The sequence below is a fragment of the Perca flavescens genome, chromosome 9, assembly GCF_004354835.1.
Source record: "Perca flavescens isolate YP-PL-M2 chromosome 9, PFLA_1.0, whole genome shotgun sequence".
NCBI classification, from domain to species: Eukaryota; Metazoa; Chordata; class Actinopteri; order Perciformes; family Percidae; genus Perca; species Perca flavescens.
This window is the reverse complement of record NC_041339.1, coordinates 18,689,282-18,833,460: the sequence shown is the minus strand read 5'-3', so window position 1 is coordinate 18,833,460 and position 144,179 is coordinate 18,689,282. Positions and strand designations below refer to the sequence as shown.

At 40.6% G+C, this 144,179-nt stretch overlaps 7 protein-coding genes and 1 long non-coding RNA gene across 13 annotated transcripts; 4 read left to right on the top strand and 4 right to left on the bottom strand.

The window, feature by feature from the left end:
* Window positions 1–5,752: 5,752 nt before the first annotated feature.
* s1pr4 (sphingosine-1-phosphate receptor 4) lies at window positions 5,753–8,309 on the top strand. Its single transcript, XM_028588135.1, has 2 exons — window positions 5,753–5,788; window positions 6,463–8,309. The coding sequence occupies exon 2, from the start codon at window positions 6,618–6,620 to the stop codon at window positions 7,857–7,859; it is 1,242 nt and encodes a 413-aa protein (XP_028443936.1). The 5' UTR covers window positions 5,753–5,788; window positions 6,463–6,617; the 3' UTR covers window positions 7,860–8,309.
* A 17,870-nt stretch (window positions 8,310–26,179) lies between these two features.
* Window positions 26,180–35,259, bottom strand: LOC114562052 (uncharacterized). The gene is made up of 2 exons (XR_003693430.1): window positions 34,650–35,259; window positions 26,180–26,509 (listed from the first exon to the last, which is right to left on the bottom strand). It is a non-coding gene; the product is annotated as an uncharacterized LOC114562052 (long non-coding RNA).
* A 15,672-nt stretch (window positions 35,260–50,931) lies between these two features.
* On the top strand, window positions 50,932–64,323 carry ncln (nicalin). Of its 5 annotated transcripts, none has more exons than XM_028587777.1 (15): window positions 50,932–51,424; window positions 52,240–52,430; window positions 53,225–53,366; window positions 53,561–53,655; window positions 55,456–55,536; window positions 55,793–55,896; window positions 56,636–56,724; window positions 57,262–57,401; window positions 58,723–58,949; window positions 59,512–59,599; window positions 59,694–59,732; window positions 60,075–60,238; window positions 60,409–60,462; window positions 60,718–60,796; window positions 61,887–64,323. In XM_028587777.1, exons 1-15 carry the CDS (start codon window positions 51,250–51,252, stop codon window positions 61,947–61,949), a joined length of 1,731 nt encoding a protein of 576 aa, XP_028443578.1. In that variant the 5' UTR covers window positions 50,932–51,249; the 3' UTR covers window positions 61,950–64,323. The 5 variants fall into 5 exon arrangements, with proteins under 5 accessions (XP_028443578.1, XP_028443580.1, XP_028443579.1 ...); XM_028587779.1 differs by having other exon boundaries at window positions 53,222–53,366; window positions 58,723–58,901; window positions 60,078–60,238; window positions 61,887–64,322; XM_028587778.1 differs by having other exon boundaries at window positions 53,222–53,366; window positions 58,723–58,901; window positions 61,887–64,322.
* A 3,096-nt stretch (window positions 64,324–67,419) lies between these two features.
* On the bottom strand, window positions 67,420–89,759 carry cers1 (ceramide synthase 1). Its single transcript, XM_028588228.1, has 7 exons — window positions 88,526–89,759; window positions 73,995–74,154; window positions 70,907–71,087; window positions 70,384–70,545; window positions 70,152–70,299; window positions 69,847–70,013; window positions 67,420–68,149 (listed from the first exon to the last, which is right to left on the bottom strand). The coding sequence occupies exons 1-7, from the start codon at window positions 88,772–88,774 to the stop codon at window positions 68,107–68,109; spliced, it is 1,110 nt and encodes a 369-aa protein (XP_028444029.1). The 5' UTR covers window positions 88,775–89,759; the 3' UTR covers window positions 67,420–68,106.
* A 212-nt stretch (window positions 89,760–89,971) lies between these two features.
* Window positions 89,972–95,850, bottom strand: cope (COPI coat complex subunit epsilon). The gene is made up of 10 exons (XM_028587462.1): window positions 95,707–95,850; window positions 95,489–95,551; window positions 95,219–95,319; window positions 94,624–94,776; window positions 93,841–93,894; window positions 93,525–93,606; window positions 92,855–93,010; window positions 91,439–91,507; window positions 90,684–90,758; window positions 89,972–90,296 (listed from the first exon to the last, which is right to left on the bottom strand). Exons 1-10 carry the CDS (start codon window positions 95,806–95,808, stop codon window positions 90,243–90,245), a joined length of 909 nt encoding a protein of 302 aa, XP_028443263.1. The 5' UTR covers window positions 95,809–95,850; the 3' UTR covers window positions 89,972–90,242.
* Window positions 95,851–97,483: 1,633 nt separating this feature from the next.
* On the top strand, window positions 97,484–117,867 carry tnfaip8l1 (tumor necrosis factor, alpha-induced protein 8-like 1). 2 transcript variants are annotated; one of them, XM_028588367.1, is made up of 3 exons: window positions 97,484–97,866; window positions 112,735–113,014; window positions 114,748–117,867. In XM_028588367.1, the coding sequence occupies exons 2-3, from the start codon at window positions 112,743–112,745 to the stop codon at window positions 115,034–115,036; spliced, it is 561 nt and encodes a 186-aa protein (XP_028444168.1). In that variant the 5' UTR covers window positions 97,484–97,866; window positions 112,735–112,742; the 3' UTR covers window positions 115,037–117,867. The 2 variants fall into 2 exon arrangements, with proteins under 2 accessions (XP_028444168.1, XP_028444166.1); XM_028588365.1 differs by having other exon boundaries at window positions 97,487–97,877.
* Window positions 117,868–123,044: 5,177 nt separating this feature from the next.
* Window positions 123,045–135,501, top strand: LOC114562000 (uncharacterized). Its single transcript, XM_028588211.1, has 4 exons — window positions 123,045–124,637; window positions 127,283–128,381; window positions 131,883–132,038; window positions 135,251–135,501. Exons 1-2 carry the CDS (start codon window positions 123,525–123,527, stop codon window positions 128,246–128,248), a joined length of 2,079 nt encoding a protein of 692 aa, XP_028444012.1. The 5' UTR covers window positions 123,045–123,524; the 3' UTR covers window positions 128,249–128,381; window positions 131,883–132,038; window positions 135,251–135,501.
* Window positions 131,754–138,676, bottom strand: mydgf (myeloid-derived growth factor). The gene is made up of 6 exons (XM_028588212.1): window positions 138,414–138,676; window positions 137,016–137,066; window positions 136,858–136,919; window positions 136,506–136,587; window positions 134,905–134,977; window positions 131,754–133,371 (listed from the first exon to the last, which is right to left on the bottom strand). Exons 1-6 carry the CDS (start codon window positions 138,564–138,566, stop codon window positions 133,292–133,294), a joined length of 501 nt encoding a protein of 166 aa, XP_028444013.1. The 5' UTR covers window positions 138,567–138,676; the 3' UTR covers window positions 131,754–133,291.
* Window positions 138,677–144,179: the final 5,503 nt, after the last annotated feature.

Here is a 144,179-nt window from a genome sequence, read left to right as displayed (position 1 = left end):
GTCCTGGTTGATTAAGAAATTGTATTTGAGTGAATGGAAGTGTGCTGAGAATTAAGCAGTCTGGAGCATAGAAAATAATAATTATCTATTTCTAGTCTTGAGTCTTGTTCATACATGAGCTTTACGTTTTCAGAATTGTGTGCATAGTTTAATTTTGTGTGTGTATACAATGGGAAAAAACTGTAATACAGATAGATGTCTGAGAGAGAGAGAGTTCGTAATACTGCAAACATATAAATATGGACCATAGGCTCAATTACCATTGTGTTTCCTCCTTTGGTGATAACAGACATTTATTCAAATTAATATCTTCGAGATTACAGCTTTAATGTTGATGACTTTTCACCAGTGGTATTTAGTTTTTTCCTAGCATATGGCTCAATGTAACTAATTTGTTAGTCTACACTTTTGTAAATCTTGTTTCTTTGTTACTGTACTAACATTTCTTCAAAACTTCTTCTTCATTTATTTATTTGATTGGGACAGTGCATGTTAATGAACAAACATGGAATACATGCATGTAAACATGCCGGATTGTAGCCAAGGGCTAATTTTCCAATTTGTAATTCAGCATGTTTTTTTCAATATTGTTTTCATAGTTTGATCATTGCTATTAGTAAAAACTTCAAAGACTAACCACTGTCTTCAACCTTCACTGTAAATGTTTAGCTCATTGCATGTTTTTTTTTTTTTTCCTCAATATTCAAACAAGGAGTGAATTTTTTAATGGAATGAATGTATTTTATATTATGAAATTAAGATTTCTCAAGTCTGGTATGTTGAATGCACAACCAACAGTTCAAACTATAGAGGTGACATTGGGATTTACAATTCAGTTTACAGTGAATTAAATTAAATTTATTCCAATATATGTTATATTAAATTGTGTCTGCCATTCACATGTATTGTAATTACAATTCTCAAAAGGCGAAAATGATTTTGTGACATTTCCTGATTTCAGTGAGCTTTTTAGCATCTTCCTGTGGTCTAACAGTGATGCTGCATTTACTCTTGACAAAAAAAACTACTGTAATACTGCTTTGTGGCCACCAGATGTTGACTGCTCAACACCATGCAAGTCAGTTATCTATCTTTACCCTAAAGATGGGTCCAGACTCAAACAGACTTGAGATGGTTTCACTATAATAAAAAATAACTTTATTTTATGAACAATAACCTCTCAACCATGATATTGTAATTACCATTTATTTATTTCAGTTTCTTGGTCTAGTACCACCATAAAACCATTTCTCCAACAATTTGTCCATAATTGCCATCAGATGTTTTACAGACCCAATTTGAACTGTCTCCAACATTCTTGTATCACAGAGTTCTGATATTTGTTGTTGTTTGACCACAACACACAATGAAGGTTGACATCAAAGACCCATGACAGGAAGGGAGGTGGTTTCCCTAAATGTTTAAAGGTCCAGTGTGTAACGTGTTTAGTTGTTCATTATCAAAATCTGTGTTGCCTGTTCACAAACTTGTCCTTTTTCATGAATATTTAACACCACCATCAATTCCAAGTATTCCTTTTGGCTTCAAATTTTACATTTGCATTTGCATGAAGTGGGGTAAACGCTCCATATTCATGCGCCATCTTGAAATACGTTAGCCGGTAAGGGACATACAGGACATACTGCTCCGCCTTTTGCATTTTCCCCGTCACATGATAAACTCACAGGTGCTAATGCTGCTAATGGGTCTTGTAGCTTCCCAGCCCCGGCAAGTTTGAAGAAGGAAACATGGAGGACCACACGTATTCAAAATTCTAATTTCAGGAACGGGAGTCTTCTTCTTCGCTCAGAAAAAGAAAAAGGATGATGAAAAGAGCAAGAGACCGGCATCATCAGAAAAAAAACGTGAAGGCTCCCGTAGCTGTAATACGTACTTTGAACGGCGTGGTGCAAGAGAGTTGATTGCGATATATGATCTCAACACTAGATGGGAGAAATTCCTACACATTGGACCTTTAAAGCTTCACTAATCATTATTTCCTTCAATGAATAAAGTGGCTGTGTGTAATGTAAAAGGGCTGGTGATGCAGTAGATGTGTAAGTAGGCAATTGTTTCCTTGTATGTGAGCCATAACAACTTTATAAGACAATAGTACAGGGGTGGCAACTGCCATGGAGAGCCAACAGTCTGCAGGTTTTCACTCCAACTGGTAGCCTCAGAGCCTCTCCTCCCTAAAGGAGTGGTGATGAGTTGGTGGAAGCTTTAGTTGCAGTGAAAACTTGCAGACTGTTGACTCTCTGTGCCACATGTTTGTCTACCTTTAGACTTATGTGTCAAGGCTGTATGTCTGTCATCTTGTTGTGGAGTTCATCTGCCCCCAAATGAATAAATGCAGTTTTAAATGACTGAAAAAATCTTGATTTATAGAACAGAAACATGCTACACTGCATAGACTGACATTTTAAAGGGATCTCTCTCATTTTACACATCAAAGTCTATTTAAAGGTCTTGGGGAGTACTTCTTCACATGAAAAAAGTTGCAAAAGCCTTTTGTGGCTCCAGAGGGAGCTGCATGAAATCTAATAAAGTACTGCTAGTGAAGTCATCATCGCTTGGAGCTGAAGACTAGAAGAAAATGAAAACAATCTGGAGGTGTGGAGTTAGACAGAAGTGAAGTTACCAGACAGGAGCGGCAGGTAATGTAGGTTCCCAAATACTCCATCCTGCAAATATGGTCAGGCAGTTATCCTTTGCACTGTATCATGTCAATCTGCGGGTTAATTCCCTTATTGCTCAAAGACATTGAATGTACCCACACTGCCCAGAAGCAATCCCCACCCAAGTCTCGGTCATCATTACACAAATACCTGTAGATAAACCTGAACACTAAATCAAACCCACAACACTAAAACTCAGGTAACATAAATGCACCACAAAACATTACCAGAACGTCATTAAAACATACTTCGACGAAGACAGGAACCGTTCAGAACACAGTCCCATGAGCCTTTGCATTGCTTCAGCGCACTGCACAACGGCGTTCTGTCGGGCGTTACAGTATTGTGCACAAAACTAGGCTAAAGTTAAAGCATACAAACCCCCCTGTCTTCCCTGTATTACCCTACTGCTTTTGTCGCTATGACCACCTACTCCACCTTTAGCGTTTGCTACAGACCAGGGAAATTGAGATACCATTTCTGACAGTGAAGACTGTAAAGTCTGCTGTTTTTGTTGAAGATAAGAAGGTAGGGCTTTTCTCACACATTTTTTTGATTGCTTTATGCACATTGTTCCATAGGTTTTATAATGCTACAGACTTTGAGTTATTACTATACCCACACTTCATAGTATTTAAAAGTTAAAAACAGGTAGTCTCAATGTAATGAACAATGATAAAGACCTGTAAGAACAAGTTTCCATTTATACATAATAGCAACATGGTGTCTAGTTCTTTAATCTATGAATGCAAGATCAACAAACACTGAATTGCATTAAATTACGTATGAACTATTCCTCATTAAACATTTTAAACCTCTACATCCTCTGCATTCATACATTTTAACAGGTGATAGATTCAAATCACACCTGGGCGGCTGGGGCTTTTGTTTGTAGAGTTTGCATGTTGAACCTGAAATCTAAATGCCTGTATGTGTGAGAAACTGGCGACCTGTCTGCATGCTCTCTCACCAAGTGCGTTCTGGGAGAACCCTGCAACTCTGAAATGGATAAAAAAAATATAAAAGATAGTGATGGGAGTAGTTTGGTGCATACCACTGGACAAACAATAAAATTCCTGGACTGACTTGAGGGCACAGGCACAATATATATTTAGAGCCACTACAGTAAAAGCCAACAGGGCTGGCTCCGCTTATCAGTTTAAAAAAGGAACACACACACACACGCACGCACTCACGCACACTCACGCACACTCACGCACACACACACACACACACACACACACACACACACACACACACACACACACACACACACACACACACACACACTTGTGGTTGAGAATACACACTTTGTTTACAGTGCAGTTTGAAGTTGTATTTTCAGAGTAAGGGCGTTTTCAACAGTCATGGGTGTTGTTAACACCTCAGGTTGCAGACGTCTGTTGTGAATTTAATTGTTTTTTTCTTTTCACCATTTAAATTACAATAAGGCTTGCCACAGTATCATTTAATTTAGATAAAGGAACATCTATCCTTAATCAAAAAATCTTACAACTTGGTTTATTGATGCATGTCTGTTTTTTTCACATCTCAGGACTAAAAAGGAGAAGTTGTATTAGAAATTAGATACTTTGTTTTTAAGGGGGAGGCCCATGAATTCTTGCTTACTGTTACACAATGTAGGTCAGTTATATTACCTTTGTATTGTTTCTGTCTTTATATGTGCTCTCCTTTCTTACTCTTGAACAGAGAAACCATGCAAACTGGTGCAAACAGTTTGTGATGGATATACTGTAAATGGAAGATGACAGAGAGAACCCACTTGCAATTCTTCATATGAGCATGAAAAAAAACTATATTTTTTTCTTAGAAAAACATTTTGGGGGGATTGGCATGGTTATAGTTCTATTTTCTTAAAGGTTTATTTTGTCTTTTTTTTCAGACCCCATTAGCATGCTTTTGAAGCATTTGATAAATGAAAATTACAGTGCAGCAATACAATTTGAGCCTACTTTGCTGAAAGATTGAAATATATAATCATAAGTCTCTGAAAACTCCACTCTGAAGGACAAATGGGTTCAGCCACGAGTTTTGGTTTTGCTCATATTTGAAAAGTGGTTTCTTGATTTTAGCATCTGGCATCACTTTAGTGCTTGCAAGATGCCTTTTAGTTCTCAGTATATTATGTGTTAATGGTTGACTTGAAAGTGGGTGGTCATTGTCTCAATGCCACTGCCTATCTTATTGCATGGTGCATGGTTGGAGGTTTGCTAAAGTCTAGTGTGCAATACATGGTGATAATAAGAGCATGGAGTGACTGTGGCCTGTCAATCCAAACCAGCAACCACAGCTGTGTGATATGTATGAAACCTTCTGTCTGCAGGGAGGGGCACTGCAGGGAGGGGTTCCTGTTTTTCTCTTGTAGCCTACTTTGTGAGAAATATTCAGAAAAAAAAAATCTAATTGGAGGCTTTTGTAAAAACGTGGTCTTGAGTTTTGCTCTATAAGTGCAAGTGAAATTCTTGCCACATATCATTTTGAGGCATATTGCAAAACATTTACAACTTTCTTAGTGTGGCACGAGTGTTGAAAGAGCCTTTCCCGTATAAGTTATCATAGGGAAACTTGAGTAATATGATTTAATGTGATGTTGTAAAATCTGTGTGATGTCCTAGGAAAATTTGATGATCTTGATGCACCAGAAAAGTGGTGGAGAATTGTTAAATATCAGAGTCAATTAGATTTTGTCAAATAGATATTTTTTGATATAGATATTTGTAGAGCAATTATGACTTCTTCTGAGACTGTAAAATTGCATGATTGTAGGTGAGTGTGAAATTCTCACAGTTTGTCTCTTTTCAAGGTGATGGAACAGAAGTGACGACAATCTCTCTGTTGCATATTTCTGTGTGTGTGTGTGTGTGTGTGTGTGTGTGTGTGTGTGTGTGTGTGTGTGTGTGTGTGTGTGTGTGTGTGTGTGTGTGTGTGTGTGTGTGTGTGTGTGTGTGTGTGTGTGTGTGTGTGTGTGTGTGTGTGTGTGTGTGTGTGTGTGTTTTGGGTGTGGTGTGTGACTTTGGCATACTTCCCCTTAAAAAATCTGTAGTCAGCGACACCTTCTCACTCACTCAGCATCACCACCAGCAGCCAGAGTAAGTATTCTCCACTGCACAGCATTCACATCATTCTACAGCTATGATAATTACATGTAATGGATTTTATATTTACATATAATAGGATAAAATTAAAATGCAATTTCAAATTAGTAAGTTTTTGAACAGATTTCATAATTCCTACCTAACTATTGGGAAACAGCATGAAGTTGTTGAATGTTTAAGAAAAAAAAAATTATTTGATGTTAGTTAAAACAATATGAACCTTAAAATAAAGCTTCATGTTTCTTTAGTTGTTTTTGATTAATTTATTTTGACTGATGTCACTGAAGAGAGTTTCAGGAGAAAAAAGAAAAAAAACTGATGTTTTTGCTATTTTGCAATTATTAATTCATTATTAGTTAGTAGTGCAGTAATTCAGTCAGCATTGTTGCATGGAAATTTTAAGTTTTCAGCATTCTCGTACAAAAACAACGCGTGTATTTCCTTCATGTGGTGATTTAAATGCCCTCTGCAGCTGCTCACTCATCCTGTGTTAACCACAGCTAGGTGGAGTGTCGTGGCACACAAGGGAGGCATTTAAATTATGCCTTTTAAATTGATTGAAGCACTTTAATGAGGAAACACACTGTACAGTCATTAGAGCGAGGGGAATTGTATTTTATTTTCACACAGATGCCGTATTGAAATTTCTTCTTCTTCTGTTTTCCCAGTTGTGTGTTGTGGAGAAGCAGAGCTCCAGTGGTTAGAGTGTGATGATAGCCTGTTTGATCACAGGAGTTCCACACTAATTCCCGTGCAGCTCGTACCAGCTTGGTTCCGCCTGTTCCGACCCACAGCCTTGATCTTGACCAGCCCAGCTGTTGCTATGAATGTCTTTTCATCCCTCACCTCCTCCTCATCCTGCCCACACTTGTACCACACACCCAGTTACCCCAGCAACATCACCATATCAAACGGCACCACCGCAGCCAACGAGATCAACCATGTGATCCTGCGGCATTACAACCACACCGGCCGCCTGCAGAACAGGACCATCTCAAACACCCAGAACCACATCAGTGCCCCCATGGCCGTCTTCCTCTTCTTCAGTATTCTCATCATCCTGGAGAATCTCCTGGTGCTGGTGGCTGTCATCTCCCGCATCCGCCACAGCCGGCGCTGGGTTTACATCTGCATTGCCAACATCACACTTAGTGACCTCCTCACCGGCACTGCCTACCTGGTAAACATCTGTATGTCTGGCAGCCAGACGTTTCGCCTCACCCCTGCTCTGTGGCTTTTCAGGGAAGGGATGCTGTTTGTGGCCCTGGCAGCATCCATATTCAGTTTGTTGCTGATTGCTGTGGAGCGTTACACCACCATGATGAAGCCACTGCCCCAGAAGTCACCCAGGAAGACCTATAGGATCTACGGCTTGGTGGCACTCTGCTGGGTTTTGGCACTGGTGATTGGCTTTCTCCCCTTGCTGGGCTGGAACTGTGTGTGCACCCTGGATGGATGTTCCACCCTCCTTCCTCTCTACTCCAAGACCTACATCTTTTTCTCTCTCATCATCTTCTTCATCATCCTCCTGGCTATCGGCGTGCTCTATGGTGCCATCTACTGCCACGTGCACAAGAGTGCACAGCTGGGCCCAAAGCGCAGTCGCAAACGCTCTTTGGATCTGCTTAAAACTGTGATCACCATTGTTGGGGTCTTTTTGCTCTGCTGGGGGCCACTGTTCCTGCTGTTACTAGTGGATTTCTTCTGTTCCTCCCGCCAGTGTGCACTGCTGTTCAGCGCTGATTTTTGCATCTCCCTGGCTGTCTTCAACTCCGGCCTGAACCCCATCATCTACGCCCTGGGCAGCAGTGAGTTGAGGAAGGCTATTGCTGAGCTGCTGTGCTGCTGCTGCCTGAAGGCCGGCCTCTGTCACCCAGACAAATTCACATCCAAGGAGACCAGCAGCACCTCAGAGAGCAGGAGGGACAGTCTGAGGAACAGTTTTAACAAGGTCAGGAATCTGAGCGTGGCCTCCCCACCATCAACTCCTAACAAGCCTCGCAGGGCACCCCGAAAATATAGGCTGAGCTCCACCACCAGCTGCCTGTCAGTTTCAAGTGGTTAAACCACAACGTGGTCCCCTCCCAAGCAAACAAGACCTGTGTGCACTGATACACATCTAACCGTTTCCTCTGAGTTTTGGTTTGAATGTACTTTGCCTGCAGGTACTTGCACTGATGATTACGTCAGAAAACCTGTAAAATAACAATGCATCCTGTGATAAGCAGTTTTTTACATTACCAAACATTCCTTTTTGCAATGCATTTGACACACTTTATTGAGCTGTTGTTGCACTGTACCTGTCGCTATTACCCGGGAAAAAAGTATATTTTTTATAGATATGAAGTCAGATTATGTACCAGGAGTATTATCTACATGAAAGTTAACATGAATAGGTATAATGGGCAGAATAGAAAAATATGTATATACGTGTATTGCATTGTTTTGTAACATTTTGTGTAAGCTGGATGTTTTACTGTATGATAAAAATATCAATAAAGTTTATTTTGCTTTATAGATGAGTGCATGCTGTTTTCAGTATACTCCCTCTGCTTTCCTCTGGAGGGAGACACATCATCGAAGCGTTTACTGGCTCCAGCAGATGGATCAGATGATTCAAAATGCTTCCGATTTTCATTTCATTACAGTAACCTCAGCACAAATTCTTTATGGTTTTGTAAATTCACCACATCTACATTTTATATATCTCACATCATTAAAATGGCATACTTTTATCTCTGCCAAAAAGAAGATCTTTGTTCACACATCAGTTTCAACATACTTTGCAAAACTCTCATGTGACTGTATATTTTGTAATTCAGCTTTAAGGCTCGTCTTCTTTGGTAGACCTGACAAACTCTTCAAAAGGCCTTTTTGCAGGCTGCTTCCACCTCCCTGCTTTTCTGACAGGATGACTGATTGAAGTTCAGTGCAGAGGAGGTGAGGGCTGGGACTGCAGCCCCAAGGGCACACACGGCCAGGGCTAATTGATAAATGCATTATGACTGCCTGGCTGGGTAGATAGATAAGGTTTAGCAGATAGTATACACCCGTAAATTGTACAGGCTACTGTACTGCACTGTCCTGTTCTGTACTATATACTGGAACAACTGGTTTTGTCTTGACATGTAAAAGTATTTCACAAAACAAAACCAACGGTCTGCAAGGCAGAGTATGCAAAAGTGTGTTCTCTGGCAGTTTCACTATTTCATTTCATGAAACTGCAATAGATCATAGCCACAGTCTGTAAGAAGTCAAAACTGTATTGTTCCCACTTTCAGTACTTTACTTTCTAAAGTATCTATTTTTACACTTAAATAATAAATAAATAAATAATGTATACTTTATTAATCCTGCAAGGGGAAATTACAATGTTTTCACTCTGTTGTTATTACACACATTACACACGGGCCTGAATTACACACACATGCTCAGTACCTAAGCATGCACTAATGGAGAGATGTCAGAGTGAGGGAGCTGCCCATGGAAAGGTGCACCAAGCAGTTGGGGGTTTGGTGCCTTGCTCAAGAGCACCTTGGCAGTGCCCAGGAGGTGAACTGGCATCTCTCCAGCTCCCAGTCCACCATCATACTTAGGCCCGTATGGGGACTTGAACCAGCAAACCTCTGGGTCCCAGCCCAACTCCCTACCGACTAAGTTACTGCCACTTGAGCCCAGTTCTCACATCATATCTTACTGTATAGGAATGACCATTTACATCCTATAGCCCTATTTCTCTACTCTAGCATTACTGTAAATACCCATGACTAATTACAGTAAGTTATTAGGCCTATTTATTAAGCTTTTACTCAAAATCTCACCTAATTTGTTGCAGTGTTGTGTGGTTTGATCAGATTTGATTAAAGTGCTCATATTATGTTCATTTTCAGGATCATAATTGTATTTAGAGGTTATATCAGAATAGGTTTACATGGTTTAATTTTCGAAAAACACCATATTTTTGTTGTACTGCACATTGCTGCAGCTCCTCTTTTCACCCTGTGTGTTGATCTTTTAGCTACAGAGTGAGACATCTCACTTCTATTCCATCTTTGTTGGGAGTCGCACATACGCGGTAAGGACTACTAGCCAGTCAGAAGCAGAGTATGAGGGCGTGCCACGCTAGCAGCTAGGCGAGCATTATAATGTGTGTTACAAAGTGACGCACGTTTGTCACGGAAGTAAAGGCTGAACTACAATAGAGCTGTTTGGAGCAGTTTGTGAACAGTGTTTTCTGTTGGAGATGGTAAGTCCCTTTGGGGTGGACTTTGGGCTTCTTCACTTTGGAAACCGATTAAATGAAAAAAAAAAGAAGATATATAACACAATAAAGGAAAGGGAAAAAGCCAAAAGGCATAATAGGAGCAACTGTCATCAGATTCAAATGTTGCTGAATTCTAATTGGGGTTCAGGAGTACGTGACATCACCTTTTTATAACCACTGTTAGTGTGTGTGTGTGTGTGTGTGTGTGTGTGTGTGTGTGTGTGTGTGTGTGTGCGTGCCTGCGTGAGTCATGTTCACAAAGACATGATGACAATAAAAGATAGAGGGCAAGATGGTTAAAATATCCTTAACAGTGCAATATGTAATACTGACAGCTAGTGTTTAAAATAGTTACTGCAGAACAAATTCAAAATAGAGAGAGAGTCGTCTCCCCCGCCCCCTCCTTCCCAGTTCACGGAGGTTGCCAGGTTGAGACCGCAGCATCCACAACAATGTTGCTAGACGCTTGTCTCACATAGCCAGACATTACTCCACAGCACAGCGCAGTAGCTAACGTTAGATGCTGGCTATATTGACAGTCATAGAAGCCCATGCTCACGCAGGGCTCCATACCCAACTGACAGACACACTTTTTTGGCTTAGAATTACGGTAGGAACCGCTAAAAACACAACAACCTCACTGTCCTCTCCACTCAACGGACAGACACACTTCCTCGGCTTAGAATTACGATAGGAACTGCTAAAAATAACACTACCTGGCCATCAACTCTTGGCTTAAAATAATTCACTGTTGTCGGCTACGGCCGCTGAACAGGCTACACGTTGTAAATGGATCACTTTACTGGCTGTGTCTCAATTTTTTTTGCAAGTAACCAACTTGGGTACTCTAGCTATATAATTCAATGTGAGAAATGTTGAAATGACATAAAATGCCCGTCCCTTGTAGCCATGATAAATTAGCCTGAAGCTAATGCTTACCTGTTCAGCAGGAAATTAGCCAACTCGGCGTCCTTTTGGGCTACAAGTTGTCTCTATCTTTTCAATGCATTTCCAATATTTATCCGGGGTGTGTTACGTCTCTGGTCACGCAATTTAGACGTTTTTTTTTGGGTCAGATAGAATCTTTCTTATTTCATCCCGTTTGTTTGCTTCTTTCATGGCTGTACTAACGTTACAGCTGTAGCGCGCTGGGTTTATGTTTTTACAGGTTCATCTGGCAACCCGGCCTGGCTGTCAAACTGGGCAGTTGATAACAACAAACGCCAAAACACAAACAGAAATTCCGTCACGGAACGGAAATTTCAAAAGGAGAAAATACTGGCTTTAGCATTGTTGTCAGAAAAGATAGTATTTCAACTTAGTGTGTTTTTTTAATATCTAACGCATTGGGGTTAACGCATTGGGGTAATTTTTTGATTTATTACAGTAAATATATTACATATTGGAGCTTTAATCCTTCTTTTCTCAGCCAGAATTTATTTGCAGAATATTGTTGTAAATGCCTTCAAATGTCCCTGTAGACTGCAGTGCTGAAGCCCCATCCCCTCTTTAAGTTAGCCTCTGTTCCATTAGCCTCCCTAGGAAGGGTATTTTCTCACGGAGGGTTTTTTAAAAACCTTAAACATGATACAGGGATTTTCTGTCCATTGTCTGATGAGTACTTATTTTCTACTGTGCTAGTATAGTATAATGTAATTTTCATCACTTTGTCAATTTTAAAGAAGATAAAACAGCTAAATATCTTATTAAACAACATAATGTCATGAGTTTAAGCAACATGCTCTCAAAGCCCCAGTGGTTCAAGGCTGATGCAATAATCAGTCTCCTATCTTTGTAAACATAAATATAGACAGAAAACCCTGATAACACGTTTCCAGAAATTACACTGGAGCAATAAAAGTGCAGAACAGAAACTTATCTGGAAAATAAATGGGACTTCACCTATAACATACTACTATATGTTCATGCAAGCAAGAACAATAAAAATTAATTTGTTCAGCAGTTACAAAAATATGGAACTTGATCCTGTTGATGCAAACCTTATCAAAAACTAAGATAATAAACAAAAAAACTGCAACTCATCCTAACCCTAAAAAACAATTCACTTCACACATCCTGGCAGCCTGTCACGCAGGCATTCCTGTTTGTGACGTGAGCTGCACGGGCTCGTCAGCAATGACTGGAGGAAGGAAATGAGGCGTTGAGGTGAGAAAGGAAGAATTTTGCTTTATCCTTTTTACCTGAAACGACCGCCCACAAAGCTGCTGAGGGGATTGTGCAGTAACAGCAGGAGAGCACACATTCAAATATGCAGACACACACACACATATACACACACATTATTCAAACTGGATTGATGCATAACCTACAAGCCCACACATTTTGTAGAAGTGCACACACTAATACCCATGCCCATAATCACACAAACACACACACACACACACACACATACACACACACACACACACACACACACACACACACACACACACACACACACACACACACACACACACACACACACACACACATTCTAAATCCCCCTCAAAAATGTTTCCTGTTTTTTTAGTGGCCGTGGGTGCAAACAAGTCATTGCTGGTTTTGTGGTGTGTGTGTGTGTGTGTGTGTGTGTGTGTGTGTGTGTGTGTGTGTGTGTGTGTGTGTGTGTGTGTTCCCCTCTCGTGAATTCCTGCATCTTTATGGCTACAGTAAGAGTAGGGAATAAGCCTCTCTCATCCTTGGTCCTGGCACAGCTCCAGGTCCGGTGCCTGATGAAAAAGCAACAGCAAATTCCAGGCTTTATTGGCTTCAGCCTCAGAGTCATTCGTTGTATCATATTTGACATGTCAGGGGCTGATCAGCAATCCACGCTGCTCCCTCTTTCTCTCTCCTCCTCCCCTCTACAACAACAAGGCCTTCTCTCTGCACTAAATGAGGTACGATGGGTTAATGATGGTTGCGTGCAGACGTGGCTATGCCCTCAACAATTACCTCGCTGACTCTGCCTCCAGGTGTTCAGCAGACAGCTAATGATGTACTGTCTGAGGAGAGGGGAAGGCAGCGGGTGAGGCACAGAGAAGCTACACGAGGGGAGAGAGTGTGCTACGCTACCATCAGCAGCGTGACAACTCAGTGGCACAAAAACTGAATGTAACAGCCTGGACAAAAGAAAAACTAAAAAATGTTAAAATCTCTTGTCCGCCATCATGGATAAGAAATGTGTTTGTTCTCTGTTTGTTAAAAACTGTAATCACCCATTTGTTAAAGGGAAATGACACCCTTTTATATCCTGATTCAAATTTTTTGTAATGTTTGCCATCATTCTCATAAGTTATAAGAATATTTTACTAGCTTAATTGCTGAGATATGGGACTGACAGCTTTACAGTAGACTCCATGTGGCATCTCTGAAAGACACAGCAATCCATTTAAAGGAACAATCCACCCAAAACCTCTCATGAGTATCAAAAACAACCCATGTAGACTTGAAGAGGTGGTTTGTAGCTCTTTGAGGGCGGAGTTCAACACTTCTTTATGGCACTTACAGTATTAAGTGACCCAGTTACTTGTAGAAAAAACACAGGTAAAGATGTCTATAGAAACATCTCTTAAACTTTGTCCTGCAGCATAATCTACTTCTCTGTGATCCAACCACATGCCCAAATATGGCTAAATGCACAGCTTCTGGTTTCAATACTCATACAGAGCCCTCTTAAGCAAGTGTGTGGGTTGGTTTGCACACATTGGAGTGGATGCAAAATGTGACACAATGCACAATATGCTTTGACATCGTGCATTTGTAGAATATTCCATTATTATATTATATTATATTGTCCATCTCTGGGCCACAAAAAATCATTTAAGCCACCTTCACCTAAACTGTGGTCCTACTAGTTTTGCTAAAACCTGGAAAAAGCAACATACTGGCTACAACAAAGGTTAGCTACTTTGTCTCTGTTCATGGTTGAGTAAGATAGATCCCAAGCAGCTACACAGGACATTAAACCACCCAAAGACAAAAGTGAGGTTGAATTAAACATGGCATTTGACTCCAAAAAATCTCCCACACTCTCGTAATAAAAGGTTATATGCTCTAGAAAGAGTTTGTTTTGGATTTACAATATGATGATTCATTGAGAGAGAATGATAGAACTGATCACATGACAACCAGGTCCAGTCTTTAACCTCACTCTAGCTCTGTTCTAAGGATGCATTAAAATATGGATGAGGCACAGTTTTACTTAAAGACAAGTCTATTGGCAAAGTATAGGTCACTCAATGTGAAATCAACTATACTCAGAATAAAGAAAAGAAAACCTGTAAGGTATTTTGTTTTGGACACAAATGTTTCCAACATTGTGCCTATGGCAACAGCACAGCCGAAGCTGCAGAAAATTATCCTTCAGCTCCAGGTATGTTCAATTTTTCAATTCAATTCAATTTTATTTATAGTATCAAATCATAACAAAAGTTATCTCGAGACACTTTACAGATAGAGTAGGTCTAGACCACACTCTATAAATTCCAAAAGCCCAACAATTACAGTAATTCCCTCAAGAGCAAGCATTAGCAGTGGCTATTGCGACAGTGGCAAGAAAAAACTCCCTTTTAGGAAGAAACCTCGGCAGACCCAGACTCTTGGTAGGCGGTGTCTGACGGGCCGGTTGGGGGCGTGATGAACAGTGGTGATAACAGTCACATTAGAAGTCACATTGACTTTGAAGGTTATCGTGGAAGTTCATGTCATAGCAGGGCACATCGTGTCATACTGAGTATTGCAGTCTCCTATACCGGATCCTGACTACTCTGTGCATAGGAACATCACAGCAGGGCGTGGCGGGATGTAACGTGGCGCTGCAGAGCACGGGGAGGCTGCGGATGCAGCAGGGGCAGCAGGATGCAGCCGGAAATGCAGAGAATCGCAGAGCATAGCTCTGCGAAGAAGAAATATAAGGACTCCGGGAGTAAACTCCCCAGAGCTAGATTAGTAACAAGCATTTCTGGGACAGGATGCATACAAAAGTAACAAGTAGAGATGAGAGAGCAGCTCAGTGTGTCTTAGGGAGGAACAGCCTCCCGGCAGTCTAGAATTGTAATAGCATAACTTAAGAGAGGCAGGTTAAAGAGAGGTGCCTGGTCGGGCTAGAACTCCCCCAACCGGGTCGGGCTGTACTGGACCGCCTCCCTCTACTCTCGCTCGATTATTAATTATACAGTATAGAAAAAAAACTGATGACTACGAGGAGAAGCAGTGGGCGGGTTAGGTGGGCGCTTCAACTCCTCGTCCCTAACTATAAGCTTTATCAAAGAGGAGGGTTTTCAGTTTACTCCTAAATGTGGTAACGGTGTCTGCCTCTCGAACCCCGACTGGGAGCTGGTTCCACAATACTGGAGCCTGATAGCTGAAGGCCCTGGCCCCCAGTCTACTTCCAGAGACTCTAGGAACCATAAGTAGCCCCGCATTCTGGGAGCGCAGTGCTCTAGTGGGACAATAAGGTACTATGAGCTCTTCTAAGTATGATGGTGCTTGACCATTTAGAGCTTTGTAAGTCAGGAGGAGGATTTTAAATTCAATCCTATATTTCACTGGAAGCCAATGCAGAGAAGCTAATACAGGAGAAATATGATCTCTTCTCTTAGTTCTCGTCAGAACAGTATACAACAAGTATATGTCGGGAGTCGTCGTTCTTTCTAGCGGTCCTGCATTTAAAGATGAACTGTTAGAAGTTAAGGGCAAAAGGTGTTGAATTTTATCTCTAATTGTTATAATTTTATCATTAAAGAAGCTCATGAAGTCATCACTACTCAGAGCTAGAGGAATAGATGGCTCAGTAGAGCTGTGGCTATCTGTCAGCCTGGCTACAGTGCTGAAAAGAAACCTTGGGTTGTTCTTGTTTTCTTCTATTAATGATGAGTAATAGTCTGATCTGGCCTTTCTTAGGGCCTTCCTATAGGTTTTCAGACTGTCTTGCCATTCCAAGCGGGATTCCTCCACTTTGGTGGAGCGCCACTTACTTTCGATGTTTCGTGAGATTTGTTTTAATTTGCGAGTTTGGGAGTTATACCAAGGAGCTAATTTCCTTTTTTTTATCGTCTTCTTTTTTGAGAGGAGCGACAGAGTCTAAGGTCGTCCGTAGGCAAGTCGTAGCACCGTCTACAAATGTATCAATTTGAGAGGGACTGAGGTTAACATAGAGGTCCTCTGTTATGTTAAGGCACGACATAGACTGGAATGATGTAGGAAAACTTTCCTTAAATTTAGCTATAGCACTGTCAGATAGGCATCTAGTGTAGAAGCTGCTATCTGGTTTAGTATGGTCAGGTAGCAAGAATTCAAAAGTAATTAAAAAATGATCTGATAATACCAGATTCTGCGGAAATATTATTAAATCCTCAATTTCAATACCATATGCCAGCACAAGGTCGAGGGTGTGGTTAAAACAGTGCGTCGCCTTGTGCACACTCTGACTGAAACCGATTGAATCCAGTAATGAGTTGAAAGCAGTAGTAAGGCTATTGCTGTCAACGTCCACATGGATATTAAAATCACCAACAATAAGTACTTTGTCTGATTTAAGGACTACACATGATAAAAACTCTGAGAATTCAGATAAAAATTCAGAATACGGACCTGGAGCTCGGTAGACAACAACAAATATAATTGGCTGTACTGATTTCCGTGTTGGATGTTGAAGATTAAGAACAAGGCTTTCAAAAGAGTTATAATTTAGTTTGGGTTTAGGGTTAATTAACAGGCTTGAATCAAATATGGCTGCAACTCCCCTCCTCGGCCTGAGCCTCTAGGAATTTGAGTATTAATATGACTGGGAGGGGTGGCTTCATTTAGACTAACATATTCTTCATGGCCCAGCCAGGTTTCAGTAAGACAGAATAGATCAATTTGATTATCAGATATCAATTCATTTACGAGTACTGCTTTAGAAGACAAAGATCTGATATTTAGTAATCCACATCTAATTTTCCTATCCTTTTCTATCATTGCTGTGGTAGTTTTAATTCCAATTAGGTTGTTAAGTGTTGCCTCTCTATTCACCACTTTGTGTGGTCTGTTGTTGATAATTACTGGAATAGTACTAGTACCACATGTTACTGGAGTAATACTAGTACTACATGTTATCCTACAGAAAACATTTTCAGATCCATCCACTTGTATAGTGCTATCAGGATCAATACCTGGGGGACATGAATCTGTGATATTTTCAACATAATGTCAATACTTGCCTTCTGTTAGTGTGGTCGTTATGTTGTCAGATAGCAGCCTGGCTCCGTGTCGGTTTGGGTGGAGACCATCACGCTTCAGCAGGTTGGGCATCTCCCAGAACAAGTTGAAGTTGTCGACATGTGATATGTGACTTAAGTGTCCACAGGCCAGAAATGCAATGACACTCTTTGACTCCTCACTGCAGACAGTAGCCAAAGAGACTGTATGACTGCACAGCAATGGATTTATTGTTATGAAAATATTATCTTTGTCATGATCATTCATTTGTCATAATTTTAGAGAAAACTCAATGGAGCTTTGTTTGAGTGTGTTCACGTGAACATTTGTTGTTTCATGTGTGTATACCTAACCGTATGTCAGCGTATGTGTTGTTGCTTTGCGTAATGTGTACTACTTTAGTATTACTGTTTGTGGGTTAGGCTACTATTAATGCATTTAATAATATACACAGAGGCAATGCCGCGGTACGAGCATGTCTTTACTTGCACTTTGACATCCAAAACAACAGAGGCAGTAATCAACACTCCTAGAACACCATGTAGCAACATTGACAGTGCAACACAGTTGAGCCCCGAGTGCTCGATCTAATATACCACAGTATGTATGCATGTGTGCATGTGCTCGTGCACCTGTGTACTCATGGATCTGGTAAACGTGTTCCCACGGTGATATGAAGCAGACACTAACCGCCAGGTGTCCGCTGGGTCAGCAGTCGTTATCTGGTCTTTCTCATTCACACACACACACAAACACACACACACACACACACACACACACACACACACACGCACAGGATGATTTCATAAACTGGCAGCGTCAGAAAACTCTTTCTTTATTTAACCCAGCGGACTTGCTCCCGGTGAAAAACTCCCCAAGAAAATATGCAGTTTATTTGGCTAACTTACAGCATCCCTTTCCACTTTCAGACATAAATAATGGCTGTGCAAATATCCAGTGTTGTGGTTAATTATACCCAATCAATCAATCAATGCATTTTCTTGTGAGCTGCCATCAAAGAGAACAAAAGAACAGGAAGGGCATTAACTCGCTGCATGTCAAAACGAACAAGTCAAACATTTGAATACATGACCCTTTTCTTCTGTGTCTGTTTCTGTCGACTGCACCTGGCTGGGAAATGACGAACAACGTTTTCTTCTTCTCTGGTGCCAGTGGATCTACTTTAGGATTTATGTACTTTTTGTTCATAGTCAGTCAAGTTGAGCATAAACACATACCAAACATCTCTGTTATTCCATTCACACAAAAATTATCTTCAGTTGTTTCTTAATTAAAAGGGAATGCACCGCCATGTCACCTTTTTTGTATCTATTCTAACAGAAAAATAGCTCAGAGGTACACAGAAGAGCCTGTTCTGGAGAGATGTACATGTGGAGGAGGAATCTTCACCATCTCTGGACCCAGCTGTTTCCTCTTTATCAGATCCTAGATAGCGGATACAAAGGCCAGACTTTATGAGTTTTAAAATGATGGAGGCAGACACACTGTAAACACAAATTCTGTTATTAAGCATGTTTAAAAACATGTTCCAACATGATGAAAAATTACTACAAGGACACACAAAAGTGCGTTTTCATTCCTCTTTCATTGTGAGTGTAGGAGACAATTACCAAAGACAACAAGGGCTGGATGTTAGCCATGTGCAGTGACTTTGCTCTTAACCTTGGAAATGTATGTGAGCAAGTTTTTTTTCTCTTTTTCTTAATCCTCTCTCTCATTCTTGCTGTGCTTTGGCTGAGCACCGTGACCACTTAACTAATTGTGTTATGAAAGATGTTCCAAGGGTGATGATTCGGCTTCAGTTTCCACTAGTTTCTTAAGCAGGTTTTCTTAGAAAACTGCAGGGGACTCATTTAGAAACAAGACTAAGACTATACAGTCGTGCTCTGTGAGATTGTACTTAGGCACAGCAGTTTTCTGGGCTAAATGCTAACATACACACAATGACAATGCTGATGTTTAGCAGGTTTAATTTTAACCACGTTTATTGTTTTAATTACAATTTACACTCACAATTTACACTGTGTTTGTTAAAAATCACTAGACACAGGCCGAAAAATACACACACACATGCTCTGGTCCTATACATGCACAAATGGAGAAATGTCCAAGTGAGTGGGTTAGTGTTGGACCAGTGACCCTCCAGTTCCCAACCCAACTCCCTACGGACTGAGCTACTGCCACCCCTAAAGTTGTTTACTATCTAAATGTGATTAGTGCAATGGCAATCCATCCAATGATTGTTAAGATATTTCAAAGCCACAAAAATGGTACTATAGAGAAAGATTCTGCAAAAAGTCAGTGGGCTTCATCCTCTGGAGATCATGAATGTCTGTACAAAATGACAATACATCTAGTAGTTTAATTTTTCTTCAAATTATTCTTTGGGCATTTCGGTTTTTGTATGGTTTTAAAAATGTGAGATATAAGACGTTATTTATTGAGCTTTAGAGGTGCTGGAAGGCAGGTTTATATTTATTTATAATTGGACAAAGTCAGGCTAGCTGTTTCCCTTGGTTTGCAGTCATTGTGCCAAGCTAAGCTAACCATCTCCTAGCTCCAGCTTGGTTTTAACTGAAAAGTTATGAGAGTGGTATCATTCTTCTCAAGCTTCTTTGACAAGAACGCAAATTAGCATGTGTCTCAAAATGTTGAACTATTCCTTTAAATAATGACAGGGTTTGAAGGTGTTTATATATAGTATATCACCATTTGTCAAAAATAAATACAATCCACTGTTTCTGGAAACCAGCTCCAGTATTTCATAAATCCCAGCTTGATGTGGGTTTGGGCACAGGGACAAAATGTCTGCACATTTCTTGAGTGTGGTCACAGATTTCTGACTAAATAATACTAATAACAGTGAAAATATTGTCACAACTCTACATATTCTGTAATCACATAATAAACCTATTCCATGTGAGTCATCCAACTGAATGAAACACTTTGTCTCAAAGTTTTAAACCTCCTACTGTACATATGAAATCAATAAAGCATACTCTTAATCACTGTCAGTCCAACTATAAATCCTACACAACTTGACACATTTGAACCTTGCATTTCAAAGCTCCTTCACTCTTCTCTCAATGCTAAGATTATTCTTATTCTAGGGTTTGGACTTGAGGTTATGACATTTGGGGGTCCTGTGCTGCAGCAGCGGTCCCGCCTGGTTTTTTCCATGAGGCCTGAGGATTGGAAGGAGCTGAAGCTTTGTAGAACAGATGTTCCCGCTCAGCTCTAAACCAAATTATGCAGTCAAGCTTACAGCCATGGGCCAGAACCGCACAGATGCTGATTGAATGGCAAAGGGGGCAACAAAAGTAGATCAGGCTCAAATCTGGTCAGCCGTTGAGACCGTTACATAAAAACGATATTGACATCACTATGGAGACTAAAAGGAGAGCTGGAGGCTTTGGTCTGGGTACCCGTCTCCAGGCAGCCGTATGGATGCGTGTGTTGGTTTTCATGAGAACTCAAGATTGGGTATTGTCGTGTTTATGTTTTCGATGTATGAAAAAGGTAGCCTGCAAATGGGTGTAACAACAAACTATAAGCAATCACACTATCGTAACACTGGTGAGGATTTGTCACACTGAGATCATGAGTCCAAGTCCCAGAACATTTTGACCAGACAGCATACTGTAAATAGTCTGTAAATATTTTTTCCATTATATTTCTTTTTAAATCAGTTAACTGTTCAGAAGCATTGTCTGTACACTATTTCTATAGTCTCTGTCTTGTGAAACCATGAATCGCCAAAAATAAAATAATATAGGCTATAATTAATATCAGGGTTTCCCCCTGTTAGTTGCCCCCCACCAGGCCTAAGCCACTGGGGAAAAAATGTTTAATGTATTTTTAAGATGTTTTTTAAACTAGTTACAGTGCGGCGGCTCAGTTTGAAACTTAGACATAGTCATATTTTCAAAACCTCCAGTTAGCTTTTAGCATTGACTTAATGTAGAGCCCTATGAAATCTTTCTTATAGCTTTTTTAAATTCTCCATTTCGCGATTCCATCCATGATTCTGTTTTCAAAGACACTATTTGGCTCTACATTAATGAAGACACTTGCCACCGGTCTGACAGCTTTGCTGGGGGAAACACTAATTAAACATTTCATGAGCTAAAAGCTAAAAAGTCTTGTCTTCAGCTTTTTTGTATGATGCATTTTTCAGACAATACAATTTTCAATGGTTTATTTAGCCTCAGAAGTGGAATCATATTTTCACCCCATAAACAAATTCATCGGAACTGCAACAATTGTACACATCAAAGTCTGTTTACATGTCTGGGGGAGTACTTCTGCATATGTGAGAAAACATTTGATAAAATGCCTCAAGTGATGGCACTCAGCATCTGTTGGAGCTGAAGACTATAAGTTTATTAAGGAAAAAAACATGCTTTCCTCATCTTTGCTTGAAGCTAGCGACTTGAAGCTACGTTAGCCGCTACTAGTACAACACACCCAATCTCTGACCGAACTATCAGTGGTCAAGTTGCATTGAAGAAGAATGTGTGGAATAAAAAAGAGGATTGTCTGACAATATTATAGTAGGAGTCAAAATGTACCTAAAAAATATCCCCCCAAAAATATAAACAGGTTCCTAAAGAAAAAAAAAGTGGTAGCTTTGAACCTGACTGGTAAAAACATGGCTACCCCAAAAAACTCAACAATTTGGTAATCATCTGCAATTAAACCCATTTTTTCATCATTTCTCAGCACCACAGAGATAATCCGTAAAAAAGTGTTTTGTTACACCATACCTTTTTGATGACCTTTTTATTCTTTGTCTTCAACTTTTGTTGTTTCCTGCTGCAACATGTTTTACTCCCGGGGATAAATGATATCTTGTGATATTGAAAAAATTGAAATGCTAGAATCCTTTTCAGTTCATTTAAACTTTATTACATTAAATCGTGGCGGGATTAGTAATGAAATTAATATTGGTTGCAGGTGTAACATTACAATAATTTAGGCTCCACAATGAAAGTAATTAGAAACCTACTGACATTTAGAATAATGCACTTCATGCACCGTTGTCGTCCACATTTAGGTAGATTAAATGATTAAACACAAATCATAGCAAACTTTTCAGTGGTACGACTTGGCTGAAACAATGCCCTGAAGACAATATCAAATCGCTGACACAATGAAAAAACAACTTGCTAAGATATATCCTCAAGGTTTGAAAGAAACATTCAAAAGTAACAGAAATATAATTTTATTGTGCCAAAACCACGATCAGTGGAGTTGCCGGATAAGAGCCGATTCATCATGCTTGCTAATGAACATTCATTTTCCTGTGGATATGAAATCTTCAAGATGAAGCACTTTTCCTTTGGTGGCTGCGGGTTATCTGGAGTGTGGGGAGAAAGCAGCATTGCACACATTCCCATTCACTGATAATGGGGACAGCTGGGTGACATCAATTAGACAGACATAGCAGACATTTCACTGGCATTACCTGACAATGAACTCCAGTGCAAGTGTGGCCTTTGACAGCACAGAGAGACAGAAAAAAGAGAGAGACATGGCATTGGCAAAGAGTGAGCCGTGTTTGCAGCTTTTTCAAGGGAAGAATGCTGAAATAAACATGAAGGCTGAGCAAAACAACAAGATCAACGGCATCAGTATGTAACAGTATTAACACAACGGCTCTGGACGCCAGGGCCTACCTATCAAGCATAAATGGTAAATCTCTCATGAAACATTCATGTTTAAGCAAAGAAAGGGGACAGTCATCTAAAACTTGAGCTGCACCGCCTTGCATGCACTTCAGGGTTTAGTGCCATCGTCTGACAGGTTGGAGGGCTCGGGTTTGATTTTCATCAGGGCCAATGACTCGAGGCATATTACCCACACGACTCTGTGCTGGGTGTGGTCAACTTAACATGAGAACATTGCAAAAGAAGTATTGAATCTGGGTTGGGCTGTCTTGCTGCATGTTCAGTGGAAGACGGTGAGGTAAGACAGGACAGAGGTCCCGCTGACAGTGGACTTCACTCCTGTTCCTGCTGAACTGAGCCAGTTTTTAGGTAAAACACTGATACCAGTTCAGTAGGCACGGGAGGGCACAGCCCGAACATCGCTCCATTGGAAAATGCAGCGTGCGGTTTGCATGCAAGGCGGGTTTTTTTAAATGTGAATTTACCGTTCACTAAGCCCAGCAGCTTCTACGTCTGTCAAGCTTTCCGTTGTCGCATGGCACTTACAGTACAATGTTAACATTACAACTCAAACATTATTTTTTTATTAATTATACTAGACAAATGCTGCTTCTCATTTCTAGTCGGACTGTATCAGCTATATCTACCTATCTTATTAAGCTAATATCAGTTTAAAGGTTTAGGACTTTTTTTTATGTGTCCTTGATTTATCTTCTAAAAAAAAATTAACAAAAGTCTTTTTCCATCTTATGGCTACATACAGTATATTTTGTCAAAACACTGAGGCTAACATGGCAGAAAGTCAGCATCCTAAAGAAGCAGCATTGGTCCTTGTTTTGCATGGAGCTAGCTTTGTTAGTCCTAGTATTAGTATGATAGGGAAAAATGTCAAATCAGACTGCTCTGACGTAAATCTGTTTATCTTACATATTTGTTGTTTCAACCAGAATGTTTTCACTTTTAAAGCTTTAGTGCGTAACTTTTTGATATTAATACACATCTGTTACATTCAAGCCATTGCCAAATGAGTTGCTACAAAGCTCCACACAACTCTCTCTGTACTTCTCAGTATGGCTATGTTCAGGCGTCCGGTGACTTTTCTGAAGAGTCCATCATAAGGCTTGTGTCGTGTGGACTCGCCAACAGTTTTGTTGTCATTACTTAGAATTCCTCATGGGGGCGACAGAAACTACGAACTATAGCTTTAACTGTCAACACATTTCTTCCCAAGAGAAAGGGGAACAAATGTGTAGGCTACTCGCTATTTTGAGTAAAGTTCACTGGGATTGCTGGAGTGTAAACCCAAATCTAGAGCAGGAGAGCTGCTAGCATTAGCCACTCTGATAGCATCCACGCGATGGAGAAATAATACACAGCTAGTTGTGAACAGGGCTTTTTTTTGTATAGCCTATATATATGTAACCTGTAACTCCACAGACGTATGATGTTAGTTAATGATGTAATCCTTGGCTTTGGAAGTAATACTACTAATTGTTTGCCAGACATCATCAACTGTAGCTTGTGTTAGATCAGACCAACACACTGTTTAATCCATTCTGTGCACTTCTGCTTCTTTGTTTATGGTTTTGAAAAAGCTATAAAAAGACACAAATCACACTCTTTAAACTGTGAGTATCTCTCTTACTGGACCTGCTCCATGGTCCCTCAGGCCCTCTAACCAGGGACTACTGGTGCTCCCACGCACTCGCTTAAAAACTAAAGGTGAGCGTTCCTTTGAAGCGGTGGCTCCAAACCTGTGGAACGCCCTTCCTACTGTCTTACGTTCTGCAGTCTCTGTTGATGCTTTTAAAAAGCAGCTGAAGCACTTGTTTAAATTCGCTTTTGACTCATGTTTGTAACTTTGGGTTTTAGGTTTTAATCTTTTAAATGATTTTCATTGGTCTTTCAATTATTTTTTCCTTGCTTATTTTCTGTTGGATCCTACTGTATTTTTACAAATGTTTATCATGTGAAGCACTTTGTGACTTTGTTTGTAAAAGGTGCTATATCAAATAAACTTATTATTAAACTTATTATTACAGTGTCATGCACACCCCACCACACACAGTTTGAAAGGCCTGCCGTGCTTAGTTACAGTTACTAAGCTTAGACAATCGCTGCTTGGGGAGGGGGGTTATCAACCGGCAAACTAGGTGCATGCAGGTTTCTTCTCCAACACAGACATCCAGGTGTGGCACCAAAATACTGGCACACCAGTCCTGAGCAAACTCAGTTGTACATGAACTGGGCCTGCCCCGACGGGTCTGACATTTAGCACCACATTCCTAAAATCACAATACAACCTGTGGCATTAAGTTCACATTTAACCCAGGTCAAACTGTCTATATTTGGTATGCATGATGATTCTTGCCAAATGCATAAGTTAAGATAAGACATTTGTTGCTCAGGCAAACACAATAAAAAAACTGTACAGCTTGTTGCACACACTTCACAATCAAGACCTGCATTTGGACAACAGCAACATATTTAACCTTATATAACTCCTACATGGGGATACAATCTTTGGGCTTTCTGTCTTCTCACCTCCCTCCCTCCTTCCCTCCCTCCCTCACTCCCTCTCCACCTAATCTCTCGTCACTCCTCTCCTCCTCCCTCCGCCTTTCTCCATATCCGAGATCATCAAGTTCTTTCCATTCAGCGGAACAAATCCCCTCCATCGAATCAACTATTTCACCTCAGGCACTGAACTTAGCCACTGTGAACAACACATAGCAGGGATCAATGCTCACCAATTAGCTAAGCTCTGTGCCTTTAGCAAGTGGGTGGCTGGCCTTTGAGGGAACAGAGACTCACGCAGACCTTTACGTGACTGCTCAGTGGTAAAGTTTGGCGGGTTTCAAAGCCTCCAATGTTAAAGATGTTGGGGTTTGCTTCGCCTTCGACAGGGCTCATTCATATTGTGTTTCAGAGTGCGCTGCCAACGGAGGATCCTAGCCTTTATTTGAAAATCGTCTCTTTGTTTATAAATCTTAAGTTACAAGAGCCGGAACGTGATCTGCCTTCAAAAATGTGTTCTGTCGTGTAAATCTGTATGGCTCTCATATGCATTTCTATCAACTTGCTGGCGGATTTGAAAGGGGAGAATAGTTTCAATTTTAGACAGCTGCACATTTAACTGCAGCCTTTTAAATGCATTTCGCAGTTTTCCGTGTGAGAAACTAATTCCACAAGCAAACCTCTTGAGGTGCACTGAGAGAGTTCATCACAATATCTGTCTTAACCTCTCCAGTATTTATTCCTTTGACTCCATAGCAACATCCAGTGCAGATAATTACAGAACAGCCAAGAAGACCACACAAAAGCATCCCACTGTGGAAATATAACACGGGCGGGTCACCTGCTGAGCTGTGAAGGAGTGGAAATCCCTGGCAATGTGATTTTTGTTTCTCTTTGTGCATCAAATCACGGTGCCAGGAACCCTCCCCACCACAGCCGTGGCAGAGGCTGGAATGGATCCACCCTGAACCTCTCCGCCCTCTGTATCTTCTCTACCCTCCACCTGGGCTCCAGATGCCTTCGTCCACAGCAGCTGTGGAGTACCTGTGACCAGAAAGAAAGAGGAAAATAGAGATGTGGGGAACATTACTCGTCTGAACAAAACCTTTTTTTTTTTTTTTTTATTTAACTTGAACTGATCCTAAGATATTCTATGATGCACTTGTGTAACCCTGAGATGAAATATTACACAACCAATCTAAAAAATATTAAATTTGTGGGATGTGAGGAATGACTCTGCAGACTTCTCTGCTGCACAGATCAGCAGGATGCAGCAGATGTTGAGGCTGGTTGGAACATGCAAAGCCAGCTACCTGGTCAGTTTGTTTAAAGCAACTCAGGGCCAAAATTAAAACATTGCTTGTTTGAAATGGTGAGGGCAATGCAAAATGTCTGGTGAGGCTCCTGGATATCAAGACTCTCACTATAAAATGCCAGCCAAGTACAACGTATAACACAAGGAGATCTGTGTCTTGCTTTTGCAAATAATAAGCAAACTATGAGAAATAGACATGGTTCTGTTTTGTCTCTGTTTCCCATTAAACGAGGGGGTTTCAGGTCAGAGAGGTTTGTTTGATTTGTTTTGTGCGTCACTTCTACTGTTGGGTAGATTGACGTAGCTGGGTGGGTCCACAAGGGGAGACTTAAAGAAAACTTTTGACTTTCTTCTTTAAAAACTGGAACGTCACAGTGTATTATTATCTTTTGTTGTTGTTGTTTTTGCAGGGAAAATTCCAGGCCCACCCTGCAGGGGAAGGAATAATGACAGGATTGTTGAGGAGGAGGAGGAGGAGGAGGTTAAGGCTGAGTCTCTACAGTCTTTCCTTCGTTGCTTTTTATACACCGTCCGCGTCTCCTCACACTTAATTTCCGAGTGAAAACCTTTGGAGAACCACATCTGGAGTGTCTTCTATCCCAAGAGGGATATCAGATCAGGTTTTGTTTTTTTTAACCTAGGAAATATTAAAATCTGTCATTCCATTTGAAGATTTTTAAAACACTACAATCAGTTGTTCTCATGCTACATGTACTGTAACTGTTTTCTTTCATTTTTTAACTTAACAGCAGCCTCCTTTGGTTCCTTAGGAGCTGCTCAGAGCCAATAAATAGTCTGGCATGTAACACTTCCTAAAGTGGTGTTGTTTTTACACTTTAGGTTTTGTATACATTTTTAAAAACAAGAAATAGCTAGTGGGCGGAATTTGTTTCCTTTGTACAGCCAGGCTAGCTTTTTCCACCGTGTAAGCTAACCAGCTGCTGAATGTAGCCTTACTGTATATTTAATCGATTGTCTCCTCTATCCGTCACAAAACGAATAAGTGTATTTCCCAAAAATATGAATCATTCCTTTAGTTATCAATTACATATGTTAATTATGTGCTTTAATAGTTATTTTTATTGTAGAGTACATGCCAATGAATAACTTACAGAAAACAGTAACAACTTGTGAGAATTTAATGAATGAGACTGAAGGACAGACTTCCATCTATAATCAACACTTCAGGAGAACGCATCGCACCTGAAAGCACTATCATCAGTGCATTTTGAAATGTTGATAATTACAAAGAAATTTCAAGAGACTTCTTTAGAAGTCTAAGCTCTGCTCTTGTCTACACTTGCAGGTACATAATAAACATTACAATGTCTGCTGAAAGGATCTCAACGGCATGTATACATCATTTTATACAGGAACTGGCTGTCCTCAACAGCCCTGGTGTTTATGTGCAGAGCCACAGTACATGTTGTACACCCTAACAAAGGCACGCAAAATCCTTCCAGACAGAGAAATATGTCTGCCCTGTCAACAAGCGTTAACAGTGCACCCCGCCCTGCACAGGAATCATGAATAAATATGTTTGTCTAGGTTGTCTAAGTTGTGCTTCACTGAACAGTTGTATGAAAGTGGAATGAGGGATTGCCTGTGTGTGTGTGTGTGTGTGTGTGTGTGTGTGTGTGTGTGTGTGTGTGTGTGTGTGTGTGTGTGTGTGTGTGTGTGTGTGTGTGTGTGTGTGTGTGTGTGTGTGTGTGTCCATGTTGGTGTATGTGTTGGTTATTTGCATGCATGAGTTGGTGTGTGTTGAGTGTGAAAGAAAAGAAGAACACGGTGAGTGAATCAAAGGGAGTGGTCATTCCCTTCAACATGTCAGTGAGTCAGTTTTTGTTTGCTGGGTGTGAAAGTTTAACATGGGAGAGAGAGACAATTGATCAGTGACATTATTGTCAGGTTTAAATGAATGGTGTGATGATGTGACACATTCTTGGCAAGCTGGGTGAATTACAGGGTGGCATATAGAGGTTAAATGTAGTAGTGATTACATAATCTTAGAGCTGCAACTAATAATGATTTTAATCATCGGGTCATTTTTTACCGACAAACAGTCCAAAACCTAAAGATTTTTTTTTTTATTCTCAAATATGACAAAGAAAAGCAGCAAATCATCACATTTGAGAATCTGGAACTAGCAAATATGTCTAAACTATTAAGTGAATATCTATAAGTTGTCAATCGATTAATTGTCTGAGCTCCACGGTAGATAAATAAGCCACTGCAGAATGAAGAATATTGTAAAAACAATTCTATCAGGACAAGACAATATTCTCTGTAAGTTTTCAGTTTGACATGTCCATAGCAACTAAACTCTTGTTGCCATTTGTTTGTGCAGTACACAGTACTTTGTTATGTCATGTCTCCAGTTTATGTGAGTCCCAATGAACATAATATACAGCCTGATGGAAGTTATTATTTTACACAAGGCTGAAAGTGTGAACAAGTTACCACATTTAGAAAGTGCAATGTTTGCACACTCAGCCGAACAAAATGACCTCATTCACGCAGCCCGGAGGAGCTGTTCGTTGGGCTAAGGGCCGAAGTAGTGAGGAAATAATGCTGAGCTCAAGTGGCATTCGCAACTTAAAAACACAGACTGCAACATTTATGTACACATAAACATCCACAAATATCAAACTTATTTTATGTTGCTTCTATATTTTCTTTCAAAGGTGACAAAGCCACACCATTTGCTGAAAAGCTGTTTCTCATGTATTCTAGAACTTGACAGTTGGCAGTGTTTACACAGGAGATGTTGTGATATACTGTATGTGCTGGTGACCACAGGCGTGAGATTCACATCTGAACCCAGCCGTTCAGTGCTGACGTCACCCTGTATCTCGCACGTCGGTGCCGCTGTGATTTGTTGCCATGCTCTCACAAAACAACAGGCAAAGTGTTGAGAGGGAGAAGGAGAAACAAGAGACGGAGAGAAATATAAGTATGTGAGAGTGTGCACAACAAGTACAAGTCGAATAGCATTAGAAAATTCTTGGTTTATGGATGCCATTCTGTCATGATGTTCTTGTCCGTAAAGTGTGCAAAGTTCTTCTGAAATGTGAAGCTGTAAGAGAGACAGAGAGAGACGTGTTCATACATTGAACCCTTCAAAGCTGACCATAAATGGGTCAGTATGCCTCAAACAGAGGATCATCGAACAGCGCCTGAAACCCCATAAAATTTCTGTAACTTTTCAAAACGGACAATCCAACATTCACGCAGGTGTGTTATTGTTAAACAACTATTTTCACTTTTGTGCGTACAAATGAGTGCAACAATATAATTGTCTTCCAAAAGTGACAAAAACTGTGCGCCCTTATCCCCATATTTAAGGTATTGCATACGTATGATGATTTTCACCCTACCTTCGAGTTTGGCGGCTCGGAACAGCTATAAACATGTTTGTCTTCCACGGTAGTTCTTTTCAACTATACCCCTGCCTTAAAGGGCTTGGTATGCCTCAAACAAAGTACTTGTCTGAACCCCCCAGGTAACTTTCTGAAACTGATAATCCAACAAACACTACCTTTTCATACAGTAGGCTAATTGTTTAGGTGCAGAGGTGAAAAAAGGAGAATTTGAACTTCTCTTTTATTGTTTGTTTAGACTGAACGCAAAGTGAATTTTAACAAAGAACTGGAATTTCTGGTGAGTTCAGTCAGACACTGAGCTGCCACATCAGACAGTGTTAGAATTGATCAAAGAGATAAAACATGAGTCCCCTTTCTCAACCAATCACACCTCTGTAGGTAACTAAAGACCCCATGTGCATTAAAAAGTCATTACCAGAGCTTGTTGGGTCTGGGCTTCATTATTAAGCTCATTAGATCACTCAGTCCCAATAAACCAGCCCTGCCATGAGACTGATGAAGGGAGCAGGCATCGAGCAGGAGCTTTTTTCTCATGTCCCATTAACAATAATCCACTTTGCATAGCGTTAATGTAATTTTGGCGGAGATGTAATTTCATGCAAAATCAATCATTTCCAACCTTTTTTTAGAAATGAAACAGAATCAGACATATGAGACTAAACAGATTTAGGAATTTAATGTCAAAAAGTAGGCTACTTGATCAAATAATAAAGAAATGTCTCAATGACTCACCTCTTATAGGAACAATGGAGAAATGAAAAAAAATGATCTGGGCCTCTGCGCTGACTTGAACATGATCCATTATAAGGCATGAGAGGAAATGGCACAGCTGCATTAAAGTCTGGCATAGGCTATCTTTGAATCTGATAGTAGTAGCTATCTCAGCTATTAGCTAATAGCCGTGGCTACGCTGATAACATTATGACTAGAAGGGAAAGACTCTCAGAAAGAACCTGAGAATACAGGGAGGTGGTGTAGAAGTAACGCACAAAAGATGGTAAAATTAAGAAAGATAAAAGAGATGCATATAGTATTTGTGTGTGAGAGTGTGCGTGAATGACGTAGCGGTTAGGCTGTCTCAAACCGCCTACTTATACACTTCAAACACTTAGTTTTAAGTATATAGTGTAGATAACGCAAAAAGTCAGTGCACTGAAAGTACCCGGATGACCCCCTAAAAACGGTCAAAAAGTTCAGTGTGGAACGATGGACACTACGCTCGCTAAATGGCTATCTTGACTACGCAGCACAAAGGGGAGGGACCAGGGATGTCGACCGGTAGCTGATTTGTCACATGGGTCTGGCTTCTCCCGGATTTCACAACAATCTCGTATTTTACGAAAATAGTTAACCGAAACGTGTTTCTGAAAACATTTTAAGCGAGAAATAGGCCATGCAGTTGCTGAATCTATCTTCATTTCAGATCAACAAAGGTCACTTTAATAGATTTTCGTCAAATTTTCAGAGGCGGCGGGATGAGCCGACCGCTCGTCATTTCCGTTAAGTGTTTTAACATAAGTGTTCCGTTTGGGACGACACTAACCATCCAAAGTGGGCACTACGGCAGTAAGTGGTCAGTGCACATTAGCAGTATACTGACAGAAGTGTGCGGTTTGAGACACAGCCTCAGACACAACATTGGATTGTAGGGTTCATCTGAGGACACTGGGATGTGTTTCAGTGCTATTAGTAGAGCTAACTCTGATAAAGTTTCATACCAGACTCAACTAAATCAACGCCCTTTTTTTATTTGTAACACACTCTGAACGCAGTGTTCTTGTATAAGAACAAAAGCTCACAAGGAGTTCTTTCCTTCTTGCCTCTATTTGATCTGCATTATTCCAAAAGTTGTACCATAAATGTTGGAAAATGAAAGCAGCAGAATCTAGTAATACTTTTTGAGGTAAGGACGGAGTGAAGGAGGTTTGGGAAGGATTCCTGACTGACTATTGAGATGCATCCGTCAGCATGGAGTGTGAGAAGGCCAAGAGGAGTTGGTGTGTTAGGATCGTGACCTCCATGACCGGCAGGCTCCCTCCCACTCCAAGCATGCAATCTCTCCACAAACTGAGGCCTGTTTTTCCACCACACATGGCTTCAATTGGAGGCTACTGCTGCTGCTGCTGTGTCTGCAGCTCCAAAAAAATAACAGCCAGGCATAGCTCGACAAACCTGATTATGAAATCAGTGGCTGGCAAACAGATCGAACTGGCAGTGTCACTTAGTGTTGGATATTTCTGTGGTGTTCGCTGAATTGGCAGCGGCGATTGCTGTATAGTTTTCTCTTGATTTCTTGAAAAATCTTTTTCTATTTATGCGCAGGCATGATGTGTGTGTTTACTGTGTGTGTATGTTTGTGCGTGAACGGGCCTGGGTTTAAAGTCTCGCTCTAGCGCCAATAAGTCAAAGCGGTTTACAACTTGGTTGGTCGTAAAAAGTAAATATGCATCAGTAGAGGCCTATCAAAGGCTCCTTCATTTGGTTCCTGGCTAAGATGGCTTTGGATGTGTGCTGTAATTGCCACGGCTCAGACAGAAATTCTCTGTGGTAGACGCATGACCGGGCTAAAAGAACAGAGGGAAACCATGCTGTCCTGTACGCTTAGACACTTTGCAGTTGATCTGAGAGGAACCAGCAAACACACAAAGTGCATGGAAACCATGAGAGAGAGGAGAAGGCAGAGTAGCTGCAGACAGGACACTGACACAAACACACACACACACACACGCACGAAACTACTGTAGAGTCACACAGGTGCACCTCTTGCAGGAGAACACACACATCACACAGTGATGTGTCTCGATTGATTAAATTAAAAGCAAAACCCAAATGACAAACATCTGTTCATTGTCCCAGAGACCACGCCCATGTCAACACCAGCCACAGATAGTGGGTATGCAATGTAAGGCATATTCTGAAATAGTTTAGATTTGAAGCTGAATTAACTGATATTAGACCACAAGGGGGCAGAAAGACTCCCCAAAACAGAAACCCGTCAGTTTATGAAGTTGTTACGGTAACTTGTTTGCATTAATTAACTTTTTGGAACTTATAGCAGACACATCAGCAACATGGGCATCCCATTGTTGTATTTGGGCACCTGATAAATGTAAGTGCATTATTCTTTTGCAATATTCATTGTGTGCATGTTAGCTTTGGTTTGGAAGACGAAGAATTAGCTGGGTTAAGTCGATAAATGTTCACTTTTCTTCAACAGCCAGTTACTTTAGCTCTTTGCTATTTTGTTTGGTGAGTGGTAGCCGCATGTCTAAGCTTGCTTGCTGTAAATGGCTGCTTACGTTTTTTTTATCGGTGTGAATGAGTAACCTGACCCGCCAGATGGTTTGATAACACAGAACCATCTGAGAAGCTGACATTGGAACACACGCCTAAACCACGCCTGTAGAGTAAGTAAATCCTCACCGGGCGCTGATTGGTAGCTGGTAGTTCGGACACAAACGCATTACTTGAAGCCTGACAAGATGGATTTTCATGTGATATGTGATCCCACGATTCTCACATGATCTTGTGATATCTTGAGAATCCAGCTGTGGACTGAGACTCAACCATAGAGAACCATTATTTGCGAGCACGAAAACCAAAACAAATTGCAAAAAGGCTGCATTTGATATAAACACTTTACAGTATATCCAGAAGTTTAAAGCTTCTCTAAAAGCATTGGCCTTGCCCTTGTGTAACATGTCTTTTACACATGGGAACAGCTCACTGATTTAGCAGACCCCGATAAAGCCTTGGAGAATGCTCAAATATTTGAAGTATTTGTTCAAAAATGTTCTGTGTACTTGACTTTAGGGTGAGTTTATCAAATCAAACTCCTTTTTCAAACAGTGGTGATATGTCATTCTACAAAAAAAAATACGGTCATGAGTTTGCTGAGAAAAAGTGCTGGTACAGCAGCCATAAGTCATGCAGGTGTGTGTATGTGTGTGTGTGTGTGTGTGTGTGTGTGTGTGTGTGTGTGTGTGTGTGTACACTACTGCGTTTTCCTAAATCAAATACAGGTTTATACAACTTTTATAAGGTTTTAATTGAGTTGGCATTACAAAACCCACTAAATTAGCCTTGAGTAAATAAAGATTTTATTTTTTGTTCGACCCTCATAAACAACAAGATTAAACCAATGTGTGAAATATCTTTGGTAAGCCAATGATTTCTGTAAAACCAACTACCTGTTTGTCATACAAACAGATTGACTGTCTTCCAAAGTCCCAAAGGTCACCATCAAAGCCAGACTCTGACAACTGCATAAACTCCATAACATCAGACATAGCTTTGATCATATCTCTTGTCTTGTGTTGTGTCGGCTGCCAAAGCATGAAAAAAAATAAGGCACATAAAGGAGCTAAACTATTAGAATTTGGAAATGAAACATGGCACCCACATAAGGAAAAAAACTCAAAGGAAAAAAATTGTGTGTGAAAAGATGCGAGAGAGAGAGAGAGAGAGAGGGATGTTTGCCACTCACCATGCCCACTGCAGGTCGGTTTTTGTTATTCGTAAGTCTGAGTCACCTCAAGAGTTCAGATGAGGATATGCACAAAGTGGAAGAGTTGACCCAATGGGGAGGACACCACTGACCGATTTACTGGCTGACTAACTAACCATCTGACTGGCTAATGACTGACGAGTCAACTGCATGATTGCCTGACTGCCAACTGTACCATTTCAGATCCAAGAATCAATCGGCGGTGCAATCCTCAGTCTGTCCATGTCGTGACCTGCTCTGTCCAGGGCCGCTTCTCAGAGCTCGACAGCCCGGCGAGAAGCAGAGAGAGAGAGAGAAAGAGAGAGAGGGTAAAATGAAGATCTGTCCCCCTCGTTCCCACAGCCTGCCAGAAGGAGAGGGGAGGAGTGGAGGCTGCTCTGTTCCCATAGAGGTCAGATGTGGAGTTAACACACCCAGCCGGCAGCAGGCTGGTAACTACTGCCTGCCTGCTACCAGAGTTGTCTCCCCCCTCTCTCCCACTGTCTTTCCTCGCTGCAAACCTGACAAGTCACTCTGGAGACATAGCAGAGCACCGACCCACTCAGCCAGGAGTAACAGTAGAGACAGAGAGAGACTTTCAACCAGTTGTCCCAAGAGATCCACTGTCCATATGAGAGTCTGGAGGCAGAGCTGCCAGTTTTTCCTTCTTCCCTCCCTCCTCCTTTCTATCCCTCCCTCCATTATTCCCTCCCTCCTTGCCTCTCCTCTTTCATTCCCCTCTCTAGTTTTTTTTAAAGCCTCCGCTGAGACATTCTTATTGTGGCAATTGCATTAGCCTTTAGCGAGCGAGGAATGGCTCTAAGTGCCTAATGCAATGTTGTGTCTCTCTGTCTTTGTCTCTCTTTCTCCTTATCTCTCTTTCTCTCTTTCTCTCTCCCAAGTGTCTATCAGTTGGACATGTACACGTACACATACAGTACACACCTCCTCTCCTTCCTTCTTTGCAGCTTTTCTTCTTTGTGAGTTATCCCTTAAAGAGACACTGTCTCTCTTTTTGCTCTTTCATGGAGGTACTTTGAAGGAATCCAGGTGCAGGATCATATTTCTGGAGGCTGAGAGGCATCGATTGTGTTTTTCTGTTTGCCTCGTGATTGTCTCCAATGTTTACCCGCTATTACAGAACTAATGGTCTACTGTGCCACTGCAGGAGAAATGTAGCCTATGAACAATCAATAAGACAACAATGGGCAGAAAACACATTTAACCACTTGGTTTATGACCAAGCATAACATAATATAGTAAGAAGGACATTATCACAATATATCTCGACGGAAATTTAATTTAATCTTTAACATTAAGAAAGAAAGAAGAGAAAAGGCTTATTGAGTGAGGACTTATGTGTTTAGCAAACATAACGTTGACTGGGGTTGCTGAAGTGTAAACTTTCTTAAATCAAATGAAGAGCAGAACAGAGCTGCTAAGGTTAGCCGCACCCTGATACAGTAGCATCCAGGATTAGCTTCCACACAGTGGGTAAGTACTACACAGTTTGTCGTGAACAGGGCTTTTTAAATGTAACCTGCAGCCCCACACATTTATGATGTTAGTCAATGATATGCTCCTTCCTTGGCCATGGCCAGGGGCGTAGCACAACATTCTGGGCCCTGTAGAAAGGCATTTTGTATGGGCCCCTCCACAGCTATTCATTCTAGCATCTTTTTAGTACTCAGTCCCCTTTTTCCCCCCAGTCTGACGCCCCTGGCCATGGCGCTCGATTACTTCTGTAGTTAGCCGGACATGCTAACGATTTGCAGCTTATGTTATTGAAGATAAGCACAGTTTAATCCATTCTTTACACTTTTCCTCATGTTTTTAGTTTTAGAAAGCCTAAAACCAGTCCATCCTCCAAATCTTTTAAATGCAGAGTATTGCTCTTACTACAGCCCCATGCACAATGCTTCAATGTGTGGAGAAATCCAAGCCATGACTAGTTATTGCTAAGCTTAAGATTGGACAATCTGTGTTTTGGTGTTTAGCAAAGGGTCAATTGTAATCCAAAATCCATTTTATGAAACCAAAATTAATGATTCACATAATTTAGCTTACAACAAGATTACAGTAAAAGCATGTATGAAAAAGTAAATGAGGTGACAATAAAGTCACATCCACTTGAGTCTCTGAAGCCCAGGCATGAATATGTTCAACCCTAAAATAACTCTGTCAACAAAGCCAGTAGAGGGATGACAGTGTTCCATCAGCAGGCGCGATGCAGCAGTTTTGGACCTAAAATCTGACACTGGAGAGTGACAGGAGGCCCAGCGGAGAGAGCCTTGTAAGTAAGTCACACATTTTAGCCCCACAGCTGTCCTGCTGAGGTGTCATTAAAAACTAGCCTGAAATCCTTAAAAATGCTGTACAACAAGTCAGAAAGAACCCCACTTTGTTAAAAAGTTGAATTTAATGTCATTAAAACATAGCAGAATATGTGAACAACAAGTTTAAAAAACCAAACAGCAGCGACATCCTAATGCTGTCCCGCCGAGGTAGAGGCATGGCCGTCGGTGGCTCCAGCGACTCCCTGCTGTAAAGCCGAAATGATTAGAGGGCAGCAGCTAAGATTAGACTGTATTTCAAAGAGTATTACATGTCCAGACATAACATTCATTAATAAAAATATTGTGTTCTCTTTGAAGTTAGATAATATCTTACAAAAGCAGTTTTGGGGACAAGAACTGCAGCCCCTGCAATGTTCTTGGAGCCGTCTGTCCGTCTCATAACTCACAGTTACTTTATCAGTGCAATCTATCATTTCCACTGCACAAAATAGACTTTAGTGTCCTTTTCCAGGCTGGCTTTTCTAAGTTTCTGAGCTAACTACAAAGGACGCTTCTAATGCATTGAGTCTCTCCTGAATAGATAGCCCAAATTACAAGAAGGCATACAAATCACTTACCTCTAATGGTAACTAGCCATGTGGATAGTGTAGGTTTAATTTGCACAAGTTTCAAGATTTTTGCCTCTACTTCAATGCAATGGAGGTGAATGGAATTAGGTTTGTGGTGCTTAAAGCTGAATTAGTTAACATTGTTATATTATAAAGTAGCAATAGATGAAATGACGCACAGAGAATGATCAACTATCAGACTGCCTTTACTAGTCTGTCTGACAAGATGTTCATTTTAGCCATTTTCATTTTGGTCAGGGTTGTTATTTCTCCCTTACCAATTAAATGACTTCATCATCCCACTGATATCATTGTGCGGTAGTCATGGAAGCTTCAGTGGCGGTTGCTAATAGCAGCTAGCTACAGTAAACATTTTAATGTAAGTGGACATACAACAATGTGCTGTTCTTGTGGCAATTTTTCTGTCGCCATTGGGACGGAAGATGACGTCCACACTTTTCATCCCGCCTACACATCTCTTACTGACTCAGTGGGTTTTCCAACCACAGCAACAGCCTTCCATGTGCTCAACAGAGATTCAGAAAAATGTTTACTATGAAACAGTTGATATCCAGAGTAAAAGCAACACTATTTCTCAAAAGAGCTGTACTGTAAACGTCATTTTCAATGCTTTGAGCACCACGTATAAAATTCCATTCACCTTCACTGCTTTAGTGTCAACACAGAAACTTGGAGCAAACAAAGCCTGACTGTAAGAAATTACTGCCCACTCTGGAAACTACAGAAAAGTAATCAGCACTTATGAGAGAAAGGCTTCACAGGATGAAAACAGACGTGGCACGGCAACATTAATCATAGATCATGTAGCTGATGCCGTCTCAGCACAAAACAAGCCATCTTTCAAGGCAGCGATGGGTGCTCATTGCTGAGCCAAGGTGCTGATGTTTGCCTGTGTTTCTCATATTTTCCCTCTTGGCTTATTTGTTTGCGTAAACTAGTCTGAAGCATTCAGACTTTTCAGCAGACAGAGCAAGGATAAAGCAGAGAGGCAGGCTGATCGACTGGGATCATTCCCTCATTTTCAGTGACTGAAACCAAACATTTACAGAAACAGCGGACAGAGTGGTTACACTGCACGCACGGAATTCTATTTTGTTAGACATTACTATGTTACAGTACATAAACAGTGTCACACATTGTTTGTATGATGGGGGCTTGTTTGCAGAGAGAAATGCTCCTATACATTAATATTCTCATTTACACCATAAACCAACGTTACTGTATATCAGGACGCTGGAGACATTGGGCAGTTTTCAATTTTTGTGGGGCATTTTATGCATTTGGTAAAGAGTTTTGACAGTAAAGAGATGACAGGAAATGAAGGGATGTTAAGGGAGATGTAAATATTAATGGTGTTCTCCTCGGCTGAGCTGTAACTGGAGCTAACCGATACAGCCGAAAAGGACGAGCCTCTCTTCCATGAGTGCACTTCTATCTGCGCAGTGACATGGTTGGTGAGTGTAGTTCAGTAGAAAGAAAATAGTTCCTACATTAAACATGTGGATTACCTTTAGTAACTGGGTCATGATTTCTGGGAAGAGACATTGCTGTTTAGTTTTTCAAATGTTTATTGCTTTTGCGCTTTAAGCACCACAAGCTGAATGCCATCTGGTTCCATTATATTGGAGAGAAGGCAGACATCTCTACGGCCGATATCTCAAACACTGGGCAACTGACACCTAAACAATCTAGTTTGATAAAATAGCACTACAGGTAAGATGAAAAATATGTATTTTTGATTTTGGGCTGACTCAAGTCCCAGTCTGCAGTTCTGTAGTCAAGTAATTTTTTTTTCTACCAGTCATTGCTAAACTGTGTTTTTGTTTTGTACAATATGAGGCTTGTGAGAGTCAGTACTATAATAATAAGTTTTATTTACTTGTTAGGGTTAAATATTTTTGGAGCGTGTTGCTCCTGTCCTGACCGTCTTCGTGTTTTGATATTCAACCGCACACTGTCAGAGCAGAAAGATCGGGAGGTGAGGCTGATGACAAACTGAGGGAAACAGACAGCCTGACTGCCTGTCTTTGACTTTTCCAGGGTGGGCTGAAGACAGTGCCAGCGGGGATGCCATGCATGGTGCTGTGCCGGGAAAAGAAGCCTACGGTAAACATGGGGGAGGGAACGCGCATGTGCGCACTCACGCACATGCACACACACACACACACACACACACACACACACACACACACACACACACTTCTTTATACAAGCATTTCATGAAACAGGGGGCATGAACCCAACATTTGCAAGTGCATGCACAAACTGACAATAGAGAAGTACTACGCACGCAGAAACACATGCACACAAGCATTTCATTGGAGACCCAACTACAAACCACACACACACACACACACACACACACACACACACACACACACAACCTATGCAAATGAGCTCCAGAGGCTCCATGGCATGTGGCAGATGCCCAGTTCCTCTGCCCACATCCTGTTTCCAGACCAAAACCAGAGCTCGCCTTTTCACTCAGGACAGCAACATGGCCGCAGATGAAAAATTACACTGTTGAAGGAGAGTTCTTTGAATGTTTTATTTCTTTCTCATTACAAGATGTTGATCACTCCCAGTTACTTGTAATTCATGGGTCTCTACATGTGCGTGTCAGCCTCCTTGTGAATGTAGTTGTACAGGCTTAGATTTTCTTTCTTTCACTATCCAGCAGAGGCGAGAGTACTTGCTTCAGTTTGTTACTCAAGGGCACTTAAAGAACGGCATTAGCTTAATGAGATGGAACTTGAACTCAGAACATATAGTTGAAGGTAGTCTCTCCTGTTGTATTGTACAGTAGGTTTTTACAATACTGCACCTTTTTGTAGCATCAGTAACTTCAGTGACCAATCAAACCATGCCAGACATAGTGAGAGAAAGTAACTTAAAGCATGCAAGTGCACACACACACACACACGCACGCATGCACGCACGCACGCACGCACGCACGCACGCACGCATGCTAGATGACTCTTTTGAGTGAAAATAGACACATATGTTCCCTAAGCTGTTAAAGAGAGGGATTGTGTGTGATGCATGCTGCCTGGAGGGCTCTCTCTGTTAGAGTTCTCACTCAATTCTTTCCCATACTTCTTAAGCATCAAGTGCATCTGTAGCTTGGCTTATAACAAACTGTACAGCTACATGTGTGTTCATTTTGAATACGTTCACTTTTGCACTCTGTCTAATGCAACAGATTACACAGCTTATTTATATTTTATGAGACTTATTTTTGGATTCATTTAATCAGCTTTTTCCCATAACATACATTTGATTTGTCATAGCAGGAGAGGCACAGGTGTAACTATATCCAACTGAGGATGTTAAAAATCAGCTGCAGTTGGGAATTCAAGAGGACAAAGACGAAGAAGGAGGAAGGCAGCAGCAGGTAAGGTGAAGGAGTAGCAGAAATTGGAAGTGAGAAGTAGAGTCTCAGAAGAGAGAGTCGTACGACAATGGAGGGAAGGATAGGTAGACACGTGTCAGCTGTAATGGCTCTTCCCAGCGGCCCTGCCTGTGCGAGGGGCTCAGGGGGAAAATCCCCAGGGACTAACTGAACTCTTCAAACCTCTGCCGCCACATCTGGATGACACACCACCGCCCTGCATCAAAGGAAGGGACGCGGCGGACGGCCAGACAGGTGGCAGGGCAGTACTACTGGGACACACACATACATATACCTACAATACAAAGATGTAAAACACATGCACATATGTATACACATACATATATTTACACACAATTACCTGATGTTTAGCCTTGTTAGTGACGTGGCTCTAGGGATGGCAATGATGGTCAATGATGGAACTAAGTTCACAGTTCCAAAAACTTCATAGTTCTTTTTTCCATTTGTTGCTGCGAGCTATTATTTTTCAAAATTATTGCCACAGCCCTATAGAACCACAGACAGCAATTATTTTATCAGTTTTAACACTGAAACTATGTGTCAGTTTTCATCTTCATATCCAATCAGTTCAATGTGCCGTTTCAGGTTTGCTGTGGATGTGACTGAAGTGTGGATTTTCTTTTTGAAAGCCGGCGGGCAAAGTTTGCACATAAATGTAAGATTTTTCCCATCCTCACCATCATAAAACTCGTTAAAATGATCATACGACGCCTCCTTGCTGCTTCGTCGCCTCCATGCTGCTTTTTGTTTTGAAGACCAGATTGGGTGTTTTGTCCACTACATATAAAGGGCTTTTTAGCCGGGTTTTGGCCTGGAAGGCTCTATAGAAATCTGGCACCCTATTGAACAAAGTTAAACTGAGAGAGCGTGCCGTTCACAGACACCAGAATGAACGAGTTCACATTAACGTTCATCAGGCAGTAATACAGTAGGCCTACGTTCAGTTCACGTTCGCCCAAAATATCAACGAGTTCATGAACTATTGTTCAATGAACGCGTTCAGGCACAACACTGCCCTTAATCTTTCATCCAGCGTCATCATTAGGTCAAAATGTCAATTTGTTCAATACTTTGGTTTATTTTACATGATTGAATTTAATAAGTAGTTACAAAGTACAAATAGTATGACCAAGCAATACTAAATAAAATTCCATTGCTGGCCTGATATATTGACCACTGATTTCTTAAAAATTATACCAGAACTCTTGCTTCTCACCAGAGGCCTCCTCCAACACCACCAACATCTTTCTCTTTTCATCTTGTTAGATCAAAAGTTAGATATTAAAAAACACAGAGTGAAACTGAATCATATTCCATTAATCTCAGTCCTATAACCGTATGATTCATTTCTTACACCCTGAGTTCATACTGCAGTGGATCTTTCTGCAGGTGTGATGGCATTAATATCCTGTAATACCAATCTATCACCTCAACACGTGGACATCGCACAGGCTGAACTAATTACTGCACTTATACAGGAAGCTCTCTGAAGCACATGCTGGACTGAGCACCCAGTTGGGCGCTCAGAGCAGAGTGCTCCCCAAACGCTCCTGAGTTGTCACCCCGCTCAGCGCTGCTCCCCTGCCTGCCATTGGTGATGGATGACCTGTGAGGGATGATGAATCGGCTCCTGTCAGGTCCTCAACACTTCCTCATCTGGGATTCAGCCATAAGGAGAAAGAAGCATCACCATCGCCCTGCATTGTACTTTAAAATACATAGCTCTTATTCCCTGAGGCAAGATGATTATTAACACAGTGTGATTTGTACAAAATTACATGGCAGCTCCTATCACATTGTGTAGTAATATTAGTAATGATAGAATAAGAATGTTATTGTGAGATTACATGGGTTTAAATGTGGATTTGGATATGAGCTTCACACTAGATGGAGTTTACAGCTGAGGATTACATCTTTTAGTTTGTGCATCATTTCCTGCCCTTTTAAAATACTTCCGATAGTATAAATATTATATTTTGATTTTCTGACTGCTTTCTGTATTGATTCAGCCTTAGTTTTTCTTATGACATATTTCTTTTGTTTTTGTATTTGTGGAATTTCCTATGTATTGTATTTGGACCTCGGAAATTACAACAGTGTATGGCATTTTCAATATGTACACTCTTTTTGATGTCATTACATTTTTAATGAATGTCTAGTGACCGCCAGCTTTGTCATTATAATTGAACCTGTGTACAGAGCGTTCTCTTCTTCATGTTGAATGTTTTTGGCCTTATGTATCTCCTTATCATTGTGTTGTGATTGTGGTGATGTTTTCAAAAATATAAGAAACTTGCCTTTAAAGACAGGGGTTTTGAACTGATTTCAACAAAACTCATCAGTTAATGTTACAGTGTTCCGGAATAATTTTTTTTTTTAGTTATGTCAAGGTAGCGTTAACACTTTCATAAATTGTTACATATAGCCTAATATAATATATAAAATAGGTCATCACAGAACTGGCAAGAACTTCATTTACACACCAGATCAGCTCTGGTTTCACTATTTGAACTTCACACCCTTTGCTTTCCTCACTCATTTCATCACATTTTCTTCATTTCCTGTGTGCAGCAAGCTGAGTTCTCTGAGTTTGGGTTAAGGCCTGAGTGTTATCTGTGCTGAGTGAGAGAGGGGCTTCCTGGTAGCTTCAAAGCCAGCAGATTTTGAGCTCATTCAAACCAAAAGAGCCTCTCTGCTATCGTGAATACAGTTTCTCACTGAGGTGGTCAGTTGGCTTTATGAGAGTCAGCAGCACAGATGTTTTGTGTTTGTGCGGAGAGATCAGGTTAACGCCCCACACTGATATTGTGTGAGTAACAAGATCAATAGGCTGTGGGTCAGTATGAAGATATCCAGAGAGAGAGAGAAACAGAGTCAGCCATGTGGCGAGAAAGGCTCATTTCACACAAATCTCAGTGCGAGCCAAAATAGAAGCAGACGGAAACCATTCCCTCTCGCCTGCATGCCCGTCCAGATTACTTCCTGAAGGTTTACTAGAATTTAAATCACGCCCCCTCCTCCTCCTTCCTCCTTCACTCTTGTGAATCTGGCAAACGCCAGTCGATATTTATATTCATAACAAACAATGAATCTACAAGGAAAAGAGAGAATGATATAGAATAACTCAGGCAGTATGGCACAGGAGGCAGATACCACGCTGTAACAACCATGATGTGACGAGTTGCTGGCAAATATTGGTCTTCCCTCGTAAATCTCCACCAGCAGGCTGGATGGAAGAAAGCCTCCACAGTCTGTTTAACCCTCTGCATTATCCTTACAGCAGCACGGCCAATTACAAACCAGATGTGGCAAAAGCCCAGGGATCAGGCCTCTCTGATTGAAGCAGATCAACAACTCACGTTTGATTCTGGCTCTCAATTTGAGTTCTGCTGAGTAGATCTGAGGCCCGTGGAGGTGAAGAGTCTTCCTGTCCTTAGGTTGTGCTCCCTGTTAGTCAAAAACATGCTATACTAGTTTGACATTTGCTTTCTTGCTTCATATCGATGGTATTGATTAATATAAAGCTGGAGCTAGCAACCAGTTAGCTTAGCTTCACACAAAGACTGGAAACAGGTGAAACAGCTGACCTGGCTCTTTCCGATAATAATGTAAATGTTAAAAATGTGCATTTTGTATCTCATCTGTTTATTCAGTACAATAATGTAAGCGTAAAAATAAATTATTGAGCCAAAGATTATTGTACGGACAGTAACATAGTCAAGTCAATACTCATTTTTAATTTAATGTAAATTACAATCATTAATCTGTATATAGAAGGTTTTCTCCAGACTGGACGGGATAAACGTGTGGTTTTTGTGTGCCAGACTATTTCTTGGTCTTGCACAGAGACTTCCTGGAGTTTTGCTGGATGTCTGTTAGCCTCACAACGACGACAAGACTCAAGGAAGTCACTGCACGCAGGCAATAAATAGGCCGGGAAAATTTCTGGGGTTTTGTTTGGATTAAAAAAACATGATAACATGTTTTTAGGGAGCTTTGGAGGCGAGGTGAGCATATTTTGTTGCCTTTGGACAGAACCTGGCTAGTTGTTTCCCCCTGTTTCCAGTCTTTATGCTAAGCTAGGTTAACCAACTGCTGGCTCCAATATTGATCAATAAGACGCAAAAAAGCAAATGAGTGAAAATAATCCTTCAAGTGGTAACATTATGAAAAGTTTTAAAAAATTTTAATAGTTTAAATTGTAAAATGCTAAAAGTTTTGTTGTCCCCACCTCCTTTTAACCTTTTTATATTTTCAAACAGTAAGTGTTATTTACTTTTTTGTACATTTCTATTAACCGGCTTCTTTCAACAGAAGAAAGAAGACGTGACAATTAGCAACAGCCTACTGTAATACTAATGTGTCATCGGACATTAAGCTCTAATTACGTGAACACACGCACCGCTGATCCTCGCCTTGATTCCTGTTTCTCTCTCGCCACCTGAACAACTTAAACCTGGCTGGCAATCAGTCAGCAATCAGGCCAATCAAAACAACTTAAACAAACAGCAGGAGGGTGAGCGATGGTCGGACAATGCTGCCGTAGGCTCGACGTGAACTCCGGAACGGGGCGGCCTCATGACTGATTGGTGTTTAAGCTCAATCACAGTCAGCACACTTCCTACTCCTGTGGTCCAGCTAAATGGCTCCATTCTCTCTGTCAGACCCCCATTTCTCTCTCCCTCTCTCTCTTTTAGCTCCCTGCTCTCTGTTTCACTCTCCCACTCCAGGGTCTCTAACACCTCCCCTTCAGTCGGTCTGTCTGGGCCGGAGGGAGGCACGGTGGGAGTTTAATTGCCTCGTATTTCCATGAAGCCAAGTTCATTACATTAACAGCTCTGGCCCACGCTGCATACTTCTAACCTGCTGCAATTTGTTTTTGTATTTATTAGGCTGGCAAAGAGACAGCTTCCCGCTCAGCTGGGGTGGGGTGGGGTGGGGGGGTGGCAGCGGCTGGGTGAGGGAGAAGGTCAGAAGGAGCTCGGCAGGCACAGGCAACCATTGTGATGCACCAGCCGGGTGGATAAAAACATGACAGGGAGGTACAGGCGAGGAACACAAGGCCTACTCGGTCTAGGAGAAATCAGGGTCGCTCTGGTGGGGGATGCAAAGATGTGAGGCAGTGAAGGAACAATAAGGGGCAGGTCAGAGGCAGTGTTGACTCAAAGTGTACACATCACTGTTGGAGGAAACTTTTAGAATAAATTGTGACCAATTTAAAGAGGTAAACATAGCGGAGAAAACTTTCATCGTAAACAAACATCGGCCACCTTAATTCATTCACCCAGAAAACGTTGCATGAGTACTAGTTTAGGGGGCCGGTGTTTTAATCCCAACCACGGTCTTTTTTCCAATCTTAATTGTTTTGGTGCCTAAACTTAACTGTGATTGCCACATGACAGTCACCTCATGTCGGCTAAACTCAACGGCCACTGAGCGGACCGTAACCTCACAGTGCCCTGTATGAGGTTCACAGTCACGTTTAGTCGGTTAAACTGAAACGGCCTCTGAAACCACCGCCATCTCACCGTAACCGAGACACGGCTGACAATAACCTTTTCTCCGCTAAATTTGACTGTAAAGACCGCTAAACATGACTGTCATGTGAGCCGTCGCCATGTGACCAGCCGCCAATTGTAATTTCGTAGGCCACCAGACGAATTGTTGTGCATAAGTTCTCATACGATATCATACGAACCTGTTCATAAGAATGCATTGATTTGCTACTTTACAACTTTAGAAGGTGATAATGTCAGTGTTGTGTTTACAACTTGTGCTGCTGCCCCCAAATGGCCAATAAAAAAAACCCACTGCTACTTAATTCACTGGCTATAAAAGGTAAAAATGTGTTTTGTCTACCTGCTATACAGCCAAAAACAAAAGACAGCACACTATCCTTGTATCTGAGAGACACAAATTACAAATACATGCTAACTACACTTGATAGATAGATAGATAGATAGATAGATAGATAGATAGATAGATAGATAGATAGATAGTATAAACTGAAATAATAAAGCTCTAAAAACTACATTTTGACCCAGGTCCCCACTACAAAACAGGTAATTCAGCTAATATTGCAGGACTTTCTTCAATACATATTGCACTTTAGTGGTGCAAACAAAATGCCATTTAATCAAACTACCAAAGACCAATTGTCATGCAGTGAATCTGGTACTGGGTCTCTAGTAGTATGGGGCAATCATTTTGCAAAGTTGGTAATCCAGCTGTACGGGAAGACAGGAAGAGGCACAATGCATTGGACAAGATCCTCTACCATCATACTGCTTACATTGCCAGCATTATGTAGGAAGTTATTCACACACACACACACACACACACACACACACACACACACACGTCTCCATTCATGAATTTCTCTGTGTTCCGCCCACTAAATCACAAAATGTACAGTTCACACTGTACAGACTGTGGGGTCACACATGTTCCTGTTTCACAAGCCTAGAGTTCCCAATTTGCCACACATGCTGCAGTGAATGCTTTTACAGCATTAGAGAAGCACACAGATTCAAAAATAAGCTTCCAAGAATTTTGTATTGCAAAAGTGTGAATTCACCACAAATCCCAAGGTGCAATAATTCTGAGACAATATCAACCCTTTTACTCTTGTGCAAGGACGGTGATGGTACTGTAAGAAAACCACCAGCTAATCTAAAGCAGCAACACAGAATGGATCCACTCAAACCCTCCCAAGAGTCATGGAGAAGAGGAGTAAAGAAAGAATGAGTGGGAGAGAGAGAGAGAGAGAGAGAGAGAGAGAGAGAGAGAGAGAGAGAGAGAGAGAGAAAGAAAGGAAGTACCAAACACAAGGATATACTGTAAGCCACAAAAGAAAGTCAACAGTAAGACAATGGAGAGAGCAAAACAGAGAGATGGGTTGAATCCACTGGCCAGCGTGAGTGAGCATCTCTGAAAGTGGATACGAAGGCGGATGAGCCATGCCAACCTCCTCTGACCGCATTAACAAAACCTAATGGAACGGCTGGCTCCAAGAGGCCTCGTCATCTATTATCTTACTGTTGCCCTGCGCAACCAAATAGGCTCATGTTCTCAGTGGCTGCAACTCAGCTGTCATACACTATGATCTCCCTTTTTCTTTGTTTTATGTCCACTGGCCTTAATGAAAATGATTGGTAAATCAATTCCCTGGTACGTAAAGAAGCCAGGGCAATATTGCCTCCACCAGGCCTGTGGCCACAAATCAACTGTAAATCAGCAGGAGAGGAAAAGAAAAGGGTGGTCATATATTGTGTTGAGAGGCAGCCATCAACTCAGATCCATTATTACCAAGTCATGTTGAGAGAAAAACCCCAGCTCAAACCCACACACTGAATATTACAGTTTCCGTGTGATTAAAGAACTCACAAATTCACATTTTTGTATCTTGCATTTTGCTTTTATTAAATTAATATATATATAAATATAAAAGAATCTAATTACTTTTCCCACCACTGACTCCAATTCTGCTCATCAATAATCGATCAGTCAATCAGGATCTTTTTCTCAAAGTTGTTAACACCCTAAAAGTATGGAAGAGATTTATTATAAAGGCTTTCTGGTTTTATTGTTTTTTTATTGGGTAGTATTTACTGGGGGTGAACGTAACATAACCTTGTCATTCGGGGGCGTGGTGTACCAGGCCCAATGTCATATAGACTTCTCGCAGATATTTTGGGGGTGTCGAGAGATCAACATTAATGGATTTTCTTTTGAAATAGCAATGCACGCTATATAATGGGGCCAGGATCCAATGATAGTGTACATATAACTAACTTACTCAAAAAAGGTTGAAGTAGTGTGAAGTTACTCTTTAGGAACATTCTGATAGTGTGTCCTCTGACCCCTCCCTCATTCACAGATCTTTCCATCAAGCCGGACCTTGTTGTTTTTTAAACCTTCTGCTCATTAACAAGGGGATTACAGCGTGTCATGTTTTAGGGAGTGACTGACTCAGGTGACCTGCTTTATAGGTCTTGGTTTTAGAAAGACCAACAGTGTGTGCTAACAGTGGTGTCTGTGAGGAAACTTCATGCCAGAAATCACTCCCTCTTACAGTGTATCTTTGGTATTCTGTGATTCTGACTTCGTCGTTGAGTGGTTTGAACACTTCAGTGTGGCCACTGTCTGCAACCTTCCAGTGTGGTGAGAGAATGACAGTATCCTCTGAGAATGGGAAGGGGCAATAAACTGAGGGGGGGCTACCTACATAGGCATGCTACACAGAAATTTCTTACTTACTGCTAGGTAGCTAATCTCTCGTTAATCCACGGTACTTACCCACACACACACTGACTGCACCTTTTGTGTGGTCGCACAGAGAAAGTGTTTTTCTGTGGCCGGGGGTTGGGAGCAAAGGCTGGTCTGATTCAGGACATTCCCAGGAGCACTGGAAAGAAATGAGGACACTGAACAGCTCATGCATTGTGTGTGTGTGTGTGTGTGTGTGTGTGTGTGTGTGTGTGTGTGTGTGTGTGTGTGTGTGTGTGTGTGTGTGTGTTCCCTTGAGTCTTCACTGTAGTGTGTACACAGTCATGTTTTGGAAAAATGTTTTTGTTTTTGGACGATGCGACATCAAGTGAAAAATGTGTGACCTCATGCATTTTTGCTGAGCCGCTGTGTTGGAGGATCCTGATGTTGTGAATTTTGAGGATGTGACTCACACCACCATCCACACAAGAACGTTATTTTCTTCTTGAAACAATTGTTCTTACTGTTGTCTTTATGTTGAGCAGTAGCCTATGTTTTTCTTCGGCCAGATGGTGGGTCATGTGAGCGGATCTCCAAATGATAATTTCTCAATAATGTGAAATCATTGCAATGACTTTCAACGTCCATGGCAAATTGGTTTTGTGCTTTGTTTGCTGCTCGCCCTCTCTCACCAGCTTGGGCATGGATTACTCATACAAGAGGAAATAATGACGCCAAGGTCCATTAAGTGGGATGGCAGGACATCATATCAGCATTAATCTGCCACTTAGCAGAGCAGCCTCAGGAGGGACAGACAGGGAGAAAAGAGAATATGATTTTCAGCTCCTCCTAACTGGACTTTAAGTTTTATTACTGTTTTTATTATGATAAAAAAACTTTGGTCCCATGACCAGGCCACATTTTCAGTTTCTTTTTATAACCCTGTTACGTTTCCCTTAAAGTCACAGTAAAATGATTTAATTTGAATGGATGCATCTATATGCCAAGTGCAACATGAGTCATCAAAAATATTCCACTATTACAGAGGGGAAAGAAAGGGATTTGTAAACCGTATATAAATACTCAAATATGTTTTTCTTTTTAACACATCCTTGATGCATGCCAAGACATATAGCAGAAAAATGAATGCAGAGACAGAGATAGAAAAGAGTACAATCTGGTACAAAGCATCTTTTCTCTTGTTTGAAATAAATGTTTTTTATACAGTGGCAATAAAAAACAGTGACAAAATAATAATAATAATAAAAAAAATTAATTGGTGTCTTTCACACCATCACAAAGTCAAAGCTCTGGTCAACAGACTATAATGTCAAATCCCGTTACAAAAACAACAGACAGGCGAATGTCTTGGACTGTATCTGTGTTCATGGCTGCAACTAGCATTGGGAGCAGTGGGATAATGTCCTTGTCATTTGGGGGGAAAGTGAGGGCAAAACAATCTGTTACTATGTGTAACTTACAATTTTGATGGAAATCAAGTGTAATGATCAATTTATATATAAAAATGTAGGCCTGGGGGGTTCAATGTAAGGTCCTGTGGTGGCTAACAGCAGGACAGAGAACTGGACATATATATATCATAACCCAGCATATATGATTACAGGGCCTGTACCATGGTTAGTTTCTATGGTGTACAGCATGTGGTGTACAGTGCCATCTAGTGGATCTAGTGTCATTAACATACACGACCCTTTCATTATAGCTGCCCTAGAAGATCCCTGAAGGCCCGTTGATTCAACTCAGTTTGAAATATTTAATTATCAGATGAATATTCTACACAAACATGTACTTTTCAACATACATAACACTGTATTGCTCTATTTTCAAAAGCTGGCACTAATGTTGCATTTGTTCTGGTCCCAGTGTAGAGTAGCTGATCGTGCAGCTATTTGCCTGATGAGAATTATCTGTCAGTTGCTCCGGTTGCGGTTAGCTAGCTAGCTAAACTGGGTCCCCGATTGTCAGTTGCTGAGAGCGGTGACAGCTGAACATATTATTTTATCTCTAGCTGTGCGCTCAATACAATCGCCACAATGTTTGAGGAGGCTAGTGAAGTGTTCGACAACATGTTTAAATCTTCGTTTCCCCTTACCTTCATTGTGTTTATCCCCGCGGTGTTGATCCTGGTGTCACCGCTCCCGGCCGAGGCGGCACATGAGTTCACGGTGTACCGCATGCAGCAGTACGACCTGCAGGGACAGCCTTACGGTAAGTCAGCTGTCCATTTTATCACAGTGTAATACATGTAAGCACTACTACGTTATCTTTGACCAGTAACTAGATCGGTCTCCAACAGCTAGCTAACTCAAGGTAGCCTCGTTGACGCCACCAGCTAACGTTAAGTGACCTGAAGTGCTATATACGTTAACGTTACATCCATGACATTCAATACAGGATAGCTAGCTGCTAATGTAGCTTAGCTTTGCTAGTAGGTAACGTAAATACCAAGCTAGCGATAGCTATTTTCCTAGAAGCAAATCAGAATCATATTTTATGAAAGCCCATTTCCGCCAATGTGATGGGGAAAAAAGATCCTGTAAGTCATTATAATGTGAAACGTCCTCAAAATATTGACATTGACATAGTATCTCAAAATAATTAGAAACTTTCTCTAAATTATTCTCAAAATAATTACTTAGTTTCTAAAAATAATGACTTTGCATCTCAAAATAATAATAATCCACAAAGTGAAAAAAGGGGAAGAAATTCCAATAAGGATAACGTTACAACAGCTTGCATTTGTAAAAGTATGATAAGTCGTAATGGCTAGTATTTCATGTGTTAAGTCTTAGATGAAGATTAACGAAAGCTACCAGACTTGACAAAGAGATCAACTCTTTTTTTTTTTTTTTTTTTTAGCCTCAGCATCAGTTTGTCATACAGAGACATTTGATTCAAAATAGTCTCTATTTAACATCTCTTGTGCGATAATAGCAGGATAAGTCATTCTTGACCTTTCCTGTTGACATAAAGACAGGAGTTATTGTATCATAATTAATGATCGGTGTGTCTCCTACCCTCAGGTACCAGGAATGCTATCCTGAATACGGAGGCTCGTACTGTGGAAGCAGAGGTACTAAGTCGTCGCTGTGTTATCATGCGGCTGGCAGACTTCTCCTATGAAGAGTACCAGAAAGCCCTACGCCAGTCGGCAGGAGCTGTGGTCATCATCCTGCCCAAAAACATGTCTGCTATGCCCCAGGACATAGTACAGGTAACACTTTAATGCCACAAATCAAAGACTTGTGCTGTATCCCGTTTCTCCCCCTTCATTAACGGTTTCCACTTTGAGTGTGTGTTCAAGTAAATCCGAAAGAAACCTCTGAATAAGAAAGTGATGGCATTGGTACTGAGGGCTATCAGTGTATTTAAGATAACCGAGCAGTGCCCTGCTCCCTATTCACACAGTCAACTGTAAGATGAACTGCCTTGCTCAAGTGTATCTATCAGTGGAAAGAATGGATAGGCAAGCAGTGTCCCAATGCATAATTGATTTACTGTCTGCTGATTACTATTTTTGAAGCTCTTCCCCTCAACCTTTCAAAGCTAAGTGTGACTCAAAAATAAAGAAAATGGTTTGGATGGAGGACTGACAAAACCCTGAATTTGCAGTGTTCCTTTACAGAGATTGGATGATGTTGAGCGATCCACATCCAAGTGATTGGATCTCACTAAAGCACACTATGACTAATTGTAGTGGTGGGATCAATCAGATTAGTTTTTCTGAAAAACAGAAGTAGTAGATGAGTTACATAACATAAAAATGTAGCTTTTGGTGAATTATTGTAGAAACTAAAAGTTCACTTTAATGCAGTTTCTTTCCTGTTTTCTGCTGTAGCTGTCCCCCATCACTTACATTCCTCTCAAAATGTTAGCAATACTGAACTTGCAGGGTTTAAGGAATTGATCAGATTTCCTCTCTTAGTTTTAATCCATCAGCATGTAATGCTAACAAAACAGAGCTGTGTGTCTTTGCTTGTTCAACATGCTGTTTATCCTGTGTAGCAGTTTATGGAGCTGGAGCCAGAGATGCTGGCCACTGAGACCATCGTCCCCGTCTACTTTGCCATGGAGGACGATGAGCTGCTGTCCATCTACACCCAAACCCTAACCTCCTCCTCCTCACAAGGCTCCTTATCAGCAGCTGAAGGTAGACTTTTAGACTGGACTTGCTGCTGGACTCAAATTGTCTACCTGTCTGCATTTTACACAGCATTTTATGTACATTTATGATAAAAAAAAAAATTATACACATAGATATACAGATAGGGAAAATGGTAACGTAGGATGGCCACTGTGCAAGTCGATCAATTCTAATTTAATGTTTTCTGTTGAATTCTGTAGTGCTGCTGCATACGGCCACAGCCAACGGCTTCCAGATGGTCACCAGTGGAGCTCAGAGTAAAGCTATCAGTGACTGGGCCATCACCAGTCTAGAGGTGAGAGACTTAATCTGAAGACAACTGTACCTGAATCAGCTGATTGAAACACACACATTTTTTGTAATTTTTTTTTATTATAAAGTGATACATTATGGATGACCAACATGTGATGTCGAAGAAGAATCTTCTGGTACCTAAGCTGTGACAGTCAATCCTGTGTTATTAGGCCAGGGTAGTATTGTGTGTTCTGCCTGCTATCCTAGTGCCCAGTGAGGATTTTCTGCACATGTGGGTGGCCATAAATCCTGTAACAAAGACGGCTGTGTGGACTGAAAGCCTGGAATTTTGAAATCAAGATGGATTTGAAATGCAGTCCAGAATATGCATATCCAGTTTAAATTGAGACTATTATTTTGTAAGTATTTTACACACACTATCTAGCCTGATCGCCTCTATTTTGCTCTTAAGGTCAAAAGAGTCTTCCACCCGTAACAAGAAGAAGATTATTCATGGTCAATGTCAGAGCATGTGAATGGCATTCTTCTCTTTACAGTAATCAACTGCTACAGTATTTCTGTCCTCCTTTTTATGAAGGGATTTGGATGGCTTTGATAATTGTTTTATTTTGTGTAAGATAGTTTTGAATCAAACAGTTGAGCTTAGTGTTAAAGGGGAAATATGCAGTTATTTTTTTTTAGCTTTATTTACCTTAACTGAACAGCTTTGGAGTTATTATTGGGTTGAATGGTGGTTGTCTCGCTCCGCCCTAGTGCCTATGAGCGGAAAAAGGACCCTTGCAACTTTTGGCCGGTGAGCCGTAACAAATTGCTTCACGACACTGCACACATACAGGAACCATCTAGCTATAAGAACAAGGTAGCGATGGAGTTTGGCTGAGCCGGCAAAAAAAAAGAAGCAGAAAGCTAGGAAAGCATTGTCGGAGGAACAGAGTTGTTACCAAATATCTATTCCGAAGCTGTAGGGGGAGCTCTATAGAGAAACCTGTGAGAAAACGGCAAAGAAATTGCCAAAACTGCATAGCGCCCCTTTTAAAACCAGAAGAAAAAAGGTGTTTTAGTCAAACTGCAGGGGATTCAGAGACTGAGGTCTGTGGACACGAGGTTGACTGTGACTGTAACCCACTGCAACTCTGCACTGGCACACTACCAGCCTGACAGTTTAATACGCACGGTGCCATTGGTTCAGCTGAATCTCATGCTTTTGCAACCCAGGTTAAAAAGACAAACAATAATTTAGTCGATCCCAGTTTGCTGACCACAATAAAAATATACGGATAAGGTGAGGTAACTTCCTCTTTCCTCTCGCTCCACTCCAGCTGGTCACTGTGTTGAACGGCATCGAACAGTGCAGCAACATATTCTTTTGTTTGAACTCTTCTGCAGTCAGCGGTCAGGTTTTGTGTTACCCTGTTATGTGTTGCTGAACCACCCGGAAATTTCACTCTTTGACCCATGAATCGTGGATTATACTTGAACCAACCCCTTCCGTTGGTAGGATTGGATTGACTTGAACTGAATCTTGGAATTAACTTCTTTTTTTTCTTTTCTTCCTACTTGGACTTAACTCCGGCGATCAAAAGAAGTACTTTTAAGGGCCTCATTTTGTGTTCTTGTATTTGTTGTTTGAAAATCATTGCAATACAATAGTTATTTAAAACGTTTCTCTGTGTCCTTGTCAGTGATATACAGTTGTACACATTGGGCTCACAAACAAGCTTATCTCTGTGCATCTCTGGTCCATAAACTTTAAACGTTAGCTATTTTGACTTGCTACACTTTATATAATCTGTTTCTGCTTCTGTTTTATATCACTCATCTAATGTTTTTATTTCCTTAGGGTCGTCTGGCTGGAGTTGGAGGAGAGGACCTCCCCACTATCGTCATGGTTGCTCACTACGACTCGTTTGGTGTTGCTCCAGTATGTTCACTGCTTCTTTTCTCTAACATATAAGCCCTGACTTTTTCAAAAACATACATGTAATTTAGCAGCTGAAGAAATATGTAGGATTTGGTTAAATTTAGTCTCCAAGTTGATTAGTCAGACACAATGTCTTTTTATGATTGGATACAGTAGAAGTTCAGGAAATAACACAGTGATGCACCACAACTGTCAGTAAAAAGAGAGCATGCCAGGAAAGTAATCTGACCATGTGTGTGCATGTTGTTGTGTCCAGTGGCTTTCGTACGGAGCAGACTCAAACGGCAGTGGGGTGTCCATGTTACTGGAGCTGGCTCGTCTCTTCTCGAAACTTTACACCTATAAGAGGACACACGCTGGGTGAGTAATGAAAACAGCACTCGCCTTTAAATTGTTGATGGATCATTTTGTGTCTCATGAGTTTCAAATAGCAGTATATATAAATATTTAGCTGCATTAAAAGCACAAATTATGATTATTTTACACATTCATGTCAAAACAGTGATGCTCCATGCTGCACACTCAGTTTATGCATTGTATATACGATGAAATAGTAGAATGAAAAAGTAGTCTTGATGGCTGACCTCAGTGGTTCATCTGAACACACGATTAAGTCTTTATGTCTATCACATTTGTTATGGTTAGAGTCTCGCTCCAAAAGCTTTTTGAGAACTATATTGAACATTATGTGTGCACTCTGCAGGCAGTGAGAATCGCATTGGACTGTGTTAAACACTTAAAGCGGTCAATAATATGGTACAGGCTCATTCTTGTGTCTAAATGTACTTAACAATAGCTGAGAGGAAGGATCCACTTCTTCCAGAGAGTGGTTAGTAAAGGATTAATGGACTTTACTGTAAAATGCTCTGTAGAAGACAAAGTCGTCTTGTGTAGGTTCAAAGTCGGCACCACTCCCTTGATGTGTCTGTCATTTTAAGGTATTCCTTTTGATTTATTTACAACGGACTCTGATATTCCCTAATGTTATCTCTAGTCTCTCAATGTCTATACATTGTATCATCACACATCGTCCTCCCAATCAGGTTCCCGTCAGGAGATTGTCGTCGTAGATTTGACTAATTTTGTGAAATGTGTTCAGGTACAACCTGCTGTTCTTTGTGTCTGGTGGGGGGAAGTTCAACTACCAGGGCACCAAACGTTGGCTGGAGGACAATCTGGACCATACAGGTACTGTTCAGTTCATACATTCTGCTCACAGAAAGGAGTATAAATATTCATGCAGCTGGATTTGGTTAGATATACAATTCTGGGGCTATGATTCAATTTTAAAACAATACTCAATATCTGAATAAAGACAATTATTTGAATTTACTGTAATTACTTTTAAATGCAAAATGCAGTACAAGTTATTCCCAAACCAGTCTGAAAAGACAAATAGATACATTAAGATACACTAGATCTGTAACCAATTGTTTACTTTATATTGGCGAATTTTCTATGGTTGAGAAAATTCACCACTATAAAGTAACCAAACAGTTACATTTTAATGCTTCTTAAAAGCAGATCAGAACAAAATAACAACAGACTATTATAGTTGGTTAGAACCAGTCCTTGTTTTTTCTCTACATAAAATATTTGGTTACATTGCTGTGTTTTAACATGGCAGGTGCCCTTTTTTTTTTATACCCTCTGTCTTTCAATATTTTTAAACGTAATTATTAACTTCTCCTTGCTGTCCATACCTTTCCCTCCCTTTCTCCGTAGACTCCAGTTTGCTGCAGGACAACGTAGCCTTTGTGTTGTGTCTAGACACTCTGGGGAACGGAGACTCTTTGCACCTTCATGTGTCCAAACCTCCTAAAGAGGGAACTCCTCAGTATTCTCTACTTAAAGAGCTGGAGATGGTAAGAACCTCAAGGCTCGATACACCTCAGTCTGATCATTGAGTCATTTAAAGGAACACGCCGACTTATTGGGACTTTCGCTTATTCACCTTATCCCCCAGAGTTAGACCAGTCCATACATAACCTTCTCATCTCCCTACGCGTCGTAACTCTGTCTGACGCCCCCACCGCTAGCCTAGTTTAGCACAGATCCTGGAGGTAACTGGCTCCAACTAGCCTACCGCTCCTAATAAGTGACAAAATAATGCCAACATTTTCCTATTTACATGTTGTGATTTGTATAGTCACAGAGTGTACAAATAACAAGGTCACATGAGACGCAACAATCTTCTAACCGTATATAAACTGGGAACTATATTCTCAGAAAGGTGAAGCACTGCTACTTCTACTATTTGGGCGGAGTGATTAGCGCAACACCTGAAAAGCACTGTTGTTACTCTCTGCTCCTCACCACGGGGCTTCTCAGGTGCTGCGAGCAAATCACTCCGCCCAAGTAGCAGAAGTTGCAGTGCTTCGCCTTCTGAGAATATACTACCCAGTATGTATATGGTTAGTACGATGTGACCTTGTTATTTGTACACTCTGTGATTATACAAATCACAACATGTAAATAGGAAAATGTTGGTGTTATTTTGTCACTCATTGGGAGCAGTAGGCTAGTTGGAGCAGGTTACCTCCAGGATCTGTGCTAAACTAGGCTAGCAGTGGAGCCGTCAGACAGAATTACGACACGCACGGAGATGAGAAGGGTATGTATGGACTGGTCTAACTCTGGGGGATACGGTGAATAAGTTGATGTGTTCCTTTTTTAAATGACTGACTCTCACTACAACCTTGGACAAAAACATGCTCTTATTTAGTAGCAGAGATATAGGTCAGTATATAGTATATAGTAATCTCTTAACCTATATAGAAATGTAAATGGCCATGCCAACTTCGGTGCTATCCCCCTTTAACACTGTAGATATTTCTGTAACACAACAGCAGTTTTACTTCTTTCTTGAGTCACATCATTTTTAGGTGGTGAACCAGAGCACATGAGCTGCTTCACCTATGAACTTGTGTGCTCTAGCTTGAAGTCTTTTTTTTTTTTTTTTTTTTTTTTTTTTTAATGAATACCTACTGATGTGTACAGAGTTGTAATTGTTAGTTGATTAAAACTAAAAAAACAAAAACCTGCTTTTACCGATGCCCTGGAGCCTACGCCTAGTTTTTCCTGATACAAGCAATTTTAATCAGTTTTGCTCTACTTTTCTTGTTAAACCCACAGCACATAGGTTAAAGGCTATGATTTAAGATTATATTTCTCATTTCCTCTCAGGTGGCTGCGAGTCAGTTCCCAGAAGTCAAGTTCTCTATGGTCCACAAGAAAATCAACCTGGCCGACGACATGCTGGCCTGGGAGCACGAGCGCTTCGGGATCCGCCGGCTGCCGGCCTTCACGTTGTCCCATCTGCCCTCCCACCGCCTGGCTCAGCGCTCCAGCATCATGGACGTGCGGTCAGTGTCCCCCTCCTCTCGCCATGGAGCGGGAGAGCCCCCTGCTGGGTGGGTTCATTACTGCAAGTCTCTGAATCACAGAGACAAAAGAGATTCCATTCTAGCTGCCATTCATTTTTATTCATGTCACAGGTGTTGTTATAGACCCATTCCTTTGCACCTCTGCTATCAAGTCCCTTTATACACCTTCCATGAAAAGAGTGTTGTGAGGGCACGACCACTGCATACGTCATTCACGACTGTATTTATGCACTCCCGCCACATGTGGAATGAGCGTGTGAGGTTTTAGATTTGATGCTGTCTGTGGCAGAAACACCTTTTGTGCTCTCATTTCCACTCTTCACTCTTCCTTTATCTTATACTGCTCCTGTAACCATCCCGTCTCTCTGTCTGTTAGTAAACCATTTATCGGTTCTGTGGTACAATTTCCAATTTGCTCCGTTTTCTTTTGTCAAACGTTCTGCATTCCAGCCCACCTGTGTGAAAATGGATGCCCTGTAGTTGGTTTCTCCTCTATCCCTTGCTGCAGAGGGTTTCTGGTTTCTCTCCTTACGTTTTGGCCTTTTTTACCATTTCTAACTGTCTGCACACTTGTGTTCCTGTTTTACAGGCCTCATGTCGACATGAAGAAACTCAGCAGGAACACCAAGCTGGTAGCAGAGGCACTGGCAAGGGTCATTTACAACCTCACCGAAAAGGTAAACACACAGGAAATGTTGAAACTGTTTTATACTGCGTCTGCTTTCTGCCTGTGATGTGACATTTTTGTTGTTTGTGTACTGTGCTGCACAGGGGGCTCCTGGAGACCTGCAGATCTTCACTGAACAGATGGTAAGTCACTAAACTGAGGGCACGGTGGTAACAGATCTCTAAAAGAAACGGCAGTAGCAACAATTGTCCCTGATTTTGTAGTGTTTTTATCAGGACAGAATTTGTGTTGACACTATTTACAATTGTATTTTGTGAAATTGCTACTGGTACCTTTTTTTTTTTTTTTTTTTTTTTTTAAATCTGAAAGCAAAACTTTTGTATTACTCCAAAAAACTGGTATTGCTTTATGTAATACTTCTTTTTAACTATATCCTGTCCTGTCCATCACAGACTCTGGTGGTTATTTTGTGTGTAGCTCAAACTGTACCCCTGTGTAATGCAGTTTTTGTCTTTTCGCGTCAGCAGGTGCAGGACGAGCAGCTATCAGCAGTGGTGGACTGGCTCACAGCGCAGCCCAGAGCCGCTCAGCTGGTGGACAAAGACAGTAGCGTTGTGTCCACTCTGGAGTATCACCTCGGACACTACCTCAAGGATGTTAAGAGACACTACGTCAAAGCTGACAAAAGGTAAAGAAAAGGGTGGATGGTTCAATGCCCAAAATGTATTGTCTCAACATTTCCAATGGCGAGATAAGTACTTTCTGTATATTTCCATAAACAACAGATATCATGTATATTGTACATTCAGGTTTTGTCATGATGTCAAAGTGACAGCTTTGAACTCTGCTTGTCCTCAGGGATCCAGAGTTTGTATTCTACGACCAGCTGAAGCAGACTATGAATGCTTACAGGTACGCTGTAATGAGCTCCTCTCCTGAGATGCTTTAGTGCACTTCACGCTGATTTACTGTAGCTTTGTAAAAGCTCACAGCTGGCTGTAAAGTCATGAGGCTATTATCTGCTTTCAATTAGTCCTTAGTTAACTGTATTTGAGACTTTCATATTTTACCATTATGGACCAAATCCAAACATCACATCATGTTAAGGATGCTTTTTGACTTTCTCTTTTAATAATCTCTGTATCTCACTCACTCTCTACCTCTCAGAGTGAAGCCTGCTATTTTTGACTTGCTGCTGGCAGTCTGCATTGCAGCCTACTTAGGGATGATGTATCTTGCTATCCAGGTAGGTCACTGTGTTCATGCAGTAGTCTGTGGCCTCTTTCAGACATGCACTACATTACATACAGACAAATATCAGCTGAATAGTTTGTTTAATGTTTAGCTGTCTAGTCTGTAAATTCATTCTCACTGCTCTCATAACGTCGCCTTCTTCCACAGCAGGCAACTGTTATCAGCAAAAATCTCTTAAAAAAAAAAATAAATAGAAGGAAAAAAAACAACCTCTCCGCTATCTGTTCAGCACCAAACAGCGGACAGACACAGTTAGCAGAACGTAGTGGAGCATTTAGCAGCCAAAGAGTCCGATATTTCCCTCAGGTGTTGGTGGAGATCAAAACAGACCTAAAGTAAATATTGGACTTACAGGCAGCCTGAAATACAACTCACGATAAATGATGATGTTGCTCCTTAACTGTCGGATGTGTAAACAAGCAACAAGTTTGCCATATCAACTTTAAAAGGGGATGGTGTATGTGAAAATGTTTCTCCTACCCCTAAGTTGCCAAAAAAATCTTACAGAAGCAGCAACGTTAAATAAACACAGAGGTATACATTGCCTTCTTTAGAGCCCTGTAATACATTTATCACTATTGATCTTGAATGCCGAAAGGAAATGTATTAAATAAACCACAAAATGCAGTGAAGGAGCCAATTTTAAGCTGTTGAGGAGATTTTTCTGATATCGTATCAGTCTTTTAGTGTAGGTAAGGGGTTAAAAAATATCATCTCACCATCAGTATGCCTTCCTAGGTTTTCAGCTTTCTGTCATACAGTGGGCTTGGATGAAATAAATGTCCTGCAAAACATAACAGCGTCTGGACAAGTAGGAATTAAATAAAGCGGCATTCTTGTGTGCTGAGGCACTTTCAGGCATTATTATTGTAAAGGACGTTTATAAGGGTTAGTATCGAAGAGGAGGGCAAGCATCCTTTGTGCTCATGATGGTCGTTAATTAAGGCCTCAGCGACGAGTTTGGAAATCAATCACTGATGCAGTGAAAAAGGCTGATGTCTGAAAAAGGTGTGTGTGTGCAGATGTTTTGTGGGTCTTGTCTGGATACATGAAATGGACTCTTTTTCTTGTGATCCTTACAGAACTTTGGAGTCCTGTACAGTGTTGTCCGTAGAATCACCCAACCCAAAGCGAAGATCCATTAAGGTGCACAACGCCGCATTTCTTTTTCCGATCCCACCCTTTTCCTCAAATCAAGAAACTTTAACTAGTAAGAACATAGAAGCTGGGCCGAGCTTCTGTCCTCATGACGGTTTCAAACCAGCAGAATCTTTTCCTTTCATTTCCTTCATCCTGATACCACAAACTATGATGTCAGATCCTGTCCTGCTGCCAACTTAATCCATTTGGTCTCACAGACCAGAATAATCAGGAATCATTTTTCAATCTCCCTGTCTTCATGAACACATTATGTCTTGTCATTCATAAAAAAAAAAAAAAAAAAAAGAATGCCTCGCGTCGGACATATTTCGTTGTTTGACTGTCGTGAGGGATGCAAAGCATCTGTCCACACCGCTGAGATCTAGATGAGATTAAGTGAGTTTCTGATGTTGCTGTTCCAGCGACCACTCCTCATTCCTCCTCTCGGTATACCGTACGAGTGATCGTTGTGCCAAACTGACGCCATGTGTTGTCTCAGGCAGCTACAGGGAGAAACTGACCACACAGAGTTTAGCCCAGAATTTCTTTTGTCAAGAGATGTGGTCACCAAACTTGGTTGTTAAAGGACAGGTTCACATTTTCCAATCTGCTTAAAATACAATACTCACATTTCCATAAAGACGTTTACAGTCACTTTAATGGTTCTTTCTCTACATACTCACTGTTTAAAGACCCCCTCCTAAATCCACAGTTCTGGTTTTGTGAAAAAAACTAATTTCACCTGATTAAAGTCTTTTTGGTAAGACATTCCCTCTTGGTGTCATTCTAAAAGACTGTAGCATCAGGCCAAACCCATTTTAGCTTCAGATGAACTGCACTTTTGCACACCAAGGACTGTGGATTTTGTCTTCCATCTCTTCAGGGCTGCAACTAACCATAATAATTTTATAGTCAACCATATCCGTTTTTATAAATTGATCGATCGCTTTGACTATAAAATGTCAAAAAATAGTGCAAAATGCCCATTGCAGGTTGTTCGAGTCCTAGAGGACATCAAGATGACATCAAATTGCATTTCCATAAAATTTACAATAATGTATAAAACATTGCAACAAATCCCTTTTTTAATGGCTTACGATGAAGCGATTATCAAAATATTTGGTAATAGATTTTCTTTTTTCTATCGACATGTCATATATGGGCACATGAGTATTTTGTTGAGACAGACTTGGGAAAAAAAATCTGAACTTATCCTTTTTAAATGGCCAGTGAAAATGACTCCACAAATATCGTTTACGGATAAGACGAGTTGCCTAAATGAAATGTGAAGTAGTGTTTAGATTATTGTGATTCCATTGCCTCTGTAGTGAATTTATTAAACATTTGATTGAATGGAAGAAAAATAAATCTTTGCCAAATAATTATTGTATGGTTTAATCTCCCCCTTTCTCCCTGTTGAATATACAAACATGGAAATTTAAAGCAGATTCCGCCTTTACATTTTCCTTCTTACTTTTTGTGTAACTTTTTTTCCTGTAGTCGAGGTTTGTTTCCTGTTGCTGTGTGACTTGATGTCTTATTTTTACTGCTCAAGTCTTCTTTTTTAAATCTAGAATAAAAAACAAAAAAACAAAGTCATGCTGGTGATGTCGACTTATCTTAAGGCTCATGATAAAGAAAGGTCACATGCAACAAAACAGGTTTGTCTAATCGGAGCACATGTGTGTTAAGCGTATAAGAGTACAACGCCAACACATCGTGACAAGATAAAACTCGCCCTTTACTGCTTTTATCAGAAAACGTGCTGACTGCAGCACTGATTTGACTGGATCAGATGTTTTTTAAAGCTGTTAAGATTTTGGTCAAGCCAGCACTGCAGTTTTTGTACACTGGATGTCTTAAAATGGGCAATAACACAAAGGGTGTTGGATTAAATGGACAAAAATATTGGACAAATATCTTAAAACACACCTAGATTCATTTCATGAGATATTGATGTGTGTGTGTGTGTCTGTGTGTGTGTAAAACTAATACTGCAGTGTTTCCTTGACCCTTTCTCTGCCATGGTCTTGCCTTGTTGTGGGTGAACGGTGTTTATTTACCATTTTGTATTTTCCATGTTTTTCTGCATGACCTGTGACCCCTACATGTCTCCATGGTAACAATTACAGGATTTTTTTTTTTTTAAATGTACCATTATGAGGGAAATACTGTGTGGTACATATGCATTTTTAATTTATTGAAGCAGTTGGTTTTCATTTGTGCACTGAACTGAACTCTTCTCTGGTCTGAACCTCATCCACAACACTTGATCTTTGCAATGAAAATGATATCAGGTGTGATTAAAAGAAATAAAAGAAATCACAAGGAGCAAGTCTCTTGTTTATTGACACGTTTTATTTTATGGGAAAGAAATGAAACAAACATTGGCTGAATGGTATTAAAATAGTATTACAAAAGAGCAAGTATGTGTCTTTATCAAGTGGTCAGATTTAAAAAGTGATCAAGTTGAGTTTGAAAGAAAAAAGGGTCAATTTGTATCGATTACAGTGCATCAATGGTCCAGAAAACGAATAATTAAAATCCTTTTTAAAGGTTTTAGTTACTTAGTAAAAATTCTCAAATTCTGCCTTCCATTTTCTAATTTTGATCTAATAAACAATAACAATAAATTACAGTGCAATTTATAAGAAATACCTGCAGGGCTTCTTCTGCCCATCGTTCTCTACTAGCTCTCCTCTTCGCTCGTCACCAGCACCCACAAACACTTGCCTCATAATTTGGGTGGACATTTTGGCACAATCGAAGCACTCTTGAAGATACTTTGTGTCATAATGAAGGCGAAGCCTGCGAGCTACAGTTCAGGCAGACAACTCGCACGTCATATTTAGTATAAAACATCCGACACAGCTTTTACTGCTGAGTTTGTACATTTTATCGAGCCTTTGCAAACTGATTGGTAAAGCATCATTTAGATTTGAACAATTCTGATTCCGATTCTGGTTCTTATCGATTCTTTGAGGTGTGCAGTTGAAACGGGTCACGTGCCTATTTTCACAAATAAGAGGAAAATTAAATTTTTGATTCAATGGTAGTTTGCAGTTTTACAGGGCTTTTTCATTGTAAAATAAAGCCACACTAGAGCGCTGCTTACTGTGCTCCAAGGCTGCAACACAAGCGCCTTTTCTCCTTTGAGCTGATCTTCGTCTATGCAGGTGGAGAGTGACGAGGTCAGAGCCTAGACGTCAAATATCAAGTCTGTGCATTTACCAAACTGAGTTGTCTGACTGAACTGAGCTTCACATGCAACATGTTTCCAACATGTTGGACGTTTAAATAAAAATCAGCCACATCCATACAGGAAGAAAAAAATAAACAATTTCCAAATGTTTTTTCTCCCTTCAATTTCAGATTTCATCACATCTGGGTAGTAGTGAGGGGTGGACGACATGGATGCAAATTTGTTCATATCATATTGACATACATGATGAATAAACTATATAATAAATAAACTAATAAATTAATTTTCAGAAAAATCTGTTGACCATTATCTAATGTCCACCTGGTAGGTGCTGCAGCTGTTTTTTTGGTAATCTATCAATGTAAATTCCTGAAAAGACAAAGTACTTCAGATGCAAAATGATCAAATCCAATATTTCCACAAAACAGCTCATTGATTTAAAACACTGACACCAAGGTGTAAACAGTACATCAAATGAATACTGTCTGATGGTGCGTTTCACATTCATATCGCCCACCCCTAGTAGTAGTTATTCAGTCTCACATCACAGGACTGTTTGTAGCGTGACAGTTGGGAGAGAGATCGAAGGTGCACCTTTTCGCACACGGTACCATACCAGACTTGGGCTGAGTCACACCTAATACAGATCACAGGTCTTTGTGGGTTCACTGCAAACTTCACATTTGCCATCATATTACACAAATATCAGCAAACTATGGATTATCTAGTCTCACAGTTGAATAGTCAAGACCGCAGAGGTCACTTCCTGCCAGAACACCGTGCTACAGGACGTCTGATATCTTAACACACAGCAAAATGTTTGATGAACTGTTACTTTTACAGTACAGATGTATAACGATCAGAATACAGTAAAATGAGTGCGAGCCAGCATCTAGATTAAAAGGAAGAGATCTGATATTAATCCATTTGTTTGTAATGTAGATGAACAAAACAACTCTCCCAGAAAATATCTGATCTGAGCAGACGATCACTGACTCATACACAGCAGAAGAAGACAACCAAACTGGGATTCCAACAGTGCTCTCAGAGGAAGCAAAAAAAAAAAAAAACAGCAATTCAAAAACAAATCAACAATGATAACCTTAACTACAGCAATAATAGTGATAGTTTAATATAAAATTAAAATTAGTTTGAACTCTCCCCCCCCCCCACACACACACACACACGTGCTGATGTGGGGATTGTGGAAGACAAACTAAAACAGAACGACATCTGCGGCCTGCTCCGGCAGCACAAGCATGCTGTTCATCGAAACAAGAGCTTGAATTTGATCGAGAAGGTAGGAAGATTAGAAATATACCTTATTAACTACAGGTGCAGCAGCTGTTTCCACTAAGAGTAAACCAGTGGGATCCAGGGAAACCTTTCCACTGTAGTTTAATTGAACGTGTTTGAATTACAGGTGACATCAAAGATCTTTCCATATGTGGGATTTCTGGGACATAATAGAGACTTTAATTTGATCTCTTAATGTGTGTCTGAAATAAATTTCAATGCCACGTGAAGGTTTATCACACTCTGGTTTGTCAGCCAACGTGATGCGTGTTCAGTGGTCACTGCTGCTTGAAAGAAAGATCACTTTTAGGATGGTTATTTTAGACGTTAATAAAGACATTATGATTACATAGCCAGAGGATTTTTTTCTTCATTATTTGTAAGACAATTTCATAGCATATTTCCAAAATCATTCAATGTCATGCATTCCTGAATACCATAATGTGTGCATACATAATGTTTTTTTTTTTAATCATACTGATCTTTATCTTTATACAAGTTCTGGGATATTGTTAAAATTTTCTGTGAACCCGATAGCCGCCATCACCACCCACGAAACTGGTTATAAATGTTAATCAAACATATTGTTTAAACAAATTAAAGGATGACGATGATACTGAAACCCAGTCAATCAATTCTAGCTATTTGCTGTCATTAAACCAGCAACAAGCTTGTATGCCCTCATGTCAGTGCACCAACAGATGCTTTGCAACACGTGCAACAAAAAAAAAAGAAGCTTTTTCCATACAATTAAATATTTCCAATGCCTGTTGATCATCAGTGCAAGAGATAAAATGTAAAAAGAAATTAAACTGAGAGGTGAAATGTTGTGAAGGATTTTGAGTTTAAAAGATTCGGCTACATCCATCCTGGAATGTCTAACACACGCACATACCCACACACACACACACACACACACACACACACACACACACACACACACACACACACACACACACACACACACACACACACACACACACACACACACACACACACACACACACACACACACACACACACACACACACACACCAATGTGGCTTTTCAATTGAAACTAACGGACGTCAGAAGCTGTCTGTTAGTTCATGATTTTTTTTTTCCTTTTCTTCATGTCTGACATCAGAGAAGTTGGACGGAGGTTAAAGGAGGAAATTAATTAATTATTTCACTGACGGCAATCACAGCTAACCCCTATACTATTACAATTAGCTGCTTGTTTACCAGGTTGCTGATGGTTGCTGTCGGTCTAAATGTCTACAGACTGCAATCTGGGTGCTGTGGCGCTGTTCAGGGTGACGGTGATGATTATGACACCCTGTCAGACTGTACGTAACAATCCCAGCCCAAATCTTACTCAAACTGGTTTTTTTTTTTTCTTTCTACTGAATCTATCAAATTTAAAGTTAGCAACAATAAGACAAAAAGTCACCCGAAATAACATTCACAATGCTCTAATAAAAACAAAATGACAGCGATGAAATGAAATGTTGTAAAACAAATAAAAAAAAAAAGGAGTAAAAACTTGCTATTTTTCCTTCCTTTTTTCTTTTTCTGACCCTCTTCCCTTCAGCCATGTTTTTTTAGCGCGAGCCGTCCAAGGAGGGCGTCTTGTCTTGCTTGTAGTTACAGCCTAGTGCCAGGTGGTGGCGACGGAGAGCCTGTTATAGATGCTTCTTTTTGTTGATCCCATTCTGCACGTGCTTTCTACAACAGAGAGACAACAGAGAGAGTTAGTGTAATGAGAGCAAAGGACAGGACGGGGAAGGAGAGAATAAGCTTGTCGGAAGAGGTGATCAGCAGATGTGAGGCATTAGCAGGCAGAGAGGATATCAGCAGTGGTCAAGGCCAGGCAGATAAGGAGTGCCACATAATCACATCTCCATATGGTCCCAGGCTCTTTGATCCTATCTACCTGTGAAGGCCGCTAGTTACACAAGCTCAGTGGGAGACCTGCTCTCTCTGCATCTACACCTGAACTTCAGGAGCAAGTGTCTGCTTGAGTTATCAAATCTTTGTACCACAACACAACAGTTTAGACACTGTCAGTTTTTTTCTGTGAGTATTCCAAACTAATAGAAAAGTGATAGAGATGTCGGCAGTTTCACAGTTTCAGTGGTCAAAGGCTACCATGATAATCAGCAGCGGATGATAGAGGTGCACATGACAACACTAAGGCAACTCCTTAGATAAAGAGATGAATCCATAAGTTCAGATAAAGAGGCACAAACTTTGTTTTTAGTCAAGTTAGCATTTTCTTGTTTTAAGCTCAATATTGCAAAGTCTTCAGTACTTTTTTTTCAAATTAGAAGAGACCCCCATTACATAAAACATACATGTAAATCTCATAAAAAATCTCTATATCATTCTAAACAATCTACTTAAACCTTTTATAGAGGCATAGTAATTATTACAATAACTGCTAAGATGGGTATAGAAAGGACAGTGACTTGTTTGGCTACAAAACTGCCAAAACTGACTCTGAAAAGTGCTATGTGTATGTGTACCATTTTACAACATAAATGTATGGTCTGTAAGCAGTGGTAATGCAGATGGAATGATTAAGGGGTATCAAACTCATGCCATAATTCCCAATAAAAGCTGCTTTTTATGTAGAATCATGGATTTTATATAACGCAGAATTTGGTTGACAACAGAAACAAGACGGTGTTATGTTGTGATATTATGTAGAAACCATCTTCTCTTTGTAAGTAAATTGGTGTGAGGCCTGCATTCATTTTTTTTTACAGCCTATGCTGGCATGTTGAATTATCTTGTTAGACCACGTTTATACCAGCCACGCTAGCAGCTAATATTTATTTCCATTAACCTCAGCTGTGGTTTGTTCAGTCAATGTTAGCATGTTAACACACTAAACTAAGATGGTGAACAAGGTAAATATTATTCCTGCTAAACATCAGAATGTTAGCATTGTCATTGTGAACATGTTAGCAAGCTGCCGTTAGCATTTAGCTCAAAGCACCGCTGTGCCTGTAGTCTCTTTTGTTTATTAAGAATATTACAATACACCTGGCTATGTGTGCATATAAAATAAAATGTATTTTGGTAAAGTTCTCTGTCTTGTGGCATTAAGTCAGCCATTGGCATTAGACAGGGTTTCTGTAGTCAAATTTAAGACTTTTTAAGACCTTTATGAATGAAATTTAAGACCTATATCACGACATTAAAGTACAACGAAATGCAGAGACACAAAAGTGCTTGCAAAGTAAACAAAATCATTAAAATTGAATAAAAGCGACACAAAGTAAGAATAATCTGTATATAATAATCATATACAGCAAATTATATATATATATCAAAAGAAAGAACTACAACACAGGGTGGTATTATTCCACCCTGCGCTGAGGTCTCAAGCGACACGCAGTCTGTTGGTGTTAGCTCACCCCTGGGCAGAGTTGTGATGTCCAGCATCATCTTCATCATCGTGGTTTTCTGCCTGAGGTTCCTTGAGCAGGCCAGCTGCCGCGTTGTTGCCTTCCTCGTCTTCGTACTCCCTGACGTCGTTCACCTCCTTCACTTTTAGCACCTTCACTACGAAAACAACAATGAACTACACAAAAAACAGGGGAGAAACAGGATACACAACAGAGGTCAGATTGTGACATCGTTGTGGCAGTTTAAGACAAAACAAACATTGACCATAAATGCTTTTTGAGTTGGAATTAAGAAACCTGTGTGTCCTCCTCACCAAGAACCAGTAGATGTTCATGAGCAGCAGCGCCAGGAGAAGAGTGTTGAAGAAGAAGTAGAAGGGGATGTTGGGGACAGACTGGAGGCTGGACACACATGTGGCGTACAGCACTTTGAGAGGGAACCAGTAGAGACGGAACCAGAACCTGAAAGAACACAATAGAAATGAATGTCTATTCATCTGCAGATCAAGTGTTTGTGTGTGTGTGTGTGTGTGTGTTGAACCTCACCAGGTGACGCTAAAGCTGACAGAGCCCATGTTGGACAGCACATCGTTGAGCAGGTGATAGCCTTCTCCTCTGGTCTTCAGGTAGATGTTGAGCTTGGTGAACTCCAGCTGGATGTCATTGATGTCGTGGAGGAACAACACCAGAATCCCTACGTTGTGGTATCTGAGGGCCAGGGAACACACGGTACAGTATGCGTATATATATATATTTCTAGCTTATTTCTAATACAAGTCCATTACAAGCAGGCATCTGCCAATGCAAATGTTTGGGTGGTCCAACCAGAAACATTTACAATAAACCAACCAAGTCAATTTATTTTGGATCTATTTTGCCTGCCATTTGGGAGCTGAAAGCGTATTGATGGACTACAATGACCAAAGTTTAATTCAACACACATATGACATGCATCTATGCTGATGATGTGGTAATATAACATTAACTGAATGGTACTGTATGCCACTTTATGCTCATACAAAAACTAAAAAGGGGCAACAATAGATCTTTTAAGACTTAACAAAGGTACCTAAACGCGTAGGAAAAACTAATGAGTGCCAGCGTGATGATGTGGTGCACCACCATGACAGCTGAGTCCTTCCTCCACGCGTCCATGTAGACCGTAGCATAGATGGAGTGGCCGTAGAAGCTGCCCTGGATCAGGTAGGCTATGGCGATGTCTGTAGGTACCGACATACCACTCTTCCAGTCTGGAGGAAAAGTGAGGAGAGGTCACAGGCTGAGACACACTGAGAGCACATTAAGGATGTCAGCGTTTACTTTATAACCAACATCATTCAGATGCAGATTAGAAATGAAACATTTTGGATTAAAATGCATGTAGAGCGTTATGCAGCCTTTGGCAGAGAGGTGTGCACTCTGTGAGCTTTCTAATATGTATTGTAATTGCATCTTTCTTCTTTTTATCTGTTTTCTTGTTGTTCCTAGTTGAGTGTCTCAGACTTCTGGCTCACACAGTAAAACAGAAAGTGGTGATTGTATCACAACTATCACATTTGAAAACAGCTGATGCCAACAGATGTATTTACTGCAGACTCACTACTCACTACTGCAAGCAAATGTGGAGGAGGCACTTGTCTTTTAGCAAGTGTGTAGATGACAAGACTCACTGTCTCACAAAACTCTCAAACATTGTGGATTAAATTAATTTCTAACACATTTTAGATTACAAATGACTGTGGAGGCTGAAGAAATGTAAATATTTAAATGGTTAATCCTATAATCATTAATGTGAATTTATTTGCATTACACTGATCCAATAAACAAAAAATCATTAAACGTTAAGTGTGCTAACAATGGTTAACCCACAGAAAAGTAATAGAAGATTAATCTTGTGTAGATGATAAATATGTTGTAGATACAGCAGGATCATTGTTTTATACACACATACACTGTACACCCATTTGTATTCCCAATATGTCCAGATACTGAGCTATATGCAGTGACTTCCGGGAAGGATGCCAGATGTGGAAGAGGCTGGAGGGATCAGGTTTAACCTCGGGGGAATTAAAGAGGGTTTCTAAAGTAATGGAAACTTTCTCCTCCGATGTTTGAGTAAGGTATGTCTCTGGTGGGATGGGGTTATGTTCAGGCCGTGCGTAATGTTTATTGATTGGATCTTCCGTCATTACATCTCAGGCTGGAAGCTATTAGAGTTGACGCAGCTATTGAAGATGAACCTGTCAACCAGCCTTTGCTAGCTCCACTCAGAGCGATTGAGTTCGATCAGAGCCCTGACACTTCCGTGTCTGATGGAGGAAGCAGAGAGACTATAAAAGACATTGCTGGATTTTAAGTGGAATCCACCTTACACATCTATCCTACATTAGCAGTGATAGTCATCCATTAGGTGCTATTATGGAGATGGTGGGGCAAAACTTAATGTATTCTATCATAAAACGTTGCTCTATTTAGGATTGTTGGTATATCATTTCTGTCCTTTTGGTTACTATAAAAAGAAGTTTGGATTTTTTTTTTTTTATTAATAATACCGAATCACTGACGATTGGTTAATAAGTGATTCAATTCAAGGCTCAGAATATGCATGAATATCCACTATAGGATTAAGATGTGGTGCTTGCTGATTCATTAGATTAAAATGACTTCAGCTCCTTGAGAGGTTAGGTAGGAAAATTACATTACATTAAATGTCATTTAGCTGACACTTTTACCCAAAGCAACTTCCAATGACAAAATGGCTCAGTTACAGTACTATTAAAGCTCCATTGTGTACTTTTTTTAGTTGATTCTTAGCAAAAAACCCTTTGTTCTTTCACAAATATGTGCTCATTCATGTGTAATTACTTCCATCAACTAATCAAAGTATTCTCGTACGCATAGAATCTGCCATTCAGAATCATTCAGAATACATACGAGCGACTCGCTCGAATGTCACATATTATTGCGAATGACACGTTGCACCTCCATCTTTAAAATACATTAGCCAAAGAGGAACATACCTCCGCCTTTCGCGCTTTTAAACTCAGTGGTACCGTGACGAATGCCAGGGAGGGGGAGAAGATAACGGAGTCGCCAAGGAAGTTAAAAAGAGAATTAAAACGACAACGCGACAGGCAAAGCAACAAGACCAAAGTTAATATTGGAGTGGCTTTTCCAAGATGGAAAGAGCTCATAAGGAGCAAGGAGCAAGAAAGTTGCCTGCTTTCTTTTCAAAAGGTAATTCTGCCTATTTGTGTAAATTTGAAGTTTTATAGTTGCTTGTATAGCATGGTTGTGCATAACGCTAGAACGACGTCTAGGATACTTTTCCTTGCGTCAATGATGAAAAAGGATTGTCTACCTTGTAACATAAACGTAATCATATGTGTCATGATTTCCCTGGCAGACAACTCACATCATGTGCAATTGTAACTATTAGACTAGCTACAGCTAGAACAGCTGCGTGTAAACGATGAAGATACTAAGAGCTAATTTCGGTTTCATTGACACGATTGTTCATACTGCTCAGAGAAATATATTAAAAACACCAACCTCCGTTGCTTCTCTCCTACGCTGTAAATATTGCCTTACACTATTAATCTCGTACAATATACAGAATAACGATAGCACTGATACTTTGCTAACATTAGCTTGCATGTATGTTTAGGAACCCTGGTAGCTGATGTTAACAATGAAATGGTACCAAAATAACGTAAAACTATTATTACACTGGAAGGAACACTCACGGACGAAGTCGTACTTCTTGGAATAATACGGCCACCGTAGGAGTTAAAATGCGCTCGGAATGGGAGGGGCTAGAAAGTAATATTCAGTTGGTTGTCATATACAATTTCACCTCTAGATGGGAGAAATTGTTACACAATGTAGCTTTAAACATGCTTTTTCTGAGGTCAATTTTGATCTAAGTACTGGCTTCAAAACCTGAAAAGGAATTAAAAGCAGTAAATTCAGTAATCCAATTTCAATTCAACATATTGAATACTGACAGATTATTTAAACCATTAAAGGCTCTTTTCTTTTAACGTGATCAGGAGCAGAGTCATTCAATTAACAGATCACTAAGAGGACTAGGGCACAAACTGCTAAATAAATGACCGGTCCATGACGTTACGTGTTCACACTGTTGTGTATCTTACTGTAGAAGACAGAGGGCGGGTCATGGAAAAAGGAGTAGGAGGTGAAGAAGAGCAGGTAGGTGCTGTATGACCAGGACATGGTGTAGAAGACCAGCTTCCACGCGCTCTCTGGCATCTTGGCAGCATCTTTGGGCAGCAGCCTGCACCACTGTGCTAGAGGCTGCAGGGACAGAGCAGAAAGAAGAACTACAGTCAGACAGAGGAGAGGTGTGAGGAAGTCACACTCAGAAATAATTTAGCTGCTTCTTTAAGCATGCGGCTGGGTGGGCTGCTGGGAGGTCCTTTAGACACAACTGATTAATTTAGATGGTGTCCTTTTACAGAATTGTAAAGTCAATACAATGGCTCTTAATTCAGTGTGTGGCCAAGCAAATTCACCACATGGGTTCTTTAAAGTCTTTTAATGCACTAGTGTCTTCTGAGCTGAAATCATTTGTCTTCATTTGTTTTATTGCAAAGAACCGTTTATGTTGTTCCATGATGTAAAGGCTGATAAATTAAATATTTTGGCCAGTTGGCGCACAGATGTTTTTTTAGAGGGAATGCAACAAACTTAGGCTTATTTTTCTGAACTAATGAACACTGGCTGCATAAAACAAATGGGCCTAAAAGGAAGCTAGAATGAAGACATTAAGAGGGTAGTGTACACTGTGTCTTTATAATTTAATTAAATTATATAGTTATAGTTTGGCCTGTTGCCAGCACTACGGACAGTGTCAGGATGTTGTTAAGATGCCAGATTACAGATACAGCAGATGTCGTTTTTAGGCAGAGACCGATAAATATGCATATAACTCAAATGACACATGCTCTCTTTCTGACACACACGTAGACCTTCATCAGTAAGCAACAGTTCATACATACATACATACATACATACAACAATGTGACCGTCTGCCCACAGAAACGTGTCTTTCACAAGTCTGCTTATGGTTTGCTGTGTAGGCAGAAAATAGTGGAAGTGGGAGAGAAGGCTTCCTCCATCTGTCCTCACCCTAATCTTTGTGCCTCCTCACTTGCACCTTTTCCCTCCCCTCTTCTCTCTCTCCAGCCTCTATCACTATTGTGGCAGCAGAAACTCTGAATCATAATCACAGAGGAACAAAGACATGCAGAATGTCAGCTAAAATAGGTAAGACAGGTACATCAGTTCGACAGGCAGGTGTTCAGTGTGCAAAGACAGGAAACCAAACCCACCGCCTCACACGCACACACACTCACCACTTTGGAAGGCAATGAAATGGTGTAACAGGAGGCAAGAAAGTGAAAGTGGCCAGTGTCAGTGATACAGTACATCTCAGTCAGTTGTTACCAAGCAGCTAGTCTACAGGATATGATACGACAGGGCTCAGTAACCGACTACATTACATATTAATGGAGGGAGTCGCAAGTTCTCAGAAAGTGACATTCACAGGGATTCAGGAACTGTATATGTCTGATACTTTGCCTGTCTGTGTAACAAAAAGCACAACGCCTGTAGAGTCGTTTATCTCTTCTTTATCATCTTACTCATTTCTCTTCATTCTTATGTTTCTGACTCTTCTGCTGTTTTCTGGATTTGATGGAGTCCCTGCGTCACACGCAGGCAAGTCAAAACAAGACAAGGGAAGGAAGATGACAGGGCAACACTGATGGTGAGATAAATTGTAACGACAACAGACTTTGTGGTCCTCGAGTCCAATCACATGAAGAAGAAGAAGATGATAGGCAGAGGCAGGAGGCACATGATCCCACCAGGGGCGGCTGATTGGTTGAGACGGTGGTGACATGTGGAACGTGTTCAGTGAGTCATGACCGGAGTTCAGGACACTCACCACATTCTTTTGCGTTTCTCAGTACATCTGTATCAGTCCATCGCTATCAGCCCTCCCATCCGCTGCTTCCTCCCCTCCTTCCCCTTTATTTCTTGCTCTTCTTTCATTGTCTCTCTCCAAACCATGTCTCCCCCCCCTGCCTGTAACATTTATTTATAGAAGCCAGCTGTCAACACACAGCATACCCCCCCCCCCCACCCCCCCCAGTCTTCCAACACATCACCCCCTCCGATACACAAAAACATAATTCTATGCACACTCACGCAGGCTGTAGCAAACCTGTGGCTGATCCAAGTTACTGCATACACTAGCCATGCCTCTGCATCTCATACCTTACTTGTTAATCACTATTACTGCTGTCTCACTGCTGCTTGTACTTCTCCATATATACATCTGTTCTGTTTACCCTTTATATTCTTCTACACGCTGTTGCACTCATTTGCATCTATAACACCACTGGTCTAGCTTTCATGCCCTTTCCTTGGTCATCATTTGTGGCTACGTTACACTGCAACTAAACTCATGCGACAAGTAGTGACACAGCTTTCTTTGGAAAGGGTGCCAGCTGCATTTTACAACCAAAGTGGTATTTTTTGTGTTACTTTTGCACCTGAGATGTGTGCACACTTGGTCCCTCTTATATAACTTTATATGACCATATAAGAATAACTGTGTCACAATAACTTTGCAAAGTTGCGCGATCCTTCCACACAGTAATATAAACCGCTCTTTTGGTGTCTGATAAGCTTTCAAACTCATGGATCTGATACTCAAACTGGACTCCCTGGATCACATTTCCTCTTCTAATATGTACCTGTAGCAACACTCCACCACACACTTCACCAAAGCAGCCCCATGCATTTTTTAATGCAGTGCTCTGTCTGGATTATCACTCAGCATGATTATAGAGCAAGAAATTCCTGATTACATCCAGTTTCAAAGTTTAAACTACTTGCAACACCTGGTTTAAGAGTAAATAAACCCTGAATCTAAATTTGTACAAAATTTCCTATTTGCAGTGGCATGACCCGGCACCAGCTGATAGCAGATTTGTCTTTGGGGGTTCACTTACTGATATTTGTTAGGGAAATGTGATCTTTTTACTTCCTGCCTAGTTTTGGCCAGAGGTGGTCTCTCTGGTCCCGGCCTTAAAGCGACCAAAACCACACAGCAGGGACATCATCTTTGTTTGAAATGCAGATTCTGAGAGATTATATAACAGCCTGCCAATGGCTGCATTATTGTCTCTCTGTGCCAGCCAGCCCACCATCACACTGGGTCCTATCCACCCACTCTATCCATCTACCTTTTACTTCTCTATGCCAGCATACAAAGTGGGGGTTTTAGTGGGTCAAGGACACTGAGATAATCCACTCGTCCTCTGTCGGATAAATGACAGGGCCTTGAATTACTCAGTTGGGACCTGCGACCATTCAACAGTCGCCGTGCCCCCCCCCCCTCTGGCTGAACTCGTTCTCTAGCTCACGGCACCACTGGATTTTATTTCGCTTTCAGCTACCCCCTGCTAAGGAGAAGCACCTTTAAAAACAGAAGAGAAGCAGAATGCGTATGACAGAAAAGGAGATGGTGTCAAAGAGACTTGACGACAAATAAGTGGTTCCCTTAGCAACCGTGCAGGGATGTTGGCAAAGCCCTACAGTGTGGCCTAATCTCTCCTCCATTAGAGTCCTTCCCCGTCTGTTTCTCTGCAGCTGCACCCCATTGCCCTCCCTTTCACCCTCCTCTCTAAAAAGCCCCCCCATCCCCCTCTGCCCTTCCTCGAAGCAAGTGATGAGAGAGGAGAGAGGGTGAATGCACTCCAATGGCCTGTTGCGTAAGAACATAAACTGGGCCACTGAGTCAGGATACTGGCTCGTGTGGATCTGTTCAATAAGGCCCTCTCTCTCATTCACCCTCTTTCATTCCTTCGATCTCTCTCGTTGGTCTGACGTCACTTAGTCAGTCTCAGTGGCCCTTTTAAACCCAATTCTGTCACGGATTCCCTCCGTTCTCTTTACATCTATTTCTAGACTGGGGTCTAATGGGATTTTCAAAAGCTAATCCAATGGATGGCCAGAGTTTTAGACTATATTTACATATGCAAGCAAATATAGCTTATTTATCTGTGATTAAAAACACTATTTGAAGTGTCTTCTAGACTTTTCTGGTGCTCTGTGTAGGTTAGAATCAACGGTTTTTATCTTCTTCATTACACATTTATTATATAATCTGTATATAATCAGAATATCTGCTTCTATAAAGAGAAACATCCCCCCCATTGTTCTTAACAAGGTAATGAGCGGACAGCTGTCATTAGGAATAAAGCCCCAGATGGAGGCAGAAGCATCCAGAGTTTTTCCTTCACTGAATTTCTATTTTGATGGTTTTACATGTAACAGGATTTACATGGTAAAAGGTGTCTCAGTGATCTGTTGGAGGTTTTAGATTAAAAATGTAATAACCACATGCATGTTTACTGTGGCTGTTTCTTCTCACCATTTCTTGCTACAATATTTAATACTTATTTACCAACAAATGGTGCTAGAATCTTTCAAATCCAACAGTAGATTGATTTTTAGTAGCCTGACAATCAGAGTAAACTGCCGTTTTGTTTCACTTCATTCATTCTGACTTTGTGTCCATGTTAACCGACACCTTGTTGGAAGGAGGGTTATTTTATTTTATTGTACCCTAACCAATCCGTAGCAAGTAATGTATCCATCCTACTGTCAGTTGACAGTGAGGCTGTGGTAGTAGTTGCTAAGAGCAGTTCAAGTTCTTCCACATTGATCATCTAATCATGTTAGTTTAAACATTGTTTCTGTGTGTAGACTTAAAGCAACTTGTACAGCAGCATTGTCTCATCCACCCATTCCCCTATTTTTCTGCTAGAATTTTTCATGGATGTAGCTACGAAATAAAAGCTAAGTTCACACCACAAGTCTTAATGCTTGATTCGGATTTTTTGCTCAGATCCGATTTTTGGTTTGGCTGTTCACATTACCTTTTAAAATGTGGCCTATATCAGATTCCAGTGTGAACTGGTTTCGAACTGACCCGCATTCGCAAAAGAACAATAACAATGACATCAGACGCAGCACGCTGTTGTACTAAAGTTAGGGAGGTTATGGAGGAAGTAAGCTTTTATTTCAATATGTTTGTGTAATGCTAGCCATGACATTAATGAGCAGGTGCCGAGGAGGAGAAGAATGAAGAGAAAGGGAGACAAATTGGCTATTTTGGCCTTATGGCCGATTTGCACGTCAAGACTGCTACGGGCCTCCACCAGAGTTTCCTCTGGCTTCACCCTGCCCAGGCATAGTTCACCATCTTTCGGGATCTATCGCACGCGCTCACGCTCCACCTCCCCAACGGTGCAGGCGAGACGGGCTGGCGGTGCGCCCAACCCCGAGGGGCCGGGATCCCACCTCAGCCAGCGCACGGCGGCCCTCACTTTTGCCTGCAGTCATGTCCCCATTCTTGATCCCACCTACTTAGCTCTGATTAGTCAAATGTTTCTCAGACTGGCAGAAACAGCCATAAATGGGCACAACACCTATTGAATTGCTGAATGTGAATCAGAGGTCTGGAACTAGGCTTGATTAGCAGTCATCACCATCAGAGGTCCTCAAGTAGTTAGTTCACTAGTGGAAGGATTTTAATCTGAAGCAGGGACATGGAAGTCTTGGCATTATCAACAGCTTAACACAGCAACAGGCTTCATCACAGTGAGGCTGCTGTATGATAAAAGTAACGATAATGTGGAAGTGAAGTCACAGCGAGAAGTGTGGGGCACGGTTAAAGCGAATACCACATTATCTTAACGTCATTGATTCAACAACTGGGACAGTGAGAAAATGGGAGTGACTTAGTAGAGAAACTCATTGAGAAGGAACACACACACACACATTGTTCGTATTATATATATATATATATATATATATATATATATATATATATATATATATATATATATATATATATATATATATATATATACACACACACACACACAAAAACAATCTACACTGCACTTCTCAGGTCAGATAAGGCTACCAGATGGTTAATGAAACATTTTCATTGTTCCTTCTGCACATGGAAAATTCCAAGTTAAAAGCAACAAACAACCATTTCCATTTTTATTCCATTTGGGTCAAACTTTGTGAATATCCCAACTATATTTACTCCCTTTTGATACCAATTCTTTTTTCAACAGGCACCTGAAGGCAACAAATGTTGAGGTTTGCAAGGACAGAAAGACATTTTAATTTGGGAAAAGAGCCCAATCATATCCTTAATATGGACCTGCCATTCAAACAAAAAGAAACAGGCTATGAGATGTTATTCATTTATTAAAAACATCTGGATGAGGCAAGCAGACTAATTAAAAATCAAACAGCATATGACTTTCCATATGTATGTTGTTTAAATATCTGGCCCACCAGGACAACTTACAATTGCAGATGGCCACTGCTGGAATACTGCTGTTGAACCAAGAGGCTGGCTGAACATTTGAACCTAATTTGATTAAAAATACACAATTAGACAAGGCAACGTTGCTCATTTGCAAGCAAGTACGTCACTGGACGACTAGGTAAATAACCACAATTTATGACTGTAGTGGCATGTAAAAGATACACCTTCTGACCATCGCAGATTAAGCAAATTGTCAGGCTCCCTGCTGACTTGACTGGCTAGTGTAAAAACCTAGCCAACATTCAACAAGTTCAAGGTGTTTGCAGGTCTTATTGTCTCTACACAAATTGAATTACTTTAACTAAATCGCAAAACATATTCAATAATACTGTGAAACACGGCATTTAAGTCTTTGAATCAGTTGCAAGTTGATGGCATGGCAACTATTACACACACGTAGACAACTTTATCTGACACTCACAGCGAAGGAACCATTAACGACCTATTTTTAGTCAGAATTAATCATGCAGTGGTTTCAATTCCTGCTATGTAAATACATGAGATGTATTCAAATAAAGAGAGGATTTGAAACCTTGCTGTCTTGTGTGTGTGTGTGTGAGAGCATGCGTATGATTTACCAGCATATATGTGTCACAATGTGTGTGTGCATGAGAGCAGGTGCACCTGTTAGGAGGAGGTCTATCCCATTAGTTGATCCCAGTGGAGGCATTAACCCCCTACTTAGTTCTCAGCACAGCAATGATCAGAAAGGCTAAAACTACCTAACAGAGCGCATGAGAGTACATTTCAAGAAAGGCTAGCTGGGCAGATTTCATACACCTCATTTACATTGAACCAAAAATGATAAATGTGTTTCTAATCATATTGAATACATGATATCTGAAATACATGACACAGGCAACAACACTGCTGATACAAATCAGCATAAGTTAAATCAGTAAATGTATCCTGCAAAAAAAGGCTAATTCTTGAACCATTTTCCATGTATCCAGGTCTTATCACAAACATTCATTCACCACCCGAGCTGTTTCATTTTGGCTCAAAGACGATACAGTTGTCCACTCCGCAGCATTAGTTTTAGTTTCCCACCCTGTTACATTTACTCCACACACAACCGAAAATTAAAACTTTCCCACAATTAGCAAAACCTTACACTCAAGGAGCAAAACACTGGCCTAGATTTCCACAACTGTAAGCACACTGTCAGCTGCACACTTTTTGAAAAATATTACACACAGTGATTTGCAAAACACTAAACACAATTGTATGCATTTGACACAGAAATTTATCATGATGTCATTTCCAAGAGGGGAGGGAGACCTGAAGCCGGAGAATATGCTCAAAGAAGAAGAGGACCAAATTAATCAAATGAAAGTCACGCAACACTAGTGGACCATGTTGTGAACCACGGATTGACGCTGAGGGAGGCTGGACTAAGAATTCAGCCAAATCTTAGTAGATATACAGCGGCATCTGTCATAAGGACATTTCAACAAGGAAACAGGTAAAAGAAAATCTGTCTACAGTTACAGTAATCAGCTGCTCATTGTATGCACCATATCAGCACCTTTGATACCCCTCCCTGTGACATTTGAGGATCGAGTGTTGAGAACGACAAGGAGGAAGGGGGGCCCATATTCACGCGAGGGTTTACGATTCATTCAGGCTACGGAGGACGCCTGTGACCAAGTTGACGCCGCAGCTGTGCAAGGATGGATTCAACATTCAAGGAGAGAAATAAATTATATTTTTTCCTCAGTCTGCAGCATTGGTCTTGTGTAGTGTTTGGTGAACTTATTGTAAATTTGCACTGTCTCTGGGTAGTTAATTTACAGTATTCTAATCACTGAGAAGTAGAATTGCTAAAAGTGTTTTAGGTTAGCAACAGCAGTGTGTATCTGGCCAAACATAATTAAGTCAAACGAAATGTGTGTGTTTCATATGGTAACAAAATATATTTTTTATAAATTAGTGTATTTTTTTGCAAGTGTTTCATTTTGCAAAGGGTCTGAGGTGTTCTGCTAATAGGGTGTGTGGTTGTGCTAATTGGGTGTAGTGTTTTGAAAAAGACGGTCCCTGTTTTCAAAATTGTGCTTAAGCAACTGAAAAAAACTAAGTTTCACACAGTGAGCTCTTTATTTGATGATTCTTTCCATTTTGCTGTGAGCAGGGAACATGGCTTGTGATGTTTGGTCATATGTTTTTTTTTTGTGTCTAATGACTTTCATACTGAAGAGTGTATCATTATTATAATGCTGTCTCGATCTTTGTCTCTGCCATTGTGTATGTTCCAACACTGCAGAAAGAACAACATTATGTGAATTGATGTGTTATTTATGTGAATATACAATACAATTTAAAATCCTCATATTATTACTGGGCTAGTTAACAAAGACAGAAAGAGAGTGGAAAAACAACCCAACATAAAAGGTTCAGTCTCAGTGAAGTGTTAAGATATTCACTCAAGCTGCTCCCTGTCCAGACTGACAGCTAGAAGACATATGGCTGTCATTTATAATGCACTAGCCATGAAATTGGCAACAGAGACAATGTGTGTGTATGAGTATAAATGCATGTGTGTGTGTGTGTGTGTGTGTGTGTGTGTGTGTGTGTGTGTGTGTTTAACAGGCCAATCTATGTATGCATCAACAGGCCGATGGTCATCCACCCACAGACGCTATCTTAGGCCTACAGTGTGTTCTTGTCTAATGACAGCCTGTCCACTGTGTCTACAGGGAGGCAAGTAAGGGAGACAGAAAACGAGAGGAAGAGAAAAAAAGGTTGAGAGGCTGACCACAGCTGCTCTGTAGCGGTCAAGGCCTCACAGCGCATTCCAGTTGACCAGAGGAGAGTCAAGACTGTCACAGTCAGCAAACAGAGCTGAGTAATGATCCTGCTTTGTACCTGGTGGTACATATGGCTGCTTTGGCCGTGATTCACCCTGTTATAGAGTATACAGGCCATCCCGCTGTTTCTACAGTCACTTATATCATCAATACATCTGGTTTTTATACAACAACTCCAGGCTTGTACTGAATTATGGTCTATGAAAGGGTCTTCTACAAAATACTGCATTAAATATGGAATACATCAAATCTTGAGAAACACACCTGAAGGCTGCACTCTCTTCTGTTCACCTGATGGAGAGCATAAGAGTAGGGATGCAAGGAACGCTTGTTTTTATTATGGATTAAACTGGCAGTTTTTTTCTGATTTATTGATTAAGTCTATAAAACGGCAAAGAAAAAATGTCTGTTGCTACTTCACAGAGCCTAATGTGACATCTTCAAATATCTTGTAATGTTCAACCAACAGTCCAAAATCCAAAGATATTCAATTTACAATTATGTAAAACAAGAGAAAAGCAGAACAATCCTCACACTTTAAATTAAACCAAAGAATGTTTTATGTTGCATGTTTTTCTTTTTCTTTTGATTAACTAATTGTTTAATCAACTAACCGTTGTGAGCGCTACATAAGAGTCTACATGTGTGTTCATTAGCAGGGGATAGGAGGTTTGTGGGAATACGGTTAAGAGTTCTTTAATTTGGGCGCCTGGCCAGCTCACCTGGTAGAGTACGCGGTTCAGTTGTGACCTGCAGCTCTTTGCTGCATGTCATTTCCTCTCTCTCTCTCCCCTCTCTGTCTAAGCGGTCATGTCACAAATAAAGGCCTAAAATGCCAACAACAAAAAAAATGAATCTTAAGAGTTCTTCAATTTACCAAACTTTAAAATTGTTAATACATAATTCAAATCTATCTCTCTTAACAAATAATATTTGCTGATAATGCAAATGGCTGGCAAAAATAGTTTGTATAAAGGGACCAAAAGGTTCAAAAAGGCAGTGATATGGAAACCTGCTCCTAAACTCGACAAGCAAGACACCAAATACGTCAGTGGGAAATTTGAACTGGACAGCTTGATACAGGTTAGAACAATCCTGCAGGAGGCCAACCCTAAAAGTGCACAAAACCATCAGACATTCAACTTTTTGCAGACACACAAGGTTTGGAACATACTGTAGCACTGAAATTAGGCATAATCAAAAACATACACAAATATGATGGATAATTAGACTTATATAACACAGCTATCACAGTGAAAAATTGTGATTTATTGAAGCACAACCTGTGTGTGGGAAACAAAGGGTCTGACAGTTTTGTGAAGCCATAAGTGCTCTCTGTATTTATGATGTATGACACACTGAAGCACACAGAGCAGAACAATAGATCACGTGTCAAGTGATGGCGAAAGTGCTGCTCGCTTAAACGCTATGTGGTGATAAATTAGACAGCTGAAAGGAGATGAGAGGAGGATGTAACTAATAATAACCAAACTTCCGAGCAATTGCTTGCAATCAGTGTCAAAATGACAAGCAAGTTTCACCTGAGTGGGCACTTTTCGCTGAATGGAAAGCATTTCCCCTTTACCACAAATTCAGTATCAGGTTTCTCTCTGCGGCTCTAATGCAGAACGATGAGCAGTGGCTCAGTTTAAGGTGATCTGGGATTTGTAGTCGGGAGACCATGTCAAACCTCAGGCTGTTTTCACATTGAAAACAGCAGCATGCTACTCGGCTCTGCAACGAGACTGGAGCTGGCAAGCATACTGCTGCTCTCCTCTTTGAGTGACTGCTTCAGAGAGCGAGTGTGAGTGTGAGTATGTATGTGTGTGTGTGTGTGTGTGTGTGTGGCCATGGGAGGCATTTATGAGAGTGGTTATAAACTGCTGCAGCTAGGAGCGCTTGACCACTGTCTGCCTTGAGCCTTTCCCAATTTAAGTCTTTTCAGCCACGGCATGTAAACATAGATATGTGACAGAGAGAGAGAGAGAGAGGGGGGGGTATGAATATACTTTATACACAAAGTAGTGATGTGGATTGTAGTTATATCTGTGGATCAGGCCAGTCAGGTGACTCGGGTCATAAATATTACTCATTAAGTAACAGAGAGCAAAGCAGACAAGTGCGTCCCCATTAGCCGGGACGTCGTACAGTCAAGTTTGTGACTAAAATTTTTAGTTTAGTTTATTAATATAGCAGGAAGTTGCACGTGCATGCTGACATGCACACACAAAAATATCTGAAACCTCACACAGACACAGACACAAACACACAAGCATATAAATGCAATGCACAACTCATAGACCACCATATGAACAACTATTTAATCTTGCAAGCAAAAACAGAGACATAAACCTTTACATGACAAATGTGTGCAGAGTGAAGCTGAAAAAACAAAGAGGAAGGAGTACAGCTACTTTCACACGACATGTCACATGCCATTTAGAAGATAACTTGGTACATTTTCTTTAGAAGTCAGGTCATCTAAGCAGAGTGAAGCATTTCACTATCCATTTCCCTAAAATGAATGGAAAGCTTTTCAACACCTAACTTAAAAGGACACAATATAAAATGCCAGTGTCAGTAGTGCCAATGGATGAGTCAAGAGATTATGCAGATTATTTTTATGTAACAGTAGAGCTCAAGTAGTTTATCAACAAGTTGTGTTTAATTTAACCTGAAAAGGTGGCGCTCTGGCTCATACACTCAAGCATCAAACCAAAAGTGAAACATGATGGAAACCACTCACTAAAGCAAACAGTGCTGTGTGCACGGGCGCCATCCCCATTCCCAACACACTCGCCTTAGCTCACCCAACAGCATGCTCACAGACATGTGAAAAGATGGTACCATGTGGAACCTGGTTTCCTTGGTAGGTTAACATAAACACAGAACGGTTGACACATACAAAAGACTCTGTACAGAAGTTGATCCATCCCACCTCGGCGTTTGCAATCTTAACCTTATTTCCCAGCTTTTGAACAGCCAGCTTAATGGACCAAGTTCAGCCACCATAAAAGCAAGCGTCCATCCACAGTCTTATGTCTAGCAGTATGCTTGAGGATATCCTTGATTGAATTGATCAGCTGTGAAAATAAATCTTCTCAATGCAGAAGATTGAATATCTCATTCTCAGTAAGAGGGTTCCACCAGAAGGCATTAGTCTCACACTTTTATGAGTTACACATTGTAACAAGATGTGACTGCTGTCCTTGTGGTACTACTGACTGAGTGCATTGACCTGAGCATACGAAATCAAGTATCATCACTCTGCCGCTTTCACAATTGGAATCTCACTGTACAGTGAAAAACTCAGAGAGTAAATGGATATTTTAAGTGGGTCAACCTTCATTTGTCAACCATGACTGGGAGTACTGTAAGTAACAAAACAGGAAACTAATTATTTTCATCTATCAGCTCTTGTGGCAGATGTGTTCTGAAATTCAATGGCAAGCTAACTAAGGTAACACAGACTCATTGCCTTTACTACGCGGACCGATCATGCTTACTGCTGTGCGTAGTCTGTCCCCCTAAAGGCCCATTCTGAGCCAGGAAAAATCCTGATATTGATGCCTATGTCATTTATTTAGCAAAACATTATTTGAGGTCTAAAAAGTGTTTTTATAGTATGTCAGAAGAACCAACATGCACTCCTCACATCAGGGCTTTGTCCACTGATGTGTAAATGTCCATAAGTTTTCATGAGCTCTGAACCTAATTAAGTATGTGTGCTCAGGATTGTCTGAGCTGTCATCTATTCTGCTTATTGTGCACACATTAGAGCCCATAGCTGCTATTGTGTACTTCAACAAAACAAAAAAGAACACAATTCAAGCATTACTGGTAATGGGTAAGGTAATCAATGTGTTTACTTAATGTCAAACTAAACAAGTGAGAAAACATCCTGTATAGTTCAAATCAGTGCAATTGGCTGAGCTCACATACAACCTCAAATAATGTAGTTGTACGCTTCTGACAACCCACCCCAGCTTTTGTGATGTATAACAGCAATATTCATATTGCATTAGCTCAGCACGACTGACCTTACACTGAATCCATCATCTTCATCCCTAATGTAAACTCGGCGAAGGTGGTGTTACACATGCACTAAATAACCAAAGGTATCACTGACCGATTCTTAATTCTCCCAACATAAAAAAATCTCACCTTATCCTTCACAGACCACCCTTAAATGGGGTTTGTTCAATAGGACACACACACACACACACACATTCTTTGCATTCTCAGGCCACATCTGGCTTCACACATGGGGCCATGAGCTACAGTATACTGCTGTAGTAGCATCTACTACGTGTAGACTCTCCACCCCCACCCACAAGCATAGCACAATAACAAGCCACATCCTGGCTATCTGACAAGAAGGGCCCCTCCCTGGCAGCACCAAGAGGGTGGAGGTACTCAGGACTGGGGGAGGGAATATAGGAGACCCGGGCATAGGGCCAGTCTTTCAGAGCACAGCTTAAGCATCTGGCTTCTGATTGGCATATTGTGGTAAGAAACACATCACATCATGTTGTGATGCTGCTTTTGGAAACATTGTGGTTTTGTATTTGCACATCATCAGGTACATACAAGTGTAGATATAAAACAACTGTTTTATATCTATGCATAAGAGTAGAGAATATTTTTCTTCTGACGTTTCAGTGTTTTGGTCTCATTTCCGTAAATAAAATATCATTAACATAATGTAGATGCAATAGTTCAAATTTGTTATCTTGTCATTCCATTTAAACCGAGATTAGCCATTTCTTCATGTAGCATCACTTGGTGTATTTGGCCATTGTGGGCAATGTTGCAAATCAGTGAGCACAACGATGAGTGATGGCAGTTTAATTTGTATATGATTTTTGTATCAATGTGAAGAAACACTTTGAACGGTTAGGTACTGGATTAGCCAGAATACACATCTTGCTTTTTGGTTATTATATTCTTAACCGTTTAATACATTTTCTAGAAAATGTATTATTTTAGGGTATTGGTACTGTGATAGAAAATTACAAAAACTTGATTTTATCCACATTCCCCACCCATAATTTCAGCATAGAGTGTGTGTGTGTGTGTGTGTAAAATAGAGAGAGAGAGAGAGAGAGAGAGAGAGAGAGGGGGAGCTCAAAAGTATAGATAAGGGTGATAACATGTCTAACATGCACACATTCTGTTCCTCCTGACTTGCTCACTTGCTTATCATGTGTTATAGCCTACTCACTCTCAACTGCTGCCTCGCATTCAGTCTACCCAGTGCATGTGCCTTCAGTCACAACGCCTGAGAGATGGAACACAGAGGCCACACTTCTGCAGTGGGACTCTAATTAGAGGTATATAAGCTACTAAACCCATTCATTAAGGGTGTCAGTAAATGAACCTTGGGAAGCTGGGAGGATCGGATCAGTGTGTGTTATGATAGTGTGTCACCCACCTGAAACAGACTTTCAGTCAGTCCCCGCCTGACCTGCGTCCACAAAAAGGCGCAAAAGAAGAACAGGGTGATCTCGGTCAAGGTTATGTTTGCATTATCCAGGAGAGTCCGTTTAGAGAGCTCCAAACCGCAAGGATTGCAGTCTTTCCATGCGCCCAGCATTACGGTGGAGGCTCTGGTGATGAGGTCTAAGTATCCCGGCATGGGCTCCACTTCCACTGGTCCGGCGTCCCCGGTATGACCGCTCATTGTGGTGCGGCGCAGGAAGAACAAAAACGTGGAAACCGGGAGGGGAAAATTGAAGGACAGAGGGAGTGCAGGGAGCAATACTGTCCAGACTGTGTGTCTAATCCGTGAACCAGCTTGCTAGCTCACCTAAAAACGCTAAAACAAGCTTATCTAACCAGCTTACCCTCTTCAGTAGCTTAATTCTTTGTTTTCCAATTTAAGACATGGGCCCATTATTGGCGACCAGGACAGTTTTATGAATGATAGCAGGGCCTACCTGGTCTGACCAGAAACACCGACTATGATGCTGTATTTAATAGTCACACAAGCCAATTATCAATTGAGTTTTTGACAATTAATGTGAGCCATTAGAGCCTGTCTGGTGGAGGTTTATTCTGATCATCATTCCGCTACGCACACAGGCTCATCAGCGCGTCCTGGTTGGCCGCCTAGCTAAGTTATATCAAACGCACACAATAGCGAATGGACCAGCATTGGCTGCAGTTTCCAAGCTAATCTAGCGGCTTGAATAAATTGCCCTAAAATGTGATGGAGGTCACACACATGAACGATTTCAGCTTGCGATCTGACTTGGCCTTTCCAGCGCCAATCCCTGCCAGCACATGCGATGATTGCGCCGCTACACTGTAGCGTCTAATCCTTCCGTTATTCGCCTTATGTATTGTTAACGCCGCTGTACGGCTTCATGAGTGAGAAAAGCAGATTCCTCACCGGCACACAGAGCCAAGTTATTCCAGCGAAGGGGGAAAAGGATAGATAACAATATTATCCTATTAAGAGGCAGCCGTCGCTTCTTCTTCTTCTTCTTCTTCTCCTCCTCCGCTGCTGCTGCCGCCGCTCTGGCCTGGTCAACGTGCCCGTGGCTGCGTTGTGACAAGCCGCCCTTCGCTTTCAATGGGTATCAACTGGTAGACCGAAAAAGAGTACAGCGTACGTTTATGCGAAATGAAGAAGAAAAAACGAGGGGCGTGACGTAATTAGTGGCCGCTATCTTCGTTTTGAACCCTTTGCTTGAGGATTAAAAAGGATGACTTAAAGAGACAGTGCAGACAAATGCTTCATACAAGACTAGATGCAACACACTTACATCACACAAAAAAAATGTGAAAGAAATCACCAATAAATACTATCATTGAATTGGCTTTTAATGTCATGGTGTTTGCATGCACACACAAAACCACACTTCAAAACACAACACAGGTTTTAAACATTTATTATAATTTCAAAGGAATGCTTACATTACAACAGATTTGATGATTTCCGTAAGAGAAAGTCTAATTAATAAAGAATGGACATGTTTCATCTAGGACATCTGGTCTGGTTTAAATATTACAGCCAAAAGTGAAATTGTTTAGAAAATAGAATAGTAGAAATATCAAAACAAATACAGTTATGCAGGTTAGACTTGCTAACTTTATGGTGTTATACTAAAGTCTATTGTTGAGGTGTCTCAGTAAAAGCAGGCGTCTTATGCAGTAGCGATGGGAGCATACTGCATCACTAGTCTGTCAAACTCATTCTCCTGCAGGGAAACAAAGAACAGAGAAAACAGTTAAATCACCAGGAAAAACATCTGATCAGCTGTGCATCGCATGGTTTGTTTTGGTAATGGTATAATCCAGTTTTAGTATGTTTATCTACATCTGCACTCCTGTGTAATTAAAACACACTGTGTGACATAGGCTAAAGATTCAGAGTTTAATGCACGCATTGACTTTGCTCCAAGGACACCTGCTGCCCAACATTTAAAACAACCAAGCCAGGTAATTCAATAATAACGGAGTAAAGGTTATGAAGGCTTATCAACAACTGAGTGGAACTTGTGAACCTAAACAGCCCTGGCCAAAGGTCAGAGGCCTCCCTCAGAATAAAATGCATTGAATAACAAATATAGACACAATCAAGTTACCTTGGCTAAGTAGTCTTTGAGAAATGGATGGGCTCTGTGCGCATCTTTCAGCTGAGAGAGGTACCGATTGGTTACCTGAGGGCAGATGTAAACAGAAGTCGCAAAAGTTATAAAGTTAAAAGCCAAAAAAATAAATTCAGGAACTTTAAAACTGAAGAGAGATTGAGCAAGACAACTAACAATATGTCAACATTTATCATTAGTCAGGAAGCCATATAGCCTAAAAAAAAAAAAAGTCAATTCAAAAGGTACTCTCTACTACCACACCTGAGGATTAGATGTGTTGTATACATGATTCCAGTTAACCTTGAGTGAAATGTGCTAATTAGTGGTTATCGCAGTTGGACACCTTTTAATCATGGCTTGAAGTCAATGCACAGCATTCTATCACATTACTATCAAGTCTATCAAACACTGAGATAGATAATTGAGTCTTTATCTTATGAACTTGATGGTGAGTTGAGTTCCCGGGTGTACGTACTACTCACACAGCACTAAACCAGTGGAAATGCTTAGATGACACTTTTCATGATAGAGGACAAACGCAATCAAGAAATTGCTTGGTTCAATGTTTTTGCCAGCTTCAATCAAAGCAAATACAAAATTGCTGAGAAGAGCATATTGCACTCTTAGGGTAGAGTGTTATTGGACAAAGAGATTTCGAGTCCTCTTTGACTGAAGACGTAGGTTTGTCTAAACTGTTGAAGAGTGTTGAAGAGTTGCCGTCGTTAATGGCATTGGGTCCAAAGTCTCACCTCGGGAGCTTTGCCCATGTGCTGAGTTAGCACTATGAGGTTGATCAACGTCTCAGGGTGACTGCTATCCTAAAAGGGGGAAGAGAGAAATACATAGATGGACAGAAAGTGAGAGACTCATTCCTCACAAAGCAAACAGGACAACAATGGAAACAAAAACATGGAGTCAAGACAGTGAAAGAAAATAGTACCTTCTGTTTAGCAAGTTTCAGGTCATTTACTGAGATTACTTTAATTTCCTTTATCACAAGTACAGCAGACAACAAGGTGGTGCAGGTTGCTGTGCAGTATTTCAGTCCAATGTTAACATATGCCATGAATTGAATTATGCTCCAAATGTTCAAATTTCTATATACACGTCTGTGTGAAACACTATACATTCTGCTTATCTTTTCATTTTTATTTATTCCACTTGCTAGGCAGAATGTGTGCACTGACATTGACAAAAAGTCACATAATACTCTTGTGTATGTTCTGGATGTTTAGTGAAAAAGAACATCAATTAATAACCATCACTTTGTAATAAGTTAACCAATAAAAAAATAAAAAAAAGAAGTAAAAATAGAAGGTCAGCAAAGCTGGACATTTGTGAAGACTTCACTCACACTAGAGTCTGACTGAGGTCTGGTTTTAACAGTCAACACAACTGAGCTTGTACAACTTTAAAAACAAACCTGACATCCATTTGGACACTAAGTTGCAATATTTGTAAAAGGTGAGCTAGAGCATTGTATATTTAATATTCATATGGTATAAAAAAATAAATAAAAATGTACAAACTTTAAAAAGCAAAACTACTGCAAAGTGAATATTTTGTTGCCAACTCATTATGGCTAACATACAATAACTGTAGACTAGAAAAGAGTTTGTGGTGCCCTCTGCTGTTACAATGTGAACATGTTTAAATTGTTGTGAGAAGTATCCACAGAAAACGTTTGGCTTATTTCTGAGACTTGTGATATTAGAGCTTAAGTCTATTAGAATAAATAGCCTCATTACTTAGTTAAAAATGTTTTGTCACAAATTGGTATGCTATTGTGTGTCTATAAAACACATATTGAATCATGTTGAATATCATGATTTTGTATTTTTTATTATTTTCAGTTGTGAACATTGTGATTTATTTTAATCTTAGCTTACTCTAAAATCATTTTGATTGCATCCTGTAATGGGTTTAACCCTGGACGCATATTACACCTCCAGCACAACTCCCCTGTATAAGCAGGCATTCATTAGGGATTTAATTATGAAGGATATTAATCTAATACGAGCCTCAGAAACAAGCTACCAAAAGCTTCAGCAGAATTAATTGTGCATGTAAGTACTCCAAAGTGTGTTTAGTATGTCAGAAAATGTGTGATGAAGAGACAAAACAAGAGGGATACAAACTAAAAACACAAACTATTGTCATCTAACCTTGTCAAGTGCCTCCTGCAGCACTCCCTCAGCCTCCTCCCACTTGTTCTGAGCCATGTAACAGGCCGCCTGCCCGTTGAGGAGCAGCAGTGTAGATGAGTACTTGTCCGACATCTCCTGGAAAATGTAGTAGGCATCCTGCAGCTTCTCTCCACCCTGGAACAACGAGGAGAATGCAATAAAATGTAGGCAAGAAAAAATCTGAGTGTTCAGCGGTGATAATGCTGAAAAGTCAATAATAAGTGAACAACACCTGCTGTTTTTTTTTCTAATGGTGTCAAGGGTGCTCACTGCTCCTGAAGAGTTGGAATAACGCCAATATACAAATTCAATGAACTCTATTGTGCAATTTGTCCATATGTTTATACTCTATTCTTACACTGCTACTGAAATGTGTTTGCCTCTGGTGTTGCTAAGTGTGTAGCTTATTTGAACACCAGATTGCACTTTGAGTACTGCTCTTATTTCGACTTTCGACATCATAATTGTGTTGTGGTCTTGCACAGTAGCATAATAACAATAAAGCTTTTTATTGTATCTTAACCTGCCTGCTAATCTTTTTCAAACCTATTGCAATGGAATGATTAGGAGTTTACTTCCTTTATTTACTTGTAAATTGAATATGTATATCTTGGTGATGTCAAACAAATGTAACTGAATGTCTCCTCACCACTGCAATATTAACCCAGGCTGTGGCCAGCTGGGTTAGAGTAGCATCCTCATCCTGCTCCTGCATCTTCTTCAGCTCTTTCCTGTCAATGAGAAGAATATCATGTCATAGGTATTAGAGGAATACAGTCCAATTTCAAAGAGACAGTATATTCTTTTGTGTATACAGTCTATTAGTTGTTATTTAGTAAGTCCAGCCTTGTCAAATTACATTAAACAAATTCAAAAAAGCTCCTGGATGTTTTCCATGAGACAATAAACAAATCTAACCTTACAAATCAATGCAAATCATCCATTGTTTATATGTTTTGCCATACCTTGCCAGGTCAACACGATCCAGACTCAGCAACACCTGAATGGTCATGGCCATGCTAAATAATAAACAAATGTTCAGGTCAGTTTAGTCATGAAAGCAATCTTATAAACCCAGTGACCAACCAGAGAGTATTGTAGAGCAGATGTGAGCAGATTTTAGAGTATAATGACTTCAGAATGCAAAGTTTGTTAATCTCTCTCTCTTAAACACATGCCAATAAATCAGCCTTTTTATTATTTCGGTTAATTTAATTGCAAAGTGAGTCAAGAAGCAAGTTACCTTTTTGAGAAAAATCCATACTTCTTTCTCAATAAACATACAAAAATGATTTGACATGACATCTTAATTAACCTTTTTTATGAATTAACATTAAAGCTATAGGGTGTAATGTCGATTTATATATTATTGTGCTAATTATTTTCTATTATTTGTATACCGAAATGGGGTGAGAAACAAAACCAGTGCACTTTCTGGAGACACCCTTCATTTAATTTCTTTTGTCATAACGGGCCTATTTAGTTGAGATGATGATGCAGTTGAAGTTGATCATTTTAGTAATTCTGTTCTGTTCACATTAGGTGGGTGGTTTATGACAGTTCAAAGCAAGGACTAAACTAATTCCTTCATCTTTTTTTTTTAGTTGCAATGGAAGTACTGTGTGGAAAGTAACAGATTTTATTTTCTCTGCAGATATATTTACAGATATATTTACTAGAAATTAGTTTTTAACATGAACAAAATCTTTCTGAGACTTTTTAAAAGTAAAATCTTGATCCCTTCTTACCACTCGAGGCTTTCTCCTTGGTGCAGAGTCCTGAGAGCAGCATCAGTGTTCATCTCATGGTAGTAGATGGAGGCAGCCATGAGGAGGAAGGTGGTGTTGGAAGCATCCACGCTCTTTGCCATCTTCTGGTCTAGATCAGCAACAATAGCATCCCTGTGAGAGAAAAAAATAGCAACAGGGACATTGTTTAGACAATGAGAACTTTAAACTCAAGAGAATCCTTGAATCACAATCAGGCACTAAAGTAGAAGGTGTTGTTTAGTAATCTTAACACACACTTTAATTTAGACTTTTAAAGATTGAGGCTGGGTGATTTATTGAATATATTTTGGATACTTAAGTATATTCTTTATTTCTGTTGAGCATACTAAAGTATATAATTAAATATAATTATAATAAATGAAGTGGCAAAGTCTCTGTTACGAAGACACAGTTTCTGGAGTGTGACTGCATATCTGCCTGTAATACTTGGTGCTTAGTCTAATTGAAAGCTTCCTCAGCTAAAAGTGTTCAGATGTTAATGAATGTATTGAGTAACTGGCTACACAGCTATGCCCCTTCCATGGCGACCTGAAAGTCAAATGCAAGCTCTTACCTTTTGCTATCACTGGACAGATACTCAGCCAACATCTTGACAGCCTGAAGCTCTGGTGGAGAGTTGCCCTTGATGTCATCCAGGACCACAGCATACTTTCTCTGCAATAACACAAAGCACAACAGGTGTGGGTGAGCAGGGTTTTAATCTGCCAAATAACAGTGATAGCGATGAATATAAAGTAGCTATCAGCTAATGACAAGAAACTGAGCTCGGTGTGATACATAACGTTTCTACTTGAGAAAATGACAATTAAAAAACAAGGTTTACCTGGGCAATGTATGCTCTGTACAAAAACATGTCCCTTTCAGTCTCCTTCTCCGGTGCTGATGGCTTTAAAGAAAAGAAACTGTATGTTATAGACAAACATTCGCTAACGTGAGCACTGATGCCCGAAAACGCCATTGACTGCATTTAGGCAGATAGGTAAATAATGGCCGAAACAGTTTATTTTAAAACGTTCAACTGATGCCAGGTTAGATACTTACCTTCACCTTCTGAGCCTCGTTAATACACTGTTGATAACTGCCAATATAATAGGCATTTTTTACATCGAAGAGTTCATCAACATCACCCTGCTGCGCCGCCATCTTTGATTACAGAACGTCCTGACACGTAGCAAAAATACGTCACCTTCCTGCTTTTTACTGAGGATTGTGGGAAGTTGAGTTAAAAAACAAAAGCACAGGTGGATGGTATATACTTGCAGTTAGAAATCATTATGGGGTAAATTTATGTTGTTTTGCCCTTAAAAAAAAGACAATATCTTCAAGTAGGTACAATTACCCAATTGTGTATCCATTTAAAAAAATTAAATACATTTATAAATGTACAGCAATTCATTTAGGCCCTTGCTAGACTATGTAAAACATTGGTGAATGGTGAACTGGGCTAGTTGGATTACCTGAGTAATACATGAAAAAATACAGTAATCTGACCCAACTGTGATGCCCAAAGGGTAGGCAGCTAGCTAATCAGTTTCAAAGGCATGAGTGCCAGTATATCTTATTTACATACAAATTGTGGCATAATTAGAGCAAAATTAATTAGTCAATAAATCAGTTAATCGATTGACAGATAATTAATCTGCTTCACTTGATTAATCACAGTCACTTTTCAAGAAAAAAATCCTGCTTTTTTTCTTATTGTCCAATAAACAGAATCTTTTTTAGATTTCTACTTTTGGTCAGACAAAGCAAGCAATTTTAAGACATCACCTTGGGCTCTGGGGAATTGTAATCAGTCACAATTTGTCACAATTGTATTACATTTTTAAGACCAAACGATATCGATCAATCGAGAAAGAAATCAGCATATTAATCGATAATGAAAATATTTGTTTGTTGCAGCCCTAAACATTACACTACCACCCATTAAAAATGGCATATTACAAGATAAAGTATCATTGTGGAATAGAGCAATTCTAAAAAGATGAACATTATTTCACGTTGTTTATGTAGCCTAACTATATTTTACATGTTTTATAAAGGCAGGAAGGAGGCTGATGGCACATTTCACCTCTCCTACCAATGAGTCCCTATGGTTATCCCCCACTAATCACATTATACCACTAGAGGGCGCGCCAGCTTAATTTCACCACTGCAGGTGTCCTATATTACTATGACGGAGATTTGCAGCAACATAATACTTACAGTACAATTAATAATTTTGGTAGGCTTAGTTTATAGGGTAGGCTAAATAATACTTGCTTTAATAACACTAAGGTATGACCTGCGGCTTCTGGCAATTTAGGCCCAAAACTCGCAGTAGCCTAATTAGGCTTAGGTTACCTCAGTGTTAGAATAACAATGCAAGAATGCTATTTTGACCTCGGGAATTCCTGTTTCCTCATTACACAGATGACAAACTTCCTATCCTAAAAACATCCGCTGACACAAAAGGTGTGTTGTGTTGTTTTGTGTTGTGTTGTCTGTGTGTTTTCATTACTAATTAATGTTATGGAACTATGAAATGTACAATTTTGTAAGAAAATTGCGATGTAACTAAAATAGTTTATTTCATGAATGTGTAGCCTAACTAACTAAACAAGCCAGTATATCATTTAGTCCATGACAGAAAAACTGCTACCCAGAGTTCCTGCTCATTGTTCCCTTAACACCATTTCCTCTGAGAACTTTTAAGCCTTGGGACTGGGGGGACTGGACAAGGATAATTACTGGAAACCGTAAAGGGGGCAGGGGGTGTTCTGACTGTAAATGGCCCTTTCTTTCTGCCTGATTGGGTTGGTCCCCTCCCTTGTTGCTCCTTCATTGGCCCAAGCCAACATCAATCTAGTTATTTCCAAATCCCCCCTCAAGTTTGAAACTTTTTTTCACGAGTAGGAGGAGGACTCGGGTTACAACTAACTCTTGTAACCGATCTCACTGCAGCCGAGAGAAGAAAACACTCTTTCAATTATTTACACATCTGTGTCTGATACACGGTTACAAACTTACAGAACAAGAAGGAGCTGCGAGGGGAGGACGGGTTTCTTTATCGCACAAACAGCGGAGCTCCAACAAAACAAGCGAACAAACAAAACATGCTGTGAATGGACTTTTCCCTGCGCTGCCAGGATGAAGACTTGAAATATTTAGTTCAGATTAATTTGTCATCTCGTTGGCTGACCACTCCTGTGTCCCGCTGAGGTGAGAGAAAGGTAAATCCATGTCGCTGGAACCGGTCATTTAAACGGTCGAGCAGTTTTTAAAGAAACATCTCATAAACACACAATAACGGTCACCTATTATCAGAGGCCTGTGGTAAAATCACACCCAGTTTTTTTGGCCGTTAAATTGTTAACTGTTGTCAGCATTAGAGCAGCATTTTCAACGGTCAATGGGCTAACATGAACTTAATAAAACTCGTTTTGTTGGCCAGGTCACTTGTCTTTCTGTGATAGAGATGTGTATTTTCTGCTACGAAGTTAGCGGAAGTAACGGTCCGTCATATCAGGACGTGATTCAAATATAGCATTTTGATTATTAACAATCTCAGAGTTCATTGGCAGGCCGTTTTGTTAGTTAGGCTATTGATAGGAAAAGAACGCTTTTTATTAGCAACTATCCTGCATATTATTGATATTATTTGAAGACAAATTGAGGAACTGTGTCACTCATGAATTAAGGAGTTTTAGGCCATCATGTGGATGACGATGAAGATTACTAAACCGGTTTATTATTTATTCATAAGTAGTGAAAAATATTGCAGAATATATGACCATATTTGGTGTGATGTAAAACCAATGGTTGGAAAATTGGATAGACTTTTGTGTGGCTTTGGACCATACATATTCCTCCATTTATGTATTTGTGTTTATATATATATATATATATATATATATATATATATATATATATATATATGTGTATATGTGTGTGTGTGTATGTATATGTCTGTCTGTCTCCTACATTGTCCATGTAGAAATTGGAGAAAAGATAATACAATCTGTAGAGCACTATAGCCTACAGAGAATATAGCTTGGCCTATAGAAACTATATTTTACAATAATCGTATGCTTAACTTCCTGGTGAGGGTACATGCTTTACCATCTCACAAAAGATTGAGTAAATGGGGCAGAACAAGAAAAAAAAGAGATAAAGAAAATGCTTTCGTCCCTGCTAGTTTAAACACCTAATAAGCCTCTTTATAGTTCCAGTGTAATCCACTGCATATCTAGACTGAGACTAAAAAAGGGGAAGACATATGTTTTGCAACACATTGCTGTGTTTACGTTGTAAAGCTTCGCTCCAGAACAAGGTTCAGGGTGTGGATGAATAGCTTCACTGTGCAGCCAGGGCTCTGGCAGGTAGCAGCACACATTATCATGCACAGCCTCAACAGACATGTCAAATGAATTATGGCCTTGGATCAGGACTTGGAGTTGCCTCTCTCCTTGCATTAGCTGTATCAGTGGTGAAATGATTTGGTGTTTTTCGACCTACTCTGTTTTGGTTGCCAAGGCATCCTTGTGTCTTTGTTGTTGGTAGCAATAGCTGACAACCACTGAGCTGAGGCAGGGCCAAAATCATTATCACAGAATAACTGCAGGACTTTATTTCAACATCTGTATAATTGTATCAGCAGAATATAACTAAATAAGCTAGAACTCTCATGATTAGTCAATTAATCTATTAGTAGAGTGGCAGTAAATTAATCAGCAGCTATTTTGATTATTGATTAATTGTTTAAGTCATTTTTTTCAAGCAAAATGCCAAATATTACTTTGTACTTTGCATATGTTTAGGTTTCATATGATCAGATAATTGTCTTTATAGGCTTTTTTTGCACTATTCGCTGATATTTTTTAGGCTAACACAGTAGTTCCCAACCTATTTGGCAAATTAAATATCTTTGGGCTTTAGACTGCTGGTTGGACAAAACAAACAATCCAAAGGTACCTAAGCTATAGGGAATCATCATAAGCATTTTTGACTATTTTCTGACATTTTGTTGTATAAAAGATTAATCCGTTACTTAATATGATACTCGATAATGAAAACTATCATTATTTACAGCCCTTAAATAATCAAATTGATGTCCATTGCTTTGGAAGGCATGAAGATATAGTGAAAATGAAATACAGTACAAAGAAGTTCATTGAAAGTCCTTTTTGTTTTAGATTTCATCCATGACTAGTTTTAATGAGTATTTGCTTTTCATCATTAATCATAGCTTAGTCTTTCACAACAGCTTTATTATTGTTTCAGCACAATGTGATTCTGAAAGACAAGAAATAATAACAATGATATACGATAATTGCCAGTCAATAGCAGGATTAAGCAAATGCTGGTGAGCCTCGTCTATGTATATTTTAGTGTAACTGTATCTGTGCAGATCCCCTCCTCCGGGTGTCTTTTAGAATAGGACAATACAGTCACGTTGCCAGGCGTCCTCCTTGCAGTGTTATTAAAGGCAGAGCTTGAAATTGCAGCAGTAATGCTAGAGACACTGTGGTTCCTGCTGAGGAGAATCCATGGTAACTCAATGACAAGACAAGAGAGGTGTTTGACCTGCTTTTACTAGGCTGCAAAGTTCAGCCGAGCACACAGGTGGCCTCCAGTTTCCCTGGAAACCCGAAACACTGAGTATGTGGCCTTGTCTGATAGCAGAGCCGCATGACTTGCAGATATCATGGCATTGTTTGAAATGGAGACAGTGAGGGATGGCTATATCTGCCTATAGGTCGGACTCATTTGAGGTCCCACTTGAGTCATCTATTAGTCCCAGTCTTGTCCTCTCATATTGGTCCGCCTTCTGTTTTCACTGATCTCCATCCCTGCTGTACTTAAAGCCAAGCACTTTTTGCCACTCCATGTCGAGTTAACAAATGATGCTCGCCTGAGGCTTGAGGTGAAGAAAATTACTTATAATGTGCCCCGCTCTTATGGTGGCCTTAATTAAAATGTCATAGGCCCAGACATCAGTCATAGCTCAAGCACCAGTTAGCACCTTGATTATGTCTTGCATTATGTGCAGCGCCGTTAAGATGCTAATTATATTGCAAATAATATGTAATTAAACTTGGGACATAGCACTCAAAGTGAAGTCCTGTGATAGTGGACTGCTTTTCTTTTTATTATTTTTCTTTTTTTCACAGATGTGTTATTCCAAATCAGTTCAGTTGTAACCATAAAACAACTACCCACTTCTGAATTCTAACGCTTGAACAAATGTTGTCAGTGACTGTTGTGTTGGCCCTCGGGCAGAGCAGCAGCTACTGTATTCCCAGCCTAATTAAACATGCGTAACACTGACTGATGTTCCTAAATTAACTTTATCCGCTCACAGTCACCGTCTCTTACTGTACGTGCTGGCAGTCCACCTTTTATCCCCATCCCTCATCTCTGCCCCAACCTGTTGCACTGCAGACTCCTCTTAGCCTCCGGTCTATTTTAGTCCAAATCGGCAGACTGAATTATTAATCCCCGATCCATTATATGCTGATGTGTTAATTATTAATTGTTCAGCGGGCTCTGGCAGATCTGAGAAAACTGTTAAAAAAGGGTAGGGGGGCCTAGTGTCTGAGCGAAAGGCACTGATTGCCTCGTTTCTCAGTAGATCTTCACAGATGATGACCGTGTGGGAGGATGAGAAAGTGACAGCACATACAAAGCTCTACTTCATCCAAAGCATGCATGTAGTGTGTTTGCATCTGTTGTGTATCTGTTGATGTATGTCTATGTATGTGGCGTAATTATGGCTATCATATCAGAGCTGCTGAACCAGATGTGTGTACAAAAGAGACCATTACGCAGACACACACGCCTGCCATACACAATTGTTAACACGCAGCACCGGCTCTCTTATCAGCAGAGTCAGCACCTCCTCTGTTATGCAACATCTCAAATGAAGAATGAGACAAACACTACAAAACTTGATGAAAGCTGAAACTGCAGCGTTCTCTTGTGCTGAACTCCTGCTGTTGATTCCCTAACAGTGGAGTGGTTCCAGTAGCTCATTTGAGTGGTTACTTGGTCCTGTCTGAACACAAAGCACGGATGTGCCTTATATAACAGCCCAGATTGTCTATTGTTTCTCCAAGTGGAGACAGAGTATACTGTATCATACAGCTGGGGAGAATCTGTGGAGAAGTTTTCTGATTGAAGATTAACCGATAAGAATACATTTTAATGACATCCGTAATGCCTTTGGTCATGATCATGGAGCTTTTTCAGACTTTCTCTCAGGGGTCCGCAGTTTTTTTGTGTGCAGTATTCTGAGGCACTTTAATTCAAACTGGCATAGGAAAAGATAGGGTTATAATGGTTTCTTAGACTTCACACGTTGGCTGTTTTCTATTCACCTTTTACTCGTGGTAGTTCTAGCAAAAGGCAGCAAAGCAAATACAAATGTTCAGAGAGTGTACACAGTACAACATTATCCAATCCAGTTCAACAGATCTGCAATAAATACTAACTTTACAACGTTTATCATTTTGTCATTAGCTGCCACCGTGTCAGAGAGGTGTTGATTGAATGTTTCCTTGAAATGTATTAGAAAGTGTTTTTATATTAGAGCTGAACTGATAGTTAATCGACAGAAAAATAATTAGTATCTACGTGTTTTGATAATCGATTAATCGTTTAACAAATTCTTTCAGTCAAACAAGTTCTTAGTTCCTGCTTCTCAAATTAAAGGATTTGCTGCTCACCTTTTTGTAATATGTGATAGTAAACTGAAAATATTTTGGTTTTCGACAGTTGATAAAATAAAATAATTACGCTTCTGAATGTTGACATATGTTCAGTACACAGCAGAAAAAAGATTACTGTGAAACAGAGGTAATCACGAACACGCATTATGTTGAGGGCTTATTATAGGGTTGTTTGTGTTGTTTGGTGCATGATTGTGGTGAGATTTGCACTATTCATAGTAATTTGTTTAGTTTTTGTCAGTTTAATGCTTTTAAAATATAATTTTTTTGGTATTTTGCATTTTATTAAACACCAGCAGCAGGAAACAGAACAGAGGAGTTAGGGAGGAGTAGAGGGTGAAGGAGGACAAATGGTAAAGGTAAGATTACTGTGAAACATAGGAGGTAATCACGGACATGCATTATGTTGAGGGCATATTATAAGGTTATTTGTGTTGTATGGTGCATGATTGTGGTGAGATTTAGATAAGTTGAGAAAGATAGAGTGGAAAATCCCTAGAAATATAGTGCTTTTCAGAGTAATCAGTTCCTTCCTATAGGAGTGAAGATTTTCTCTGCTGATGGAGTCGTCTCTGTCAGGGTCACAGAGCCCCAATCCATGTGACTGCTCATCCCTGAAGAATATGAAAGTCGTGACATTTTCTGCTGCCATCAACCAATCACTTTTAGACAAAGTGTCATGGAAAGTTCTACAATCTCTGCCAAAGCTTTTTTAGCAACTTGTGGTGGCCAAGCAGTGTCGAAACGCATTCTTCATTGGTTTTCTTTATGCTGGCTGTTATCAGCACCCACCAAGCTGTCAAGATTGGCAGCAGGTATAACAGTGGTGATATTTTAGGTGCTGTGGCCTCTTCTTCTTCATGCGCCTTGATGAGATGCGTTAGAGTGGGCGGGAGCCACAGGTGTATCCGATTTCTGGCTCTTTCTTACCTGTCACACCTCAGCTTTGGTTTGACTGACAAGTGAGTGCAGTCAATGCCGAGGTTGCATCCTGGATCCTGCTCAATGCCCCCTTTTTGGAATACCAATGCCACGCTCACATCATGTTCAATTAAATCTAAATTTGAGCAACCAGAAGAAAACAAAATGTTCATCTCAAGTAGCATGTGTGGAATCTTTTTGTACTATCCTGTAGATTTCTCCTTTTTGGTTTTATTTATTGGTAAGTAAGCAAGTATAGAGACGACAAATACTGCAGCTAGTCCAGTCAAATGTTCACTATTTTCATTTTTTCTCTGTTTTATATCCTTATAATTTCAATATCTTTGGGTTTGGAACTGTTGGTTTGACAAAAGAAGCATTTTGAAGTTGTCTTCTTGGGTTCTTTCAGTCTTTACAGCCCTTGTTATATGCATCAGTCTTGAAGGTCTCGGTAACGGCCACATTGTGAAAACGCTGAAATGAAAACGATAACCAGTAGGAGTTTTCATCCCACTTGTTCCCCTTCCCCCAAATGAATTAAGAAAGGCTGTTGGCTGAAGTGTCCCCAATGCAGAAATCAGCTTTACCTGCCCTGAAACTCAAAGAGGTAAAGCAAATTAAAGCCACATATGCAGCTTCACCTGACCCAGCTTCAAAAATCCTCCAAGGACTAGAGACACAGGACAGGTTGGTTATGTTTTCGTCATCGCAGCCTCTTTTTGCCTCGATCCCACAGTCAGGTTGTCACACAGGGCTGACAAGGCTGTCTGCACCTGCTGGAAGGCGTGAGCGTCCCTGGGTATATTACCCAGACTCCCTCACTGTCACGAGACATCCATCCAACACTGTGTTGTAGGGTCTGGTTTCATTTCCATGAGTCATGTTTGCTGTGCTTTAGCCCGCTCGTCTTTGTGAGTGAATGTTTGCTTGTTCTGAGCAAGTTGATTATTTTGTAGCTTGTCTAACTGCTGTAATTATGCTGAGGGGCTGTTGGCTGCTGCAATCTGTCTTTGTTTTTAATTTCCTTTTCAGCAGCTCAAACCAGATCTTTCAGTAATGTGTGCAGATATACATTTGCGTGATTTCTGTATGCAGCGATGGCTGTGGCTTGTGTATTTTGCACCAACACTCAGCAGTTTTTGCTGCTGTCATGTCTTGTTCCGCCTTAAATCCGTTAAAGTTTTGCCTCTATAAATACTATGGAGACGCTGTGTCAGTGTTGGCCAGGCTGTCCCTGGACACCAGACTTCACAGGCCATTTAAATCTGGCAGTAACCACTCTCATGCTGCAAAGTCACGAGGAAAAAAAGATTCCTTGATTGAAAACCTTTTCATCACTCCAAGCACTTCTTCCCTCAGGACTTTTTTTCATGAGGCTTTTCATTTTCTTGTTTTGGGGAAATGGAGGGGGAGAGTAAGGATCTCCCTCCATCCTTAAGATAAGAGCGTTAGTCGGCAGGCTACAAAGAGTTGTGATTGGCTCCGGTTCGCGACAAGAGTGGACTTTAATGAGCAAAATGAAATCGGCCTCCAATCCGACAAAGAGGTTGCCTTTCTTATCCTGTTGCTCTTTTCTAAACTATTAAACGCCCATCAGCAAGGGCACAGAGAGGAAGAGAGGGAGGTAAATGCAGACTAGTAGTTCCCAGCAAAGTGGACTGCACAGAGTGTTCAGCCATGTAAAGTAAGATTCCAAACAGTAGGGAGCAAAAACGCTCAGTTCAAAGGGAACTGTGAACGGTTCATCAGTTTGTGTGAAGTTGACAAGCAAGATTACCCATCAGTCATTGTGCCTCGATGGAATGACACCGTACGTCTTGTAAATTAATCAAATCACATTTATTCAAAAGTTAATATTACAGTTAGAATAAGTTTTGTAATTATTACAAATTGATATAATTTTTTTTTTTCTCTCAATAGTGCAGAGTTTCCACAGTAGCAGCAGCGTTGCAGGGTGTTCCGAATGGAGGAATTTTGTTGAGGGGCATTCCCTGAACAGGGAGAAGGGAGCAAGGAGTACTGTTAATGTACACTGTGGAACAGAACGCACCTTTACTCTTAAGTGTTGCGATAAGCGACTGTCCTCTTCTGCTCACCGTTGTGTCCGGTATACTCGCCGCAGCCAACCTGTCACGCGCAAATGTGACGTCATGGGAGCGCCGTAACTATTTATAGTTGCGCGTGGTGGTCGTGACACTAGTTGCAGTCTTCTCCTGAACAGCGGTGTTGCTAATGAGGAAAGGCTACCGACTTTGCTATTTCTACGGACTAGAAGAAGAAGAAAAGGGTAAACAATGGCAGAACTAGCAGCAGCATTGACGTCAATGTTTCGATTTGATTCGATGACCTACTTTGTCGGATCAAGCCTTTCATTCACCATGAAAGAACTCCTCTTAACCCAGTAAGGCCGGTTACACACTGCCTGCGTGGCGTGTCAGCTGCGTGGATTTTTTTTGTCTTTACACACCAGAAACGTGTCTGATGCGGTGCTGCTGCTGCTAGCCTTGTCTGGACACATGTATGTTTCCCACTGATAACATGAAATACCATATTAAACATAAATATATACTGATTTGATTACAGCAAAAACAACGCCGGCAGTATTGACTGCAAAATAGGCTACAGAATATTTCGTTCTGTATTGACAGGTGCAATATTAGAAAATCGATTTTATTTTTTTTAAATTACACAAACCTAGATACTTTCAAACATCAACATGTCATTTATTAATATGTATTTGTGTCTAAATGACATATAAACATCTTTTCCTATTCTATTTTGCCTGGAAATGCTTCCAACATGCTTGCGTGTCACGTGAAAAATAGGCGTTGGTTCTATTTCTAGCAGGCACGCGTTTTCGGCACGGCTCGAGCAACACAGGTAGTGTGTAAGCTCTAACCTGTTAACATGGGAGCCGAAATAAAAACGGACACGCCACGCAGCTGACACGCTTTTGCGACGCATCCAGTGTGTAACCGGCCTAAGTTTACAAGAGAGACTTGCAGTCACTCTGAGAGTCCTGGCATCCAGTTACCCTCAAACTCATCCATGCTTCCTGTTTCCGTTTTGTCGTGTGCCGCTGAAAAAAATAGTGGTGCACTGGTCCTGGCGCGGCAGCGAGATCTACGTCATTTTGACGTCACATTGGCGCGTGACAGGTCAGCTGCGGTGACTGTAAAAAGACTTTAAGTGATTGTTTGCAATTGCTGCTCACAGAAATAAAGCTCAAGTTCATTTTCCTTTGTTTAGCATTCTCCTTGTTATCCATTTCACACACATTGCATCACAGCACATCACAGAGGGGATAAGGCGTATGAAGTATGATAAACTGATCATCATCCCAAGGGATGGATAAAGTCAGTTATTGGTCTAATGAGCTTTAAAGATCAGTTTTATATATGTTTGTGTACATGTATGTGAGTCTGTGTTCAGGACTTATATGTATGTAGCCTACTTGATGAAGATAAAATAACTTAGGGTACAAGATATTCAATTAGATTATAATATAAGACTTATTTACTTTTAACTAAGATGACCAGCATAAATAAACTACCTAAAGGTTTAATACTTACACATATTAATATATGTAGTCTAAGGAACAAAATTCAAGACCTGTCTTTATTTTTGCAACTAAACAAAATACATACTCATGATTTCTGAAACTCATTTGGATCACTTCATAGATAATTCAGATGTTGATATAGGGGTTTTTTCAATTTATAGAAATGATCGAAACAGGTTAGGAGGTGGTGTGGCCATTTATATACGGGATCATTTCCCTGTTAAACTGAGACATGACTTAATGGTTGATGAAGTTGAAGTGTTATGGTTACAGGTACATATTCCAAATTTAAAACCGATTATTCTTGGTTGTTGTTATAGGCCACCTAGTGCCAGGATAGAGTAAATGGTTTATGTAATATGCTAGACAAGGTGACTGAGGAAAACAAAGAGCTATACTGGCTGGGTGATCTAAATATTGATTGGCTATCTGAGATTTGTCCTCTGAAGAATAAGCTTAAAACCATGACCAACACCTGTGGTTTATCTCAATTAATGGATCAACCAACAAGAGTTTCTAGTAACAATACAGGATCTTTAATATCAAAATGTATTGATCATATTTACACTAATAATCCTGATATGTGCTCAACACCTATTTCTGTGACAGTTGGCTTTAGTGATCACTATTGCTGTCTCCAGGAGAACTAAGCTACCTAGAGCCTGTCCTAAAATTATTATGAAAAGATCTTATAGGGCATTTAATGAGTGTTTTTTAAATGAATTGGATAATATTAAATGGAATTTGATAAGTGATATTGATGATGTGGATACATCCCTTAATTTATTTCTGGATTGTTTTATAAGAGTTGTTAACAATCATGCCCCATTAAAGAAATTTACATTTAAAGCCAAAAGTGCTCCTTGGGTTGATACTGAGTTAAAGAGCATAATGGCTGAAAAGGGAAGAGGCTAAAAAGGTTGCGGTTCTTTCTAACTCTCTGGAGGACAGAACATTTTATTGTATTTTAAGGAATCAGGTGACCAAGGAGAACAGAGTGAAAAAGAAAAAATATTTTCAGAAGAGAATTGAAGACAGTCGTACAGATAGTAAGAGAATGTGGAATGTACTTAATGAAATCATGGGGAAAAAATCTACTTGTACTTCTTTTGTTGAATTGAATGGAGTTTATTTGACTAAGCCAATACAGATTGCAAATTATTTTAATGATTATTTTGTTAATAAGGTTTCTAATTTTAGAGAGACAATGAAATACACTGTTGATTCCAACTCAAATGAGCTAATTGAAAAGTGTATTATGAAAGATAAACTGTGTAGTTTTGAATTTCATCAGGTTAATGTTGTGCAGGTGGAAATGTTGTTGAGATCTTTGACTGTTGGAGGGTCTGTTGGTACAGACAACTTGGATAGTCGGCTGTTGAAGTTAGCAGCTGGACATATCTCTAAACCAATCCGTCACATTTTTAACAGATGTCTGGTTAGTGGTGTGTGTCCAAAACTTTGGAAGGAGGGTAAGATAATCCCTTTACCCAAAGACACAAAATCAACTTTTTGTGGCCCAAATAGTAGGCCTATTAGCATTTTGCCTATTCTAAGTAAATTATTGGAAAATATTATATTTGAGTAAGTGCAAGATTACTTTACTAACAATGATTTGACCACTATGTTTCAGCATGCTTATAGGTATGGTCATTCCACCTGCACTGCAATGACACAAATGTCGGATAGCTGGCTTACATCAATTGATAACTCAATGCTGGTGGGTACGCTACTACTGGACTTTAGTGCTGCCTTCGATGTGATTGACCATGACGTTGTGATTTCTAAACTTATTAGTTATGGTTTTACTTCCTCAGCAATCAGTTTAAGAGCTATTTGTCGGAGAGGTCGCAAAGAGTTTATTTTAATGGTGCATTATCTTGTAGCAAGTCCCTGGATTGTGGTGTTCCTCAAGGAAGTTGCCTCGGACCTTTTGTTATTTTCAATTTTCACAAATGATATGCCGTATATACTCAGTAAGGCTACATTGACTATGTTTGCTGATGATTCTACTCTTTATTATGCAGCCCCTACATGTTCAGCTTAATCAGGTTCTGTCTTGTGAGATTAGCAAATTGTATAATTGGATCGAAACCAATAAGCTTGTACTAAATATTTCAAAAACTATGAGTATAATATTTGGTTCTAAGTATAGATTATCTGACAATCCTAAAATGAATATACAAGTTAATGGTCAAAATGTACAGCAAGTAAAAAAGGTGAAGCTTCTTGGACTTTGGCTCGATTCTACATTGTCATGGTCTGATCACATCAACAAAGTTGTTGCTAAAATGGGCAGAGCTGTTGCAGTAATGCGTAAATGTGCACAATTTTCAAATTCACGGTTGTTTAGTCGTGTTGTTTGTACATTGGTTTTGTGTCATTTGGATTACTGTTCTGTTGTATGGTCTGCTGCATCATGCAGTCATTTAAAAAAATTACAAGTGGCTCAAAATAAGGCTGCAAGACTGGTCCTTGGTTATTCTTCGAGAACTAGTGTTGCAGAGATGCATGAACGTCTTGCTTGGCTGGTGGTCAAGCATAGACTATCTGCTAATATGTTAGGATATTTTCATAGAATTATTAACACTCGGATTCCAAAATTTCTTTATGACAATATAATTTACTATTCAGATATGCATTCACATTACACAAGAGGGGCGAATAGTCGACAGATTTCTTTACCCCTACCTAAATCTGACTCTATGAAGAGGACCGTGTTTTATAGGTCAATGGTGTTTTGGAACAATCTTCCAGTTGGGGTTCGGGAAATCAAGGGAAAAACTGGTTTTAAAAAAAGACTAAGACTGTATTTGTTTTCAACATCATAATATCGTCTGGATTGGCTGAGAGTGGTTGTATCATGTGCTATGTTGTTTTGTATTATTTTACTATTATTCTAATCAGTACTTTTTGTATTGTTATTTTTTCTTGTTCTTTTATGTGTATTAATATATGATATTTTTGTGAGTAATTGTGATTGTAATTACTCACATACACGTTTTGTATGTATTGTTTGGACCCCAGGAAGACTAGCTGTCGTCTCGGCGGCAGCTAATGGGGATCCTTTTTAAATAAACAAATAAACAGCAGGATTTTCTGTAACAAGGGCAGCATGGCAAGTTACAATCATGGTGAATCGGTCGATGCAGATCTGCCAGTGATTCTTGATCAGCACAGCCAGAAGCCCGATTAAACGTCCAGCACCTGCACAGAGAGAGGGAGTAAAACTAGATTCAGCATGAGACAGTATATAAATGACCTCTCATTCAACACCTACATTTTCCCCGGTGTTTCAGGATTGATATGTAGCACCCCACCGCCCTTTCTCCCCTCCATCTCTGTGCCTCTGTCTTTGCTCTCCCTCTCCTCATGTGTCTCCTCCCTGGGAAGCATCCTGCTGACACTCTCCAAGGAGTCTTATTGATATTCTTAGAGAGGCATAAAGAGAGAGAGAGAGAGAGAGAGAGAGAGAGAGAGAATGAAAGTCACACACTGTAGCAGCAGACGCACTGCCTTCTAGTATCAACAGTAAAAATCACCTGGCAGGGATGTGTCACCATTCATTTTGTCTGTTGCACTAATAGAAAATCTCCTGCTTTGGATTTTTATTATTCTCATGCACGTGGTAAGGCAGTTTGCCAATCATGCAGATTTTCAGTTAAGCTTTAGGGATACTTGCATGTGGAGGAGAATAAACCCCTATTGTGATGTGAATGGGACATTAAATATAATTTTCAGTTGCCAATTAGGCTACATTTAGCAAGTCAGTGACAGGGAGATGTATTATGGGAAATCGGACTGTTTTTTCCCCTGAGGTGAAGAAATGTTTTCCTTATTTGCATGAATATTATCTTGATTCCTGAGAGGCAACACAGTGGGTATTGGTATTGTTTAAAAATGTTTTTAATACTGGTGCTGATTCAACACTTGATGTTTGGGATGGATACCAAAACAATACTACATGCATGCGTGCTCTGTACATTGACCTTGCGATATCATTTTAAATAATGAATTGGGTGCGCACGGATAGCTCAGTTGGTAGAGCGGGCACTCATATAGAGGTTTGCTCCTCAACGCAGCTGGCCCGGGTTCAACTGCGACCTGTGGCCCTTTGCTGCATGTCATTGCCCTTCTCTCTCCCTTTTTATGTCTTCAGCTGTCCTGTCAAAATAAAGGCTGAAAATGCCCCAAAAAATTATCTTAAAAAAATAAATAATAAAAATTAATTGGGAAGAAATTACATCTAAACTCTGATGTTTTACGTGTAGTTTTCATCTATAAAAATTCTACGGGCAATATTGGGAAAAATCACTTCCTAAGTTTAAGATTTCCTGCTTTTTTCTTTTGTTGTATCATCATACAATGACTATCTTTGGGTTTTAAACTGTTTGTCCAACAAAGCAAGCAATTTGAAGTAGTGCTGTCAAACGATTTAAAATATTTAATTGCATTAACGTCCTAGTTAACTCGCAATTAATCGCAATTAATTGCACATTTTTATCTATTCTAAATGTCCCTTGATTTCTTTTTCTTTCGCCATCACCTCAAAACATAACGTTAGCCTACTACTATTTGGCCGGCTCGCAAGCCCAAACAAGTGTGTGCGGCATGTTTTGTTTCCGGTCTAGCTAGATCCAGCGTGTGAAAAAAAACTACAAAGTTTGCTAGGCCAAAAAGAACGTTAATCTCACAACACCGTTAGAATTGGGTTTGCGTTAACGCCGTTAATAATGCGTTTAACTGTCGCATTTAATTTGAAGTCATCACCTTGGGCTCTGGTAAATTGTAACAAGCATTTTCTGACATTTTATAATCAATGTTAATGATAAATAGTTGCAACCATATTTCAAAATGCCTAAACATAATCTAGGAAATTGTTTTATAATAAAACAATTCTTTAGTTGTTTTTGTATAATTGTGTAAGAATAAATTTTTGAAAACAGTGACCATGTCTTATCAAAAATAGACTCCCCCCTCTTTATCCTCATTCATTCCACCTGCGCTGGCATTGGAGGGCAGTTGTGGAAAGCAGCTTTTTGTTGTCTGTTTACAGAAAAAGCTGCTTTTGAAATCTGTGAAGGTTAGAGAGGGAGTGTACAGGAAAATAGATTAATTTTATTCTTCAAAAAGCGTATGTACAAACCTGAAGTAGTGACCTGCAGAGCCCATTGAGACGCGGCTGGTGAAATGATCAGGCGTGCTGTGTGGACCTGCCTCATTTGATAGGAGACATCGGAGGGGGTGTGAAAGCCGGCGGCCCCTGTGACCTCCGCTATTCATGAGCCTCCATCACGGGGGCAGCCTTTCACTGAGGCACTCTGCTTTAGAACACAAACACCCACTCAGAAATAACATCATACATAAATAAAGCAACACACGTGCAGTGAATGAGTTGGAGCTGTCACACACACACAAACACACCTTGTTCTCTGAATTCATTCAGCAGATAAGACGTCCAGATTACATTGTCTGCTTTGCGTGGTCGTGCTGTGACTGACTTTACTCTTGCACACGTAGTGACACATTCTTCTCTAACTACCTTGTAGGCTCCGAGCCAGAGGGTTGCTGGGACTAATTTGACAGCTGCCACGGCTCATTATCTCATAAAGGCGACCGTTCTTGGCCCTGCAGTTTAAACAGTGTTACTGTAGATGTTATTTGCAATAACCTCACACATGGCAGGCTGTCTGCTTGTTATGTTTGGCCCTTCTTGCTTTAGAGATGAGAAAGTCTGGGCCGCCAACGTTTCATATCACCGGTTTAAAAAAAGAAAGGGGAAACAACCATGTTTTTCATCATTTGAAAAAGGAAATATGTCCACTCATTACATGCATAACCATTTAACTAAAATGTTTTTTTCTCATTTGGACCCAGACTTGACCATGGACTCCTTCAGCACCAAGAGCTTAGCCCTGCAGGCGCAGAAGAAGCTGATGAGCAAGATGGCCACCAAGAGCATGGCCAACCTCTTCATCGATGACACCAGCAGCGAAGTGTTGGACGAGCTCTACCGCGTCACCAAGGAGTACACCCGCAACCGCAAAGAGTCGCAGAAGATCATCAAGAACTTGATCAAGATGGTGGTGAAGCTGGGAGTGCTCTACAGAAACAACCAGTTCAACAGTGAGGAGCTGATCCTGGTGGAGAACTTCAGGTAGGCAGCAAGAGCCGTTAAAGGAATATTTCAACGTTTTGGAAAAAGCACTGTTTTCGAGAGTTGGATGAGAAAAATGATACTACTCTCATGTCGTTGCGTTAAAGCTGCAGTGGGTAGAATGTGGAATAACTGCAGAATATGAGGTAGAGTAAGACCCCTTCCTGCAGCTCTCCCTCTCCCCTCTTTGCCGCACGAGCAATGCATGCACAGAACAGCCAATAGGAACTCTCTCGCTCTCTCTCTCTCTCTTTCTCTCTTTCTCGCTCTCTAAAATGACCTGTGATTGGCTAAAGTCTCCTGTGATGGCTAGAGTTTCTGAAGCCTTTAAAACAAAGCCAATAGTAGGTGCAGAAGTCTAGTTCTCTTTAAAGCCCGAGACACACAGAGCTGATAATCGGCCGTTGGACAGTCTGGCGAGTTCAGTGACTCAAGTCTGTTCGGTGTGTCCTGTGCAATCGTCCGTCTGAGGGGCTGTCTGTCTTCATTTTGGCCGACCTGACATGTTCAGTCGCTGGCAGGGCAGTCGGGACTCACCCGGAAATGGCGAGCAGAATGAGCGTGACTAGAGTCTCTCAAAATCTGACAAAAATCTTTTAAACTGACCTTTGTTGAGCTGAAATGAAGACCGATTCAGCAACTGCATGGCCTATTTCTCGCTTAAAATGTTTTCAGAAACATGTTTCGGTGAACTATTTTAGTACAATATGAGATCGTATTCTGAACGAGCCGCCATGACAGTCTGGCTTTGAATTTCCGGAGAAAACAAACCCATGTGACGCGTTCGTCCAATCAGAATAACAATACAGAGTAGCGCCACCTGCTGCTATGGAGACGTATTACGTTTCTCAAGTCGGTGTCGCCTCAGTGTGTTCCGAGGCAGTTTATTGGACCTCGGGGACCCGACTAATCATTCCTACTGGCTTTTCTGTCAACGGTCGGCCGTCTGGTTGGTGTGTCTCGGCTTTAAGTCTACATGAATTACAATATGCTGAAAGATTATTATGGAAGTCTTGCCCAACAACGGCAAAAAATAAAGTGCCTACCACAACTTTATATGCAGAGCAAAAGGCACGTAGCGATTAGCTTAGCATAAAGACTGAAAGCAACAGCTAGCCTAGCTCTGTTCAAAGTTAAAAAATAATTACAAATAATATATTGTGGTTGGAGGAATTTACATGCTGGATCTCTTGACAGATAACATGTTATCAATCCGCCCAGCATTTCTGTGCAGTGTCTAGACATAAGGGAAGTATCAATTTTCTCATTTAATATTCGGAAAGAAAGAAAATAAGTGTATTTCCCAAAATGTTTGAATTAAGAGCTTTTGTCACATCCTGCCATACATTTAAATATTGTTATATTATGTGTCAGTAGGTGACAAAACTTGAGAAACAACAATGAGTTCTGGTTGAGAGCTTCAACTGGGGATAACTGCAGTTCAAGTACATTTTTGTGTGCTGATGGAAGTAAATTAAGGAAATTGACTTTTACATCAGTGGATATATTTTCCACTAAAATAGTAAAACTCAGCTTGGAGGCATGTGGAGCTGACATAAGTGCACAGTATGGAGAATGTGGATTATATCAGCATGGAGATGCATTGCTGTGAAGGACAACACTATAGCTGAAACTTTTCTGAAGAATATCATAAGACAGCAGTTTCTATTTTTACTCCCTTCTGCTGCTCCAGTCAGAATTAGAAACTGACAGCCTCTCTTGTCGTCTCACAGGAAGAAAGTCCACACTCTGGCCATGACGGCGGTCAGTTTCCACCAGATTGAGTTCACCTTTGACCGGCGCGTCATGAGCGCTATTTTGAATGATTGCCGTGAGCTGCTGCACCAGGCCATCAAACGCCACCTGACAGCCAAGAGCCACTCGCGAGTCAACCACGTGTTCAATCACTTCGCTGACTGTGACTTCCTGGCGTGTCTCTACGGGCCCTCGGATGTTTACCGTGCCCACCTGCAGAGGATCTGTAACGGGGTCAACAAGATGCTTGATGAAGGGAACCTCTGACCTCCGCTGGCCTCGTCATCAGGCACCTTCACCTCTAGTCACCCCTCATGTACCATCTTGCAATATTTCTTTTTAAGGTGACATGAACGTTTATATTTTCCATTTGTTGCTTTATTTTTGTGTGCCTTTTTTAGCCGTTACTGTAACACTGAAAGAATCTCGGCTAGTTAGTCCAAAGTCTGTTTCTTCTCCAGTCTGACTTTTTGTTATTTCACAGTAAACCCAGCAGATGTTTTATTTTATTTTTTTTTATCAGTATATATTTAGGGATAGGAGCCTTGACAACTGTGCCTTGAAAATTTTTTCTGTCTTCATTCCAAGGGCACTATGCTTGCTCTTTCAAAAAGACATGAATCAGGCACATGCCTTCAGTCATATCTCTATGAGGAGCTTTTAATGGACCAAAATGGTTTTGGGGGCACCAGGAGAGGTGAAAAAAAAAAAGTGAATTTCCATCTTTTCCAAATACCCAAGGACATAAAGAAGTGATATTTTGTTTGTTTTTTCCAAAAGTAGTATTGCACTCTATTCTGAACAAGCGCTGTACTGTACTTTCCTGCAATAATGAAACCATGTGAAAAACTGCAGTTGAGTAATCCTGCTTAGCCTGCATTTTACAGTTTTCACCATAATGCACTGAACTCCACTTTGTAGAGAGGCCAGGCCTTTTGTTAGAAGGCACCTATAAACCCAGTTTTTGCTTTTTATAGTCTGGTTTATAGCCACGACAACAAAGACGACGTATTTGGGTCATAGGGGGACCATAAACATGAAGGAATTTGATTGTGCTGTGTATTGTTAAATGTGTTGCAGGCTATATGCTCATCTGCTCAGCAAACTTCAAGATTGTGTCTATAAATGTCATAATCACAGCAGGGAAGTAGCACAATGTGGCACCAGCCGCAAAGGTTGCTCTGGAATCTTTTCAGAGCGGAATAAAGCGCGATCACGGTTGAAGTCCTAATAGATGTTGGAGCCCAGGGTCAGTTGTGTTTCAGATTTACCGGTATTGCCTCAGGTTTATCCAAAAAGCACTAAAACTCTGGTTTGAATTCTGACAGATTTGAACTAAAACGACTCCCTATGAGCAGTCAGATAAAAGCCTGGATGAAAAACTGCAGCTCTGTCTATGAAAAGGGCCAGGCAGGGTATAGAGATTAGAGCAGAGACAAACACAGTACCTGATTGTACTCTCCCACTGCAATTACAGTTCCGCACTCTGGGGTGGCATAATGGCCCGGGGGCCTGCCTCTGTCGAGCAGCCACTCCATTTTACCACACAGCAGCCAATGTGATGGAGATAACCATCTCTGTTTGCGCAATGCAAGTCTTTTTAATGGAGTGAAAAATGTTGTTTTTGCTTCCTAATAAAGGAGAATATGAATAGTTACTACTATACCTCCACCCCAAACCTCACAGAATAGCTGTTTTTCCTTTTTGTCTATGTGTTTTTGTATCACTGAGCCTTTCTGGGAGATTGTTTTGTGCTGCGGACTCATTTTGTATTCTGTGTGAGTGTTTGTGTGCGTACCTGTGAGAGAATTGGAAATTGAGCCGTGTAATAAGCGCTGTGCTTTTCCAGATAGGATTGCTGAAACTTTAACTTCATCCACAACAGCTCTGCCAAAGAAACAAAGAGCGATGTTCCTCAAAATGCAGTTGTTCTTCCAGAGGAACATTTCAGATAAGAGTGTGCACTTGATAATTATAACTCTGGTAACGATGATAATGAAGACAAAGGTGGTGGCTGTTGTGGTTTTGGCCCTTTTTTCTTTATTCACATTTTTAATTCTTAGATGACTTCCTGAGTATATTCTCTTTTGTTAGACCCAATTGACTCTCACTGCATCATTTTGGGATGCCTCAAAGTCAGTCATTTTCCCTAAATCCCCCCCCAAAGCTTCACTTTAATTCTCTTTGGATGCCATTTTCTCCAATCCCTCCACATCTCAGGGTTAGTTTGAATCTCCCTCGGTTTTTAAATCCATGACACACTAAGTACAAATCGCCACGGACCTCTGCAACAGCCCCACTTATTTTACTAAAATCCCACAACTAAGCATACTTATTATGTTGCATTTCTTACGATATGATTGTTTTTGTGTCCCTGTATTGTATCCAGACGCAACAAATATAATACAATTTACTTTTTTTAAAGAATACATTTCTTGTCTTTTTTTTTGCTCCTCAATCAAGTACAGAGCATCTTCCCATCAGTATGTCGGATGGTGGAATTTTCCAGGCCAGATCAGAGGGTAATCTGACTATGTCTGACCTGGATTTAGTCGGCCAAATCCCTTTCCTCCTGCTCCCGGCATTGTTAGGAAGCCATGAAAGCAAACACAAACCCATCTGACTGACAAACAATTGAACTTTGGGTCGTTTCTTTCCACTTCCTGCAGGCCCACGCCACGGTCAAAGGTAGAACAGGATATTGGTAATATGGAAAGACTTCTTGCTTCTGTTTTTGGAAACATCAACACTCAGCTGCAGTTTAATTTCAAGTGTTGCATGAGTACCACTCCCCCGGTTTGGGTTTAATCTGTCGTTAACTTTGCCACTTTTCAGACTTGGGAATGATAATTTGGTCTGTAGCACGTCTGCAGAGCCTCCTGCAGCACAGCCTGAAAGGCTACTGCAGTACCAAGTGCCCAATTATCATCTAATGGACATGCATTTTTTTTTTTTTTGAATGCACCCTTGAGTTCAGAGAGTAATGCTATGACTAATATGGGATGTGAGTACAGTCACGTCTTATTGTCTCTCTGTGTACATCTTTCTCTTCTTATTTGACTGCGATGTCAAATAAAGCAAAAATGTCCTGACCTCAACTTTAATGATTCATTTCTGCCCGTCTTTTATTTTAGGGTAGTTGTGTAAGATGTTAAAGGAACACGGTGACTTATTGGGACTTTATCTTATTCACCATAACCCCCAGAGTTAGACAAGTCGATACATACCCTTCTCATCTCCGTGCGTGCTGTAATGCTGTCTGACGGCTCCAGCGGCATCAGGCCAGCACAGAACATGCACGTAATGGTTCCAGTAATCCTACTGCTCCGAATAAGTGACAAAATAACGCCAACATGTTCCTATTTAAAGGTTGTGATTTGTAGAGTGACAGCGTGTACAAAAAACAACATAACATGAGACACAGCCATTTTCTAACCGTAAACAAACCGGGAACTATATTCTCAGGCGGAAGAATATAGTACTTGGGCCGAGTGATATGCTGGCAGCAAGCCTGTCTGAGAATATAGTTCCCAGTTTGTTTACTGTTAGAAGATGGCTGTGTCTCATGTTACGTTGTTTTTTGTATACGCTGTGACTATACAAATCACAACATGTAAATAGGAACATGTTGGCGTTATTTTGTCACTTTTGTCACAATTCGGAGCAGTAGGCTAGTTGGAACCAGTTACCTGCACGATCTGTGCTGGGCTAAGCTAATTCAGACAGCGTTACAGCACGCACGGAGATGAGAAGGGTATGTATCGACTTGTCTAACTCTGGGGGTTACGGTGAATAAGCTAAATTCCCAATAAGTCGGCGTGTTCCTTTTAAAGCAGAATATAAAGTATTTTTTGGGTGGGAGGGGTATAAAAGTTGAAAATTTCAGGATGCTTATTTTTTCCTTTCCAATGTCAGTAGGTCTCGCTCAAACACTTTCTGAAAATTTAAAATTTGAAAATGACAGTCACGATGTGATTATCACTGGATGTGACTGAGGGCTCTAATACATTTTGGTGAAGCTAGCCTCCACTGGGGCATAATTATCATTTCTACATAATGAAGTGACTACAAAGGAGCTGTTCTGCATCCTAAGAAGGAGAGAGCTGAAAAGAGGAAGTGTGCAGAGGACCCATTACTCTTTCCACTTGTGTTCAAGCACAAATTACTGAGCTATGATATGTGTTACAGACTTCTAACCTGAACTAAACAGTTTAGCTGAGCTATTGTAGCGTCATACTTTACTTTAGAATCAATTATGATAAAGGTATGATTCTCTTGCTTAGCTGTGCACACGTCCAAGGACAAACCAAGCCAGACTTTCATGGTCCATCCCTGCAAGGATACAGGCAGTTGGTTTTGGCATTAACACTGCAAAATCTGGCTGGCTTTCAATACAGGCGCAAATACCCTAATGTTTGAGTTCTGGGTGGTGCTACAAAACAAACAACAGGGCATTGTGTTCAAACAGCAGGCAATGCTCTGCACTCGTACAACATCATACAGTCCTATTTCTCCATTTTCTTTTATCATTAATGCCAGGAAAAATGCCTTTCAGGCCTAACAGGACTGGGAATGCAGTCAAAAGATGAGTGGCACAAAAGAAGAAAATGATTCAGCTATTTCAACGATGATCACTTTATTGGACTTTTCAACCAAAACCAGCAGAGAAATATGCATTTGTTGATTTTATACCGCTGCATAATCAAGAAGTAGGTTTATATCCTGAAGCAGCAGATATTATGAAGTGAATTATTGCGCTAGTAAAACCGAGGTTACCTACCGTATGTAAAACATTTTGTCACGTTTTGATTTAGTCACCACATTGTCTGTTTTTGTTTCTCATTTCTATGGAAATCTATGCATCGAGCCCAACGTCCCAATCTAGCAGTTACGTCCATGCTTTCTAAATCTTATTACAGTGTGTGCAGAGTGTTAAAGGAGGAGCCCCTTTTACATGAGGTCTTTGTTGACCTTTCAAGCACTCCCAAAATTTCTCTCAACACCAATCTCATGTAGGTTACTGGTAACTGGCAGAGGTGCAGAGCAGAGCGAGCGCTGCTTATTATGTATTACTTTGCTTTTGTAGTCCCTCCACATTGTTACTCATCCAGTATGCTTAAAGGTGCTCTCCCCTCTGGCAAGCATTGCTATGACAGTCAGCTTGGAAGTTATAAGTCTTTCAAAACTCTTTTCCCCCTGTCTTCTTTCCCTTTTCTCAGTCTCTCTTTTACTCTTTCTTGGTGTCCCCACGTCTCTATCTCTTCCTCTTTCACTCTACTCCTCAGAGAGCACCTGACTTACGTGTTGTTTAAGGATGAAAAGCACGGCAGAGGGGATTCCAAAAGCAAACACAAAAATATACACAAGAGGACAGGAAAGACACTGTTGTACACACACACAAACACACAGTGCCGAAGCCCTGAGGATTATCACCAGCGTGACACTGGACACTTCAGGGAAGACGGCATCTGTTTATTTCCATATTTAATACTGCAAAAAGAGAACATTGTGTTCTCAGGAAACTTCTCATTTCACTTTGTGTGAATACAGAGACAAATACATTGGTGTGAACACATATAATTGTCTCCAAACTACACATTTGTGCTGTCCATGTGGCTATAGAAAGCTCCGAAGTGCCCACACGCATTCACACTGTGACTAAAAGCCATTTTGCACAGGACACTTTGACAGACCTGGGGTTCTTCGCCCTTCAAAGCACTACTTTTACATCTATCTTTTCCACCCAGTTATGTAAGGTGTTCAGTGATGTGCTCTCTCTCTCTCTGTCTCTCTCTATCTCTCTCTGTCTCTGTCTCTGCCTGAAGAAATTCAACAAGGAAACTGTATCTGCAGTGGCAGTAAAGTTCAGGAGACACACATGCTGAATGTCCCAGCACACTCGCTCTGCTGCTTCTCGATGGGCAGTCTGCCTGTTACAGGACTCAAAACAAGTGAGGGAGTGCTACAGGAGGCGGCAGACAAGGTTACAAAGTGAGGCCATATGCTCTGTCTGTCGTCCCCCTACTCCCAACTGTTCCACCGATATTGAAAGCTACATGATGGTGACAAAAACGCCTCCTGTTTGAGAGTCAGAAGAGGAGGACATGTTAAAAAAAAACACTGCACCGAACTGGAAAAAGGAGAATTTCTCCTGCTGTAGACCAGTTTTGTCCTTCAATCACACACAGCACATTAATATAATGGATGGTATGATATAAAGGCAACCGGACTTGAGAGGCTGCGCGGCCAGACTGCATATGGACCAACTCTGACAGCTACTTATTATTCCACATTGACTTTAAAATGAGCAATGATTGTGTGTATTATGCCATGTTATTTATGGACCTTACAACGTGGGTGGCTAATTTGAGGGGAATCTTTAAGAAGCAGGAATTCAAGGTCTCAAGGTCTTGAACACACACACACACACACACATTCAGGTAGGGTTATATGTTTTCAAATGTAATCAATCACATATGAACAGTTGGCACCTTATTGGAAGGTTATTTAAATGCGTAGCCTCACAATATTTTGCCAAAATGAACAGGGAAGATTTTTTTCACTGTATCTCCAACAAAAGGTCAACTTTTTGTGAGTTGAGAGAAACAACCTTGTTTTTAACTTTGTGCATGCACTTTTTAGTTAGAGAAATGTGATTTTAAATGGGTCCAGTGGGTATATTTAGTTTAAGAAATAGGAGGATTTTCTCAACCCATAAAGTGACACTTAATTAACTAATTTGGATATACATGGTTTTCATGGACAGTGACCTACATCATCTTCAACAATCAGTTCTGCACCAATACTGAACCAACCCTAGACAAAGCTTAGCTTTTGTTTAGCCTTTGTGTGTGTGTGTGTGTGTGTGTGTGTGTGTGTGTGTGTGTGTGTGTGTGTGTGTGTGTGTGTGTGTGTGTGTGTGTGTGTGTGTGTGTGTGTGTGTGTTAAATGATTAAACATTATTTCAAAGTGAAATACAGGTTGAAATCCTTATTATATACCCTTATATACCCTTTTAATATCCACACATACATATAGATATGCATTCAGAGTTAAATCTTTAAATGCAACCCCACCATAGCATAGAAATAGACTTTGTGTGCATCAGCATGCCGTGAGGAAAAGGAAGGATTAATAGCCGCTCTATTACTTTCACTCTTGTTTTTTTTTAATCCAGACTAGTGGTCATTACTGGATGACAGCAGTCTGTCGACATGCAGGCAGGAATCTTCTTAGCCTGCAGATTACACCAAGCCTGTGTCTGTTTTCTCTCCCCCCACATACCTGTATGTCAGTGAATTAAGTCATATTTTAACAGGGCACTACCAGAGGAATAGATTGCTATGCTGACTAACAGAATGACGGATGCTTTGAGTGCCTTACTGCTGAGTGACAGCAAACTGTCAGGGCTTTAGTGTGGCCGGGCTGCCGTCTTTTTATTTCGGATGCTGCCTGCCAGAAAGGGAGGGACCCATCCATGCAGGCGCAGTTGAGTGAAAAGACACCTTGGAGGCATCTTTGGGCTTGTCAGACACAAGAAATCTGATCCAGGCAGCCAAGAATGGGAATTTGAACGAGAAACCCGAAAATAGCAGCTGTCTCTGCATAATTGGAACAAATGGAAGTTGGATATGCGGCAGAAAATAAAACAAGAAAACAAGTTGGATGTAACTCGACACTTGCTGACAGTTACAATAATCTGGGGAGAGCCGTGCCACAGGCAAGCTGTTGTTTGTAGCCGGGCAGCTTATAGTTTCTGTCAAACTGGTGCTGATCTTGGAGGGTCGCAATTATGTGCCCCCCTACTATTCCTCTTCCATCCCTTCCTGCTGTCATCCTCCCCTACTCCTTTAAAACCCCTAAGCAGCATTTAATTGTGAAGGTCTGAGCCGGGGAAGGAGTAATCAGATGAGAATGGAGGCAGGGGGAATCACGTGTGTATACACTGGCTAACAGAGGATTAATAACAGTGGCGTCTTGATTGAAGTTCAGCAGCTCTCCCTGGCAAATGGGAGGTGGGGATGAGGGGGAGAGAGAGTGCGGAAAGGGGAGGAAAAGAGAGTAAAAAAAGAGTTGCAAAGACAGAGGACGTACAAGGTTCTCAGATGAGAACAGAGAGTTACAGGCAAAAGAGACAGAAATGGGGAGAGAAGAGGGAAATAGAGAAAGGGAGTTAGAGCAGTGAGAGGGAGTGGGAGGAAGAAAGAGCGAGGATAGGAGGCAGCGCAGCGCAGTGTGGAGGGGGGGGAAGAGAGAGAGAGAGATGTAGAGACAGGAAGCCTCCACTGCTACTGAGCCAGTGAGACGCAGGCAGGCAGAGAGAGAAGACGGAGAGAGAGAGAGAGAGAGAGAGGCCCTTGGCATCTCCAAGGCCGGCCCAATGAGGGGGTGAGGGGCTCAAGTGCAATACAAAAGGGAGGATAGTGGGAGGAGAAGCAGAAACGGACGGGGAAAAAGAAGAGGGAAAAAGCAAGGGCGATAAAATCAGAAACAGGCTTCAGCAGGGAAAGGGGAGTGGGTGGGTGGGATCTGAGATGAGGAGGGAAATAAGCAGATAAAAGTTTTGGAGACAGAGTCGGAGAGAGAGAGGGAAGGGGAAAAGAGACTAAAGATAGAGTGGATTGAGTCTGTTAATGGAAAAGGTAGGAGGGGATTCATGGAAAAAGAGGAGGAAGCGCTCTGTGTCTCAGGAGTCCTCCTGTTCCTCTTCTGCTTCTTCTTCTTTCTGTGAGGCTGCTGGACATCATCCATCACCATGTTCTCTGACAGCAGGACTCCAGCGCCTGGGGAGCAGAAAGGCTTCAAGCCCCACGCCCCTCACTTCATCCCGTGGCTGCGCAATAGTCTTAAGCCCCACCACAACAGTGACCTGGGGCTCAATGGACCGTACAAATCCAGCTCAGAGGCCTGCAACAACCTGACCCCGCTGGAAAGAGCCAAAGGGATCGGGTTCTTCTCTATCCAGGGAAGGGACCGGGCAAAGAAGGGGGAGGTTCGGTGTAATGGCGTAGGGATGGCGAGAATGCTGCCAGTGGTGCTGCGTGGGCACCATATCCTGCCTGGGAGTCTGGGGAAGCAGAGGGAGGACAGTCCTGCCAGGTGGAACCAGTCTCCAGAGCTGGACCCACCCACCAACACGCAGAGCAGTCCGGGGGACGGGCCGCATGGTCTGAGCAACAGCTCCACCTCTGCCCAAGACAACCACACCTTTGTTAGGAACCACGGCAGCCACCTGAGCCCCCTTCAGTCGCAGAATGACGGGACTAGCACCTCAGTCAGGAAATATGGGCCACTAGTGAGACCCCCTCCTCTTCCTGTTTCTGGACTGCTCATTGAGGAGCCAAACTGTAAGGTGCCTGTTGTGGTGGACATTGAGGACAGGAGGGGGAAGGTGTGGGACTACGCCAGCAGTACAACCTACCGCAAGAGAGACCTCCATTCATCCAGCTGGGTGTGCTCGGACACTCAGGGACTAACAGAAAGGCAGCATGGCTTCCCCACCAGCTTCAGCTACAACAAACAACAGAGCAGGAACTCCCAGAGCCAGAGAGACCTGAGGGAACCACCTGTTGAGGGTTTCAACGGGCCCCTAAATGGAGTCATCTTCTCCACTGAGGTTCCTCAGAGAGGCCTAGGCTGCACCACAACACTACGCCCCCCCAGGAAAGCTAGACCAAGCTTGGAGCGTATCGCGGCCCTGGGCCAGAATCAGACATGGGTCCAACACAGGTCGACCAATGAAGGGAAGCCACAGAGGAAGGAATCAGGCTGCAGCAGGAAGGTGGTTCGAAACCAGATTAAACGGGTGGTGGACAACCTGGAGCATGTTCTTACAGCGCTGAGGGACGTTCACCAGGAAATGAAAGAGGTAACGCGTTGGATTCTTGTCGATTCTGCATAACATTTCACCATTTTCACCAATCATGTTTTTCCTGGACAAAATGGAAATGGTAGAAAAACAAAAGGGTTGAGAATAGGATCAGAGAAGTTACTGTATCCTCTCACATTAATTTAGGTATTTTACTCTTGGAGGAAACGTTCATGCTTATGCTATAAAACCTTGAGGGCTCTAACAGATAACGATGCAGGCTACACACAACTACACATCCTGTGCAGAATTTACATGCATTAAAAAGTCAGCAGCAGGGTTGGTTGAATCCACCACAGTCTGCAAACTGTTTCTGCAACTCTCCTCTGTCACTGTGCTTAATTCATGCATTAATACATTATCATAGAGGTGAACCAGACAATAGTTATGCCCCATTTGTATGATGCATTCAGAGACTGCTGAGATGTGACATTAGGCAAAGCAGTCGCCTTTCTCTCTGCATCTCCCTTTCTGTCCTCCTCCAACATCCTCTCTCAACTCTTCCTCCACTCTCCCTCCTCATGGACAGATGCTGCTCCAGGCACAGCTGGATAACGTTTTATAATCCATTCATGTCTGAGTATCTCTGCCTCGTATTCCTCATCCAGTAAAAGTGACACGTAAATCTCACCTCTTGGCATTTGATCTGCATCTACAGGGTCGCGGCTAAACCTGAGGTAGGCCTAGTAACCTCATCATTCTGGCTGTGAGGTTTTAGTGTGACAGTATTAATATAACACTGATGAAAGAGCATGTAGGCTACACAAAAAGAGGGGAAAGGAGGGGGGTCGGAAGCAAACAGACTGTGATAGAAAATCCCAAATTTTCACAACAGAGCCGACAGATCAAAGGAGGATAAGGCACCAGAGAAGACTTTGGTTGCATATTTGTTTCAAAGCCCTGTTTAATGATTCTGTTGCATGAGAAGCAACCCTCAGTATTATTCAATAATCAATCCCTGTTATAAAAAGGAACTGGAGTGAGACTTAAAAGCATTTTAGACAGAGACTTTACAAATATTAAAGCAACACTTAAGACTTCTGTCTCAGGAAAAACATCCCAAAAGCAAGCTCACGCATGAATATGGCCTTCTGCTAAGACATTTTGACGGATCAAAAACTGCTCTATGACTCAGAACTAAAAGCAGAAACAGTAGAGTTACACTGAAAGAGGTATGAAACTTACATGACTGAGCTCTACAACAAACATCTCTCAGCACTCATCAGCATTACATGTGAAGACCTGAGGGGTCAAAAAACATCATTTTAAATAAACACTCTGGGGAACAGCAGATGAAAACCAGGGTCCTCTGCTCTTTTATCTCCTCTGGTTTCTGACATTAACAAGCAGCACCTGCCCAGAGTCACTTGATGTGCATATGCACACGGTACTTCAAAGAAATATGAAATGCCTCGCCCAAAAAAGCTGCAGCATAAAAAAGAAAAAAAGACAAACCAGGTCATTTTTTGACATCAACAAGGATGTTGTTGAACACAGAGAACAAAACAATAATTCATCTGTTCCAGCGGGGGCCGAGGATTTATCTGTGAACGTAGAGCAGGTGAAGAGATAGGTCAAAGATTTTCCCCAGTGTAATTTCCTACAATCTCTCCAGCCTTCATCGGTGTGCATTGTTTGTGTCTTTGTGTTAAGCATTTATGTGTGTTGTGCATACACTCATTTGCTACATGCTCGGCACTCTTTTAGATACAGTATATTCATCTGGAATTGTATGCTTATGATATATTGTATAGTGTGCCTTTCACTATTACAAGTATCAGAAGGGAAACCGACCTAAATTTAGCTTCCACATTTCCTGTAATATCACCGTTTCTAGGCTGAGGTAAACATTTTTTGCACTATGGTTGTAGCTTGTGTGACACACTTAAAGATTAGAGCTATACACCTGCAGAGAGTCCATTTCTGTAAGAGTCTGAAATGCTTCAAATTATAGATGCCGACATGCAAAAGCAGAAACAATTAATACGCAAACTTTTAATATTGCCATTACTATATTGAGGCTACAGTGCCAAGGTTTTGTATGTTATCAATAATTTGTATTAGAAAAGACTCAAATTGGAACAAAAGTCTTTGGATTAGTAGAGTGTTGGAATTCTATTCTCTTTTATAAAATATTTTTTTTGGTTTTAGAGTTTTGAGTGTTTATTTGCAGAAGTCACCTTAATTGCACAAAAATTCAGCAGATTAAACAGCAATGAAAATAACCATACGTTTCAGGTTATCATTAGTGGTACTCCAGGGATTTTTGTGTTTGCACTTTTATAAAGTTGTGGGACTCAGAATGGACATAATTGAGAGTTTGAGATAATCAGACTTTTAGTCCCTAGTGTGGGTCTAGCTCCAAAAACACTTGATCCTACATTTCCCATAGTGCAGTCTTTCGTTAGAGCTTCCCCACCTAATAAACATCCACATCTTTCAAACTGATTTCTTATGTCCAGTTTGTAACTCAGACTTTCCGGTAAAAAAGTCCCCACAGGGGACATTATAAAACTATTTTCACAGGTTGAAAGTTAAAGGATCAGATGATAAGGTAAAGGATCTTTGTCTAAAATCAGTGAAGTGCCCCTTTTCCAAACAACTTCAATTATATGCATTCATCACCATGTATTTATCCATCATAGGTGGTGCAGCAGATTGACCATCTAACCTCATCCATTGATCTGAATGTGGAGGAGCATCAGGGGAATGAAAGAGGTGACAGCGCCAACCCTCCCAGTGACAGCAGCTCCAGTTCAGGTTCCAGCTCCAGTGAAGTGACGTTAGGCAGCACCCATCAGTGGCCCTCAGAGCCTGGAGACCAGCCAGGAACCACAGACTCATTTGGCACCCTCAGGAGAGATCATCACAAGTGTCACTTTCCACCAAATGTGCTGCTATGCCCGGTAACCTCTGGGTCTTCATCAGAGAGTCAAACTCTTCGGTTCACCTGCAGTCTGCTGTCTTCTCACAGACAAGGTGGACCGCTCCAGTACAACAATAGTCTCCCTTTATCCAATCCCCCTCAAAACCTCACCTACCATGATCTTACTTTGTCTCCCCGAAGAACCCTCCCTGTTCGGCCTCCCACTCCTGGTCTCTCCCCTCTAACAGTAAACCTCCATCACCCCAACAGCCCTGGCTCTCAGCCTCACTCCCCTGGTCCTTCCTCCTCCATCAGGGTCAGCCCTGTGTCCTCTCTGTCTGCAAAGCCTCAGCCACCCCCCACTCTTAGCCCTTCTGTCATCATAGAGAACAAGGTTGGGTCTTATCAAACCCCCCAAAGTGACCACCCATCTGCCAGTTTTCTCTCTCCATCATCGACCCAGCCTCCGTCTGCCAGCTGCCCACCCACCAACTCAGAAACTCAAACTGTGTCCAACACTGACAGAGAGAGGCGATCATCCTCAGCAGGACCCGTTCACAGACCTTCACAGGTGTGCTCTGCCCCTGGAGCCACAGCTAAGCCACCAACGGCACCAGGCTGCAGGGGTCGCAAGCCTCCTCCGTACCCCCACCACAGACCCTCCGAACACACAAAGAAGGTGAAGGAACCCCGCAAAGCTCCTCCATACCCTGAGAAAAGAAGGCTTCTCTCGACCACAGTGTGAGACAATGCAGCAGGAGGGGGAGGCTGATCGAACAGAGCCACATTCACAGCACCAGCCGCAAGAGTGATTTAAGGCTCGCTAAGATGAGCTGAGACCAAGTTTCCAAGGTGACAGGATGCAAACGCAACTTGGGGTGAGTATGTCAGGAAGAACAGCTTGGTTCTGCAGACGTCCTTTTCGCGTCTCTCCTTCTATACCAATCTCTTGAGTATATAAACTGAACATACAAATGACACCATAACATCTGTCTGGGTTACTGCTCTGGTAACAAGAGCCTCTATACAGATGCTCAGTTTGCCCCACCGCTCTCAGACTCCCACAGTTTGCACCGTTAAAGGGCAAAGGAGAAGGCCTAATTAGATAGAAATATGAACAAAATTATAATTACTGCAAGATGACAACACAAAGTAAGAACTGATTACTTTAGTGCACTTCAACCTAAGCAGCCAGACACTTTCACTCACATGTGTCAGCATTGTCTAGGTTAGATAATGGCTGTCAAGAGTCGTGATGGTATAACGAGAACTCAGTGCAGCTCAGCGTACTTTGGCTCGGTGGTGTGAAAAGCACACACTGGGGATAACAGGCTGTGATCTGTGATAGATCTGGGGACAGAAAAGGTCTCGTGATATGAGGAACTTAGCAAGGCCAGATAAGAAGTGAACAGGCAGAGTAGCTGACTGGGTCACCGGCCCAGCGCCTGGGTGCGCATCAGGGGAGACAGGGGGCAGCTGGCCATTCGTTTTACCCTTCACCGAGCCCCTGGTGTTACAAAAATCCCATCTCCTTCCCTGCCTCTGGCTTGACTGACCCGGCCACAATCTCCATCTGTTCCCCTCCTAATGTCAGGAGATGCAAAGAAAGAGAAATAGGGGGCAGGTGTTTGTGAGAGGAAAGAGAGAAAAACAGACACTGGAATGTCTGCTGGATTGATTACATAAATACAGCTCAGCAAATCGATGGCTTATTCATTTAGGTCATCTGATATTGTCCTCTCTGAAATGTTATTTCAAAGCCTGCTTGTGGCTCTTTTCTTGTGAAGAATAAAGCTGGTGTTATTCTATAGCCTATTTTCTGTTATTGTTAACAGATAAAAATTAAAAGACCAAACAAACAGTGCGTTAGTCCATCTCTCAATACGTTTTGACTTCCCTACCCTGTCTGTGGCACTCAGCACCAAGCCAATTTCTTCCTCCTGAAGAGCTAAATCTTAAAAAAATATATATAATAATAATAATAAAAAAATATCCACAAATGTAGCTTCATCAAAGCTCAGTAATTTCCTAAAATAGCTGGAAATTGTAGATTTTAGCATGGATTAATACACATTTTGTGCTCTTGTGAGTATTTACAGCAGCAGGACGGTGTCGGAGTTAATCAAAATAAACTAAAATGCTACATTAATGCTAATGAATGAACATCATGTGCAGCATTGATGTGTTTTTGAGGTCTGTGGTACAGAGGATATCAGGCATTGGATACACAGAAAATACTTAGTAGGTTAGTTAGTAGGCTTAATGAATTGTTGGTTCTGGTCTTTTCATAGACTTGAAGAAAAATATAGAATATCACCTCACTTATCGGCTACTAAGAGTCTAAGTTATGCTAGCAGCTGTGTGAGGATGTACTTAGGTGCTTTGAGCTAAATGTCCATATGCTAACATGCTCACAATAACAATGTTAACATCTTGATTTTAAGCAGGTGTGTATGTTTACAGTGTTATTCTATCTTAGTAGTTATTAGAGTTTATCCTGAGGGAAACATGAATTTCTGTACAACATTTTATGGCAATCTCTCCAATGGTTAATGATAGAATGGATGGTCCAGGGGGACGGGGACCCCCCCTACTCTGCCTCTGATTGGCTTACCCTGATATTCTTACCAAAACCTTAACAAATCTCACTCCTTATGCCTTAACCTAACCAACCGATCAAGAGATCAGAGGCATGTCATGCCTTCGCCTGTCCCTCCAGACCATCCATTCGAGCATCAACCCTATCCAATAGTTGTTGAGACATTTCTCAGAACAGAAAATGTGGTTGGTCTGCTGGTAGTCTTGCATTGCCAGACCAATCTCCACAGCACTGTTTTGGTGATGGAGTATGGTCTGGCTACACCGCCTATCAATTCTGGGATAGGTAAAAAATGCTCTGGCTCGTTTGGATTTCTTAAACCAATCACAACCATGTCAGGCTTTATCCCAGCAATGTACATGCATGGAGCCAGAACAGTCTGCTGGTGGTTATAAAGTACAAAGTCAGGGGGACACCGAAGTCAGTAGGATTCATCCTCTGGGGACCAGGAATGTCTGTATGGAATTTGACTGCAATCCATTGAATAGTTGTTGAAATATACAAGTCTGGATTAAAGTGTTGGATCGACTGATCCCTGGAGCCACTTTGTGTTCGTGGCTAAAAATGTTTCTGATTTCTCTTAATGCACGCCATCATAATCTAAGCCAGCTCTTAGCAGCATCAAATGTATATAGTTTCCCGATGGTAGTAGTGTAGGGGGGAAAAGATGAAAGTCAACATCTCTACTGGTACCAGATGGTAAACAGTAGTGATATGTGTTTAGTGTTTGGATGACAGCATAGAGGCAGCTTTGAGTCTCAGAGACACAGTGAACTGGCGGTAAACAAACAGATATAGTGCTACAGAGATTTATTATTCAATGGAACAACCACCTTGAGAACAGTGTTAAATTATTTATCCACGGGGCCACAAAACTGAAAATGGCCACATCTTTGCTATAAGATGCTTTAATTACAAGTAGGAGACTGTGAGAGTTTCTTGGCACAGCTCTGCCAAAGTGCTACTACACAATAGATTTTCTCAGATGTTTTATAGTTACAGTCATGATTATATTTTACATTAAAGCACTGGTAAATTGTGTGATTGTAAAATAAATGTGTAATTTTTGTATCACAGAATTCAAATGCCAATTTGACTACAATCAAGATGACTGATTTTCTCTTGGCTTAACATAAAATGAATAAATCCCTCCTGACTCTATATCTCTGTAAGCCCACAAAGATCAACGCTCTATACATTCCCATATGTGCCTCTGGAATTAGTAGATCCTCCCTGCAAAGCCGTTCTCCCCAGAAATTAAGAAGAAACAATGAAAGCTCTTTATCTCATGGAAACATTTATTTGAGGACAATAAATTTAAATTGAGCAATTTTTCATAATGCTTATTTTAATATAAAGTTTCATATGAAGTCTCATTTGGCTGTTTTCTGCAGCATACAAACTGGTTTTGAATTAGAATTACATTAGTGCTGGTACTAAAATGACTGCTATTTTAGACAGATACTGTATGACGGGGGCATAAAAATGCTCTCTGCCATGTTCATGGTGGCCCATCTCTGACAGTGCTCAGAATATTTAATGCCTCTATGCTGGCACTCAAATTTCTCCTCTCTTTTCATGTTTACCCCTTAACGAGGCTGTGGGAGATTCAATCAGATCATGACTGACATAACAAGACGAAAACATTGAATTATCTCCAGAACGATGACATGTCTTTATTCAAACATCCATTATGAATCAGAACAGTCAAGAAGTAGACAAAAAAAGAAAACGTACAAAATAAGCAACATCTTGTGTGTATCTTTCTATTCTGGATCAGCATCTGGATGTGGTTACTTCCTGTTGTGACCCCAGCGGGAGGACGGTGACAAAGGGACACACTAACGTCCCCAGCTGAGCGTTTCCTCAACTCCAGAGGATCATCTCTAGACAGATGAGAGGATCCAAACCCAGACCAAACAAGGCACGAATCTCAGTGAGTAATCCAACCACAGAATTAAATCAGCACAATCCTCAAATCTGAAATCAATCCCCAGAACTCATCTTGTGGACACTTGTGTAGATCTAAGAAGATTGGATCAATGTGAGGAATATAAAGACAATCCTACTCGCTACATAAGGGAGCATGTACTTCTGAAACCTGCACAATATCCCCGCTGATCCATACATGTGCCACTGAAGGATGAAAGCAGATAGTTCAAGAAAGGCCCAGGAATATGTGATGGCAGCTCCTGCACACCTTAAATATATATTTTTGGGGGGGTAAATCTCAAACAGTGTAATTGTGAAGTCACTGAAATATCCTGAAATTACAAAAGACAAATAAGTAAACGGTTGTATCTTCTGCTTCGGGTGCCTTATTAAAATGATCAAAATTAAGGTCATTTCAAATAAAATAATAATCATTTATACAATATATCATATTTTCTCAACAATTAATTCACATTGACAGTTTAGGATTTATCCAAAAATTAACTGATCTTCAGTGTATTCTGTACATCTTTCTCTTAATTTGATGTTATGAAGCTGTTATCTGTTCTATTACAGGTATCCCTTCTGGCCAAAAACACAAACATAACAAAAAGTGATCACAAGTGGTACCGATTGATGATTTAGGGGATAAAATGTGTGCTTACAGTTATCAAGAATGCATCAATATAAACAGACAGAGAGCGAGGAGCTCAGCTCAGAACAGGACCAGATTGAGGAAAATGTAATTGTTTATGTGCGTGCGTGACGTTATTGGAGATTATTCACTTTCCTCTCAGGATTATATGAGATGGATAAATCCCTCCCTACTCTAAATGTGTTATCTATACTCTACAAGCCCCCAGACACCAGTCCTCTATACATTTACAAATGTCCTCAGTGGATCAGAACAGATTTGCTCTCTGTAAATCTTATAGCCTCAGAAACTAAGAAACAACTATGGAAGCACTTTATCTTATGGCAGAATTTTAACTAGGAAATTATGTAGTAAAAAAAAAAAGAAAAAAAAGAATACTAAACTGATGCCTTTCTGTATTTTTTAACAGCATTTTCAAATCCATTACAAAAATATACCAGGTAATTTGTGTACTGACACACAAAGTGCTATATCAGTATCATCCCACTTCAATTTTAAGTTGTTACACCCACAAATCCATCCTTCATTGACTACTGAGCGGAACACAGAAGTCCAACTCAGGGCTCAAAACATGACCAAAACCAAGTCAGACTTCTGACCAATTACAGCTCATCATGTCGTGTCCGTCCAATGGCAGTCAGTTTGGAGAGTTGAGCGCTGAACTTTCCATCTCTGTGGGTCACTGGGGGTCAGAGAGGAGAGCAAATTACTGTCACAGAAAATATTAAAACAAAAACAAGGACACAGAGCATCATAGATGCAAAGCACATGAAACCAGCCAGTATCATCTAACTGCAGAGCCAGCAGTTTGAGACCTACAGGTCTGGTCCAACCTGCACTGCCTGTTGACAAGAAAAGCATAAGCAGCAGCAGATCAGATCTGTAGATGTAGGTGTTTGCCATCTACAGGTAAGGAAAGTAATAGCTGCTGCAATTTTTACACTAGTGCCACCTACAAAAAACAATGAGTGTCACAACTGCTACCTCATCTCGTTCTTTGAACAGTAGGGGCTGCTTGTGGTTTTATATTTGACATACAGTATAAAACCTAACAAATGTAATAGTTTTGTTCACTAGAGCATATTTTCTGCTGAATAAGGAAGCTCTTAGTGCTGATGACTCCTGCTGTTCTCCAGATTACTTTGAATAAAAGGGGTGGTTATTGCTCATTGTCGACTCTAAAGAAACAGGTGTGGGATGCAGAGAAAAACAATGAACTTAAGTGTTATTAATTCATATAAACTGAACTGTTTATGGGTCTGAAAATGTGAAGTTCTGTTAATGAATGAACTAAAAGGGAGATAAACAGTAAATTTGTTTGCAAAATTGTCCAAATATTTTGCATTTTACAGCCCCAAGTTGAACTGTGTTAAATATCTACATTATCTACTGGAGGTGAGGGTGGTACAGTAATGTCATACATTTGTATCAATTATTTATAATTTTATTACAAATGAATGGCTGCCACCTTGGAGTAAGTCCTTAATACACATGCAGTAAAACCTCAAACAAAAAGCTATCAGCATCTATAACAATCCGCAGTTGCTAACACTGCAAAAACTACCACTTGTTTTGCCTGTAGGTGGCAACACCTACAGGCATCTGCAGGTCTAAACTACGGTGACTTTTCTTCTCTGTAGGTGGTGCAGGGCAGGATGGCATGTCTAGAACTGCTCTGTTAGTGACTGAACAGCTCCCCCCTTATCTGCAGCCTGCTAAATGTGAACATATACGCTTGTGAGTGAGTTAAAAGCCAGTTTATTGATATATTTTGCATCAAAAAAAAGCTATTTACCTACTGTGTATTACTAAGACGTTTATCCCTCGAAATCATGACTGGAAGTGTTTCCCAGAAGTCTCATAGAGATGGGATTATCCTAAAGTCTGTGATAGTTGCAGGAAATTGAGTCGATAAGCCTCTGTACTGTCGTGTCTAATCTGCTGTTACAGAAAATTGCTGTGTGACTTGTCAAATCCTGCTAATCACAGTCCGGAACTTGAGCCACAGTGGGGATTTGTGCAAAAACTAAATAACAACAAATAATAATGCTACAGGGACAAAAGGCAACCCACTCACAGCTGGAGCATATGCTTTAGAGGGAAAACAACAGAGAACTTGCAACGTGATGGAGGGGATGGGAGGGAGGGAGCAAGAGATTGACGTGACAAGCAGAGGGAGTTGATTGAACACTTGGAAATACAATCAATTTCTCACCTGTTGAGTCTCCTACGGTAAATTCCTCCGGCTTCAAAGGCATATCACTCTGTCCTGCTGCTGCCGTCTGAGACTGGAGACAAATACAGCAGCAGTGATAAAGAGGAGGAGGAAAGGGAGGAAAGGAAAGAAGGAGAATAATAAAAAAATAAACCAAAACGGGATGGGAGGCTGCACAGGAGACAATTTTTTGCAACAGACGGGGCCGGGAGAGTAGGAGGATGTGGTGACAAGGTCAAGGAGATGCTGTGCGGGGGTGGCAGGTGTGTTTGTTTGTGTATGTGAGGTTATTTTTGTCGCATCATTTAGTGAAGTTATTTTCTGTCCGTTTGTCTTCTGCTTGCAGGGCACGGAGCCAGAGCAGGAGGAGGAAACACGTGCTCTCACTAATGACAGAGTGTCAGGACTGCCCTTGCTGGGGGAAGGAGGCGTGTCAAGGTGTGCTTCACTTCAGCGACGGCCACATCAGACACGGCAGACCTCCGCTAAGTGACTGAGCTCAGGAAGAGTCCAGAGACATTAACCTTCCATGAAACATTATGTGGAAAGACACGGTGGGTTTGACTTCCAGGAGAAATAAAGTTTTTCTGTTACTTTGCCTGTCTCTGCCTGCCTTGTTTTTCAAAGTTGGTACTAGGTGGCATGTAGCTCGAACCACCATTAGAGTTAAATAGATTTAAAAATGCAGGAACATGATGCACATGATGGGTTACCATGGATACAATGAGGATACAAATGAGGATACAACCTCATTTAAATAATTTGGGGGGACTTGTCCATAGCAGTCGGTTCAAAGTATTAAAACGGAAAACTGTTGAAGCTTTTTCAAACTGACAGTTGGGGTTAAATTTAAAGCTGAAACAGGTAAGCAATTGACAGAAGATGCTAAATGTTCTCTGGTTCCAGCTTCACAAATTTGAGGATTTGCTGCTTTTCTCTGTTTTATATCATTACAAATGTAATATCTCTGGGATTTTAGACTGTTGGTCAGACAAAACAAGCAATTGTAAGACCTCACGTTTGGGCTCTGGGAAACTAATGGACATTTTGGCTATTTTATAAACAATTAATTCAAACTTTGGAGACATCTAATCCTGTTCATGAATCATTAAAGATGAAGACTTCTCCTAACCCTATTTATATAAAAATGTTACATGCATTTCACATATGCATGCATATCTTGGAAAGAGGCCAAATAAACAAAATTGTGTCATTACATGTGATGACTTTTTCACAGAAGACAAGATCAAAGTGTTGACAGTCACCAGCTTTGCAGTCAAAAAAAGCTAAGTAAAAACAAACCTGCAATACCAAAAAATCCTGCCTTAATGTTAGCCATGAGCTTGACAAATGTATTGCTGGTGCATAGGTGGATGGTTTATTATTTGTAGGCTATGCAAAAATGTTTATCAACTGTGTTTTCTACACAAGATCTAAACAACAACAGTGCCTCTTCTCAAACTAGCAATGACACAACTTTATCAACAACAAATTATCAACAAATTATGTTACTGACTGATATACAGGCCCAGATTCACGGGAACAGGACAGGCAACATTTGAGTGGACAGTTGAGGGAATTTGTGTTTCTTTTATACTTACATATGCATTTGCATATTCAATTTTGGTTCCCTTAAGTTCAGCTTTGAATTGAGTGAAAAACAGGTAAGACTTCCCCTGGGGCCTGGCAGGAATGAAAAAAAAAAAAGTTTGTTACCAACATTAAGTCATTTGCATACATTAATTTGCTTATTAAGTCAGTCCTGGACATGAATACATTTAAACTATGAGGTTAGAAACTCTGTTGTATTTTTTCTTCTCTCTACTGGGGCTGTCACGATTAACTACAATCATTAGAGTGACTCAGCAGACAAATGGGACAAATTCTCACTGAAGACACACTGAATATCAGGGTCAGGGCGTGCGTGCGTGCGTGCGTGCGTGCGTGCGTCACCTCCACACAGAGCAGGAAAACAGTCTGTCGTCGTCACTCAAACCAACACTCATCAACCATTGCTGTTTGGCAAAAAAATAAGAATATTTATGCATAAAACCTGCTGTAATTAAAAAGCCATAATATGATGCTGGAGACTGAGAGAAAGAGAGACTCACCTCATTGGTTCCCCCTTGTGACGCATAAGTGAATGAGCATTCATACTCCCTCTGAAATAAGAGAGTGTAACATCAGTGCCTAGTTAAATCTTCATATTATTTTCATTTTTTTATCTAACAATTACTTTGACATGCTATTATCAGATTGCTGCTCGGTTTCATACGTGATAGTTTACATTTTTATAGTGCAATTTCTGCAGCTTTGCAAAGGTAAAGATTAGCTTGCTTTTCTATGTTTCATATTATTATAAATGCAAAGGTCTGTTGTGGCTGCTGGTCTAATAACAAAGTTTTGTCTGCTGGTAAAGACCATAAGGACGTTTCTCACAGCAGACATGTTTTGACATGTTCTAGAAGAAAGCACAGGTGTAAATGTTACACCTGATATTGTGCATGAGGAATCACTACTAAGCTAGGGCAGAGCAATAAATCAATATTATCGCTTCTCATCTTTCAGCAAAATCACAACATGATGAAATAATTTCTATTGTCAAAAGTAATGACTTTTACAAAACTGTAATTGGAAACTTAATTAGTTATTAATTAATTATTAATTATTAGTTACATATAAACAATTTAGTCTTGTGTAATGCATAACATTATAGACATTGCTTTCAAAATCAGTTGGACTGTTTTATATATGATTTTGCAAACATTTGCCTCATTAAAATATGTATCAATATTGGAAAAGATCCTTATTTCAGGAAAATAAGATAATGGTTTCAACCATATTGCCAGCCCTACCTAGAGCCACCATGTTATTAGTAACACCTGTTTTTTTCGTGCTGTCATGTCAAAATGTCTGCAGTGAAAAAGCTCTATTGTAATGGGCATTTGTTAGAGCCCATTTTATGGACAAATGATTAAGCCATTAATTAATAAATAAAATGAATAATTGACAATTTAAAAAAACTAAGTAGTTACAGTCTTTATGTAAAGACAGGCTATTGAGACTGCTTTCAAATTAAATACAAAAAAGCTGTTCACAGTCATTAAAATGTCCACCAATGAATGAAGCCATTGTGGCAATGTGGAAACGACGTGTCAGCCTCTCACAGGCTGTTTCGTCATCACTCTACGACTACAGCTGACCATAGGAATGTAGTTTTTCACATAAATACCAAATACATTGAATGTAACAAACTAATCGAAGGAACACATCTCAAAACCTTACACACACAATACAATCAGTGGTATGTTTCAGTCTGTAATTATCCTGTCCACTACTTAACAATCAATATAACAATAGATATAATTAACCTTAACGGTGAATTAACCTACGTTCAAACTTGCACGTTTAGAGTTAGCTTAGCCTAACTGTAGCTCTGTGTGCGGGTGGTGTTTAAACACGTTAGCTAATTGTGTAAAATAAAGACAATATTTTATAATTTCACTCACAATCGCCTCAGTGAAAGTGTGCACCACTCCTCCCGGTTTAACGTTGAACTCCACCGTCTTCGTCCGATCAGAAGAGGCATCAACCGGGACAATCAACACGAATACAAGCAGAAACGCCAAATTAACAGCACAAAAGTTATTTTGGGTGGCCATCTCCTTCTCCTTATAGCTATTATAGATGTGTGATAGTGGCGATAGTGGTGGTGGTGTGTGTCGCTGTGAGTGGCACCCCGGGTAACCGGTATCCCGTCGACTGTAAATGTCGTCACATACCAAACCAAGGAAACAAATATAATAAAACAGCAAAGCACTAAAGCAGACATAATCAACATAAAACAGACGGATATCTCGATATGGTAATAATAAACACATGCTTTGTTGATGTAGCTTAGAGATGATATTGACGAATAAAAGTACGATTAGCTAGGCCTACAGTAACGCTACCATTCAGGGCCACGTGATGTCGCCCTTGTTTTATACTGCAGACAAAGTAGAACAAACTATTAATATATTTACATTTGTATTTGTATAACATCATGTAATGTATGTCTCAGTAAGCGTAAAGTAGCATAAAACAGCAGTTTGACAAATCAATCCCAACTCAAGGTCCAGTGAGTTCACATCGACCGATCCATTTCCATGACAACTGAACAAACTCCATCCAAATTTATGAGATGCATTGTCATGTCACTGATGTTTCTTGTCTCGTGTTATCGCAATCGCAATCAATCATTCCTCCTCAATAATAGCCTACAAAATATAGTCAATGTTAATATTTAAAAAGTATTATTATAGATTAAGATAAAATACAACTTTATTGATCCCTTCACTGTTATCCCAAATTAGTTGGCTTTACTAGAAATGTGCGTGGAAACCCGTTGCCTTAAACAGTTTAAGGCATTAGACCTATTTAGTCACCTTTTGTAAAAACTTAAACGGTCAAGTTGCATTACCACAGACTGGTAAATTGATGCAGTAGACAAATCAAGTTTACCTTATACAACATGTTAATAAACATAAATAACCTCTGTTGAAATATAATACATATGAAACATTATGCTCTATAATCAAAACTACAGGAAAAAGTAGTTAGGGTCGGTATGCTTATTCCTTTATAACAGTATAAACTAAACAATAATTTGATTGAATAGAAAGGATGACAAAGCATAGATTGTAATTTCCTAATTTCTCCCACACTGCCCAGACGCCATTAGTCCCCACGCGGGTCTCGGTCATGGTGCAATAATAAATGTAGACAAACATGAACACTAAATCAATTCAATTCAATTCGATTCAATTCAATTTTATTTATAGTATAAATTCATAACAAGAGTTATCTTGAGACACTTTACAGATAGAGTAGGCTGATAGACAGTGGCGAGGAAAAACTTCCTTTTAGGAAGAAACCTAAGCAGACCCAGACTCTTAGTAGGACGGTGCCAGTTGGGGGTGTGATGAACAGTGGCAATAATAGTCATAATATAGATAATGGAACAGTGACTACAATGGTAGTCGTAGTAGTTCATGTCATAGCAGGGCACAGGAGGGCGTTACAGGATATAGTGCGGCACAGCAGAGCATGGGGGGACGCAACGGACGCGGCAGGACGCGGCAGGACGCAGCCGGACACTGCAGGGCCTCGCATAGTGTAGCAGGGTGTAGCAGGACCACAGCGACAGCTGCACCCAGTACCCAGATCTTGTTGCCACTTTAATCCAAGGAAATATTCTGGGCGAAAAACAAATAAATGGACTCCAGGGAGTAAACTCCCCAGTGCTAGGTTAGTAACAAGGAGAGGTGCCTGGTCGGGCTAGAACTCTCCCCAACCGGATCGGGCTGTACTAGCCTGCCTCCCTCTACTCTCACTATATTATTGATTATATGATAGATAAATCTGATGACTATGAAGAGAAGCAGAGATAAGCAGGGGTGCTGTGTCTGCAGCTATACACCCTGCCCCGCCGGTCTAGGCGTACGCTGCAACTCCTCACTCCCTAACTATAAGCTTTATCAAAGAGGAGGGTTTTAAGTTTACTTTTAAATGCGGTGACGGTGTCTTCCCCCCCAAACCCAAATTGGGAGCTGGTTCCACAGGAGAGGAGCCTGGTAGCTGAAGGCTCTGGCTCCCATTCTACTTTTAGAGACTCTAGGAACCACAAGTAGCTCTGAATTTTGGGAGCGCAGTGCTCTAGTGGGACAATAAGCTACTAAGAGCTCTTCTAGATATGATGGTGCTTGACCATTTAGAGCTGTGTAGGTCAGGAGAAGGATTTTAAATTCAGTCCTGGATTTTACAGGAAGCCAATGCAGAGAAGCTAATACGGTGAAATATGATCTCTTTTCTTAGTTCTTGTCAGAACACGCGCTGCAGCATTCTGGATCAGCTGGAGAGTCTTTGGGGCCCAGAAAAATCACTTCGGTTTTGTTTGAGTTTAACATCAAAAAATTTTAGGTCATCCAGGATTTTTATTCTTTAATGTAATTAACCATACAAAACTAAAATCCACGTAACATGAATGCACACCCAAAACAGTAACAGAACATTATTAAAACACACTTTAACTAGGACAGAAACTGTTCAGAACATAGATTTCTTTTCCCATGAGCCTTTCCTTGAGTGCAGAACAGTTGAAATGACCCCGTCCCTCCCATACAGAAACTTAACATCCTGCGTTATCTCTGCTTAATATGATCTGTGAACTGCATACTTAAGCTGATTATTACAAACAACAAATGTGATTAAGTAATGCATATACAGAACATGAAAGAATGAGTAGTGACCACTAAAAAGTTTAATTACAACTATATCTGGGTTTACAGTGATAGGGGAAAGTTACCCAGCAGTAGGCTATATAAAGCAATTAAAATTAGCCCCAACTTGACCAGCTGCAACATTTACGTGATTCACACATCACTGTGCAATGCTTTTCTGCATAATGACTATGTTAACTGTTAACTGTCAAAATATAGTAAAGTTTTTATGATCGAGTGTCCTCAAACAAAATGTCTACAGAATTCTCTCAATAACAAATAGGCCTACTGTACTTGTGTGCATTCCTCTCTTTTTCACAGTAGAACCACATTTCGTATTACAGGAGACAAAACCAGTCTCATGTCTGCTCCTGCATGTCTGCATGTATGTGTAGCCTACGTGTGTCTCTGGAGCCATAGAAAGCGTCCTCCTTGTGATAGATGAACAGATGTTTTGGTACGAGAGGAGACACCTTAAACATTGTCTGACACTTATGTGTAAAACCTATAAAACAATATGAGCATTTAGAGGCAATTTCAGACCAAAAATAACTAGGGTTTCAGCTGAATAACCTGTCTTCCCTCTTCACTCTCCCCTCCCCTCCACCACCTCCCCCTCCTCCTCCCCTGTTCGCATCCGGGCCGCCTCCCTGCCCAATCCCACTTCCCAGACCAAAGAAAATACAATAACATGATTAATAACAGCATGCATTTACTCAGACAGCCTGTTGAGTGTTTGGATATTTACACAGCAGCTCCAGGAGGAAAAAGCACCGGGGTTATTAAGCACATTCTTCTATTTCAAACAGGGAAAGCTGTTCAATCTGTAATGATGTGTAAATGGTCAAACTCAGGGAGTCCTTGTCCTGCCCAGGTAAACATTGTCTCCTTTTGACAGGGTGTCAGACAAAATATTCAGTCATTTCCACTGTGCTCACACAAACAGCTTCTACTCTTTGCTATAAACAAACAATTCTCTGCAAAGGTAAATATACAGACCACATATCCAGACAGAGAAACACAACATTAGTATGGATTTGGCGTCAAGTTCTTTCACTAGTGATTCAAGCTCATACTGCAGACTTTACACACACAGTAGAGAGTGTTTAAAATCCATGTCAGTGGTTATGTAGACTATGTGTAGATCTGTATCAATCTGAGTTAATTTAAAGAGCTGTTACAGAGCTGAATCCGCTCCACCATGACGTCAAATTATTGGATGATTAATCATAGTTGCTAAATGTTGTAGGGTATTATTATTTGTCCTCTGATGGAGCTGATGTGTGAGTTCATAATTATTTAAACATGTTAAATTAATTCTGAAGGATGTTGATTTATATGAACACTGGCATGGTGTTGATCAGAGTCTTCAGCAGGTTTTTGTTTTATTTGGATCCCCATTAGCTTCAGCATAAGCTAAAAGCTATTCTTCCTGGGGTCCTACAATCTATCATGTGACAATACAATTTACAACATCACATTATATTATATATTCAACACAAAGACATTACTTCACATTACACACCATTTGAAAATACAAATCATATTTAAATTTTACAGTTAACGCAATTAATCTCACACAAAAAAAAAGGTCTGTCAGTGATGAACTCTATTATCGAATGAACTATGTGAACAAGCTTTGTTCAAACACACAAACATTTATTTTGAATTCCAGTCACAAGATTTAGAAACGTATGACTCAAAAGACATTCAGACATATTCAGTTGGTATAATGGTACAGCTATAAAATAAACCTCAGAGATTTGGAAGTTTAACTTTAAGCTGCAACAAATAAAAAAGAAAAGTCAGAAGCAAACAGGTTGATGGGGCCAGTATTGACAGTTTGTGTCTGTACATGCAACAAACTGCAGTCTCGCCTATTGGCTCTGACACTTGTTGACCCGGAGTCTCAGACACTCGGCCTCTCGGCACAGCCTCACAGACCTTCAGTCCTTGATAATAAGAATGGTTTAGCCGTGGTGGTGCTGCTGATGTCAGCAGGTTGCAGTCAGGTTTTCCTGACCGTCTGCGGACCTGTGGAATTTCTCTCCTCCTCGCCATCTCCAGCGCGGGCAGGCAGGGGCGACCGGCAGCTCTGCCCATCCTGCACGCCCTGCAGGCTTAGCACGTCGGCCTGCCCTGAGCAAACAGCACCTGGAGCTGCCCTGACCCTCTGTCACACTCAAACACACATCAGTGGGTCACATTGACGGCTCTCTGACCAAAGATGGTGTGAGTTCCACAGAGAGGCCACATTTGGGTGAGAGGATGAGTGGAATCTGGGGTTATAAAATAGGTTAATGTCCGGTGTGATGTGGATATCTGCAGTACATACACAGAGACATCAGATACTTTCTTCTTTCTTTTCATCTTAAGCATCCTTGTACCTTTATTGTTACAGTGATAGAAAGTCACCAAGTATATTTTCTCAAGTAATGTACTTAAGTACAGTTTGGAGCACTCATTGTATGCTTCTACTTAACTACATTAAACAGGGAAATATTGTACTTTTTATTCTGCTACATTTTACAGCAACAGACAACAACAACAACAACAACAACAACAACAACAACAACAAAAACAACAACAGATATAGCTAATTGTCTGATTAATATTTCACCAATAAAAAACATGATAAACTGATAAAATACTAAATTAAAACAGTGGTTGGAAACCACCGGACTAAACCACTAAATTATTACTGGAATTGTTGGGTCTTTGTAAATTATAGAGTGTGGTCTAGACCTACTCTATCTGTAAGATATCTGAGATAACTCTTGTTATGATTTGATACTATAAATAAAATTGAATTGAATTGAATTAAATCTACTGACACAGTATTCATACTTTTATAATGTTATGTATGATAATATATCAGTCACAGGAGGTGTTATTCTGCAAAACAGGTACTTTTATACTTGAAGTACAATTAAGTAAAATTTTGAATGCAGGACTTTTACTTCTAATGGAGTATTTTTACATTGTTGTATTAGTACTTTACTTTAGTACTAGGAT

Bases quoted from the DNA above. Each gene is read 5' to 3' on its own strand.
- s1pr4 (XM_028588135.1), top strand. From the start codon at position 6,618: ATGAATGTCTTTTCATCCCTCACCTCCTCCTCATCCTGCCCACACTTG.
- ncln (XM_028587775.1), top strand. From the start codon at position 51,250: ATGTTTGAGGAGGCTAGTGAAGTGTTCGACAACATGTTTAAATCTTCG. The intron at 55,897-56,635 runs GTGAGTAATGAA...AAATGTGTTCAG, and splicing joins TATAAGAGGACACACGCTGG to GTACAACCTGCTGTTCTTTG. The intron at 59,600-59,693 runs GTAAACACACAG...TGTGCTGCACAG, and splicing joins TTTACAACCTCACCGAAAAG to GGGGCTCCTGGAGACCTGCA.
- cers1 (XM_028588228.1), bottom strand. From the start codon at position 88,774: ATGAGCGGTCATACCGGGGACGCCGGACCAGTGGAAGTGGAGCCCATG. The intron at 70,546-70,906 runs GTACCTTTGTTA...CCTGGCCCTCAG, and splicing joins AGTTTTTCCTACGCGTTTAG to ATACCACAACGTAGGGATTC. The intron at 70,014-70,151 runs GTGAGGAGGACA...TTTTTTGTGTAG, and splicing joins TGAACATCTACTGGTTCTTG to TTCATTGTTGTTTTCGTAGT.
- cope (XM_028587462.1), bottom strand. From the start codon at position 95,808: ATGGCGGCGCAGCAGGGTGATGTTGATGAACTCTTCGATGTAAAAAAT. The intron at 95,320-95,488 runs GTAAACCTTGTT...GTGTTATTGCAG, and splicing joins ACAGAGCATACATTGCCCAG to AGAAAGTATGCTGTGGTCCT. The intron at 94,777-95,218 runs GTAAGAGCTTGC...TTTCTCTCACAG, and splicing joins CTGTCCAGTGATAGCAAAAG to GGATGCTATTGTTGCTGATC.
- tnfaip8l1 (XM_028588367.1), top strand. From the start codon at position 112,743: ATGGACTCCTTCAGCACCAAGAGCTTAGCCCTGCAGGCGCAGAAGAAG. The intron at 113,015-114,747 runs GTAGGCAGCAAG...GTCGTCTCACAG, and splicing joins ATCCTGGTGGAGAACTTCAG to GAAGAAAGTCCACACTCTGG.
- LOC114562000 (XM_028588211.1), top strand. From the start codon at position 123,525: ATGTTCTCTGACAGCAGGACTCCAGCGCCTGGGGAGCAGAAAGGCTTC. The intron at 124,638-127,282 runs GTAACGCGTTGG...TATCCATCATAG, and splicing joins TTCACCAGGAAATGAAAGAG to GTGGTGCAGCAGATTGACCA.
- mydgf (XM_028588212.1), bottom strand. From the start codon at position 138,566: ATGGCCACCCAAAATAACTTTTGTGCTGTTAATTTGGCGTTTCTGCTT. The intron at 137,067-138,413 runs GTGAGTGAAATT...CTCTTATTTCAG, and splicing joins ACACTTTCACTGAGGCGATT to AGGGAGTATGAATGCTCATT. The intron at 134,978-136,505 runs GTAAGTATAAAA...ATTTGTCTCCAG, and splicing joins TTGAATATGCAAATGCATAT to TCTCAGACGGCAGCAGCAGG.